Below are 109670 nucleotides of genomic sequence, written 5' to 3'. Positions count from 1 at the left end.
AAAAAGAACATTAAATTTGCAAAAATGATTACGAGCGATGACTTGTGCAATTGCGTGCACCTTATGGACTACCAATGGGTTAGTGAATTGCTAGTCAGAACAATGGCCACTCAGTTTAATACTCCAAATGTTGCTCAGCCTTCCGAGAAATCTGATTGAAATTTGAAGCTTCCAATTTTGCAGCTTTCAGATTTTGAAGCCTCCAGTTTAATCTTTAAACAGTTTGGAAGAATTGCCTTTGGTTCATTTGCGATTAGATTTTTGTATTTGATGTATTCAGTGAATTTTATAAATTAGCCTTGTCTTTGAAATCTCTGAAATTGAGGTTCAAACGTGTACAATTGTTTAGTTTCCTGCGTTCCTTTTTTATGTATATCTACACCATTGCTTGGTTTGAGAGATACTTATGTTTTACTGTATCACCAAATTAGGCAGCCATAAACCCCATTCGGCTCGTCCAAACGATATTTTGTTGGAACAATTTAAAGAACAACTTAACGACATAAAAGTTTGTCAATCGCCGAGCAGCGCGGGTCGTCGCAACACGCGGAGCGACGTGGCCAGAAACCCAATTTTACTCAGTTAAATCTGACACATCCTAATTGATAGTTTTTGCTATTTTGAGCCTAGAACCTGCTCACGCCATATCATCCATGACCAGCTTTTCTGTAACGGCTTATCCTTTTCCAGTGTGAATGGATTTCTTTGAAGGAAAAAAGATAGCTATCATTGGCGATATCCACGTTTGTCATTTGCAATTTAATATTGCAAAAAAACGTGATTAGCAAGCCTTAAAAAGGCCTCTAACTGGAAACGATACCAGGATCAACTAGTTGGACATGATATTGTAATTCGGATAATTGGCGGCAATGATACCTGTGCCAAAGATCCCCGCGTGGCATTTGAATCTGAGTTGTCCGATCTTAAGAAAGATCTACGAAAACTTTGATTCCTGCGAAAACGAAAACCATCTCGTATTGACAGCCGATCCTGTAACCCGATTGTCTAATTGGTCCGGCATATATAAGGCGAGCAGCAGGCTGCTTACAAGATTCAAAAAGAACATTAAACTTGCAAAAATAATTACGAGCGATGACTTGTGCAATTGCGTGCACCTTATGGACTACCAATGGGTTAGTGAATTGCTAAAAATGGCCACTCAGTTTAATCTTCCAAATGTTGCTCAGCTTTCTGAGAAATCTGATTGAAATTTGAAGCTTCCAATTTTGCAGCTTTCAGATTTTGAAGCCTCCAGTTTAATCTTTAAACAGTTTGGAAGAATTGCCTTTGGTTCATTTGCGATTAGAATTTTGTATTTGTTGTATTCAGTGAATTTTATAAATTAGCCTTGTCTTTGAAATCTCTAAAATTGAGGTTCAGACGTGTACAATTGTTTAGTTTCCTGCGTTCCTTTTTTATGTATATCTACACCATTGCTTGGTTTGAGAGATACTTATGTTTTACTGTATCACCAAATTAGACAGCCATAAACCCCATTCGGCTCGTCCAAATGATGTTTTGTTGGAACAATTTAAAGAACAACTTAACGACATAAAAGTTTGTCAATCCCAGCAGCGCGGGTCGTCGCAACACGCGGAGCGACGTGGCCAGAAACCCGATTTTACTCAGTTAAATCTGACACATCCTAATTGATAGTTTTTGCTATTTTGAGCCTAGAACCTGCTCACGCCATATCATCCATGACCAGCTTTTCTGTAACTGCTTATCCTTTTCCAGTGTGAATGGATTTCTTTGAAGGAAAAAAGATAGCTATCTTTGGCGATATCCACGTTTGTCATTTGCAATTTAATATTGCAAAAAACGTGATTAGCAAGCCTTGAAAAGGCCTCTAACTGGAAACAATACCAGGATCAACTAGTTGGACATGATATTGTAATTCGGATAATTGGCGGCAATGATACCTGTGCCAAAGATCCCCGCGTGGCATTTGAATCTGAGTTGTCCGATCTTAAGAAAGATCTACGAAAACTTTGATTCCTGCGAAAACGAAAACCATCTCGTATTGACAGCCGATCCTGTACCCCGATTTTCTAATTGGTCCGGCATATATAAGGCGAACAGCAGGCTGCTTACAAGATTCAAAAAGAACATTAAACTTGCAAAAATACTTACGAGCGATGACTTGTGCAATTGCGTGCACCTTATGGACTACCAATGGGTTAATGAATTGCTCAAAATGGCCACTCAGTTTAATCTTCCAAATGTTGCTCAGCCTTCTGAGAAATCTGATTGAAATTTGAAGCTTCCAATTTTGCAGCTTTCAGATTTTGAAGCCTTCAGTTTAATCTTTAAACAGTTTGGAAGAATTCCCTTTCGTTCATTTGCGATTAGATTTTTGTATTTGATGTATTGAGTGATTTTTATAAATTAGCTTTGTCTTTGAAATCTCAAAAATTGAGGTTCAGACGTGTACAATTGTTTAGTTTCCCGCGTTTCGCATTTTTGATGTAAATCTACACCATTGCTTGGTTTGAGAGATACTATATAAATTGAGAGATATAAATCTGACACATCCTAATTGATAGATTTGCTATTTTGAGCCTAGAACCTGCTCACGCAATATCATCCATGACCAGCTTTTCTGTAACTGCTTATCCTTTTCCAGTGTGAATGGATTTCTTTGAAGGAAAAAAGATAGCTATCTTTGGCGATATCCACGTTTGTCATTTGCAATTCAATATTGCAAAAAATGTGATTGGCAAGCCTGATTGAATCGCAAAAAACGTGATTGAAACTCAAAAATTCAGACGTGTACAATTGTTTAGTTAAGACGTGTACAATTGTTTAGTTTCCTGCGTTTCGCATGTAAAAGCTATACCATGGCTTGGTTTGAGAGATACTTATGTTTTACTCTATCACCAAATTAGACAGCCATAAACCCCATTCGGCTCGTCCAAATGATAGTTTGTTGGAACAATTTAAAGAACAACTTAACGACATTTCGATTATTGTAGCATCTGGAAGCTACTTTACACAGCTAATCGACTCAGTTGTGAATTATGTCACATCTATTTACGTTCAGCTTAAAGTATTTGGAAAGTGGTATCCCACTTATGTGTTAGGTGACCGCTAAATCTTCGTTGTACCACAAGAGGTTAACGTTGACTTAGCGCAATTTCAGGAATAGTACAATCGTTTCGGTTTTAAACTCAGTATGGACAAATCCTTAGTAACTACGGATTTCACTGAAGCAACGTTCCGGGGCCATAAGTTCCATGGAACATCGATTGACGACGAACTTATTTATGAGCTTCTTCATCCGGAAAAACCCGGTTGAGAACGTACACCACAGTTACTCCCGATTACAATCAATCTTCGTGGACACGGGTGCTACCAGTTTTAAGATCAATGATCAGATGACGGCATTTATCAATAGATATGGTGAACAAGTTGGAGACAAGAACTTCAAACCTGTAGAAATTCAAAAATTCAAAGAAATTTAAGTTTCCTATTTTGTTTTTTTTTCGTAGTTTGCTTATTTCAGAAGAACTGAATTATTTATTTCCCGATTCATCTTTCAGTCAATAAAGGAGAGGTCATTTTTTGTTTTTGACCCAGATGAGTTGGTTTTACTAGGTCTAAATCAAAGAATGGCTTTGAGGATTTAATCTTTTAATGTGCAATGTTTTTGAAAATTTGTTTGAACATGTTGCCACGCTATATGTCAGTCTAGATTTATCTTGTTTTTATGGATGTTTATGCATAGCTAGGTTTGAAATATAATTAAGGTGGGCCATGAGGTACACATGTTTGGAGACAGCGAAATTTAGATTTTGATGAGATGTACTCTGCCTTTTGAAACCTACAAACAGGCGGCTCTTGAGATCGGTATTTTAATTAAAAAAATTACCAACATTTGGCTTAACTCGCCTCAACCAAAATTGTTTGTCAGTTTCATCATTTTTCATTCTTATTTGTTGATCTTCTCTTTTGGAAGTGCCGTAAACGTCTTCTCCGCTAATTGAGCTGTCATATACAGCTGTCTTAACACATCGAAAGCCGTGTTGTCTTTTTTAAGAAAAAAAACTTTCTTAGCTTTTTCAAGAAATATTCCGCGTTCTTAATTTCAATCAGGAAAATGTTCTTTTGTAACCGAGAAACCAGTTTGGTTATAAGGACTTTTTGCTGTCACAGGTGAAGTAGGACAACTTTTTTGACGTCCGCTTGTGAATTTTCTACTAAAACTCTGTTTACATTGTGTTGGGGGGTAATTTCGTACAAGCCCTCTATAGTTCCTTCAAAGGTACCTAGTGTCATTAAAGTGTGTTTCGCATTAAGTTGTGAATTTGTGATGGTTGTGCGAGTTACCTTCAAAACTGGAGGTATGCTAGAGTTTTCTGACAATTTCAAACGTTTAGCGAAACCCAAAAAAGAACAGATAAAATTTGAGAGCTCCCATATTTCTTGACTTGGGTTCTCAAGTCCCAAATCGTTAGGTGCGAGAAATTATGTCGGTTAAACTAACTGGCAGTAAAGCAAACGTTGAAAAAAATGTGTGCTCTTGATGAAAAGAATACACTAATAGTTCGAGAAGTTTGAACTCGGCGGGCCATGGGGTATATCTCAGAATCCTAATTTCGATGTTTGCCTGTTTGCAATCATCGGAATTTAGATTTTGAGAGTCACCCTAATTCCCGCCTTTTGTTGACACCTAAAAACAAGAGGCTCTTGAGATCGTTATTTTGTGCCAATAAATCATGTACCCAATTGATTAGCATACTTCAGAAACACAAATATTGGTAAGCTTCCTCATTTTCAAGTTTTGTTGATCTTTTTTTTGTAGTGCTCTAAACGTTGCTTCCACTATTGGGCTCTCATATACTCTTAGTCTTTTTAAGAAGAAATATTCAGCCTTCGTTTTTAACTTCATCCACAAAAAGTGTTCTTTTGTAACTCAGTTTGGGTATGGTTAAGGACTTGTCACAGGAGTTGTCACAGGCGAAGTAGGGCAACTTTTTTTCTCGCAAGCGTACGAATTTTCTACTAAAAATATTTTTAACTTGTGTTGTTGGGGTAATTTTGCACAAACCCTCTATAGTTCCTCCAAATGTACCTAGTGTAATTTAAGTGTGTTCTGCATTAAGTTGTGAATTTGTGATGGTTGACCGAGCTACCTTCAAAACTGCATGTATGATAGACTTTTCTGACAACTTCAAAAGTTTAGCCAAACCCAAACAAGAAACGGAAAAAATTTGACAGCTCCGATACTTCTTCATTTGGGTTTTCAAGTCCTAAATCGTTAGGTGCGAAAAAGTATGTGGAGTAAACTAATTGGCCGTAAAACAAATTTTATCAATACATTGCGTGCTCTTGATGAGAACAATGCGCTAGTAGCTGGAGAAGCTTGAACTCGGCGGGCCAGGGGAAGATCTCCTCAGAAACATATTTTCGATATTTGCTTGCATGCAATTCGGATTTTGAGGCGATGTAACCTAATGCCCGCCTCTTTTTGTTGACACCTACGAACAAGAGGCTCTTGAGATCGTTATTTTGCGCTTATAAAAAATTTGACCACGTTTTGATTAACATGTCTCAGAACCAAAAATTTTGCAGCTTCAACATTTATTCATTGTTTGTTGATCGTTTTCTTTTGGTTAAGATTTTATGAATAAATTGTCGTGTGCGCTTGATGATAACAACGCAATAGTAGTTCGAGAAGTCTGAACTCGGCGGGCTCTGGGATACATCTCAAAATCCTATTTTCGATGTTCGCTTGTTTGCAAACATCGAAATTTGGTTTTTGAGATATACACTAAAGCCCGCCTTTTTTGACACCTACAAATGATATCATTATTTTGAGGCTCTTGATATCGTTATTTTGCTCTAATAAAAAACTTAACCACATTCATGAGAACCAAAAACATGCTTCAGAACAAAATATCGGTGCGCTTAAGCATTTTATTCAGTTTTTGTCGACCTTTTTCTTTTGGTAATGCTCAAAACGTTTTCTCCACTATTGGGTTGTCATATACCCCCGTCTTGATACATCACGGGTCGTGTTATCCTTTCTCAGAAAAACTTTAAATTCATCAAGAAGAAATATTCCGCGTTCGTTCCTAATTATATTCAAAAAAGTTTATTTTTTATGCTTATGCGAGTTAACTTCAAAAATGGATGTATGCTAGAGTTTTCTGACAATTTCAAACGTTCAGTGAAACCCAAACAAGAGACGTTTTCAAGACCTAAATCGTTAGGTGCGATAAAGTATGTCGGGTAAACTAACCGGCGGTAAAAAAATCTTGAGAATAAATTGTCGTGTGCTCTTGATGAAACAATGCACTAGTAGTTCAGGAAGTTTGCACTAACAAAACATAACCCACATTTAGATTAACATGTTTCAAAACCAAAATGTTTCCAGATTTCGATCTGTCCATCACGTGTGAGCAACTGACTGAAGAATTCAATTGTATGTTCTGTCTGGAGTCGCAGCTGTCTCACGCGGTTTCATTTCACACAGATCCTGTTTGTTAATGCCTGTTCCAAATGTTTTTTGAAATGGTTGATGGTTTTTCGCAGGCAGTATCTTTCCGGTGAAGACAACAAATTTCCTTTTCGTCGAAAGGATCTCCCAGATTTCTTTGATCGGGCGTTGTTTAGAAGGTACGATATATAGCTTGAGAGTTTGTCCCGGTTTTTTTTCCAAAAAAATTGATTGAAAGGATTGCCAAAATTTGATCAAAGTGAATGAGTAAATTTGTGATCAAAACGTTATAAATTTTGATCACAATTTTACAAAATTTAACATATTTTGTTTTTGTTAGTAAGTTTTGAATATTAACGATTGATTCAACTTCATTTTGGGGCTTCATTTATTCATTGTTTGTTGCTTATTTTTGCTATGTTCTTTTAGTAAAAACAAATTTTATGAATAAATTGTCGTGTGCGCTTGATGATAACAACGCAGTAGTAGTTCGAGAAGTCTGAACTCGGCGGGCTCTGGGATACATCTCAAAATCCTATTTTCGATGTTCGCTTGTTTGCAAACATCGAAATTTAGTTTTTGAGATATACACTAAAGCCCGCCTTTTTTGACACCTACAAATGATATCATTATTTTGAGGCTCTTGATATCGTTATTTTGCTCTAATAAAAAACTTAACCACATTCATGAGAACCAAAAACCTGCTTCAGAACAAAATATCGGTGCGCTTAAGCATTTTATTCAGTTTTTGTCGACCTTTTTCTTTTGGTAATGCTCAAAACGTTTTCTCCACTATTGGGCTGTCATATAACCGTCTTGATACATCAACGGGTCGTGTTGTCTTTTTAAGAAAAAAACTTTCTTAGTTTTTCCAAGAAGAAATATTCCGCGTCCTTAATATGGATAAGGAATTTCTGTTGTCACAGGTAAAGTAGGATAATTTGTTCACGCAAGCGTGCGAATTTTTTAAAACTCTGTTTACCTTGTGTTGGTGGGTTATTTTCGCACAAACTCTATTCATTTTATGTTGATCTTTTTCTTTTGGTAGTGCCCTAGTTGTTTTCTCAACTATTGGGCTGTCATAAACCCGTCTTGATACATCAGCGGGTCGTGTTGTCTTTCAAAAACAAACTTTCTTAGCTTTTCCAAGAAGAAATAATCCGCGTTCCTAATATGGATAAGGACTTTTTGTTGTCACAGGTAAAGTAGGACAATTTTTTCACGCAAGCGTGCGAATTTTCTAAAACTCCTTTTGGTAGGTGGGGTAACTTGTGTAGGTGGGGTAACTTCGCACAAACTCTCTATAGTTCCTTCAAAGGTACCTAGATTCATTTAAGTGTGTTTCGCATTAAGTTGTGAATTTGTGATGGTTGTGCGAGTTACCTTCAAAACTACATGTATGCTAGACTTTTCTGACAATTTCAAACGTTCAGCGAAACCCAAAAAAGAAACGGAAAAAATTTGACAGCTCCGATACTTCATTTCGGTTTTGAAGTCCTAAATCGTTAGGTGCGAAAAAGTATGTGGAGTAAACTAATTGTCCGTAAACTAATTAACCACCATGAGAACAAAAAACATACTTCAGAACAAAATATCGGTGCGCTTCAGCATTTTATTCAGTTTTTGTCGACCTTTTTCTTTTGGTAATGCTCTAAACGCTTTCTCCACTATTGGGTTGTCATATACCCCCGTCTTGATACATCACGGGTCGTGTTATCCTTTCTCAGAAAAAAACTTTAAATTCATCAAGAAGAAATATTCCGCGTTCGTTCCTAATTACATTCAAAAAAGGTTATTTTTTATGCTTATGCGAGTTAACTTCAAACCTGGATGTTTGCTAGAGTTTTCTGACAATTTCAAACGTTTAGGGAAACCCAAACAAGAAGCGGAAAAAATTTTACAGCTCCCCAAATTCTTGATTTGGGTTTTCAAGACCTAAATCGTTAGGTGCGATAAAGTATGTCGGGTAAACTAACCGGCGGTAAAAAAAATCTTGAGAATAAATTGTCGTGTGCTCTTGATGAAACAATGCACTAGTAGTTCAGGAAGTTTGCACTAACAAAACATAACCCACATTTAGATTAACATGTTTCAAAACCAAAATGTTTCCAGATTTCGATCTGTCCATCACGTGTGAGCAACTGACTGAAGAATTCAATTGTATGTTCTGTCTGGAGTCGCAGCTGTCTCACGCGGTTTCATTTCACACAGCTCCTGTTTGTTAATGCCTGTTCCAAATGTTTTTTGAAATGGTTGATGGTTTTTCGCTGGCAGTATCTTTCCGGTGTAGACAACAAATTTCCTTTTCGTCGAAAGGATCTCCCAGATTTCTTTGATCGGGCGTCGTTTAGAAGGTACGATATATAGCTAGAGAGTTTGTCCCACTTTTTTTCCAGAAAAAATTTGTTTGAAAGAATTGCCAAAATTTGATCAAACTTTGAGTAAATTTGTAATCAAAACGTTACAAAACTGAATTTGAAGAACATATTTTGTTTTTGTTAGTAAGTTCAAATATTAACGATTGATTCAGCAATCTTTGGCTGCTAATACTACTCAAATTAATTATAACGTGCTTTCGATGAGAACAATGCACTAGTAGTTCGATAAGTTTAATCACATCTTGCCAACGGGTACATTTCCTCAAAATCCTGATTTCGATGTTTTGCAAACATCTAAATTTGTATATTGACGAAATGTACCCTACAGCCCGCCTTTTTTGACACCTAAGAAGAAAGTGCTCTTAAGATTGTTATTTTTCAAGTCCTAAATCTTTAAGAGCGGGTTTGTCGAGTATAATAACCGCTGGTAAAACAAATTTTGTGAATAAATTGTCGTGTACTTTCATTGAGAACATCACGCAACCACTGACGGGATCCTTAAATTTCCCATTGGTCCCGCCAAATCCCAGCAGCTTGTTCCTGGCAGGAATCTTAAGTTTTCCCTTTTTCCCGCTAAGATCCCGTTAAGTTGTTCCCGAGAATATTCACAGGGAAAGTTCCTGCTTTTCTCGGTAAGAACTCAGCAGATATTCCGCCGCGTTTTTTCCCTGGTTTTCCTTTCAGGAATCTTTAATTTTCGCCGACGGGGAAAGCGGTATATTTCTCTATCTTTTCCGTTAATTTTCCCGGTAAGATCCCCAGATGATCTCCGTATATTTCCCGGACTGTAGCGGGAAAAAAATCAGGGATCTTAAAAAGAATGCCGGGAACCAATGCACTGGGGTTATTTCAATTAAATCCGGAATATACAGATTGTCACATTGAAACTGGTGGAAAAAATTTAATTTCGTACACCCCCATTGGTGAAAAATTTATAATTTGTAAGTATATTGCCAGAAAGACAACTGAGAAGTGTGAAGAATTTCATTCAATTTGTAGAGAATGGTCGGGATAAACAACAGCATTCCATGTACTATTACATTCCACAAAAATCTCCTCTGCCAGCCTGCTTTATGCGCGCATTCAGATTTAACTCACAAACCCTCCTTCACTTGTCTTGGGAAGCGAATATTGTGAATGATATTAGCCGTGCACAACAAACTCTCAGCAATTACGGCAATGGTTTATAGAACAACGATTTCAAAAGTCTGGTTGAAATTATGGCCCTAAGGGAGCTGCTGAATGGAGTATTGTCCTTGACAAAAAAAAACTTAGAAGAAACGGTGGAATAACTGAGCATTTACCATCTTTTGCTTCTTCTGGCCAAAATATAGTTTTTTCCAGTAATACAAGTAAATGCGGCTGCCCTGCAAGTCCAAGAAAAGTCGTAAGCGCAGTTTTCTCCTGCCTGGTTAAAAGCCACAATTTAAGTAAATCGAAAAAAAGAAATAGGTGAAATAAGGCGAAGTGCATATAGGAACATAATTATAGGAATTTGATTTTGTTATTATGAAAGCCTACAGTTTAGATAACACCGTAGTGAAATACTGTGAAGTAGTGAATTAACTGCATTCAAAAAACTTCTACAGCCTAACAAGTCTTTGGACTGCATATCAAATCTGTCGGGCTGGAATTGAACTTCAGCGACAAAATCAAACTTCCAAATAAATGTACGTTGTATTAAAGCATTATAATTTACGCTGCTAACAGATAAAAGTTGTGATAATGAGGATGGTTTCAATGAATGTACAAACACCTAAGCGTACAATCGTATGCAGTAAGTTGAGATAAATGAGCTTTTGAGATTTTCCTTATGATAATTTTTGTCAGAAACATGAGTGTGGGATAATTGTTTCTAAAATTTTTCTCTTACTTAAAGGCATAATTTTGCTAGAAGTAAGCTAGGATTGGTTGGCTTTCATTGATTGTGTAAAATAGTTAGCTCAAGAAAGTAATAAGTGAACATAGTCATTTTCTAATTTAATCAGTGTTGTTTTATAAAAGAAATCATGCAGTATTAAAATATAGAATGAGTATTTAGAAAAAGGTTTAACTGGATTGAAAAAGTTGTGTCTGCTTCAGGACATGAACATATCGTGAAACCTTGTTTGGAACTTGAGTTGATAGTCGTTAACCTTCACTGATTCAGTTGCTTGAAATGGTTTTTGAGCGGTCTAAAGAGGTCGAAACACTACTACTCGATTGTGCTGCTCTTTCAGCCTTCTTATCTGCAATTATCTTAGCCAAATTTGACACATGTTCTTTTGGTTCAGGTGGTGGATGAGTTTTTCTTGTATTGCTGGAAATTAGAGTTGAAATTTCTGAAATTGATGTTGAATGCGTTTGATCATTTCCAATTGATTCCGGATTTAAAGATTGAGTTTGATGATTCGGCACTTGATTATGTTTGGATTTAGAAACGCTGGATCCAGCTGTTCTCCTTTCTGGGGTTGTTTCGATTAGTTGGTCATTCAATTGCCGTATTTTTGTTTCTACTATGGTTACTCTATTTAAATCCCATGGATTGTAAGGCATTTCTGGTAAACTACTGTAGAAAATTTCGGGTTCTTGTAAAGCTTCGGGCGCTAGTGGATCTGGAGTAAAATGTTTATTGTTAAAATTAGCAACGTCTTTTACTTTATACTGTGGTATTAGGGAATTCAATCTTTCAATCGCACTCTAGGGACTTTTGGCGTGTGGTTGGTATTAACTTTTCTAAGGATTTCCGCGTAAAAGTATTAAAGAATTTTCTCGATTCGACATAATCCAATAATCCATTCCATTTACAATGTAGATTCATATTTTCTCGTGCTCGTTAGAAAATATCACAATGTTCATACAGTTTTAGTGCCGCGGCTGCTGCTTTTCTGTCGTAGTATTCCTTAATCTGCTAAAAGATTTCACGAGTAGTTCTTTTGTTTGCCCGAAAAATATCGCCATTTTGCTCTGTAAGACCGTTATGTAATAATATTTGCTACCGTAATGGTACAATGATCTTTTGTTAAATCTGATATCTACTGGTTCATTGGAATGCAACCATGAGAATGGAGAGTTAGTGGGAAACCAATAATTGCATGGTGTTGGAATACTGCTAAATCTATGTGCTTATGCCAGTCGTGTTGTAATCGATTTTCGTATATTTTTAAATAGCATATTAGTGGTCCAATAGAGCACTCAATTAAACCAATTCTTTGCATGCTTTGCTGTAGCGTGCTCAGGTTTTATTTCTAAAATCTCACTCAGCTCATGTAGTAATTTAAGCAAATTGTGAATCTTAATCAGTTACCATTAAGAGCGGGAAATATTATTGTCTTATGAATCATTGCACAAGATAATTTGCTACGGTTTCTGCTAATATTGGAGTTAAGGGATTTGCAAACTTTATTTTGTGAAAACGTCAATTCATGTCAAAATTTATGAAAATCCGCCGCTACGAGTTATTTTTCCTATCTGAAGCATATCAGCTATTAGACTTGTGTTGGAACTGACTGTATTCAATGGTGGTATAAAATATGTTTGTTTGGGAGATTTTACTTGTGCGCACGTTAAACAGATGTTAAAGTTGACTAATAAAAAGCCAATAAAACCTGGAAAAAAATTTTTTCTTCGGAATTCACTTACTGTCTTATTGTATTCCCAAGTGTTCCTCCATTTTACAGTTGTTATGAAAGTAAAGTAATTCTGTTCGTACACAATGAGGAACAACCACCTGTTTATAGTATTTTTACCCTGTATGACCAGGGAACTTTCCATATGGTATAACAAATTCTGGTGGTAGTCTGTCAAGGTGTCAACAGCGTTCAAAAGTTTTCCGGTAGCCGCTTGATTTGAAAGAAACGTGTTACACTTTTGTCTGTTAACGCTATAGTTGGTTTGTTTGAGACCCCATATGTAATTTTCAATCGTCTCCAAAGCACACTGAGAAACTCCTTGACATCGATTGAATGATTTAACTGGGCTGGAGAGGAAACGCTAACCAAAGGCTATTGGTGCGTGAGATTTTCATCAAGTGGAAGTATTGGAAGTAGAGTAATATTCAATGAGTAATACGAAACCAGCTGCATAGGAAATTGCCTCACACAAAACAACAAAATGACAGTTTTTATTCACCATCTTTAATGACAATGAGCACGGTTTTGTAAGGTCATCCTTCAGATTTTCAAGGCTGTTATGATGTTCTGAGGTTAAAATGAATGTATTTTCTTTCTTAAGGGGAGTATTTTCTTTCTTTCTTTCTTAAGTAGCCTAAGGAATGGCTGCAATTTTTCAGCCAAATTTGGAACAAAATTCTTAAAGTAATGAAGAAACCCAATTAATCTCCTTGTTTGTTTTACAGATTTAGGTAGTTTCACTTTCTTCAGAAATTTTTCTAATTTATTTTTGTTTGGTTTAATTCCATCTACTGTTACTGTAAGACCACGAAAGTTAATTCCAGGTAGGCCAAATTTGCATTTTTTGATTAACAATTTGAATCCCGGGCTTTTTATTTTTACAAAAAATGTTCCAAGTTTCCAATAAGTGCATCTCCATCGATTGCTCCTGATCCTAAATCATCGAATTAAACAAAGCATCCGTCACTTGTAACGCATGCATGAAGGTGTTTGTTTGTTGCACAAGAACTCAGGACTGTAGGCGATCTGCTTAAGCCTGGCGCAAGTCGTTTAAAGGCGAATGTGCGTCCTCCAAAGTTAAATTCGAGTAATTGAATACAACTCATCTGCCATTTGCATTAAAAAAAATAAGCTTGGCTGCAATTCATTTTTCCGAAAAATGATTTACCTGCTAAATGAGCGCTGGCATCGGACATCGTCAAAGTAGGAAAATTATGGTTGGAGCAGTAATGTTTAAGTAAGTGCTTTATTGTTCTAAGATCAATCAAAATTCGCAGTTTGCCACTTGGATTCAGTGTGGCAATAAACGGCGACGAGTACTTCGAAAATGGGAGCGTTGTAATGATGTCATAATATTGCATGAGTGCATGTTCGATAACTCCTTATCGGATTTGGAGAGTATATCGGACCGTAATTAACTTTGAGGCGTCTTTACAATTTTCGGGTGCCGGGAACCAGAAACCATCAGACTTTGGGAGAGATGCTTGTCCATGCGATTGTTCACTTGATATTTTTAAACAGCTGTTTTTGTACTCATCATGGTTAATGAGATTACAAAGTAATGGGTGAATAGGTTTGATAAACGACGCTTGTTGTGAGGTTAAGATCTCAAATTCATCTACTCTTGTTCTTGTGGTATTGTATTTTGATTTGATTTAAATTCATGCTTCCAATGAGAATTCGGCGATTTCTGTCTAGTTAACTGATTGAAGGCAGTATACAAAGGCCTGACTTACTTTCAAATTGAATTGACGGTTCCATTAGTCACGAAGCATATTCGTAAGCAGTGGCCGAAATATTTAATTGGCATTGGATAGTTATTTTGGAGACTGTATGTAATACTGCGATTTCAATAAATTTCTATGGTCCTATACAAGTGAGGCTGATGAGATAATAAAAGTTGACCCTTAAAAAGATGTATCACAATATTGTTTTCGCGACAGAATGAAAGGCCAAGTAACGCTAAAGTCACATTGTACAAAATCAGGAATTCTGTAAATTGACTATTCCGAATAGTTAGTTGATTTGAACGCATTCTTCAACGCGAATAACTCTGCCATCCGTCATTTTTTGTGACTCCGGAACTGTTTCTGAAGATTTGAGGATCTTGCTTGGCTCCTTTTTCAGTATTAAATCAAAGAGTTTGAAAATGCGCCAGTATCTTGCAAAGCGTTAATGTGGCGTTAAGAATTAGCGGTACATAAAGTTTTTCAACGAGCAAGGACATTTTTCGAGTTCCACATGCTTGGACGATTGCCGTTAAATAATGAGGTCTGTTTAGCTCTTTGAAGGGTCGTATCTTTTAAATAGGAAATTTGTCCACGCTCTGGTAACGTTCTAAACCAGCAGCCACTTCCTTTATGTCCCGGTTGTCCACAGCAGTTCGAACAATTCTCTTCTCTTCTTGCGCCTAGATGTCGATATACAAAAACTTGGATGGCTTTGTCAAACGTGTCGATCTGCTTCAAGTATTTCCAAATAGAATGCCTCTCCGCCTGTCAAATGAAGTTTCAAGTACTCCAATTTTGCTGGTTCTGGTACTTGCGCGAATGATACTGTGCTTCTAATCAGTTGCTTGAATGTTCTAATGTCCTCTGTTTCACCGCCAGAAAATGGATTCAAAACCAGTTCGGACAGAACATATTCACCTAATGTCCGTTCGAATTGCATTGGTTATTGCTGTAGCCATTGCTCTTACATCTGTCATGTTTGTTTACTGGAGGAACGTTAGTTTAAAGTATACTAATATTTAACGTATTTAGTAGACACTTTCGTGAATTGGGAAAAGTAAAAACAATGAGTAGGACGTTACGTAATTAAGAATTGAATTTGAATGCAAATTGCGGCGGCAAATGAATTGCATTGTTTGAGATCTCTAGAGCAGATAAAATTGAGTGAAAGTCAGGAAAAAGTTTCGTCCGTAAACTAAAAACAAGTTATACTGTCAATACCATAAATCAGATGGAGGTTGGTTTTAATGGAATAAATTAAATAACTTTGCAATAAACCTTCCTTGTCGCCGATTTTAATTTTTAGTCTCCTTTTCTTAACATTCACAGGTATAAACATTTTTTCTATTTACTGTCACTAATTTATTTTTGTGTTGCTAAATATATAAGGAAGTATCTGTTAGTAATCAAAATATACTTCAGGTTTTCGGGGTAGAACATCTCAAAATCGAAATTTTGCTTGCTTTTGAACATCGAAACTTGCACTTTGAGGTGATTTACCCAAATGCCCCTTTTTCTGACACCTGCAAACAGAATGCTCAATATTTCATTTTGTGATACCAAAAAATCTTATAACTTAGTCAGAAAAAGGTGCTCTATAACCAGACACCAAGTCAGGTATGGCTAAGAACTTTCTGTTTTCGGAGACAAATATGTCATCCGTTTCTTACGAACATAAGTAATTTTTTAATTAAACTTCCGTGTTGGTGGGGTCAATTGTTCAAGTCTCCTAGTCTTCTTTTAAATGTACCTAAGGACATTTGAATGTGTTTCGCAATAAGTCACGGTCCAGTTTTGATGGTTGTGCATGTTTTCGTCAGCACTTCATGCATGCTAGAGTTTTAGACAACTTTAAACGCTTAGGGAAGCCCAAACAGGAAACAAGAAAATTACAGTTCCGATACTTTTTGATTTGGTTTTTCAGATTTTAAATCATTAGGTGCGCTGAGGGCTACCGGTTAAACTGTCCGGTGGGAAAAACAATCAATTTATGAGCAAATTGATTGTTTTTCTGCTGAGATCTAAGAACTATTAGTTTGACAATTCTTAATACCAAGGGCTATGGGATACATCTTCTCAAAATCCAAATTTCAGCGTTTGCAAGCTGTAAAAATCTAAACTAGAATTTTGTGAAGATGTACCCCAATGCCCGCCTTTTTTGACACGTACAAACAAAGAGCTCTGAATATCGTTATTTTGCGCTAAAAATGTTCCCCGTTTTGGGTTACCTTCATGCAAAATCAAAATAGAGATCTTTAAAATTTCCTTGGGCGAACAAACCGGTGATAAAACAATTCTATAGCTAAATTTACTTGTGTTTTTAATTAGAACTAAGCATCATTAGTTTGAGAATTTGGAGAGGATTCCGCTACCGATATTATTATTATTCGTAAAAAGGTTTTTTCTCAGACGATAAGTGGGGTATGGCTAAGGAACCTCTGTAGCCACAGATAAATTATGACAAAATTCCTAACTCACTCACGCGTGAATTTTTAATTAATTCTGTTTACTTTGTGTTGGCGGGGTAAATTCGTACAAGCCTTCTACTGTTCTTTCAAAGATGCCCAGTGCTATTTAAATTGAGAGAAGCCCAATGAACGTTTAGGGAAGCGCAAACAAGAAACAAAAACGTTCTTTCGTAACAAACCATGATGGCTAGTCCTTCGTAAGAAACCTTAAAATTCCCGTTACCGCGGTAATGTCCCGACAATTTGTTCCCAGAAACCCTGACGGGAATCTTAAATTCGTAAGATCCCAATAGTATTTTCCGTTCCCGAGAATTCTGGTGGGCATCTCAAAGTTCCCGGTTTTCGCTGTAAGAATCCGGCAGATAATCCCAGAAATCCTGACGCTTTTAGGTTTCTCCTCCGTTTTCTGGAATCGGATTTTCCCCGGATTTCGCGACGGGAGATGCGGGATCTTGCTCTATCTTGGCACATCTTGAATTTTCCGGTAAATTTCGCAATAAGTTCCCCGGATCTTCCCCGTGAATTTCCCGGGTCATAGTGGGGAAGAAACCGGGATCACATTAATATTTCCGGAACCAATGCACTGGGCGTTACAACTTGTATAAACTCTTAATTGGTCAGCAAATTGTTTTGTGCCCATGATAACACTTAATTTTGGAGTCATTTTTTAAATCAGTGGTCCCCTGCTGTCCATGCAAAAATGAAGGGATCAACAAGCTCGATGGCGCTGCACGCAAAGGTATAGACTGGGAAGTCCCCAGCCTACGTTAACTCTTTTGGACAGCTCAAAAAGGTCACTGCCAATTTCAAGACCTTACACACTTCTCAAAGACATCAACAAAAACAAAAGCGCAAACATCCTTTATTCGTCGGTGACCAGTAACCGTTGCAAAACGAAGATGAAAGCAAACAGTGCTGGACTTGCGAAGAATTTCTCGAAACAGATCTAAATTTTGCAAGGCACCTTTCAATTTTGATAGCAAATAGCCCATTGCAGCCAGATGTCGAACGGCAAATATGCAAAATTCTACACCTTTTTAAAAAAGCAGATGACAAATATTAATCTGCAGTTCGGTGCCGATGAGCGATAAAATTGCTCTAAGTTGATGGTTTTGATTATTATTCTATGTTTTGCGATTCCTCATTGTTCAAATATTTTCAAAAAAGCGTTCGGGAAAACCTTAACATAAGCAGACACTATCAAATGTTCAGAAAATAGATCATTTGCGAAGATTAATGATTTCAATGCTTATAGCCCGCTTACGCGATGGCCAATACACAGCATGCAGTTTTTTAGGACTGATTCGAACAAAATTAAACAAATCAAAACAAGATTAATATTATCAACTTAACGAAACAAATTTGGGCACCCGAAAACAACCCTTCACAGGGCTCTGCAATGCAAAAAGCATTTAAGAATTTTTGCATTGATTAAGATATTGAACTAAGTCACGTTTAAAACCAGATCGCAAAATAAGCTCGGTTTCTTCAGCTCTTTGCTTTGATGATTTACAGAAAAAAGTTGTGTATTACTTGCTCTCTCACCATTAAACTCGAAACATCATATTTACTTTCAGTCGAGGTCATCTTAAGTAAATTCGAACATGGCATAATTAAAGGCTGTATATTATCAGGAGCAAGCATTTTGATCAATTGAATTACAGCCGAATAAATCGCCAATGCCCCCATGCTAAGACAACTTTCTATTTGCAAAAGGATAAAAAAGGTTATTTTCGACTACAAAAAATATGAACAGTTGAAGGCGCTTGGGCACAACTAGGACAACAATAGGAAGATATCGTTTTACAGCGAAGCAGAAATACTATTATCAAGTTTTGCTAAATACTACAACTTGCTTTATACTACAACTGACGAACGAACGTGGTTAATTTCGGGCAATATTTTTAACGGGAAGACTAAAAAAAAGTGCCTCAGCATTCGACAGTCTGCAACTTCACATACAATTTTTCAGTTTATGACCTTTCCCTCTCAGATTTAACGACGTCAAAATGAGAAGAGGCATATTACACAATAAAAACTGCAAACAAGAACTATTTATAAATAATATTTATATATTTAGGGTACATTCTCAATGCACCAGAAACTGTATATTTCATTACATAATTCTACATCTCAATTTAACTGCTATACAGGTATTGCGTTATTTTAAGAATTATAATTGCACTATGAATTAATTAAAAGCGAAACAAATTAGCACATTCAACATTCTTTAAATTCTCTCAGACAAGTAGAAAATCCGGAATTTGCAAACCAGAGCTAATCTGGATGTCATTCGGCCATACAGAGAAGGCAGGAAAAACCGCCTCGGTGAAATTGGTTTTGAATGTGTGGACATGTTGGTGGAATTCAGAGATGAAAAAAGCAACATACTGCTCCTCAAAGTCCACCAGAGTTCCAATCGTGACGGATTTCATGTTGATTCCACCTCCTGACGTGTTCCTAATTTAAAAAATAAACAAAAACTCAAAGCAAATTATGAGAATAGGAATTTCACCCAGTGAACAGCAATTTGATTCACAGGGAAGTTGAGATTTACATTAACAAAAGCTGATAGGGATGGATACCTTTCTAGTTGTTATGCTTCTTTTAAAAATATGACGTGTAAAGTTTAACACTACATGTTCTCTTTGAAGGAACACGCATCAATAAATTCTGTAAATGGTAACATTGAATGAGTAAAAACATAGCCTGCAGATTGCCGGAATAGCTGCGAAAGAATAGACCTGCGTGCCATATAATAGAGATAGAAACAGATGCAGATCTAAATTGAAAAAAAAAATCGACTCCGCTCAAAAAACTAGGTAAAAAACATTCAGCGATAAATTAAAAAAGCTTGTTAAAAGCCATTTCGCAGAAGCCTCTTATTAGGGACCTTTACTGCACATATGAGTTCCTTTGACCACAAACAAATTCAAATTAAACTTAAGTTTTAAAGTGCAAAAGTCATTTTATTGAGTGAGGTAAGTCACTTGTGATCAAAATCTAATCACGCAAACTACTTTTGCTAAAGCGAGTGAGAAATGACGTCACGCGCGCAAATGCCGTTAGTGAGAGGAAGAAGTCATTCAGAAAATTTGACTTTTTGAGCTTTGCTGTGTGAACTTTTGCTATGTAAAACGAAAAAAGAGCGTCAGACGACGAAACAAAAAAACATAGCAGGACAAATCCTGACGCACAATTCAAAGAATTTTCATTGAATAACAGAAAAACTAGACCTAGAATGGACTATGAATGGATTGGGAAAACCATTTAGAAAAAAATCCGATCCAAAAAATCGGAAAAACTGTAAATATCAAAGTGAAATTGCCAAAAACAATTTTTAAAAAAATCAGATAAAAAAGAAAAAAAAAAGAAAATCGATGTCAAAATGACGCATGTGAACAAAAAAAAACCACTAGCGAGAAATGAAAACTTAATTCAAACAAAAAACTAGTTTCCAGAATGAGCTGTGAATGGATTGGGAAAACCAGTGAGAAAAAAATCCAATCCAAAAAATTGAAAAAACAGTAAAAATCAGAGTGAAATTGCCGCATGTGAACAAAAAACCACTAGCGAGAAAACGAAATTTTGTTCAAACACCGTTTTCTCACTCTACTTTGAAATTAGAGCGAAAAAAATCACGCTGCAAAACCACTCGCTTCTTCGCTCCATTTCCTGTTTCGGCGTGATCAAAATCACTACTCCAATTTGACTTCAAAAATCATGAAAATGTGTGAACAGATCTTAAAAAAAATACAGCGCCCCAAAACAATTCAAATTCTTTGAATTGTAAAAAAACCAAGAGCACCGCAATATAGCTTTGCTCAGCTTACAGCTTCGCAGCTATAAAAACTTTTGGGTGATGGGTTTGGCAGGGTAATGAGTGCATGAATATTCGAACACATTTTAGTTTGTTGAACAGATTTTTCTCCGAAAATTTTCCTCCTCCTATATTTGCCCTCCACAACATGAATGTCTGCCTCAGCAGCAGCTTCGCTCAACCGACCACTTAAAGTCCACTGAAATTAAAATGAGCAGTATTTGATTTTGACATTTTGTCCCATTTTTGATGACATACAATTAAACGGTCAAAAAGATACCGATCTAGTAAAAAATCACAAAATGACCAACAGAAATAACATAGCTGGCAGATTGCCAGAAAAAAGGCTTCAATAGCTTTGTAGATCTGCAGTCTCGAAAAAGCCAGTAAAAAAGACAGACGAAAAAAATTCGTCTTTTCATTGAATGCTGATATGTTAAATTATGATTTAAAATCTGTATAAGATTTCGCTGCCTCTATTAGCTGCTCTCAAATAGCCCTCATTTAGAGTGGCATACATCCATTTGAACGTATCTCTTTGAATTAACGTAAATAAAAGTCAACTTCAAAGTAAGGAAGTCATTTCTGAGAGTGAGGTAAGTCAAGTGTGACCAAAAATTTAATCACGGGAATGAACAAAAAACTCGCTCGACTAAGAGCAAAAAATGACGTCACGTACGAACTTCAGTTGAAATTGCATGAACGAATGAACAAAAAGCAGATTTGAAGTGGTTGTGACGTCATATGGTTGTAACAAAATCTTGACGACGAAATAAAAAAACATAGCAGGACAAGTCCTGACGTACAATTCAAAGAATTTTTATTGACTAAACAATAAACTAGACCTAGAAAGTAATATGAGTGAATTGGGAAAACCATTTTTAAAAAAACCAGATCAAAATTTTTAAAAACAAAAAAATAAATGGCAAAATGCCGAATGTGATCGAAAAAACCAGTAGCGAAAAATGGAAATTTGGTTCAAACAAAACACTAGGCCTAGAATGAACTATGAATGGATTGGAAAAGTCATTTAGAAAAAAATGATCCAAAAATCGAAAAAAAACACTAAAAATCAAAGTGAAATTGCCGCATGTGAACAAAAGACCACTAGCGAGAGAGCGAATTTTTGTTCAAACACCGTTTTCTCACTCTACTTTAAAATTAGAGTGGAAAAATTTCACGCCGCAAAACCACTCGCTTTTTCGCTCCACTTACTGTTTCGGCGTGACCAAAATCACTACTCCAATTTGACTTCAAAAATCATGAAAATGTGTGAACAGATTGCTTTAAAAAGACAGCGCCCCAATACAATTCAAATTCTTTGAATTGTAAAAAACCAAGAGAAGGCCAATAATAGACCCAGCTATCGCTGTGCGGCTATTAAAAATAATTGTTCCAGAGTTATTAATAATCCCTCATTTTCTTATATCGCTCGAATTTTCGATAAATAATAAGCAAGTGGAATTTCCTTAGGTTAATTGTTGCAATAGCGAAATATAGCTGCCATTTTTCTGAAAAAAACTTACGCGCAGTAGAAGATAAATAGTAACAGGTATTAAACTGAAAAATTTTTGCTAAAAATAAATTTTAATCAACTCTCGAAGCCTTATTTTCCCCCCAAACTCCATTAAGCTTGTCCTTTCATGACCTTGAAATCAATTGGAGAAAACTGATGAGACCTTGAAGAAGTCATGTAAATAATTTATGACAAAAAGCAAGAACAGCTGAAAAGGGGCATGAAGGCGAGAACAAAAAAGCACTTAAGCTATTCGGCGTAAGATAAGAAAAATGATAAGAAAAATGAGCATCAAAGGACAAAACAACACGAAAAACTAAGAGTAACTCAAAATTACTCAGTTCAAAGCTATAATGCTCTCTCCCACATATTGAGATTGACTAACGGGTTTGACTAAAGATTGCGAAACGGGTAATCTGATTAAAAAATACAAAAGACTTATTTGAGTCAATTCAGTACTGAAGATGGTCTGCGATTATTGAAAACTCACGGATTTGGTGGCAAGTCGACGTTGAGTCGTTTCTTCTTTTTATTGTGGAACGTGAACAACTTCTTATCGTCCTCATTGGGGAGGAACCCGACAGCCCACGATTTGTCTGAGTCGCCAATCAAACAGTCTCGTCCTGTTGAACCATAGGCAATGCCTGCAACAGGCAGGTTTGCATTAATGATGAAGTGATGGTTTACATTAGTGATGATGTTTACATAGTTTTACATTAGTGATGGTTTATGTTTTTGTGTATTTTAACTCGCCTGATGGGCACAAAAATTGACCACTAGAACCAATCATATTCGCAATGAAACCAATATAATGAACAATACGCCACAAGTGAATTATTATTATTAATGATACAGTTCATACAGTTCTCTCGAAACATATAAGCCCAAACCCATAGCTTGGAAGCATCTGCAACATTTGAGGCAAAAATGTAGGTCAACATTTTTCGAGGAATTATTCACATTGCCTAAAATATTGGAAGGCACTCGGCATGTAACTGATGAAACCCAAGCCAGCATACAAGGTCGAGTTTAGTAGCAAAATCGGGTGTCGAAAAGTCCATTTAAGAATCACGTTTCATGTTCAGTTTACCTATGAGTATCAGTATAGTAAAATTTGGAATGAGATCAATTTAGATCGCAAAAATCAGAAGGTAAAAAAATGAAAAAGTTACTCCAAAAGTCAGTAGCGACAGGCAAAAGATCGATCAAGCTAAAAATTGCATTAGAAACAGACCAACAGGTTCGTTTGAGAGCAATTAACCGACTAACAACTATTCCCTCTCGGTTCATCCATTTTCACTCCACACTTCAGGATAGACGTTGAACAGATTTCTGTCTTACCAATTCTGTCGGTAGACTTCGTCTTGATCTTGACCTCCCAGTAGTGCCTTCCTTTGTTCACACTCATGTCTCCCAATACAGAGAATGAGGCCCCTATGAAACAATTTTCTCCTGCCACTCTGCTCTTGGCTCCCCCTCTGTCATATTGCACTGTGCAACCGCTTATCTGTAAATCAGACTCAATTTACTAATTTTATTTCAACTAATTGTTCCGAGCTCACTTGAGGGTTTTTTTGTTCAGTCAATTTTGGCCGATCGATATATTTATCGTAGCGAGTTGTGAGTAGTATCAATAGAAAACTCGTCAAATGCATAAAATAAAGTTAAGAATATTCAAAATTTCGCCTTTCTCCAAGAGTTAAATATTTAGGTTTAAAATTTTTGTGATTATTTTACTTTGACTTTAAGTGAACATGTAATTTTGTTCACTTAAAGTCAAAGAAGTCAAAAATTTTTATGCTTTAATTAAAAAAAACGACGCTTTTGCCCAATTAGGACGCAATTTTCATTATGTATGGGTAACGCTGAAGCTATTTTTCAAGACCGTTTCATCGTGGATTTTTAGATTGGAACAGATTTGGATTTTGATCCAGATTTTTCGCCTTTGAGCCAATTTTGGTTTTTTATTTTTTTGCGGCTCTTTGACTTTTATTTTTTTTCTCGAAACTTTCCGGCGAAGTCAAACAAATCCGATGAATCTGTTTTAATACTGAAAATAGGCTGCCGACTGAATTTGTCTGTCGGTGCTTAATAATTTTGTTGCATTTGACACAAAATTTTTATTAAAAATTTTACGTGGTTTTTGTTTGTGTATTGTTGCCGAGTCGACATTCTTGCAACACTCAATGACGTTCTAACGATTTCTAAAGGAACCTAAATAAAACTCTCAGTTTATAGTATACTGTATTGATTAACCTGAAACTATTTGTTTTATTAAAAATTTATTAAACTTTCAAATTTTGACTACAGATATTCTTTTTGAGTAGATTCTCGTTGATTTCATCAACGCAATACATGCAAATCATCAAAAGCTTGCATTGAGTAGACTGTTATTAGACGCTAATTATAAAAAAATTTTGAATGATGACCCTTTTTTGTTGTTATTTTTGTTGTCTTGCTCCTCAATCTCATTTGTAAAGTTTTTCAAAAATCATCAATATGGCATATCTGAATCCATGTGTCCTTTTCAATTCATAGATAATAATGGAGTAAAAAATTGACGCAAACTTAATTTAAAACAAATTAAAAGAATTTTTGAAACTTTCTATTTGGTTTTTTACCTATTTGATTTTGCTGTTAATTTGGTTGTTAAAAACTGAACCTATCAATTATTGTAATCTCTTTCAAGATTAACTGGCTTACCCAAGAAAAATAATGTGTGAAGTAATTGCATTTGACAGCGAATGGTTCAAAACTTTGTTTCAAAAATAACATACTGTGACAAAATTGCCCTTCAAAACTTTGTAAAGTCGACTTGTATGTTACTCTCATTGATTACTTGACCAAATGATCTTTTTAGCAATAAAAAATGCATTAGATGCGGTTTAATGCATATCTTTCTGTTTATTCTCGTGTTCAATATAGTGAAATAAAGAACTAATTGCAATAGAGGCATAAACAGCTTATGAATGGCTGGAGTTCATAGCTGATAGTTTCAAAACACATGAGAAATTTGTACAGCATGATTTGATATGTTACCCTTCAATCTTAAAACTTAGTGTCCTTATATGTTAAAAATGAGGTACATGTGAATCTAAATTTCGTTTCCAATTCATAGCTAATCAAATATAAAAATTGGTGACACTTAACTTCGTAAAAATTTAAGAAATTTTGAGTTTGGACTATCTAAATTTCAACTTTTTTGGCTTATGATTAAAAATGATTGCCTACCTCTGGACGTATATATCATTTCCTTTCCTCAATTGGCAGAATTGGAGATTCTGAATGTGTCAATGCGAAGATAAATGATTTTTAAACTTTCTTTCGAAAATTAAAAACAATATTGAGCGGCAAAATTTTGAAAAATTTTGCCGCTCAATATTGTTTTACCAAACAGTCAAAAATTTGTTTCGCCGTACAAAATTAAAAACCTTATTATTTAAATTCCCTAGACACTTGACACTAGAAATAAAGCAATAGATCAGTGCTTAGCAGCTTTAGTTTTGGCAATTAACTCTGATATTGTATTTGGTTATCATAATTTTGCGCCAAATTTTTTTTTCACATATTGGAGATTTTCTAAGATATTTCCTGCTTTTTAATTTGCATGTGTGCGTTTATTTAAGATGATTACCAATTTGCTAGAACATTTTGAATTGAAAACCGGATAGATGTTGATGATTGATCTCATTTTTTGTTTGGTAAAGTTAGTTGTTCACTAGATAAATTGTCTATTCTTCTACTTGAGAAATTGCATTAGAGTTGATATCATGCTTGTCGTTTGGTTTGTTCGAGTGCTCTTTTTAGGAAACAAAAAATGAGCTCACTAGTATGAACCCTTTTTTGTACAGATGTCTGTCCTTTATTAAAAATCTGTCAAAGTTGAAAAAAGAACATGAACATCATCATCTTCAGAGACAGGCTATCTCTGCTTCAATTGTGAAGCAATTGAAAAACATTCTTAATGCGCGGGGTCGGAACAATGTGCCATCGCACATTAGCGAGCCTACTTGTCTATTATAATTAGGAAAAATACTTTGGTGAAGTAAATTTACTCTACAAAACATTAAAAGAGACAAGAAATTTAAAATTAAGTGATAAGTGGTTGGTTTAAGTTTGTTTCTTCTGTTGCAATTATGTTTGACACTTTTTTTATTTATTTTTAATTTTTTTTTGAAAATGGAATCATTCCATCGGATCACAGTAACAGTGATAAGCCAAATAACAATTTTAGTGTAGCACAGAAGAAAAGTTAATGGAAATCAGGAAACAAAAAACGAGGCCTATATGCACAAAAATTATCTGGCATCCTCATTCAAAATTCTTTTCTTGCAAGATTTTTTCAAGAGTTGGACGCTTTTCCCGCAAGGTTCTTGTATATTGGTTCTTATACATTTGAATCTTCAAGGATGGTGCGTATACTTAAAAGACTTCTACAAGACAGCAGTCGGTAACAGATTGAGGTCGTTCGCATTTTTTTATTACAAAAGGCTGTAAATGGATAAACCTTTCAAACAACCAAACAAACTCGGTTCGTTAAATAAACCTTGCCAATTCTTAACCAATTGGGAAAAGGACTCCAGTCGCAAAATAGTTCTTTCCATATTTGCTGATGGAATTTCTTGAACGCTGCTCAAGAAATTCTGTCGTAAGATCTTAACCTCCTTTCATATACCTTCAAATTGACATGAGCAGTGTTTGCATCAGGTGTGAACTCAATTGGTCTCAGTCCAGTTCTGAGGAGAACTGAGTCACTGTAGTCACTCTCTCCACTCATATTGTGTGCCTTCACTCTCACTGTGTACTCCGTGTCAAACAGAAGGTCTTTCAGGTGACAGTGACTCATCTGGATTCCCTAATGCAGTACACAACACATTCAATCTCAGAACTGCAAAATCACTCAATCTATAACCGGAACTGTTTCCTTTTCCCCGTGCACAAAATTTCTTTCATATCCAAGTTGAAAACGGTTTTCGCAACTACTGAGCGTTTTTAGATTTGTGCTGCCGTAGAAGAGATGGCACCAGTCATTTAAAGTAAAAAACAAATGGCTGGCATTTTACCCAATGCCAAAATACCCATCTAGGTTTTTGTATCTCTCCTGTCAATAGTCGGACTACAAATTCGCAGTTGCCAATACACGCAATTTGTCGTAACTATCCGATTACTTTAATCTCATTTCGGTTGTGAGAGTTTCATATCAAGTCTTGAGACATGGCCGTGGCAATTATAAACTATGAATACACGCATTATCGAGTTTACTTAAAATTACGCCACATAATTTTTCGGAGAGTTTTTAAAAGGGGGTCAAAACATTGGGTATATTTTGGGCACTCTGTCCCTAAAAAAGCAAAAAAAATGTTCATTATTCAATGTCATATTCCACTAAGGGGAAAGGAAACAGTTCCCTATCCTGTTTTGTCCCTCCCAATCTCTTTCCATGTCATTTCAACCCGGTTACAGACCTGTGCTAGTACATGGTATGCTATTTTGGTTTGAAATATAACGCTCCTTGAGGATTTATCAGGAAAAAAGGGGAACAAAACAGAATAAATCTTTCAATTTTCACTGTAAATAAATAGGGAAACGTGTAGACTTAAAACATATCAATGGCCGTAGAATTGATATCATGCTTTGCTCTTGCTAAAGGTCTATCAACGAAATCCATTTTTGTACAACGTGGTACGAAAAAGTAATTTTAGCTTTATGCCTTCAACATTCTGATCAATCGAAGACCAGATCCTCTTACGGTTCAGCCGATATAAATACATGCATCCATTCTTTCCATTTATTACCCCTCTCCGGAGCAATAAAGACACTTACAATTAATGACAACTTACAAAACAGCGAGAGGCTACATATGTATCACTGAGCACTCAGTTTCTACAAGAAAAAGCTCTATTTGCATTGAAGGCATAAACAGAAACATGCATTGTAGGGAAACTTATCTGAAAACACTTTTAAAATGATTCTTTTTCAAGTTGCTTTCTTGCAATTGAGCATGTCAACGGGAACGTCTAACTCAATTAAACTTGAATGATCAAACAAACTGGAGAATATTTAAAGTCAAAAATTTAACATATGCACGCTGTAATAAACACCGTAAATTTGTCTCCTGAAAACAGTATCGGTGAAACACATACTTTAATCTCGTTTTTGAGGAGCAAAAGTCAGAAGGGTAAAACGAAAAATCCCGCAATTGAAATACCGCAAAAAAGAAGGCAGGACTAATATCAGTGCAACAATCTTCATTTGAGAGCAATTTAAAAAAGATAAAAAGCTTAAGGCTCAAAGAGCTCCTCGGGCGATTAATAACCTGTTTATCCTGTTTTTTTTTTTTGAGAAACGTTAAAAGGGTCAAATAAAAAACCGGTTGAACGAATAATAGAAAAAACTGAGTGCATTTAGACGTCGCGATGAGGACTGGTTTAGCTTGAATCAAGGGATAGAACGTTGGGACTCACTAATACGGTTCTTAAAGTTTAACATCAAGCTAATAAAAATTTCTGACGTCAGCTTGATCTGAAATCGATTTCAGAGATTTTTTATAACTTTATTTGAATACCAAAAATTGAGTTTGAGCTCTAGATTCAGAATACACAGATAATTTATTGAAGAAGAAAAAACCTTGTCAAAAAAGTGCTTTTGTTTACATACCAAAGACAAAATCCAACAAATACAGCTTAAAAACGGCGAACAAATGCAATACAGATAACATAACCGACTAACGTCGGACAAATTGCTCAAAAACGACCGGTAAGCGGTTGGCATCGCCAGTAGTCAGCCACAGGGGGGGGGTCACCGGGAACTGATTGATGGCGGGCAACAGCGGGGGGGGGGAGAGGGGTTCTTCAACTTTTAAAATCCGCCCTTCACACCATCAGTATAAGTCTCCAAAACAGTTTCTGTGAATCACATACTTTGAGACTAGTGAGCTGAAAGGCTCTAAGAGCACTTAAGGCCCGCTGGGCGCTGCCTGTTTATCCTGTTTTTGAAGACAAAAAGTCAAATGGGTCAGACAAAAAATTGATCAAGCAAAAAATCGCATTAAAAAAGACCGACAGGACTAATATAATTGCTGCTAATTTCGTTTGAGAGCAATTAATAAATTTTTGACAGTAATGCCATCAATTAAAGTTTCGAAAAATGTCTTAATCTTATCCCTGAACATTTATACAAAAAGTAGAAAAAATGATTCCTCAAGACACAGCTTGAAATTCAACCCTCAAGCAAATTTCAATTAAAGAAAACAAGGCTTTGCGTCACGAAAATTATTTCAGATCATAAAATCAGATAGTTACTTGAAAACACACGCCTATTGGCGCAGCAGGTGATATCAGGAATGTAAACTCAGCTAAGGAGAATTAAAAAGTAAGAGAAAAATTGCGCTCTGAACTTTCTCTAGCGTATCAAACGTTCAGGAAAATGGACGATGCATTACTCGCCATCTCCAGCTTGAAAATGACATTTGCAGCAAAATTGGCTATTGATTGTTTTCATTCTATGATGCTCAGATATTTCATTTACAGCATACGTAAGATCATTAAACTCAGTTTCGTCATACAGTAAAAATTAAAACTGCAAAACACAGACGTAAAAACAAAACAGTTAAGCAAACCCAATCAGTCATTGCCAGTTGATCCTGGCTAAAAGTTAAATTGAGCAAACCAATAAGCCATCAAGTGGAAAATCCCAGAAAAACGATTAACAGTACCCAAATAGTTACTACAAACTTTATTGACAAGCGTATTTAATAAAACAAGCTATGTACAAACTTTATTCGATAAATGATATTAAATTGCTGCATAAAAATTAAATATTGTAATCTTTTTAGTTACGGTTAAATGGTAGTATAAAAACCACCGATATTGGAGCAGAAACTGGAAAAACTGGTTGCTCGGATCAGGTTTCAGTTTTGCACTAAACTAAATATTCACAGCTGCCCTAATTTCAAGTTCAAGTTTAAACCAATCAATTTCTTTTACCGATCACTAGTTTGATAGAAATAACTCATCAACCAACAAACAATCTCACTTCCTTCTTCTAAATTTATGAGATAATAATGCTTGACATGAAGTGACATCATAAGTTTCAAATTTTTGTCGTAATTTTTGGGCTCAAGACACAGAGCTCTGAATATCTGAAAAGCTTCTATCTTCAAATTGATTAAGTTCATGGGATCATGCAACATGAATTGCTCTTAATTTCTAAGAATTTATGTTACAAATCTATGACTTGCGCAACTGAGAAAACATAATATGCATTAGGTAATGCTAGCAACCTTACCGCAAACTTAAGCTGAAATAAAAAGCGTTTCTATCTTTCACAAAAAATATTCAGGCAAATCTATCCAACTTGCTATAAAAATGGTTGTAAGAACTGGCTGTTTATAAACTGATAGGAAATTTAGAAAAATACCTGTAGATCTAATAAAAGATTAAAATTTTAACTGCTATGAACTACACATTTTTGTTTCTTCCACGGAGCAATCAACTTATAAAAGATGAGAATCAATTCGCATAAAGAAAGATTTTCAAATAACTTTCTTGAGCCCAAGAGGTAAAATTATAACACTATCTTATATTAAACTGAGATTAATACACTCCAATCACTGTACACTATGGTACCAAAAAGCTACGTACAGCATGATTTCTGCTTTGAAATCATGATTCATACTTCATTGAAATGATTTGCGCTAAGGCGTGAAAAAAGTGTGAAATTGAGAAAAGTTTAAGAGAAATTTCATTCTCACTTTCTCTTACAAACGTTAATTGAAAAATAACAGTTTTGAGGTCCAAAAATCGACCGCAAGAACCCCAAAATTGTCCAAAAAATCAGAAAAAAAGTTAGTTACTGATAATTCGAAAGATACCAAAATCTCACTGGAGCGCATTAGAGTGGCTCATAACGCTTTCTCTTGCTACGATACAATTTCCAGGGGTACAGTTAGTCGAATTCTCACAAAATGCCGTTTTTTTAAGAAATTCTGCAAAAAAAGTCGTTTGAAGAAGAAAAGCAAATATTGTTATTCAAAATGGTGTATCATTATGCTGAGGAAGCCTTTCTCGTTCTGGCAGAATGTTGTTTTACTGATGAAACAAGGGTCCGCATCTCCAGCGACGGAATTGTTTTTCGAAGGAATGGAAATAGATTTCTTAAAAACAAAAAAATTTGAGTTCTGACAAACGATCACTTATATTTTGGGGGTGCAATACAATCAAATGAGCGGAAATTTATGTTAAGTGTCCAAACAAGCTAAACGCTGTCGGTAATTTGGCAATTTTGAAAATTTACGAAAAAATGCATTTCTTGGACATTATTTTTTAACAAGATAATGCTCCTGTGCATAAATCAAAGATGATCGGTAATTTTTTCAAGAAAACGAGTGGAAGGTATTAGAATGGCCAACATAAAGTCCAGATCTGAATCCTATTGAAACTTTATGGGCGATTTCGAAGCAACGATTACGAAAACAGACAGTTTTTTGGGAAAATTTAGAGGAAAAAGTATAAAATTTGGAATGAAATTGACGCAGACGTCGTGAGAAACCTGCATAAAAACTATACAAACCGTCTACTAGACGTCAAAAAAAGGTGCAATGACGCGTTTTTAGAGAACAAATTTGAACTCAAAATATTATTTGATTTTTGTATTGCTTCTCAAAAAATCATCAGGTGTACGTTGCTTTTTGGTACCATAGTGTATCTCCACTTTTCTTTTACTAGGTTTTTCTTATTGCTTGAAAGATTAATAATGGGGAATAGTGGTTACCTCAAAATTGTTCCAGTCATTTCCCCTCTGAGCAGGTCTGTACTCCACAGTGTAGCTGTCAGCCGGATTCTCCCTGGTAGACTGTTTGGAACACACACTCTCTGAATCGTCATCGGAATAACTCCACTGGATAAACAGTTTGTTACCTGGCCCACCTTTGCAGTGGTTTCGCAACATTTTGGGAGCTTCGGGAGCTGAAACGTAGCCAATGTACTGCTCCGTACATAAAATGCAATTGTTGTGGTACAACCATGAATTTTCTAAACTACGTACTAGAAACCAGCATTGCTTTCAATGTCAGAAAAAGGATAGGAAAAGCCTCATCCTCTTTTTAGAAACCATATTTGTCCCCCCGACCTTCGGCTAAGCGCGAATCATCAAAAACTCTATATTACATTCTTAATCCGTTCGGATTGTAACAGCCCCCCCCCCCCATTCGTCCTTAGGCAATACAAATTTCCAGCTGTTAATTTGTTAATCTTCAGATGCCTTTCCGACTTGACTTTGTTTTGACTTCCGTGCCACTTGAGATTAGTGTTTATTTTCAAGACCACAACTCTGCCCGCAATTTTTTTTTATTTTTTTGCTCGTTTCGAGAGCCAATTGAGAATTGTTCCGTTGGCCCTATTCCTTCGCCCGAAAAACAGATATTAACGTTCTGCTTTGGATTCAGCCAGTTGAGCCTTTTCTCAACCAGTTTTATAATTATTATATTCAGCTTAATTCAGTATTATAAAAATTCATTTTGTTGATTCTAAAGAAAAGGAAAAGATAGAGCCCAGAAATAAGGTAAGATCAATAAGTTTTGAAGTGGTTAATTTCAACTAAAACAACCCAAACTCGATTCCCGCATTCGCATAAATCCGTTCAATTTTAGAAGTACATACCGGGTTGTTATATATGAAAATAAAAACTTCAAAACCAATTGATCTTACCTTATTTCTGGGCTCTATCTTTTCCTTTTCTTTAGAATCAACAAAATGATTTTTTATAATACTGAATTAAGCTGAATATAATAATTATAAAACTGGTTGAGAAAAGGCTCAACTGGCTGAATCCAAAGCAGAACGTTAATATCTGTTTTTCGGGCGAAGGAATAGGGCCAACGGAACAATTCTCAATTGGCTCTCGAAACGAGCAAAAAATAAAAAAAAAATGCGTGCAGAGTTGTGGTCTTGAAAATAAATACACTAATCTCAAGTGGCACGGAAGTCACAAAGTCAAGGCGGAAAGGAGTCTAAAGAATAACAGATTAACAACTGGAAATTAATATTGCCTAGGATGAATAGGGCAAGGGCTGTTACAGGATAAATGGATTCTGAAATGTAAAAAATTGTTTTAGTCTATACCGAAAAGGTTCATAGTACTCATGAATAATTGTAAAACCATTTACTTCATAAATACAATCGACCACAAGCGAACTCATTGAACTAACGTAATGGCCATGTAGTGAACAGTTTCTCATTTGAGTATGGGCTGGCACCAGAGGAAGAGAGAGCCTTAACCCTCACCACGTACATTGTGTTGTACTTCAGATCACATAACTCCATCTCACAACTCTCCATCTGCCTCCTAAACAGTTAAGGCATCGCATCGTGAGGGTGTCTGAATTTCTAGTAAATTTGATGTCTTCCCTCAAACGAGCTTTAATTACGGTAACCTCAATTGATCTTAACTCTTCAAACTTAAATGAGCAAAAGTCATTTTGAAAATGAGTAAGTCTTGTGTGACCAAAAAGTTTGTTCAAGAAAAAAAGTTTGTACACAAAGCGTCTTTCATTTAAACTTAAATAAACCTAATTTTTAAATGCATGGGCCATTTTTTTTTGTGAAGTGACGAATGGTCAAAAATCTATTCACGCAAAAGGACCTAAAACAACACCCACTACATCTAATGAGAAATAACCTAACCGTAAACGTAATGTAAATGAGACACCAGGCAAGACATTTGACTTCTCAGCTGTTCCGTGTAAACATAAAAAAACGACGAAGAGCGGCAGACGACGGGACAACAAAACCAAAGCCAAAAATTTCCGGTAATGGAAAGCTTACAGAAATACCTGACGTCGCCAATTCAATAGTTATAAAACTAAAAGAATTTGGTATTAACTCCACTGTAACTTTTCGAAATAGATTTAAAATACAGGAGACATTTCTATTAATGAGTTGAAATTAGTTTTCTCAATTAATTTTAAAATTTGAGAACATTAACGAAAAAAATTGATTTAAAAAGGGAGAGCTAAGAAAAAAGTTAAAAAAGTGCTAAGTACATTATTTATCAGCAACAGAAAATCCACTCCATACCAGAAGAAACTTTTTTGGTCCTCATTTATTATAAAAAAGAGCCCTTTATAATGGAGCCGGAGAAAAAATTGGAGACATTACGCAAGACCCGCTAGTTTTGCGAGACCAACAAAAAACTAGTCCTCCACAAAAAACTCAGTAGTTAGAAATCACAAAAATTGTACTAGCTGTTATGATAACCGAAAAGTAACAAAGCTCTAAAAACATAGCTGGCAGCTTGCCACAAAATAACTGCAATAGCTTCGCAGATCTGCAGCCTGAAAAAGATACACAGACCGACAAATAGTAATCCCTCTTCCTGTTATTAATTTCTGAGATGTTATATTATATTTTCATTAGGAATCTGTATAACTTATTGCTGCTTCTATTAGCGGCTCTCAAATAACCCTCAATTAGAGCCACATACACTGAGTTGATCTCATTTCCTTGAATTGAAGTAGCGCTGAAAGCGAGGAAAGTCATTTCTGAGAGTGACGAAAGTCGTATGCGACCAAAATTAAATCACGCGAATGAACCAAAAATCGCACCACTAAGTGAAAAATCACTTTACGCACCAAATTCATGAATTGCATGAATTATTGAAGAAAACGCATATTTGAGCTGATGGCGACCTCAAATTGTTGTAACAAAAAACGAGAAGCTTAATAATAGCTCGCAATCGGAGTTAATTTAAAAAAACAAAACAGTGTTTTAGGTGAGGAAATTGGAAAAAAAAACAAAATTCAACAATTTTGTTTTCTAATTTTTTCATATATGTGAACTTTGACAAAATCATAAAACTTTGAGATAAAAAATAGCTATCAAAACTAAATAAAAACTCACTAAAACTTTTTAGAAAACAAGTAGCGTTGAAGTAATAAAAGCCAATAGCTATGAACTCAAACCACTAACTATAAACTTCATTAGGAAGCCGATAAGGATTGTCATCAACAATTCACCGTGACTAAAAGCACTACTACAATTTGACATCTTTGAAAATAACAAACACGCCCCAAAACAACCCAAATCCTTTGGATTGTAAAAAAACGAAGAATTAATAATAGCCTCGCTATTTCTTCGCGTCTAATAACAAAAAAAAAGCAATCTGTTAGCCACTCGTTCTCAAATGGATCTAGAAAACTTTTTGGCCCAAAAAAAGGATGAAAACTCGTCAAAACCAACATATCAGTTTACAAAGGGGAAAAAATCGCAAATATAGCCGGCAGACTGTCGGAAAATTGCCGCCGCTGTAGCCCTTGACTCACATTGGGATTGAAACAGAAAAAAAAAAAGAAACAACCGACAAACGTCGAGCGAATTGCTCTCAAACGACCGGCGAGCGGTTGTCTTCGTCAGTAGCTAGCCACGGTTTCAGAAGTCATCTTTAAATTAATTAAAGGGGCGCAAGGTGAGCGCAGCGGGGGTGCAAAAATGGATTAGGGGACTGATGTGGGGGCGGTGGGTGGGTGGGGTGTGGGACCAATTTATAAGAACCGCCCTCCACACAATAAGTTTAAGTCTCCAAAACAGTTTCTGTTAATCGCATGCTTCAAAACTAGCGTGCTGAGAGAACTTAATGAGAACTTAAGAGGACTTAAGCAAACATAATGCAAACTGGTCGCTACCTCTTTATCCAGTTTTTGAAGAGGAAAGTCAAATGGGTCAGACGAAAAATTCGGCCAAGCGAAAAATTGCATAAAAGAGACAAACAGGATTATTATATTTGCTTTCGAGAGCAACTAACAGTGATTTCCAAAAGGTGCCTGTTAATTCATGTATGATAAAAACATTTCTACTATAACTCATTGTTAATGAGGATCAGAGATGATGACATTAGGCTACATAACAGCAGCTGAAGTGCGGCATCGACAAAGAGAGAGAGAGAGAGAGAGATAAAACGTGAACAAGAAAGAAAAAGAAAGAAGACCTAACCGACATAGAGAAAGAGAGGTAGGAATAATTTCCATAATGGGATTCGACTCCGCAACTTTTCTCCCCTTGTTAGTTTTCTCCCCTTGTTAGTAAATAAATCACATAAAAAACTGAAAGGCAAAATTAAAAAAAAGTTCTCAAAATCGCAGTAAAAAAGGTCGAAACCAATTTGTCTCTCAAAAGTTCTGTCAAGTAACCGATCTTTGAGACATAAAAAGTTTCGTTGGCGAGTAATGGTCGTTAAACTCAGAAAAGGACAAAAAAATTGAAACTTTAGAAACAATTGCGAAACTTCGAAAAAATCTTGCTAAAACTCGATAAAACTCGATAAAACTCTTGCTAAAACTAATATCTTAAGAACCGTTTCAATGTCTTAAAAGACTATGCAGTATTCGTGTATCAAGCCTGAAATATTTTCACAGGCTCATAAAGATCCACACACTTGGAACATGGTAAAAAAAGTTCAAAAAATAAAAATTCAAAATTTTATCGAAAAATTACTAAAACTGGAGTCATAAAAAATATTGATCACTATAACGTTAACTCTAGAAATTATACAACAGCCTATAATCAAACCTTAGAATAGGTCCCAGTGACCCTGGTGCCGAGGAAAATTCAAAAACTTGAAAAAATTGCAAATATTTTAAATTGTTTAAATTCGTGATATTAAAATCTTGAGGAACATTCCATTACATCTATAAACTATCCAGTAACATATTAACAAACCCTGGACAAAGTTCCCTGGCTCTTGAGGCTAGAGAAACCTAAAAAAGGAGAAAAAATTCAAAAGCTTAAAAAAATTGCTAAGACTTTGATATTAAAAAGTTGAAAACTAACCCATGACCAACAAAATTTTTTCCAGTAACTTATTATCAAACCCTAACGGATGATTTCTGACCCTTGAGACTCAAAAAACCTGAATAATGACAATAAATGTCAAAAAATTGAAATGGCAAAAAAATTGGCAAAAAAGCTTAAATTCGTGATGTTAAAATCTGGAAAAACATTCCATTACATCTAGAAATTATACAGTAACCTATTTTCAAACCCTAGGAGGTTCCTTGACTCTTGAGGCTGAAAAAACCTAATTGCTAAAATTTGTGACATTAAAATTGAAAAACTATTCTATGGCCAATAAAAATTGTCAGTAACTTTTATCAAACCCCTTAGGATGTTTTCTGGACCCAAAAATACCTGAACCAGGAAAAATAGATGTCAAAAAACTCAAAAATGTTTTGACAGAAGAAATGCTAAAATTCGTGATGTTAAAATGTTGAAATCATTCCATTACCACTTCAAATTATGCACTAACTTATTATTAAAACCTAGAGGAGGTTCCCTAAAACGTAGGGCTGATAAAAATTCGAAAAGGTCAAAAATTTTCAAAAAGCCTGAAAAAAAATTACAAAATAGTTTAAATTTGCGTGTTTTTAGCGATCGGTTGTTCTTCAGTAGCTAAAAACGGGGGGGCACGCGCTGATTGGGGCAACAGTGGGGTGGGGGTAACTGCGCGGGGGGGGGGGAGGGGTTGAGGCAAACGTGGGGGGGCAACAGTGGAGGGGTCTTCAACCTCTAAGAACTGCCCTTTCACAACATAAGTGTAGGTCTCCAACACAGTTTGAGCTGAAACAGAGCTGAAAGGCTCTAAGAGCATTTAATGCCCGCTGGGTAATACCTGTTTATCCCGTTAAAGTCAAAAGCGTCAGACGAAAAATCGCATAAAAAAGACCGACATGAATGACTAATATAATTGCTACAAACTTCGTTTGAAAGCAATTAAAAAGATAAATTGACAGAATTTTTTCAAAAAAGTGTTCTAATTTGGTGGGCAGTTTCAGTTAGATTCTAAAACTATACTTTATTCAGCTTTTAAACCTAAAGCTGTTGGGCTTAATACTAATATCAGCTATCAATAGCTCTAATGAACTTTGATAACCTAATGAACTGACTTAATGACGGGGCTTTATCGGTTTATCCCATTGCTTTTGCTCTTTTGACATTGACCTATTCACCGAATTGCGTAATTCAATGCGTGAAAGAATTTAAAATCCAATCAGTTGAAACACTGAGTAAGGTAAATCACAGGTCAAACATAAAAAATCATGACGTATGAAAACGAAAAACGCGATTAAAAGGTAAAGCGACTTAAAGGAGAGCGCCTAAATAATAGCAGCTGAGAGGCTGACGGCGGCTATTGAAACGCCTCCGAATTGCCCAAAACGGTAAGCAGGTCTAGAAAACACCTCAAAATCTATATTGCAGCCCAGTAGAGCCACTTCTTCAAGAAAAATAAGCGGAAACAAAACTGATTCCAAATCGCCGCACGCGAAGAAAAGTATGGGGTCACTTAATCAAAATTTTTCCGCACCTTTTTTTCCGCTCTCGCTAAAAAATGCGGCATTGACATAAAAAGAACTCTCACTTCTCTTCACTTGAATTTTGCTCAAGCAAATTGAACTAACATTTAGTTTTCACATTACGCAGTTCTTTTCCAAAAAACGCTGCATCGTAAAAACAAGATTATCGCAACATACTCAACTTGCAACTTCGCAGCTATAAAAACGCATGAGACCAGCAAGACTAATTTGTTATAATTCAGGACATCGTTTGGAACCAATTCAAGATCTATCAGGAATGAAGCAAACAGCTGCAGTGGAATATTACTAACCGGATGGTCCACTCATCGTCACTGTCCTCTCTGAACTCAACCACAAACGTCACAAGGGATGATGCATTGGAACTACATGTACTCACACTTCTGTCCAGCGCACCACTGGCTCCAATTCCCCGAACAATATCACTTCCTTAACACAAGAGAACATTCAGTAATTTTAGTGTCAGTAATGCAAGTTCCAGTGTTTAAATAATTTTAGCATAATTGCTCATTTGAGTGAAAGATGCCCGTAAACATTCAAATAATTGACGAAACCAATCTTTTTTTCTTGTTAACCTCATAAAATGCAAACTAGTCCCCCTTTTGACTTTGTTGCGTAATCTATGTACTTTGTGCCAGATTATCCCAATAAATTTTTCTGGTTCGAATTTTGTCTAACATCAGCCAGTTTCAGAGATTAGTTATCTTTTTTTTTACAAAATCTTCAAGTTCTTATCAGACAACAGGAACTGAAATAAGCACCTGGAGTCAATGCAATGGCGCCAGTGTGAGAAATGGATCTGGAAGTGTTGCTCTGATTAATTCGGAAACTGCTCACATCCAATAGTGACTTCCACCTGAACATGATTACGTTCTTCGCCACTGAACACTCATCCTCGTCAACCTCTGGCGTCTTTGGAACTAAAAAAGAGCAATTTATCTTTTCAGAAGTTTAACGGATTGTACCTTTCTCTCTAATTAGATATTGGAAGATACGCGGCAGATTTACTTGAACTAAACGCCAATGATTCTCATGGGCCGTGCGATACATCGATCAAAATATTGTACCAAATCCTATTGACCTCCATATGTAAGTATGATATATTAATGACTTCCAATATTTCACTAAACCATAATTTACCGCCGTCTGTAAGGTGATTTGTTCAACTTGTTCAAATCACCCATTTTCATTACTTTTACTTAACTTCACTCTTTTAATAGCTTTATTTGAATGCAGTTGCTCTTCTAAACTTCTAGTTTTGAAGCCGGAAATATCTGTTAGTGGAAACTCAGCACCTTTTAGAGATTCTGATTGGAATTGCGTCGGAATTCCATATCTCTTTACCAAAGCTACTAACTCAAGTTAAATATTTGACCACGGATTCGTGCTGCACGTTACAAATTCGGACAAGCATTAAATACAAAATACAATTGCTAATCTATTGAGCTAGATATCAAATGCCGCAGTCAGCACCTAAAGAACGCGCTCTACATGGAATAGAACCGTTCTGGGAGCGACCCAACTTGGAACCTCCATTAAGATGGGAAAGATGGAGAATGATCTTAAAATTAGCAGTCCTGGCAAAAGAGGGAATTTCAATAAATATCTTACGAGGAGCACCCCCGGTGAAGTAACACTTCATCCTGAACCGATCTACGAGGAAGACGTCGACAATAATACTGTCCCAAGTTAACGCGATCGCAGAATCAGAAACGAACAGTTAAAGAATGCTTGGCTCAACGGGTCTTTCCCATTATAGCCCCCCCCCCCAGCTTAGTGGTCAGATAACCTATAGCCCCCCCCAAACATGGTAATTATTAGCCCCCCCAAACATGGTAATTATACCATAATGGGGGGGCTATAATTTCATGGGGGGCTATAATGGGAAAGACCCGGCTCAACAAACGCCAAAGGTTGAGGCTGCGGGAATTCTATGTGGTGACAGGCCTTGGAAATTACGTGACAGCAAAGCTGACTTCCTTAACTACCTCAGTCTAGGCACGAAAGGCCGACGGATTTTTGGCTCACAAGGACCCACCCTTCAGATTGATCAAATATCAACAAAAGATTTGTGGGACGCTCTGGATAACGTCTTTACAAAATTTTCGACCACTACGTTTTCCTAACAAGAAACAACTAAAAGGGAAATCAGTGGAAAAATTTTATGGATGTCTACGCGAACTGTCTTTAAATTGTGATCTCGGCAGTAATGAAGAATCGATCATTCGAGATGTATCCATTGCTAATATTCAAGATGGAGAAAATCAATTTGAACTCCTGAAAGGAACACGAACCCCCCAGAAGGCGCGAGAACTAACAATTATTGTAGAAATGGACAAACAAAACCAACTGAAAATTTCGGGGAACACAGCATACACAGTATCTAATCAAATCGCTAATCCCGCAATTAACAGTATTCAGAAATCGTGGAACAATCCCAGACTAATACAGACAACTGTAAAAACCCCTCTGCCCGAACTTGGTCACCTAGCCATCGACAAAACTGCCCAGTACGAGGAAAAACTTGTAAAAACTGTGGTATAAATAATCATTTTGCAAAAGTCTGCCGAAAATAAAGAACCCGATGAAACCAAAACCTAGAGTCAATAATGTAAAAGATGTAACATCTGAAGCCGCTACAGTTGGAACATCTGCTACACAATAACAAGTTTACCAAATAGATTCTATGCTAAAAAGCATAACACTTCTGAAGCGAACTACGACTCCGATTACGACGACCTTGACGATAATTGCGTAGCAGTCATCACAAACTTTGAGAGAATAGAACCAGTCAATATGCAAACGCAATTCGGAAACTGAGACTAAAGCACTAGTGGACTCCGGTAGCGTCGGCACAATCATTCACAAAAGCCTAGCAAATGCGGTTGTTCTGAGCAACAAAGATAGCTATTGGACAAAACCGTCGGGATTTATAAGATTTGAAAACATTTACAAATGATTTAATCAAAATAGTTGGTGTTATTAGTACTGCGGTAAAATGCAGTGACTGGTTGGCTAAAGACATCAAAGTTACCGTCGTCGAAGATGGACATAATTGGACGTGACCTGTTTCCATACCTCGGACTTTCCGTAAATCAATCAAGACAACTATTAAATGTTAATTAAAATCAATTTCCAATCAAACAACAAATAGCTTTCGATTTTCCAGGTCTCATCTCCCGAATCAGTAAATCTCACAAACATACTGCGAATTCCACATTTCAAAACAATTTCACTCCACAACTCATCAGAAAGGAAGACAAGAACCAAAGGATCTTCAACCCTTAGTAAATGCAGAACTTAAAAAATTAACAGATGAAAAACACAATTTAAAACTTTATAGTCGCTCTGAAAAAACTTTATATCTCCAATCGTCGTAAAAGTTAAAAGAGATAAAGCCGTTAAACTGGCTTTAGAATCCAAAATTTTAAATAAGTCCATTCATGAAAATAAATATCAGATGCCTAATAATAATCTAAGACACAAATCAACAAAATATTAACACAAATGCATCGAATGAAACAGACTTTCTCTATACTGGATTTGAAGTACGCTTACAGTCAATTAAATATAGACCAGGAAACGTCCCGCCATAACAATTTCAACAATAAAATTAGCGAATGTACAGGCACATATCGTTTCATTGCTGAATGGAATATACTCTAGTAGGACTTGAAACAAATACAATGTTTCCTTGATGATATTATTATTATTATCGTCAGTCGAGGATCTCAAGCTGATCATTTAAAATTAGTCTATCAATGCTTGAAAAGACTGGATGAGGACAACCTCAGTATTAAATTACCTAAGTGTCATTTTGCCAAAACCGAAATAGAAAGGTTAGGTTATAAATTTAGCCAATCATTTAAAATTAGTCTATCAATGCTTGAAAAGACTGGATGAGGACAACCTCAGAATTAAATGACCTAAGTTTCATTTTGCCAAAACACAAATAGAAAGGTTAGGTTAAAAATTTAGCCAATCTGGTATTTATCCATTAGAGTCAAACATCAGCAATCTTAAATCTTTCAGAACCGAAAAATTTAAAACAATTACGATACTTCTTAGGATCAGTACACTACTTAAACAAATTTAGATCAAATTTTTGATAAATTAATAACGAACCTCTCACAATTATGTCATCAACTTCGTCCTCTTCTTAAAAAGAACCCAAAATATGTTTGGAATAATGAGCCAGAAACACATTTCCAACACATTGAAAATCAAGTAGCAAACACAATTGAAAACAGACTAAAATCCACATTTGTAAACCCGCATCAAAAGCGACGCAACTTGAGCGGGCTTAGGTGCCGCATTAGAGCAACGATCACCAACAGGTAACATTTGCATCACGATTACTTAACACCAATGAGGAAAGGTGTAGTGTCAACAAATTAGAATTATTAGGAGTGGATTGGTCTGTCAAATACTTTAAATATTATCTATTTGGATAATCTTTCACTGTCATTACTGATCACAGAGCATCACTATCTATCATGTAAGAACCTAGATCTAATAAATCTTATATTAGTCGCCTCACACATTGGAAAGATCGATTATTACCTTTCCTTTTTAACATTGAACATATACCAGGTGCTAAACTGGGACTGGTAGATTACATTCCTCGCCAATCAAATCAGAGAGCAAAAGTTACAAACAAATATGAAGAGGAATTTGCGGTTGCAACAATTACCCGCATTCGTGACGCGATTGCAGCATTTTCCGCACCACTCCAACTGTCAATCACAGCACATTAACGCGATAAACACACGTCCACTTATTCCCAACAAATAAACAATGCCAAATTGCTTTCTGTCTTAAACTCTCGCACAACTTAGTTGCTAAATTTTCCCTCTGCCAACGCAGCACTATTCCACTTTCTCAAATCAGAAGGAATGAGTTCCAAAATTGCTTCACCACAAACTTAATCTGGAAACACAGGGCGAGTGACCTTCCAATCCACGCCGAATTTGGAGGTCAACACTACAAAATCGTCTAACGAAGGACCCACCACCCTAATTTGGAGCTCTCAAAGGAGGAGTTTTTCGAGAATAACCTCACACAGTTGTTTACAAAAGGACTGCTTAGTTGATTGCATAGATGCAGTACTGAAGCAGGTTAGAGACTGCATTTTGCAGAAAGCTGAACAACGATGCAGGGACTTAAATTCGTATATGCATTCCTACTGGCGCGACTTTCACGTCAGCTCAGGATGCGTATACTTTGACGAGAAAGTGGCAATCCCGAATTCCATCCAGGAAGTGGTACTAGAATCACTCCACCTAACATATCCTGGGAGTTGGGTATGACCAAACTTGGTCACTACGCTTTGTGGCCGTATATGCACAGGGAAATTCTCACAAAAGCGGCCAGGTGCAATGCATGTACAGACATAGGTTAAAAAAATAGACCAAAAATCCCGGCATCTAAGTGGCAACCCCACAACTATTGTTCTGAGCCAAATGAAGAAACTCAAATAGGCTTTGGTGGACCAATTAGAAAAGAAAAAGATCAACACATACATTTTCTCGCATGTATTGACAGTTTCTGCAAATATCCAACAGAACTATTTGATAAAAAGAAATGGACCTAACGTTGTAAAAAGTTTAGATGAACATGGAGTACCACGTAAAATCCGATTAGATCAAGCCAAAGGCCTAAAAGAAAATAGAGGAAATTTTCTGCAAGCAAAAAAACCTTTATATAATAACAGCACCGCAAATGATCATCGAGCCATTGGATTAGTAGAACGTTTGCTACAAACTATTAAAATACGCTTAGGCTGCATAAAATTAGCTACTAAAAACAACAGATTCACATTAAAAGAATCAATAAAATTAATATTGTATTGATTAGGTGATTGTAAACAAAAGACAACAAATGTAACACCTTTCCAAGCACATTTTGTAAGAAAACCAAACACACCTAGTAATATAAGTACAAATCCAGAATCGACCAATCTAACACATGAACAAATGTTGAACCACTATTTAGACGCTGACACTCCCAGTTGAAGACTACTTGGACGAAAATGGATGGGTATTGGACTTTGGGACACGTTAGCACCCGGAAAAACAGTACTCGGCACCTCCCCAACCACAACAGTTATCCAAGAGCCCGGTGTTCCCGAACTTCGCCTTAGGAACAATGATATTGCGAAATTCGGCACCAAAGCCGGACCAACTACGGAGGAGAAAATTGCGTTCCATTCTAACGAGTTACGGAAAAAATACAGAGGAGACATCAAAATTAGGCACTGACATAATTAAATCTTTTTAGGCGTCTCCTCGACAAATAGTAACATACGGATTTGAAGTACGCTTAAAGTCAATTAGATATAGACCCGGAAACGTCCCGCCATGGCAATTTCAACAATATAATTAGCGAATGTACAGGCACATATCGTTTCATTGCTGGATTCTATGGTCTTACTGACATTCCAGCTGCATATCAAAAATTGATGGAATATACTCTAGTAGGACTTAAAACAAATACACTGTTTCCTTGATATTATTATCGTCAGTCGAGGATCTCAAGATAATCATTTAAAATTAGTCTATCAATGCTTGAAAAGACTGGATGAGGACAACGTCAGAATAAAAACACCTAAGTGTCATTTTGCCAAAACCGAAATAGAAAGGTTAGGTTATAAATTTAGCCAATCTGGTATTTCTCCATTAGAGTCAAACATCAGAAATCTTAAATCTTTCAGCACCGAAAAAAAAATAAATTAATTACGATACTTCTTAGGATTAGTACACTACTTTTTCATAACAGATAAATTCATAACGGACCTCTCACAATTATGTCATCAGCTTCGTCCTCTTCTTAAAATGAACCCAAAAGATGTTTGGAATAATAAGCCAGAAACACATTTCCAACACATTGAAAATCAAGTAGCAAACACAATTGAAAACAGACTAAAATCCATATTTGTAAACCCGCATCAAAAGCGACGCAACTTGAGCGGGCTTAGGTGCCGCATTAGAGCAACGATCACCAACAGGTAACATTTGCATCACGATTACTTAACACCAATGAGGAAAGGTGTAGTGTCAACAAATTAGAATTATTAGGAGTGGATTGGTCTGTCAAATACTTTAAATATTATCTATTTGGATAATCTTTCACTGTCATTACTGATCACAGAGCATTACTATCTATCATGAAAGAACCTAGATCTAATAAATCCTATATTAGTCGCCTCACACATTGGATAGATCGATTATTACCTTTCCATTTTAACATTGAACATATACCAGGTGCTAAACTGGGACTGGTAGATTACATTCCTCGCCAACCAAATCAGAGAGCAAAAGTTACAAACAAATATGAAGAGGAATTTGCGGTTGCAACAATTACCCGCAATCGTGACGCGATTGCAGCATTTTATGGAAATTCCGCACCACTCAACTGTCAATCACAGCACATTGACGAGATAAACACTACACAGTTCACACGTCCACTTACTCCCAACAAATAAACAATTCCAAACTGCTTTCTGCCTCAAACTCTCGCACAACTCAGTTGCTAAATTTTCCCTCTGCCAACGCAGCACTATTCCACTTTCTCAAATCAGAAGGAATGAGTTCCACAATTGCTTCACCACAAACTTAATCTGGAAACACAGGGCGAGTGACCTTCCAATCCACGCCAAATTCGGAGGTCAACACTACAAAATTGCCTTACGAAGGACCCACCACCCTAATTTGGAGCTCTCAAAGAAGGAGTTTTTCGACAATAACCTCATACAGTTGTTCACAAAAGGATTCCTGGAAGTCCTGACGAATAAAGATGCAGTACTGAAGGAGGTTAGAGACTGCATTTTGCAGAAAGCTGAACAACGATGCAGGAACATAAATTCGTATATGCATACCTACTGGCGCGACTTTCACGTCAGCTCAGGATGCGTATACATTGACGAGAAAGTGGCAATCCCGAATTCCATCCAGGAAGCGGTACTCGAATCACTCCACCTAACACATCCTGGGAGTTGGAGTATGACTAAACTTAGTCAATACGCTTTGTGGCCGTATATGCAGAGGTAAATTCTCAAAAAAGCGGCCAGGTGCAATGCATGTACAGACGTAGGTAAAAAAACTTAGACAAGTAATCCCGGCATCTAAGTGGAAACCCCACAAGTATTGTTCTGAGCCAAATGAAGAAACTCAAATAGACTTTGGCGGACCAATTAAAAAAGAAAAAGATCAACACATACATTTTCTCGCATGTATTGACCGTTTCTGCAAATATCCAACAGAACTATTTGATGAAAAGAAATGGACCTAACATTGTAAAAATTTTAGATGAACACATTCAAATTCATGGAGTACCACGTAAAATCCGATTAGATCAAGCCAAATGCCTAAAAGAAAAAAAGAGGAAATTTTCTGCAAGCAAAAAAACCTTAATATAATAACAGCACTGCAAATGATCATCGAGCCATTGGATTAGTAAAACGTTTGCTACAAACTATTAAAATACGCTTAGGCTGCAAAAAATTAGCTACTAAAAAAACAGATTCACATTAAAAGAATCAATAAAGTTAATATTGTATTGATTAGGTGATTGTAAACAAAAGACAACAAATGTAACACCTTTCCAAGCACACTTTGTCAGAAAGCCAAACACCTAGTAATATAAGTACAAATCCAGAATCAACAAATCTAACACATGAAAAAATGTTGAACCACTATTTAGACGCTGACACTCCCAGTTGAAGACTACTTGGACAAAAATGGATGGGTATTGGACTTTGGGACACGTTAGCACCCGGAAAAATAGTACTCGGCACCTCCCCAACCACAACAGTTATCCAAGAGCCCGGTGTTCCCGAACTTCGCCTTAGGAACAATGATATTGCGAAATTCGGCACCAAAGCCGGACCAACTACGGAGGAGAAAGATGCGTTCCATTCTAACGAGTTACGGAAAAAATACAGAGGAGACATCAAAATTAGGCACTGACATAATGAAAACTTTTTAGGCGTCTCCGCGACAAATAGTAACATCTCTAAGGCGATGACTTCAAGAAAACCAACTAAGCTGCAACCACTAGTTACCCGGGGGAGAAGTAGGAGAAGTACAGCCACCCCAAACAACAGCAGCTTCTTCGACTTCAACACCGCCAACATCAACGGGCAAACGTAATAGACGTGCACCAGACTACTATGGTTTTGAAAGCACGGTTTGTTCAGTAAGCGAATCAGATTCGGTCCCAGCCCCGAAGAAACAACGCACTGCGAACCCGGTGATTGCGACGATTAATCAAGGGAGTCAACGCAGCCGCCACCCGAAGAGTAGTTTTGAACTGGCAGTCAATAGCCCACCCGACCCTCGAGTACGTCTGCTGACAAATACAACCCCAGACTATGATTATGCTTAATATGAGGAAAATGAGCATTAGTGTATTCGATGCAGAAACTAATGGTTAAACTCACCAATAACAAACAATTCAACATTAATTTAGTCAATTTTCATTATCAATGATGTACTTCTAATTCATTCGTTGTACGTTATATTTGTCACTCATTCGTGTCACCTTTACAGTTATTCTTGTGTTTAATTCTTCAGTCAGCTTTTTAATGTGCCACATTTTCAAATAAAATTTAGTATCCTGGAAAACTAGTAATGTTGCATAATAAATTTTGTTTCATGTTTATCTTCCACGTTCACATGACATTCGCGTCTCACTAACTCAATACTTTACCATTATTATTTATCAATCAAATTATGCAAATAAATTTCAATTTGATTTCAAGCCTTACTCTCAAATTTATCAAAGCAGAGGATATGTGATACAATGATCAAAATATTGAACTAAATGCTATTGACCTCCATATGTTAGTATGATATATTAATGACTTCCAATATTTCACTAAACCATAATTTACCTCCGTCTGTAAGGTGATTTGTTCAACTTGTTCACATCACCCATTTTCATTACTTTTACTTAACTTCACTCTTTTAATAGCCTTATTTGAATGCAGTTGCTCTTCTAAACCTCTAGTTTTGAAGCCGGAGTAATCTGTTAGTGGAAACTCAGCACCTTTTAGAGATTCTGATTGGAATTGCGTCGGAATTCCATATCTCTTTACCAAAGCTACTAACTCAAGTTAAATATTTGACCACGGATTAGTGCTGCGACTCCAAGTTACAAATTCGGACAAGCATTAGCAATACAATTGCTAATCTATTGAGTGAGATATCAAAGACCGATTGAGTTTGAAAAACCCAATTGGCAAGAAAAATGAGCGAAGCTTGGGGGATCTCGAGCATGCATGATTAGGGGTGGAATGAGTTGCTGCGGTAGGTGGACTTGAGGAATGGGGGTATAAAACGCCAAAAAATCGGCCCCACACAAAGATTTTATTCGATTTGGTAATTTGTAGAACTAGAGACTGGGAAACCTCTAAGAGAACCTGCTCAGCGACTTAAAGCCCTCAAGGCCTTAGCTGTACATCCCTTTTGAGGACGAAAATTCAAATAGACAGACGAAAAAACTATCAGACGAAAAACTGGTATAAAAAAAAATCGCATTAAAACGGAAGACCAACAGGGCTAAAATAATTGATACAAACGTTGTTTGACGACCAATTACACATTAAACCTAGTAACTAAGACTAATTACAACAACGTTCATATTACGGGTTTCTTAAACTGGGATCTAGGAGTTGACCTATTTTTACTTCTGTTCACCTATATTGACTCTGATCACCTTAAGATTGCTTTGCTGAGAAGCAGTGGTTTATATGCATTTTGAGCGAAAAGTAAAACTAGCCAAGAAGAGTCCAAAAAAATTCCTGTGATATTTTGGAAAAGCCGAGAAGATGACGGCGGCTTAAAACAATTATCACCCCTCACATTACGTCAACCCCAAGTGATGACATCAACCATTATTAATTCTGTCATTTATAATCAACCAATCATCAGAAAAAAGCTATATAATTTCAGAGCGGGTGGGATATTAGTCGAAAGCAAAATCGAAGCTAATTTTTGTATGAAACAGGCAAAAAGTTTCCGCTAATTTTTATGGAAATCAAGGCGGTGAAATTAAAACAAAAGGTCAGTACAAAAAATGGTCTCGCCTGATCGCGCTTTAGCCTAACATTATACGCCTCAATTAGAACAGTCAGCCATTCCGCTTACGGTTGTTTCCTCTGGAAAAACAACCGTCAGACGGTCAGACAGAGCAGCGAAATAGACTTGCGTGCCGTAAACGTATTCATATACAGATTGCCCCAATTATCATTAGTTTGTTTGACAAAATATATTTAATCGAAAATAAATTTTTAAAAAACTGATTTTTTTAGCTATTAACTAATGTATAATCAAAATCTAATCAATCAAATGCCTTATAAGATCTTGCTTGTGAAAGAGAGCGAGAGAGAGAAAAACGCAAAAGAGCGTCAGAAGACAAAACAAAAGCATGCCAGGCAGATTGCCGGAAAATAGCCGCAGATGATTCCCATTACCAAGATTGGGATTGAAAGAAAAGAAAAAGTCAATTCAAAAAAGAAGTCAATTCAAAAATTTTTGTACAAACAACTTTAAAGTTCGAACTATTTTGATGTCAATTTGGAGCTGAAAAAAGAATATCGAAATTCCAATACACAGCAAAAAATACTTTGAACTGGCCAGAATCTCTCAAATGGATCGGTATCAGAAGACAGAAGAATCTCTCAAAAATAGATTATGACTATTTACTTAACAAATCCTCGTGTATCGAATCAAAAGATAGCTTATGTTGGGCCATATATTGCATAAACATTAAAAATACCCGGCAGATTGCCGGAAAATAGCCGCCGTTGATTCCAATAAGCACAATTGGGATTGAACGAATAGAAGATATTGAAAAAAAAAATTTTGTACAAAAGAATTTTTTAAGTCCCATCTATTTTGATGGCATTTCATAGTTGAACATCTTCTGTTTCTTAGAGACAGGCTACAGGGGCTACTATCAATACCAATAAGCATAAGAGATGGTAACTAAGACTTAAAGGAACGACGTTCAAATAGCGGGCATCTAAAATTGGGCTTTATGGGCTTATCCCGTTTCCATTTCTGATTTCAAATTTTTATAATGACTCTGTTCATTTTGAATTGCTTTGCTGAGCAACTGATGTTCAAAATCACTTTTACCAGAATGAGAGAAGAGAGAAACTAGCCTAGAGAAGTCAAAAGATTTCACGCAATATGTCGAAAAAGCGGCAAAATGGTAAAGCCTAAAAAAGTTCGACGAAGTAAAACAAAACATAGCCGGAGGAATTCCGGAAGCGACTCGAAGAATCAAAACTTCACTAACAAAACCGTAATTGCAGCGGAAGCCACTACTTTCTGTATTAAAACATTAACTCACTACCTCTCCAGGTCTGCTCTAAAAATTGGTGAAACCTAAACTACTGTCACCAAGAGAAACAAAATGCAGCAAAATTTTATATCATTGAAAACGTTCGGTAACGTTAAAAAACCGAAATAATTAAAGTGGTCAAAAAAGTGATAGACTGAAAAAGCTGACATGTTTATCAATTGCCCTCAAACAATTCATGATTTTAACCTGAAAAAGATCGCGAAAGCAAACGGCAGATAGAGATCTTAGAAACTAAGATAAATCTTCTCAAAACAGAAAACTCAAATTTAAGAATCAGAAAACACCTATAAGTACACTTCTAATCACTGCAATTAAGACAAAAAACAACACACTTGTTCCTTGTTGTACATATGCTAGACAACATGATTTCATACTAATTCAAAAATTAAGTTGATCATAGAACAGACATAAGCAGCAGAAGAATATTCAAAGGCAAAACATCGTTTAATTGAATACCAAGGCCGGAAGAAAGTTGCAGTAAATAGTCTTAAGTGGAAATTGCGGAAAAAGCTTGCTATCAAACTCTCAGTACTGCCTTATGTTGAATGAAATCAAAGGCAAACCAAAGAAATGACGAAAATCTAAGAAAAAGCTGAAATTATTCACTTTTAACAACTGAAAAAAATCAATATAACGAAAATACAAGTAGGTGCCAGGACAAAAATAAAAAGATACTAACTATCAGAAAAATCAGAAATCAGAAGAATGTTCAAAATCAGAAAAAAATTCAAGGAAAACGAATACATTTCATTGTTCAGATTTCAAGACATATAAAAGACAACTACTCATCCGATACAAAGATCTATTCTCCCGAGGAGAACAAAAAAGGAAAACGCAGAATTCATAAATACGAAAAATTGAAACATTTTGTAAATAAAATGGTCGAAAAAATTTTAAGACAGCATTTATGAAAAAGTTTTAACTGTTTTTCAAAAACCTAACGCCACAAAATGATTGAATTTTTATTGAAACGAAATTAAAGTCCCTCATGTTGCCCTTATGTTGAATGAAATCAAAGGCAAAACAAAGAAATGACGAAAACCTAAGAAAAAGCTGAAATTATTCATTTTTAACAACTAAAAAAATCAAAATCCGAAAATACAAGTAGGTGCCCGGACAAAAAAAGAAAGATACTAACTAGAAAGTGAAGAATATGGGCACAATGTAAGGAACACCGTAACAAAAACACATTCCTGATTTTTGAAAGTTCAAAATAAAAAAAAAAATTCAAGGAAAACCAATACATTTTATTGTTCAGCTTTCAAGACATATAAAAGATAACTAATCATCCGATACAAAGATCTATTCTCCCGAGGAGAAAAAAAGAAAAAGCAGAATTCATAAATACGAAAAATTGAAACATTTTGTAAAAAAAAATGGTTAAAAAACTTTTAAGACAGCATTTATGCAAAAGTTTTAACTGTTTTTCAAATACCTAACGCAAAAAAATGATTGAGTTTTTATTGAAACGAAATTAAAGTCCCTCATGTTGCACAAAAAGACTATTTCTAGCAATTACAACCAAAGTACAAATATAAAAAATGGCGAAAATCGGAAAAAAATACCAAGTCGGATCAGCATATGTCAATTTTTTAAAAACAAAATTACATCGAAGTAGAAAGAGGCGTTGAGTATATGAATTATCAAAGAAAAGTTGCCACCCTAACTGATTTTTGACAAAAAGACGGTTCAAAGATCCAAAAATGAAGAAATTAATAGAAAAAAAGCCAAGAATTAACCAAAAAATCAAGAAATATATGCTAATTTTCAATTTGAAACGCATTTTAGGCTCTGCAAAACACTGTGGAATCGATTTCCGAAGTGAACATTTCAATATAGTATCGAATAAACTTTATTTCTATAAGAAACCAAATTAAAATCAAAAAAATTGGGCCACTTAGTCCAAAAACGGCTAAAAACGGTTATCTATATGTGCCATTCAGTCAAAAACTACTTTTCAAAGTAAAAAAGTCATTCACTAAACGAAGCGCATGATCAAACAACTTCTCTCGCTTAGCGAAAATCTTTACCGAGACAGCTTTTTTCATTTTCGCTTTTAGGTCAAAATTCCGCGAGAACAAATCTACTTCCTGTAAAAAAAATAGCCGGAAGAATTCCGGAAGCAACTCGAAGCGTCAAAACTTCGGACAAACCGTAATTGAAGCGGATGCCATTACTTTTTGTATTAAATAATTTACTCATAACCTCCCCAGGTCTGATCCAAAAATTGGTGAAACTTAAGCCACTGTCACCAAGAGAAACAAAATGCAGCAAAATTTTATATTATTGAAAACTTTTGGTAACGATAAAATCCGAAATAACTAAGATGTTAAAAAAATTCATAGGCAGAAAAAGCAGACAAGCCTATCAATTGCCCTCAAATAGATCATGAATCTAATCTCAAAACGATCGCGAAAGCAAACGGCAGATAATAATCTTAGAAACTAAGTTAAATCTTTTCAAAAAAGAAAGCTCGAATTTAAGAATCACAAAACCACTATAATTACACTTCTAATCACTGCAATTAGGACAAAAACAACGCACACTTCTTACTTGTTGTACTGAGGCTAGACAACATAATTTCATACTAGTTCAAAAATTAAATTGACATAGAAAGACATAAGCAGCAGAAAAATATTCAAAGGCAAAAAATCGTTGAAACTATTACCAAGTCCGGAAACAAAAATGCAGTAAAAAGTAATAAGCGGAAACTTTGGAAAACGCGCCCTAGCAAACTGTCAGTACTGCCTTATGTTGAATGAAATCAAAGGCAAACCAAAGAAATGACGAAAATCTAAGAAAAAGCTGAAATTATTCATTTTTAACAACTGAAAAAATCAATATACCGAAAATACAAGTAGGTGCCAGGACAAAAATAGAAAGATACTAACTAGAATGTGAAGAATATGGGCACAATGTAAGGATAAAAGATAACTAATCATCCGATACAAAGATCTATTCTACCGAGGAGAACAAAAAAAAGAAAAAGCAGAATTCATAAATACGAAAAATTGAAACATTTTGTAAAAAAATGGTCAAAAAAATTTTAAGACAGCATTTATGAAAAAGTTTTAACTGTTTTTCAAAAACCTAACTCCAAACAATGATTGAATTTCGATTGAAACGAAATTAAAGTCCCTCATGTTGCACAAAAAGACTATTTCTAGCAATTACAACCAGAATACAAACAAAAAAAACTGACGAAAATCGGAAAAAAATACCAAAAGCGGATCAACATATGTAAAATTTATAAAAACAAAATTACATCGAGGTAGAAAGAGGCGTTGAGTATATGAATTATCAAAGAGAAGTTGCCACCCTAACTGATTTTTGACAAAAAGACGGTTCAAAGATCCAAAAAAAGAAATTAATAGAAAAAAAGCCAAGAATTAACTAAAAAAAATCAAATATGTGCTAATTTTCAATTTGAAACGCATTTTAGGCTCTGCAAAACACTGTGGAATCAATTTCCGAAGTGAACATTTCAATATAGTATCGAATAAACTTTATTTCTAGAAGAAACCAAATTAAAATAAAAAAATTGGGCCACTTAGTCCAAAAACGGCTAAAAACGGTTATCTATATGTGCCATTCAGTCAAAAACTACTTTTCAAAGTCAAAAAGTCATTCACTAAACGAAGCGCATGATCAAACAACTTCTATCGCTTAGCGAAAATCTTTACCGAGACAGCTTTTTTCACTTTCGCTTTTAGCTCAAAATTCCGCGTGAACAAATCTGCTTCCTGTAAAAAAAAATAGCCGGAAGAATTCCGGAAGCGACTCGAAGCGTCAAAACTTCGAACAAACCGTAATTGAAGCGGATGCCTTTACTTTTTGTATTAAATCATTTAATCATAACCTCCCCAGGTCTGATCCAAAAATTGGTGAAACTTAAGCCACTGTCACCAAGAGAAACAAAATGCAGCAAAATTTTATCTTATTGAAAACTTTTGTTAACGATAAAATCCGAAATAACTAAGATGTTCAGAAAATTCATAGGCTGAAAAAGCTTACAAGGCTATCAATTGCCCTCAAATAGATCATGAATCTAATCTCAAAACGATCGCGAAAGCAACCGGCAGATAATAATCTTAGAAACTTAGTTAATTCTTTTCAAAAAAGAAAGCTCAAATTTAAGAACCACAAACCCACTTTAATTACACTTCTAATCACTGCAAATAAGACAAAAAACAATGCACACTTCTTACTTGTTCTACTTAGGCTAGCAACATAATTTCAAACTAATTCAAAAATTAAATTGACAAAGAAAGACATAAGCAGCAGAAGAATATTCCAAGGCAAAAAATTGTTGAAATTAATACCAAATCCGGAAACAAAAATGCAGTAAATAGTAATAAGTAGAAATTTTGGAAAACGCTTGCTAGCAAACTCTCAAAACTGCTTTATGTTGAATGAAATCAAAGGAAAACCAAAGAAACGAAGAAAATCTAAGAAAATCTGAAATTATTCATTTTTAACAACTGAAAAAATTAAAATACCGAAAATACAAGTAGGTGCCAGGACAAAAATAGAAAGATACTAACTAGAATTTGAAGAATAAGGGCACAATGTAAGGATAAAAGATAACTAATCATCCCATACAAAGATCTATTCTCCCGAGGAGAACAAAAAATGGAAAAAGCAGAATTCATAAAAACGAAAAATTGAAACATTTTGTAAAAATGGTCAAAAAAATTTTAAGACAGCGTTTATGAAAAAGTTTTAACTGTTTTTCAAAAACCTAACTCCAAACAATGATTGAATTTTGATTGAAACGAAATTAAGGTCCCTCATGTTGCACAAAAAGACAATTTCTAGCAATTACAACCAAAATACAAGCAAAAAAAACTGACGAAAATCGGAAAAAAATACCAAAAGCGGATCAGCATATGTAAAATTTATAAAAACAAAATTACATCGAGGTAGAAAGAGGCGTTGAGTATATGAATTATCAAAGAGAAGTTGCCACCCTAACTGATTTTTGACAAAAAGACGGTTCAAAGATCCAAAAATGAAGAAATTAATAGAAAAAAAGCCAAGAATTAACCAAAAAATCAAGAAATATGTGCTAATTTTCAATTTGAAACGCATTTTATGCTCTGCAAAACACTGTGGAATCAATTTCCGAAGTGAAAATTTCAATATAGTATCGAATAAACTTTATTTCTATAAGAAACTAAATTAAAATCAAAAAAATTGGGCCACTTAGTCCAAAAACGGCTAAAAACGGTTATCTATATGTGCCATTCAGTCAAAAACTACTTTTCAAAGTCAAAAAGTCATTCACTAAACGAAGCGCATGATCAAACAACTTCTCTCGCTTAGCGAAAATCTTTACCGAGACAGCTTTTTTCACATTCGCTTTTAGCTCAAAATTCCGCGTGAACAAATCTGCTTCCTGTAAAAAAAAAATAGCCGGAAGAATTCCGGAAGCGACTCGAAGCGTCAAAACTTCGAACAAACCGTAATTGAAGCGGATGCCTTTACTTTTTGTATTAAATCATTTACTCATAACCTCCCCAGGTCTGATCCAAAAATTGGTGAAACTTAGCCACTGTCACCAAGAGAAACAAAATGCAGCAAAATTTTTATCTTATTGAAAACTTTTGGTAACGATAAAATCCGAAATAACTAAGATGTTCAGGAAATTCATAGGCTGAAAAAGCTTACAAGGCTATCAATTGCCCTCAAATAGATCATGAATCTAATCTCAAAACGATCGCGAAAGCAACCGGCAGATAATAATCTTAGAAACTAAGTTAATTCTTTTCAAAAAAGAAAGCTCGAATTTAAGAACCACAAAACCACTTTAATTACACTTCTAATCACTGCAAATAAGACAAAAAACAACGCACACTTCTTACTTGTTCTACTTAGGCTAGACAACATAATTTCAAACTAATTCAAAAATTAAATTGACATAGAAAGACATAAGCAGCAGAAGAATATTCCAAGGCAAAAAATTGTTGAAATTAATACCAAATCCGGAAACAAAAATGCAGTAAATAGTAATAAGTAGAAATTTTGGAAAACGCTTGCTAGCAAACTCTCAAAACTGCCTTATGTTGAATGAAATCAAAGGAAAACCAAAGAAACGAAGAAAATCTAAGAAAATCTGAAATTATTCATTTTTAACAACTGAAAAAATTAAAATACCGAAAAAACAAGTAGGTACCAGGACAAAAATAGAAAGATACTAACCAGAATTTGAAGAATATGGGCACAATGTAAGGATAAAAGATAACTAATCATCCCAGACAAAGATCTATTCTCCCGAGGAGAACAAAAAATGGAAAAAGCAGAATCCATAAAAACGAAAAATTGAAACATTTTGTAAAAATGGTCAAAAAAATTTTAAGACAGCATTTATGAAAAAGTTTTAACTGTTTTTCAAAATCCTAACTCCAAACAACGATTGAATTTTGATTGAAACGAAATTTAAGTCCCTCATGTTGCACAAAAAGACTATTTCTAGCAATTACAACCAAAATACAAACAAAAAAACTGACGAAAATCGGAAAAAATACCAAAAGCGGATCAGCATATGTAAAATTTATAAAAACAAAATTACATCGAGGTAGAAAGAGGCGTTGAGTATATGAATTATCAAAGACAAGTTGCCACCCTAACCGATTTTTGACAAAAAGACGGTTCAAAGATCCAAAAATGAAGAAATTAATAGAAAAAAAAGCCAAGAATTAACTTAAAAAAAATCAAGAAATATGTGCTAATTTTCAGCTTGAAACGCATTTTAGGCTCTGCGAAACACTCTGGAATCAATTTCCGAAGTGAACATTTCAATATAGTATCGAATAAACTTTATTTCTATAAAAAACCAAATTAAAATCAAAAACATTGGGCCACTTAGTCCAAAAACGGCTAAAAACGGTTATCTATATGTGCCATTCAGTCAAAAACTATTCAGTCAAAAACTACTTTTCAAAGTCAAAAAGTCATTCACTAAACGAAGCGCATGATCGAACAACTTCTCTCGCTTAGCCAAAATCTTTACCGAGAGCTTTTCACTTTCGCTTTTAGGTCAAAATTCCGCGTGAACAAATCTGCTTCCTGTAAAAAAAAAGCCGGAAGAATTCCGGAAGCGACTTGAAGCGTCAAAACTTCGAACGAACCGTAATTGAAGCGGATGCCATTACTTTTTGTGTTAAATCATTTACTCATAACCTCCCCAGGTCTGATCCAAAAATTGGTGAAACTTAAGCCACTGTCGCCAAGACAAACAAAATGCAGCAAAATTTTATCTTATTGAAAACTTTCGGTAACGATAAAATCCGAAATAATTAAGATGTTCAAAAAATTCATAGGCAGAAAAAGCTGACAAGGCTATCAATTGCCCTCAAATAGATCATGAATCTAATCTCAAAACGATCGCGAAAGCAAACGGCAGATAATAATCTTAGAAACTAAGTTAAATCTTTTCAAAAAAGAAAGCTCGAATTTAAGAATCACAAAACTACTATAATTACACTTCTAATCACTGCAGTTAGGACAAAAACAACGCACACTTCTTACTTGTTGTACTTAGGCTAGACAACATAATTTCATACTAATTCAAAAATTAAATTGACATAGAAAGACATAAGCAGCAGAAAAATATTCAAAGGCAAAAAATCGTCGAAACTATTACCAAGTCCGGAAACAAAAATGCAGTGAAAAGTAATAAGTGGAAACTTTGGAAAACGCGTGCTAGCAAACTCTCAGTAGTGCCTTTTGTTGAATGAAATCAAAGGCAAACCAAAGAAATGACGAAAATCTAAGAAAAAGCTGAAATTATTCATTTTTAACAACTGAAAAAATCAGTATACCGAAAACACAAGTAGATGCCAGGACAAAAATAGAAAGATAATAACTAGAATGTGAAGAATATGGGCACAATGTAAGGATAAAAGATAACTAATCATCCGATACAAAGATCTATTCTACCGAGGAGAACAAAAAAAAGGAAAAAGCAGAATTCATAAATACGAAAAATTGAAACATTTTGTAAAAAAATGGTCAAAAAAATTTTAAGACAGCATTTATGAAAAAGTTTTAACTGTTTTTCAAAAACCTAACGCCAAAAAATGATTGAATTTTGATTGAAACGAAACTAAAGTCCCTCCTGTTGCACAAAAAGACTATTTCTAACAATTATAACCAAAATACAAACAAAAAAAACTGACGAAAATCGGAAAAAATGCCAAAGTCGGATCAGCATATGTAGATTTTATAAAAACAAAACTACATCGAGGTAGAAAGAGGCGTTGAGTATATGAATTATCAAAGAGAAGTTGCCACCCTAACTGATTTTTGACAAAAAGACGGTTCAAAGATCCAAAACTGAATTAATAGAAAAAAAGCCAAGAATTTACTGAAAAATCAGGAAATATGTGCTAATTTTCTACTTGAAACGCATTTTCAGGCTCTGCAAAACACTGTGGAATCAATTTCCGAAGTGAACATTTCAATATAGTATCGAATAAACTTTATTTCTAGAAGAAACCAAATTAAAATAAAAAAATTGGGCCACTTAGTCCAAAAACGGCTAAAAACTGTTATCTTGTGCCATTCAGTCAAAAACTACTTTTCAAAGTCAAAAAGTCATTCACTAAACGAAGCGCATGATCAAAAAACTTCTCTCGCTTAGCGAAAATCTGTTCACCGAGACAGCTTCACTTTCTCTTTTAGGTCAAAATTCCGCGTGAACAAATCTACTTCCTGTAAAAAAAATAGCCGGAAGAATTCCGGAAGCAACTCGAAGCGTCAAAATTTCAAACAAACCCGTAATTGAAGCGGAAGCCATTACTTTTTGTATTGAATCATTAACTCATAACCTCCCCAGGTCTGATCCAAAAAATGGTGAAACTGAAGCCACTGTCACCAAGAGAAACAAAATGCAGCAAAATTTTACCTTATTGAAAACTTCTGGTAGTGATAAAATCCGAAATAACTAAGATGTTCAAAAAATTCATAGGCTGAAAAAGCTGACAAGGCTATCAATTGCCCTCAAATAGATCATGAATCTAATCTCAAAACGATCGCGAAAGCAAACGGCAGATAATAATCTTAGAAACTAAGTTAAATCTTTTCAAAAAAGAAAGCTCGAATTTAAGAAACAGAAAACCACTATAATTACACTTCTAATCACTGCAATTAAGACAAAAAACAACGCACACTTCTTACTTGTTGTACTTAGGCTAGACAACATAATTTCATACCAATTAAAAAATTAAATTGATATAAAAGGCAAAAATATTCAAAGGCAAAAAATCGTTGATATTAATACCAAGTCCGGAAACACAAATGCAGTAAATAGTAATAAATGGAAATTTTGGAAACCGCTTGCTAGCAAACTCTCAGTACTGCCTTATGTTGAATGAAATCAATTAAAACCAAAGAAATGACGAAAATCTAAGAAAAAGCTGCAGTTATTCATTTTTAACAACTAAAAAAATCAATATACCAAAAACAAATATAGGTGCCAGGACAAAGCTAGAATGATACTAACTAGAATGTGAAGAATATGGTCAAAATATAAGGAACACCGTAACAAAGACATTCTTTATTTTTGAAAGTTCAAAATCAAATTAAAAAACGAATACAGTTCATTGTTCAGCATTCGAGACATAGAAGAGATAACTAGTTATCCGATACAAAGATCTATCCTCCCGAAAAGAACAAAAAATAGGAAAAAGCGGAATTCAAAAATAAAAAAAAATTGAAACATTTTGCAAAAAATGATAAAAAAAACTTTGAAGACTGCATTTACGAAAAAGCTTCAACTGTTTTTCAAAAACTAAACGCCAAAAAATGATTGAATTTTTATTGAAACGAAATCAAGTTCCCTCATGCTGCACAAAAAGACTATTTCTAGTAATTACAACCAAAAGACAAACAAAAAACTGACAAAAATCGGAAAAAAACTACCAAGGTCGGATTAGCATATGTACAATTTTATAAAACAAAAATACACCGAGGTGGAGAGAGGCGTTGAGTATATGAAGTATCAAAAAGAAGCTGTCAAATTAACTGACTTTCGACAAAAAGACGGTTAAAAGATCCAAAAAGGAATAAATTAATAGAAAAAAGCCAAAAATTAACTAAAAAATCAAGAAATCTGTGCCAATTTTCAAACTGAAACACATTTTCAGGCTCTGCAAAACACTGTGGCATCAATCTCTGAGGTTGGCATTTCAATATAGTATAGAATAAAAATTATTTCTACAAGAAACCAAATTACAAGCAAAAAAATGGGGCCACTTAGACGAAAAAACGGCTAAAAACGGTTATCTATATGTGCCATTCAGTCAAAATCTACTTTTCAAAGTCAAAAAGTCATTCACGAAACGCAGCGCATGATCAAAAAACTTCTCTCGCTTATCGAAAATCTGTTCACTAAGACAGTTTTTCTCACTTTCGCGTTTAGGTCAAAATGCCGCGTGAACAAATATACTTCCTGTAAAAAAAAAGACCGAGAGAAAACCAATTCTCCTCTTCGAGTCGTAAAAATAGGAGCGCTATAATAGCCGGCTGAGAAGATGAGGGCGGCTATTAAAAACTATCATCTTACTAGGCAGGGCAGTTCTCAGGACAACAACAGAATACTCTTCGTGCTCTGTGGTGTCTTCTTGTCCCTCTGGGGGACTACTTTGACCTGCCATGTTCACTGCCACCACACAAACTTCATAACCAACATCTGATTCTAGACCTTTGATTGTGTACTCAACCATTGTGGCCGCATCAGAGGAATCCGCTCTTTGATCTAAACATACGGAACAAAGTTGCCTCAATTTTCCCGAATATAGCTGCAACAATTAAAAAGAGCACTTGCAAAATTATAGTAGTTCAATTATCAGGCTCTGTTTCGCGAGCAAGTAGTATCAGCTACAGTAATGCCAATCGCGAGACATAAACTTGAAATAGACGCTTTGATTAACATAACTATTATTTGAAGTTAACGCAGTTCCTCCAGACATCTGATTACCTTTGTCAACGATCACCGGATCACATGGAATCCATTCGTTGTCCGCGGACTCTTCAGCCAATCTGTATATTACATGGTACTCTGACACGGGAGTGAAACTGCTCTGACTCCATCGAAGCTTGAGAGAATTGGGTTTGCTTATACACAACTCCTTCAGCAATTTCACAGGCTCAGGAGCTGAAGAAAAATTTAAGATTATAATTCTTGGATGCAAAAATTCAGAATGGTAGAAGTCGCTATTATAACTTCTCAATAAAAGGACAACAACAAAGAGTTTTTAACCAATTTGATCGAAATTATGGTATACGCAGAGCGCTCATTACTCAATTAGAAATTTGGTTATGCGTTCTTCTCTATCTAACTCATTTTGATTTGCACGACAACACAACTTAAGAGTAAATGATTCGAAGTAATTACGATCAAATGACACCAAATTGAGAACCCTTAAACCCGTTTCATCGACCCCATTGTGAAAGTTCTGAGAACTAACTAACGTTTCAAGAAGTCCAGCCTGTTGATATTTTTCTTTTCCAGTGAGAAATCAACAAACAGCTGTTGTTCTCCAAACGAACCCTCTCCCCCTTGTGAGTCCAGTTGAGCAAATGCTTTCGTTAGTTGATGAGCTCGATCTTTAGCTGTGTTCACTCGCGCACATAGACGGGAACAGAACTGAAAACGTAATTGGTAAGGCACAAACTCTTGATTTAAAAAAGGCGACAAAGACATCCGATACGTAGCTGTACCTCTTCTAAGATACGCGGAGAGTAAATAAGGCAAGAAGAAAGCTTCAAAAAACAGAGACAACAGATTAAGCATTACGTGGTATCGGCGTAGAAGTGAAAAGTTAGATCATTTTGATGTAAAAAATGGAAGCTTCGTTCATTATCACGCCTAAAACTGCACATACCGCAAGGTTCCCATTATAACACATTACTCGGGAGCCCCGATTTAACATGCAATATTCAAATCATATTGCATTTTCAGTGAAGCTACAGAAGAATCGCAGCGGTGAAACACTAGCCTGTAGGAATGCAGTTTGGTCAGCCTCCTTCATGGCCTCAGTTGAGAGACTCAGCAGTCCATGAGTCAACTCCAAACTTTCTTTCACACTCTCACTGTCAGACTCAAGTTGCGACAACCTAAACACTCAAAATTCGTCAAACTATCCGCAGTAGGCTACAAAATTAAGCAGAACATTATTTGTTATATTGGGCCTACTGAAAGTCTCAAATTCAATTGACTTTATTCAATCCAGTTTACATCGAAAAAAAATGAATTTGAAAAATTTCCTGACACTTCAAAGCAAAATAGGTGAATCAAAAGTTTCGGTTTTAGAACCTATGATGGTCACTGTAGGATCAAAAATAGATTTAACACTAACACTCCAGCTAAAAATATCCAGGTGTCAAATATCGGTATCAATTCTCTATTTTCTGACGATAATTTTTGTATTCTTACAGAAAATTCCGCACTGATCAAAATTTGAGAAAAAAGTAATGCATAAATGACTCTGGCTTTCTTCAAAGGATTTCAGTAAGAAAAACTAAGAATGAAAATTTCAAAATCTGAATTAATTTCCATTTTGTTCTGATTAACCGTAGATTCCAATCCTACTAATCAAGCTATTCATTGAACCGCCTCATCATCTGATCAAGCTCATCTGGCGTTTCAGCGAACAAAACTTCTGACGATTTGTCTTCAGATTCTAAAAGCAAGCTCGACTACAATACCTTAATACAAAAATTGCCTAAAACTCAATTTAAGGATACAAATTAAAGGGTGTTAACTGCCTCAAACTTTCATAAAATTGATACAAGAATTTTTAACTAGTTTAATTTATCTCAACATTTCTGTTGAAATATTGGTTTAATTTAGCGCACTTTCCTATTAAAAACTGAGGATCAAAAACAGTCAAGAAATAGAGTAAACAGATTTTTAAAAGGCATGCTTTCCTCTCGTTAGCAGAGAAATACTCTAAGAAATTTGGGCTGATAGAATTAAAAAGTGAGACGCAAAAACTAAATCTTCATTTATTTTCAATCGATGGATTCGGACACTCGATCTTCATTTATAAATCTTCATTTATTTTCAATCGATCGATTCGGACACTCGATCTTCATTTATAAATCTTCATTTACTTTCAATCGATCGATTCGGACACTCGATCTTCATTTATAAATCTTCATTTATTTTTAATCGATCGATTCGGACACTCGATCTTTATTTATAAATCTTCATTTATTTTCAATCGATCGATTCGGACACTCGATTCTTTATTTATAAATCTTCATTTATTTTCCATCAATCGATTCGGACACTCGATCTTCATTTATAAATCTTCAATTATTTTCAATCGCTCGATTCGGACACTCGATCTTCATTTATAAATTTTCATTTATTTTCCATCGATCGATTCGGACACTCGATCTTCATTTATAAATCTTCATTTATTTTCCATCGATCGATTCCGACATTTATTGGTCACTAAGTCGTGTGTTGTAAGCTCAGTTTCACTTATTGAGTGGAGAAAAACATTTTAGGTCAGGAATGGTAGCAACGCTAAAGACGACAAGCTATGGATGATCGATGCAATTAAAACCTTAAATGCTTTCCATGCCCAGTTTCAGTCATAATCAAATGAGCCAAATGCAAATTGAATATTTATGATAGTCACTCAAGAAAGTCAGATAATTTTTTCACTATATATTAAAAAAAACAGCATAGTTCAATACTTGTCAGACAGCGGATTCAATTTGTACAATATAACTAAATTGGGCATCTCAAAATTGTGAAAAGCAGGCAGAAACCAAAGAAATCAGCCAAAAATTGACCCAAAAATTCCGAACTTTTACAGGCTAAGTTCTGATAAGATTCATTTCAATTCTTACAAAATATTCGTGCAATATGTTATAACAGGCATCGTTTCAAATGGATGCCGTTTAAAATGCACGACACCAAAATCTTGTATCACATGGCCACCAAAACTAAAAACCAACTAACGTCGGGCGAATTGCTCTCAAACGATCGGCGAGCAGTTGGCTTTGTCGGTAGATAACTACGGTTTAGTGAGGCTAACTTTCGCTTAATTGAAGGGGCGTGAGGTGAGCGCAGAGGGGGTGGGTGCACCGGGGGCAATGGTGGGGGAGGGGAGAGGGGGGTCCTTGGATGCACAGGACCACGTCACTATGGCCTGAACGATGTTCAGGTAGGGGATTAGGGGTGAAGTGAGGGGGGCTGATGTGGGAGAGTGAAGGGGGCGGTGGGGAGTGCAAAACTCTAAGAAACGCCCTTTACACCATGAGTATACGTCTCCAAAACAGTTTCTGCTAATGGTATACTTGGAGACTAGTGAGCTGAAAGTCTCTAAGGGAACTTAGCGCTCTCTGGGAGCTACCTGTTTATCCCGTTTTCGAAAAAGAGAATTCAAATGGGTCAGACAAAAACTAGGTCCAACAAAAATTGTACAAAAAACCGGTAGGACTAATATAATTGCTACGAAATTCGGTTGAGACCAATTAATTATTACATGCAAAGTGTCAATTTGCGCTAATAATTCCATCCTAGTTGACGGCCCGTTATGGTCCTAGATGTGGACTAATTAGCGTCCAGTTGAAACAAAAACAGCGTCGTCCTTTTGATTAGTCGTCCCGTTGATCTTCCCATATAATATTATACTACATACATATAATACATATAATATTATAGTTGATCTAACCATGATAAAATTATATTGTGTAAGATAATTATAATGTGAAATAAACCTTATAAGGCCATTTTATATGAAAAAAACCGTTAAATGTGTTGCTTTTAACGTAGTCACGGGAACATTTTCTAAATTTTTCAAGCATGCCTGACAAACTGCCGGAAAACGGCAGCCATTGATTCCCATAACCCCCCCCCCATTGGGATTGATAGAGCAGAAAAACGAAAATTTTGTACAAACAAATTGTAGTGCGAACTATATTAACATCATTCTGTAGTTACACATGATCCAATCTCTTAGTCATAGGATATAGGGGCTAGTATCTATACCAAAAAGCATTAGTGATGGTAACTAAGAATTAACAGAACAAAGTTCAAGTTGCGGACATCTAAATATGGGCTTTGTGTTTATCCCGTTTCTATTCTAGACCTCATTTTTATGACTCCATTAATTATAGATTGCTTTACCGACTGCAAAATCACCACTTCAATTTGATGTGATGATTTTGCAGTTGGTAAAAACAATCTAAAATGAAAGGAGTCATAAAATGAAGTCAAGAATAGAAACCGGACAAACACATAACCAATTTTAGATGCCCCCTACCTGAAATTTGCTTTTAAGTCTTAGTTACAATCCCTGTGTGAACAACTCTTAAAAAATGACAGTTCTCCATACAATTAAAATAATTTGAATTAAGAGAATTGGGCCCACCTTACAAATATAACAGTACTAGGTTAATTGATGTGAAATATAAATTTCCGAAAAAATTATCACGCTCAGTCAAAATGGTGAGAAACTCTAAAAATTGACTCCGTAGAAACCATCATGAAGCATACGAGACGCTTGTTTAGGGATATTAGTGTTACGACCCCACCTTAGGTTTGAGTGGTATCATTAGGAAACATGTCATGCGTTGAATTTCAAAATAAACAGTTTTTCTGAATTTCCCATTTTGAAGCATTCATCGAGGCTTGAAATTTTGTGATCTTTAGCCTCACTTCCGTTGTTTTGTACACATTATTATTGTTCAAATTTTGATCAATCTGTGCTACAAATATGATAAAACTGTTAACGATAGTCTCATTGACTTTACGTTCAATGATAGAAGTGAATTGAAGAATTCTTTGAACAAACTGTTACGGTTACATTTTCGCTAAATTTCGAAAAATTCGGCAAAAGTAAAAAAGGCGTCAAATACACTTATTTGGCCCACTTAGTCCAGTCTAACCACTAGTGCAGACCAAAAAACTCTAAGACAAAATCCATTGACTCAGATAAAAGCCATCTTTACCTCCAGTTCCTAAGTTGATGGTTGTTTACAAATATCATCAAATTATTAGCAACTTCTTCACTTTTTCATGTTTTTGTCACCTTCTTAGTCTAGTTTGGGACAGATCCCATCGAATTTCTTCTGAAGTAAACACTAATCTATACTGGTTTCATCTGACGTTTTTATGACTTCGACACTGAGTTTTCATTAAAAGGCTGTGAGCTTTTGATACTGGTAAATATTTGTGGTTCTTTGATTCTTTTTATATTTCCCCTTTAGAAACCGGCCATATTGATGCTCAAATGGTTCAAATGAAGGCCCACGCAGACATGTAAAACCTTTTCCGTTATTAGCTCATGCTTTTAAAGGCTTCAAAACTACTTTTATAATTTTTCCGTGATTTTGTTGTCTTGCATGTATTTGTTGTTTTGTAGTCTTTTGGCTTAGTTTCACTAAAGACAGGTGATTTTGGTCTCTCAAGCAGTTACATGTATTTTATCTTGTATGTTCAGAAGAAAACTGATGGTTGTTGTGACCTCTGAATTTATTTGTCTTACAAAATTTATTAGAATTTTGAGCTTTGCCATTTTGCTGTTCTTTTTGTCAACTTATTACATAGTCTCGTTAAAAACAAGTCGATCCACTTCCTTGTAAAGCACACGTCAATTTGTTTAGTTCTGATTATACCTGATACTATTTGGACGTTTTTACCAAATGTATTTTTCAAACCAGATTGCCGGAATAGCTGCGAAAGAACAGACCTGCGTTCCGTATAATAGAGATAGAAACAAAGACAGATCTAAATTGAAAAAAAAAATCGATGCTACTCAAAAAGCTAGGCAAAAACCATCCAGCGATACATTAAATTAACCGATTTACGTGGGGCGAATTGCTCTAAAACGACCGGCGAGCGGATGGCTTCGTCAGTAGCTGGCCACGGTTTCAGAGGCTATCTTATTAATTGAAGGGGCGCAAGGTGAGCGCAGCGGGGGTGCAAAAATGGATTGGGGGACTGATGTGGGGCGGTGGGTAGGAGGGGTGTGGGACCATATTATCAGAACCGCCCTCCACACCATAAGTAAAAGTCTCCAAAAAGTTTCTGTTAATCGCATGCTTGAAAACTAGCGTGCTGAGAGAACTTAATGAGAACTTAAGAGGACTTAAGCGAACTTAATGCAAACTGGGCGCTTTCTCTTTATCCCGTTTTTGAAGACGAAAGTCAAAAGCGTCAGACGAAAAATCGGTCAAGCGAAAAATTGCACAAAAAGACCGACAGGACTAATATAATTGCAACAAACTTCGTGTGAGAGCAATGAATAAAGCTTGCAAAAATTCATCCCGCAGAAGCCTCTTATTAGGAAACATTACAGCACATATGAGTTCCTTTGACCTTAAACAAAATCAAATTAAAGTTTTTAAATGCAAAAGTCATTTTATTGAGGGAGGTAAGTCACCTGTGATCAAAATGTAACCACGCAAAAAATTTTGCTAGAGTGCGAAATGACGTAACGTGCGCAAAATCCGTTAGTGAGAGGAGGAAGTTATTCAGAAAAATTAACTTTTTCAGCGTCGCTGTGTGAACAAATGTAGAACGAATGAGCTTCAGACGACAAAACAAAAAGAAACATAGCAGGACAAGACCTGACGTACAATTCAAAGAACTGTCATTGACTAAACAACAAACTAAACATAGAACGGACTATGAGTGAAGTGGGAAAACAATTTCTAAAAAAATCAGATCAAAAGAATAAAAACAGAAAATGAATGTCAAAATGCCGCATGCAGACAAAAACACCACTAGCGAGAAATGGAAATTGAATGAAAATGGAAATTTGGCTGAAACAAAACTAGGCCTAGAAGGAACTATGAATAGATTGGGAAAACCATTCAGAAAAAAAATCCTATCCAAAAAATCGAAAAAACAGAAATTCAAAGTGAAATTGCCGCATGTGAACAAAAAACCACTAGCGAGAAAGCGCATTTTTGTTCAAACACCGTTTTCTCACTCTACCTTAAAATTAGAGTGAAAAAATCTCACGCCGCAAAAAACCGCTCGCAGTTTTGCTCCACTGCCTGTTTCGGCGTGACCAAAACCACTACTCCAATTTAACTTCAAAAATCATGAAAATGTGTGAACAGATCTTAAAAAACACATAGCCGGAAGAATTCCGGAAGCGACTCGAAGCGTCAAAACTTCACTAACAAAACCGTAATTCCAGCGGAAGTCACTACTTTTCGTATTAAACCATAAACTCATTACCTCACAAGGTCTGATCTAAAATTTGGTGAATTTAAACCACTGTCAGCAAGAGAATTAAAAAGCAGCAAAAATTTATACTATAAAAGTCCGAGATGATTAGGATGCTCAAAAAACTGATAGAATAAAAAACCAACAGGTCTGTCAATTGCCCTCAAATAATTCATGATTCTAATCTAAAAAAAGATCGCGAAAGCAAACCGCAGATAAATCTTAGAAACTAAATTAATTTTTCAAAAGAATGTCTAAATTGAAGAATCAGAAAACCACTACAATTAGATTTCAAATCATTGCAATTAAGACAAAAACAACACATACTTCTTCCTTGTTGTATAAATTCTAGACATGATTTCATACTAACTCAAAAATTAAAATCATAGAAAAGACATAAGCAACAGAATAAAATTCAAAGGCAAACAATTGTTTAAAAACAATACCAAGGCCGAGAAAAAATTGTAGTAACAAGTGGAAATTTTGGAAGAAACTTGCTAACAAACTCTCAACACTAGCCTTAATGAATGAAATCAATTGCAAACCAAAGAAATGATGAAAATCTAAGAAAAAGCTGAAATCATTCAATTTTTTAACAACTGAAAAAAATCAATATAACGAATATAAATATAGGTGCCATAAAACAGCTAGACTGACCCAAACTAGAATGTGAAAAAAAGGACACAAAGTAAGAAAAACAAAAGAACAAAAAGACTAATTCTCGATTATTGATAGTTAAAAACCACCAATTTAAAAAAAAACAGGAAAAACGAATACATTTCATTGTTCAGCATTCGAGACATAGAAGAGACGACGAAACCTCCGAGACAAAGATCCATCCTCCCGAAGAGAACAAAGACAGAAAAAGCGGAATTCAGAGACATTGAAATATTTTGCAAAGAAGTGGTCAAAAAATTTTTGCGACTGCATTAATGAAAAAATTTTTCAAAAAATTAACGCCAAAAGTGGTTGATTTTTATTGAAACGAATTTAAAGTCCCTCATGTTGCCCAAAAAGGCTATCTCTAGTAATTAAAACCGGAATTCGAACAAAAAACAGAAAAATTCGAAAAAAACTACCAAAATCGGATTAGCATATGTACAATTTTAAAAAACAAAATTACATCGAGTTAGAAAGAGGCTTTGAGTATAAGAATTATCAAAGGAAGTTGCATTTTAACTGATTTTTGATAACAAAAAGGCGGCTGACAGATTCAAAATTGAAAGATTCAAGAAATTAATAGAAAAAGAGCCAAAAATTAACTAAAAATCAAGAAATTTTTTCAAATTTTGAACTTCAAAGGCATTTTCAGGCTGTTCAAAGCACTGCGGTATCAATTTCCGAGGTTTGCATTTCAATATAGTATCGAATAAATAATATTTCTACAAAAACCAAATTACAAGCAAAAAAACTAGGCCACTTAGACGAAAAAACGGCTAAAAACGGTCATCTATATGTGCCATTCAGTCAAAGACTACTTTTTAATGTCAAAAAGTCATTCATTCACTAAGCGCAGCGCATGATCAAAAAACTCCACTTGCTCAGAAATAATTAGTTCACACTGCAATTTTACTCGCTTTCACTTTTAGGTCAAAACATTGTCTGAACGAATAAAACTTCCGGTAAAAAGACAGCGCCCCAATACAATTTAAATTCTTTGAATTGTAAACGTAGCCGGAATTCCGGAAGCGACTCGAAGCCTCAAGACTTCACAAAAAAACCGTAAAGGCAGGTGAGGTCATTACCTTTTGTACTAAAACATTAACTAATTACCTTCTAGGCCTGATTCAAAATTGGTGAAAATTGAACCAGTGTCACCAGAGAAACAAAATGCAGCAAAATTTTATATTATTGAAAACGTTTGGTAACATTAAAAGTCCGAAACAATTAGCAAGGTCAGAAAACTGATAGGCCGAGAAGGCTGATAGGGCTATCAATTACCCTTCAATAATTCGTGATTTGGATCTAAAAAAGATTGCGAAAGCAAACGGATGATAATAAAAAAAACTTAGAAACTAAGTTAAATTTTTCAAAAAAGAATGCTCAAATTCAAGAAACAGAAGACCAATAAAATTTGATTTCAAATCACTGCAATTAAGACAAAAACAACACATATTTCTTCCTTGCTGTATATATTCTAGACATGATTTCATATTAATTCAAAAAGTAAATTAATCATAGGAACGACATAAGCAACAGAATAAAATTTCTGTTGGCCAAAAATCGTTTAAAAACAATACCAAGGCCGGGAAAAAATGCAATAAAGAGTAATGGAAATTTTGGCAACGACTTTTTTTATAAACTCTCGATACTCTCAGTACTAGCCTTAAGTTGAATGAAATCAATTGCAAACCAAAGAAATGACGAAAATCTAAGAAAAAAGCTGGAAATCATTCATTTTTTCAACAACTGAAAAATCAAAGTAACGAATATAAAAATAGGTGCCAGAACAAAGCTAGAAAGATACAAACTAGAATGTCAAGAAATTGGACACAATGTAAGGAACACCGTAACAAAAAACTAATTCTCGATTTTTGAAAGCTAAAAATAAAACTTAAACAAAAATCAAGAAAAAGGAATGCATTTCATTGTTCAGCATTCGAGACGTAGAAAATACGACGAGCCATTCGAGACAAAGATCCATCCTCCTGAAAACAACAGAAAAGAAAAAGCAGAATTCAAACATAAGAAACATGAAAACATTTTGCAAAAAAATTGTCAATATTTTTGAGACTGCATTTATGAAAAAAATTTTCACTGTTATTCAAAAAATTAACGCCAAAAGTGGTTGAATTTTATTAAAACGAAATTGAAGTCCCTCATGTTGCACAAAAAGGCTATTTCTAGTAATTAAAACCAAAATTCGAACAAAAAATTGAGGAAAATTGAAAAAGAACTACCAAAATCGGATTAGCATATGTACAATTTTAAGAAACAAAATTACATCGAGGTCGAAAGAGGACTTGAGTATATGATTTATCAAAGGGAAGTTGCCATATTAACTGATTTTTGACAAAAAGACGGCTGGAAGATACAAAAATGAAGAAATTAAAGAAAAAAAAGCCAAAAACTAACTAAAAATCAAGAAATATGTGCCAGTTTTGAACTTCAAAAGCTATTTCAGGCTCTTAAAAGCACTGTGGTATCAATTTCCGAGGTTTACATTTCAATATAGCATCGAAGAACTATTAATTCCACAAAAACTAAATTACAAGCAAAAAAACTAGGCCACTTTGACGAAAAAAAACGGCTAAAAACGGTTATCTATATGTGCCATTCAGTCAAAAACTACGTTTCAAGGCCAAAAAGTCATTCACTAAACGCAGCGCATGATCAAAAAACTTCTCTCGCTCAGAAAAAAAAGTTCACACTGCAATTTTACTCGCTTTCGCTTTTAGGTCAAAACATCGTCTGAACGAATAGTACTTCCCGTAAAAAAAAAACCTTAAGAACATTAAGAAAACCAATACTCCTCTTCGAGTCGTAAAAAGACCAACACGTTTACAATAATTGCTATGAACTTCGTTCAAGAGCAATTAAACAGTTGAAAGGCAAAATCTGTGGTATTATTATCTTTAAATATTATATCCTTTTCTCTAGAAACCATTCATTAAACTATCTCAAGCCCGTAAAAAGGCAAGCCCAAATAATCGCTAAAACGTTGTTTGAGAGCAATGATTAAACTTCATACATACACATCGCGCACTCAGCCGGAAGATTGCCGGAATAGCTGCGAAAGAATAGACCTGCGTGCCATATAATAGAGATAGAAACAGATACAGATCTAAATTGAAAAAAAATCGACGCCGCTCGAAAAACTAGGTAAAAAACATTCAGCAAAAAACTAGTCATCCGATACAAAGATCTATCCTCCTGAAGAGAACAAAAAGCAGGAAAAAGCAGAATTCTTGAACACGAAACATTGAAACATTTTGCAAAAAAACGGTCAAAGAACTTTTAAGTTAAGACTGCATTTATGAAAAAGTTTTAACTGTTTTTTCAAAACTTAACGCCAAAAAATGAATGAATTTTTATTGAAACGAAATTAAAGTCCCTCATGTTGCACAAAATAACTATTTCTAGCAATTACAACCAAAATACAAACGAAAAACTGACGAAAATCGGAAAAAAACTACCAAAATCGGATTAGCATATGTACAATTTTATTAAACAAAATTACATCGAGGTAGAAATAGGCGTTGAGTATAGGAATTATCAAAGAGAAATTGCAATATTAACTGATTTTTGACAAAAAGACGGTTAAAAGATCCAAAAATGAAGAAATTAATATTAAAAAAGCTAAATATTAACTAAAAAATCAAGAATTGTGTCAATTTTCAACTTGAAACGCATTTTCAGGCTCTTCAAAACACTCTGGTATCAATTTCCGAGGTTGAAATTTTAATATAGTATCGAATAAAATTTATTTCTACAAAAAACCAAATTAAAAGCAAAAAAAATTGGGCCACTTACACGAAAAAACGGCTAAAAACGGTTATCTATATGAGCAATTCAGTCAAAAACTACTTTTCAAAGTCAAAAAGTCATTCACTAAACGCAGCGCATGATCAAAAAACTTCTCTCGCTTAGCGAAAATCTGTTCACCAAGACAGCTTTTCTCACTTTCGCTTTTAGGTCAAAATGCCGCGTGAACAAATCTACTTCCTGTAAAAAAAAACATAGCCGGAAGAATCCCGGAAGCGACTCGAAGCGTCAGAACTTCACCAACAAAACCGTAATTGCAGCCACTGCCTCTTTTATAAAACCATTAACTCACTAACTCTCCAGGTCTGCTCTAAAAATTGGTGAAACTTAAACCACTGTAACCAAGAGAACTAAAATGCAGCAAAATTTTACATTATTGAAAACGTTTGGTAACGTTAAAAAATCGGCAATAATTGAGGTGGTCAGAAAACTGATAGTCTTTAAAAGCTGACAACGTTATCAATTGCCCCCAAATAATTCATGATTCCATTCTCAAAAAGGTTGCGAAAGCAAACGGCAGATAATAATCTTAAAAACTAAGTTGAATCTTTTCAAAAAAGATAGCTCAAATTTAAGAATCAGAAAACAACTATAATGACACCTATAACATCTATAATGACACTTCTAATCATTGCAATTAAGACAAAAAAACAACACACAATTGTCCTTGTTGAACATATGCTAGACAACATGATTTCATACTAATTCAAAAATTAAATTGATCATAGAAAAGACATAAGCAGCAGAAGAATAATCAAAAGCAAAAAATCGTTTGAATTAATACCAAGACCGGAAGAAAATTGCAGTAAATAATCATAAGTGGAAACTTTGGAAAAGGCTTGCAATCAAATTTTCAGTCCTGCTCTTATGTTGAAAGAAATCAATTGCAAACCATAGAAATGACGAAAATCTAAGAAAAAGCTGAAATCATTCGTTTTTAACTGAAAAAAAATCAATATACCAAAAATAAATGTAGATGACAGGCCGAAGCTAGAATGATACTAACCAGAATGCGAAAAATATTGGAACAATGTAAGCAACATCGTTAAAAATAGACATTCTTGATTTTTGAAAGTTAAAAATCAATTTAAAATATTCAAGAAAAATGAATACATTTCATTGTTCAGCAATCAAGTAATAGAAAGGATAACTAGTCATCCGATACAAAGATCTTTCCTCCTGAAGATAACAAAAAGCAGAATTCATAAAAAGGAAACATTGAAACATTTTGCAAAAAAATGGTCAAAAAACTTTTAAGACTGCATTTATGAAGAAGTTTTTACTGTTTTTCAAAAACTTAACGCCAAAAATGATTGAATTTTTATTGAAAAGAAACTAAAATCCCTCATGTTGCACAAAAAGACTATTTCCAGCAATTACAACCAAAATACAAACAAAAAACTGACGAAAATCGGAAAAAACTATCAAAATCGGATTAGAGTATTTCCATTTTATAAAACAAAATTACATCGAGGTAGAAAGAGGCCTTGAGTATATGATGAATTATCAAAGAGAAGTTGCCATATTTACTGATTTTTGACAAAAAGATGGTTAAAAGATCTAAAAAAGAAAAAATTAATAGAAAAAAAAGCCAAAATTAACAAAAAATCAAGAAATATGCACCAATTTTCCAATTGAAACGCATTTTCAGGCTCTGCAAAACACTGTGGCATCAATTTCCGAGGTTGGCATTTCAATATAGTATCAAAAAAAAAATTATTTCTACAAGAAACCAAAATAAAAGCAAAAAAATTGGACCACTTACCCAAAAAACGGCTAAAAAAGGTTATCTATATGTGCCATTCAGTCAAAAACTACTTTTCAAACCAAAAAGTCATTCACTAAACGCAGCGCATGATCAAAAAACTTTTCTCTCGCTTAGCGAAAATCTGTTCATCAAGGCAGCTTTTCTCACTTTCGCTTTTAGGTCAAAATGCCGCGTGAACAAATCTACTTCCTGTAAAAAAAAAGACCGAGAGAAAACCAATACTCCTCTTCGAGTCGTAAAAACCGAGAGAAAACCAATACTCCTCTTCGAGTCGTAAAAAAACCAAGAGCACCGCAATATAGCTCCACTCAGCTTACAGCTTCGCAGCTGCAGCTATAAAAAGCTTTTGAGCTTAATTGGGAACTAATTTTTTTGTTTTATTTTGTGTTTTGCTTGCCTTGCAGTCTCATTAATGGCAGATCTCAGCGTTACTCTTAAGTGGCGCTTATTATGTGGCGTTACTCTCATGTGGCGTTCATGTGCAGTTCATGGCAATTTTTTTTACTCATAAACCAATTATTTTTGTTAATGTGTGTCAACATTATCTGAATTTTTGACTGTTTGCCATTATTTTTAAACGCACATTACCGAAACTCCTTGTTCATATGTAAACCCATTATCCCAGACAAATGCGAATCGGTTAGACAATAAAGTTGCACGAAAATAACAACAGAAGCGGTAGCCACAGTTAAATTTCGATAGGCTGTAGTTAAAAATAGTGGCAGTTGAAACAATTACCTTTGGTCGTAGTGATCTCGAAGAGATTGAATCATGGCATCCTTCTTGTCTTCTAACATCTTCTGCAGCTGACCAATTTCATCAACTATCTGCTTCTCAGTTTCGGCCTTCGACTCCTAAAATGTAACGCACATAAAAGCCAATCAGATATTTACTTAATCAAACCTTCCATCCAGATTTTAAAAATACTTATTACAAGATCTCGATGCCACTGGACCAACAAATACTTTACGAGAAGCCTCACTTAAATGGTATCTTGCGTCGAAATACCAAACGCCTTCATTCATAATTTTTAAGATGCTGGAAACATTTGATGATAATCAACCAATATAGCCGGCATATTGCCGGAATAGCTGCGAAAGAATAGACCTGCGTGCCATATAATAGAGATAGAAACATACAATCTAAATTGAAAAAATCGACGCCGCTCAAAAAACTAGGTGACAAACATTCAGCGATAAATTAATAAAGCTTGTTAAAAGCCATTTCGCAGAAGCCTCTTATTAGGGACCTTTACTGCACATATGAGTTCCTTTGACCTTAAACAAATTCAAATTAAACTTAAGTTTTAAAGTGCAAAAGTCATTTTATTGAGTGAGGTAAGTCACTTGTGATCAAAATCTAATCACGCAAATAACCTAACACTTTTGCTAAAGCGAGTGAGAAATGACGTCACGCGCGCAAATGCCGTTAGTGAGAGGAAGAAGTCATTCAGAAAATTTGACTTTTTCAGCTTTGCTGTGTGAACAAATGTAAAACGAAAAAAGAGCGTCAGACGACGAAACAAAAAAAAACATAGCAGGACAAGTCCTGACGTACAATTCAAAGAATTTTCATTGACTGAACAGAAAACTAGACCTAGAACGGACTATGAATGGCTTGGGAAAACCATTTAGAAAAAAATCCTATCGAAAAAATTGAAAAAAAAAAAACAGTAAAATCAAAGTGAAATTGCCGCATGTGATCAAAAAACGACTAGCGAGAAAGCGAATTTTTGTTCGAACCCCATTTTCTCACTCTACTTTAAATTTAGAGCAAAAAATTTCACGCCGCGAAACCACTCGCGTTTTCACTCCACTTCCTGTTCCGGCGTGACCAAAATCACTACTCCAATTTGACTTCAAAAACCATGAAAATGTGTGAACAGATCTTAAAAAAAAGACAGCGCCCCAATACAATTCAAATTTTTTGAATTGTAAAAAAACATAGCCGGAACAATTCCGGAAGCGACTCGAAGCGTCAAAACTTCGCTAACAAAACCGTAATTGCAGCGGAAGCCACTACCTTTCGTATTAAACCATTAACTCACTACCTCTCCAGGTCTGTTCTAAAAATTGTTGAAACTTAAACCACTGTCAACAAGAGAAAAATGCAGCAAAATTTTATATTATTGAAAACGTTTGGTAACGTTAAAAAATCCAAAATAATTAAGGTGGTCAAAAACCTGATAGTCTGAAAAAACTCGCAAGGTTATCAATAGCCCTTAAATAATTCATGATTCTAATCTGAAACAGATCGCGAAAGCAAACGACAGATAAAAATCTTAGAAACTAAGTTAAATCTTTTCAAAAAAGAAAGCTCAAATTTAAGAATCTGAAAACACCTAAAATTACACTTCCAATCACTGCGATTAAGACAAAAAACAACACACTTATACTGTTCCTTTTCGTACATAAGCTAGACAACATGATTTCATACTAAATCAAAAATAAAATTGATCATAGAAAAGACATAAGCAGCAGAAGAATATTCAAAGGCAACAGATCGTTTAAACTAACACCAAGGCCGGAAGAAAGCTGCAGTAAATAGTCATAAGTGGAAATTTTGGAAGAAGCTTGCTATCAAACTCACAGTACTGCCTTTGTTGAATGAAATCAAATGCACACCAAGGAAATGATGAAAATCTAAGAAAAAGCTGAAATCATTCATTTTTTACAACTGAAAAAATCAATATACCGAAAATAAATTTAGGTGCCAGGACAAAGCTAGAATGATACTAACTAGAATGTGAAGAATATGGGCACAATGTAAGGAACACCGTAACAAAAATACTTTCTTGATTTTTGAAAGTTTATATCAATATAAAAAATTCAAGAAAAACGAATACATTTCATTGTTCAGCATTCAAGACAGGGATAGCAATTACAACTAAAATACAAACGAAAAACTGACGAAAATCGGAAAAAAGTACCAAAATCGGATTAGCATACGTACAATTTTATGGAACAAAATTACATCGAGGTAGAAAGAGGCGTTGAGTATAGGAATTATTAAAGAGAAATTGCCATATTAACTGATTTTTGAGAAAAAGACGTTTAAAATATCCAAAAAAGAAGAAATTAAAAGAAAAAAAGCCAAAAATTAACTAAAAAATCAAGAATTATGTGCCAATTTTTAGCTTGAAACGCATTTTCAGGCTCTGCAAAACATTGTGGCATCAATTTCTGAGGTTGACATTTCAATATAGTATCGAATAAAATTTATTTCTACAAGGAACCAAATTAAAAGCAAAAAATGGGCCACTTACACGAAAAAACGGCTAAAAACGGTTATCTACATGTGCAATTCAGTCAAAAACTACTTTTCAAAGTCAAAAAGTCATTCACTAAACGCAGCGCATGATCAAAAAACTTCTCTCGCTTCGCAAAAATCTGTTCACCAAGACAGCTTTTCTCACTTTCGCTTTTAGGTCAAAATGCCGCGTGAACAAATCTACTTCCTGTAAAAAAAAAAACCGAGAGAAAACCAATACTCCTCTTCGAGTCGTAAAAACCAAGAGCACCGCAATATAGCTTCGCTCAGCTTACAGCTTCGCAGCTATAAGAATATAACGCCAGTCATAGCCAGTGCAGGACCAAAATTGAGTCTTACAAGATTCATCTTATTAGGTGCATGAACGCCATTAAGTTGTAATTATATAGAAGTTCAGTTTCCTTGAATTTAACGGGGATAAACATTGTTGCTAAGTGTCTTACAGGTATACCGGAAAATTACGGATACGATTACCTTATAGACAACTTGAGATTCTTTGATTTTCTCCATTGATCCAATGAGACCCTCTGAGACTTCGGTCAACATCTCACAACTCTGTCCCAATTCACCTTGTTTCTGTTTGTACGAAGTTCCCAAATCATTCACCAGGTGTTCCTGAAGGGTTGCACAAAACATACATTTAGGATCTATTAAATTATTTGGATATCAATATTAGAATATCGAAATCTCATTAGAAAATGGATGCACTCATCACCGATAATTTTCCATGCCAAATATGATCTCATCGAAGCCATTATTAATCTTACTGATACATACATTATGATTCAAATTTTGCCCGTTAATTAATTCCTCGACAGCATAAGCTGTTTTTTATATATTGAGTCGAAAAGATTCATGGCTAAAATCAACGACAGAATCGAAATTTTGCCTTGCTGACTACCTTGTGGACTCCGACCAATTTGCAAAGTGCACATATGAGTTTGTCGCACTCTGTACAGTACATGTTGATTTTCTCTCCATCGTGGCTGTCACAAGTCATGGTCACATTCAGCAAAGATGTCCTCTGTTTTGAGTCAGATGCGTCACTTTGTTTTCTGGAAGCGCTTGGCGACTGAAACAAATTACAAGATTGTTCTAAATATGTGGTTGGCAACAATGTTGCGTAAATTGAGTGAAATTACTCTGATTTCATAGTTGGGCAAATTATAAGACAATCTCCGTGATTCCGTAACTAGTCCACGTTGTTTAATGAAATTAATTCCCTTTCCTTCTTTTACCATTACCTCTTGCCTCAACCTCTTGACTCCTCCGGGACCACACTTAAAGCTCCAAGTTCAAGGAAACAATTAGATTCACACTTCTTCCATCTTTATAAATCGAATATCTCTATGACTTCGTGTCTAACTATTTGAAAACCTCTCGGCATCTGGAAATGTGAGCTCAATTGCTCCATTAATTCTTCTAAATTATAGCATACTTCCGAAAACTAGCATTGGAAATGTAGTCAAATCATGATAACCACTGAAAGGAAAAGTTGTTTAACCTGTATGGTGTGAGAGGCGAAAGGTCCCTTCATCCTGTGACACTGCGTGAAGCAAGTCTCACAGTAGAGCACCTTGCACTCCACACAATACTTGCAAGCAGGCTGAGCAGGTGCAGACTCATCCTCACACATGTCACAAGAAGCCATCACGGCTGCCGGTGAGGTGGATTTGTCCATCCCGTCATTTTTAGATCCACTCTCCACGTCCTGAAGGGACAGGAACTCAAATTTAATTTATGCAGATCCTTTAAAATGGCACCACGACTTTGTCTCTCCACGGTTAATAGAAAATGACAAAAGGCAGGACTCAAAAAGACGCGACTCCGACTTTTAATATCAGAAAATGCTAGTAGTGTATCTGAGGTGTTAGTACTTGTTGATTTAAAAAAGTCGAAAACTTCAGAACTTTAAACAAACAAGGCGGCTCGTTAATGTGCGTTCGCAAATGATGTTCCGACCCGAGCTCATCTACATTTTTGACTTAATTGTCAACCAAATGAAGAGATAACAAAAATAGATGTTTGAATTTAAAAAAAAAATGCTACATTTTAAGTTCATTAAACACACTAAATTCTGCCTCGATGAAATAGCAATCATAGGTTTCATTCATGTGACATCAATAACTCATCACAATAAGTCGTATGGCAAAGAAAAATACATCAAAACCACGAAATTTTTGAGAAAACCCATAGTATCAAAGTCAAAAAATTCTACAGCTTTCAACGGAAGGCATTTAATACGCTAAATTATGCCTAGATGATGTGACGACTAGGATGTTTGTCATTCAAAGTTGATCAATAAGACATTACAACAAGTCATTGACTATGAAAACAACAACAAAAACAGGCAAAATCCAAAAGTTCGGTAGAAAATTGAGAGAAGAAAGTGTCGAAGCTATTTAAAACATAAGCTTTTTTCTCTGAAAACTTTTTCAACGATCCATTGAACGTCTTCAATAAGCCAATGGGAGCTATCAATATTAGGATAATGTAATACGATTTCAAAAGGAACCAAAATTACGAAAAAAATCCAAAAATTTTAAAAATTATGAAAACTCGTGCACCGAAGTCAAAAAAACCAATAGTTAGAAGACAAAACCACTAACTAGATAAATTGTTGCTGATGTAGAAAACAAGCGGTTCTGTCATTACCGAGACTGATTTACAATCCACGAAAATAAGCTTAAGATTGATTTATGTTCAAAAAAAAATAAAAAAATATTTTTAAAGTCTTAACAGCCATTAAACTCAAAAGCTTTCATAGGAATTCAAAGAATACGCCACGATGTGAATACAGGGATGTTTATGATGCCTAGGTAATCAATAAGACATCACAATATGTCTTATGATTATGAAAAAAACAACAAATACAGGCAAAAACCAAAATTTCTTTAGAAAAATGGGAGAAGAAAGTAGTGAAGCCATTTAAACGATATTCTTTTCTAAGAAAGTTTTATCTATGATCCTTTGGACGTCTTCACTAAAGGAAGATGTAGCCATTAATAATAAGATGACGTGATAAGATTTCAAAATGAACCAATAAAACGAAATCTCCAAAAAAAATTTTAAAAAATTTGAAATCTTGTGGCAATGAAGACGTATAACCATTAGTTATTTGATAAAGCCGCCAATTAGATTAACTTATGTTGCAGTGGTATGAAGGAGTTCAATCCTGTTTTTACTGAGACGAACTTAAAGTTCACAAAAATAAGTTTATGATTTACTAATTTCAAAAAACTTTCGAAAATTTGTTTTCAAAGTCTTAACAGCCATTAGCTGTCCACTCACAGCACTAGATAGGTTCACTTAATGCTCATTAGCAAACATATTGCACCTTTAGTCAACAAGTTTATGCCATAGGATTATAAAACTTTAGTAAAACCTCAAAAAACAAATCAAAATTTCATTTGAAATTACAAAATTTGAGATACGAGTCCAAAAAAAAACATGAGCGATCCCTTCGAAACAAATTTTTTGTTCATTGGGCTTCATTTTATCGTAAAAGAGGTTTGTCATTAACGGAACTTCGATATTAAAAGTGTCTAGTAGTCTCTAGGTGACTTGAAAAACAAAAAAATTGCAAAATTTTCTTAAAAAAAAGAGCTCCCAAACCTAATTCGAATTTTTATATACTAAACTTCCCTCTAAGACTAGAACTAGTCTTTATTATCTCCTTCCATCTATTAAAAAACTAAAATTGATTTACTTTTTGGCGTGAAATCTAGTTTTGAAGTAAATTTTTCGTAGAAAAAACGTTAATTCGAACGAAAATTACGGTAAAAGTTAACAAAAGTGAACCAAATATCCAGTGTTCACATGAAACTTTAAACCTCGATAACTCCTCGAAAAAAACGAAATTCAAAAAAATCTTTTTAATTTCGAATTCTACGCTGGACGAGCTTTTTAATGATACCACGCACATTTCTCTACGATGAATATATCGGTCGGCCAAAATTCACGGAACAAAAAAAAACCCATTTGAGTATATAGTTCCTCCCCCCACAAGTGGGGTCGGAACAAAAATTGTAACACTTTAGAGGTGCTTTAAGAAATCTCATGTTAAACAATTTAATGAACAAAATTATTTCGTCTAATTCACATATAAACGTCTCCAAATCTATGCAATCAAAGGCACTATTTGAAAACCCACTGTTTTTCTCATTACCTTCAACTTGTAAGTTTCCTCCACGCTACTTTTGTATCTCTCCACGATGCTACATAAGAGGCGGTTCAATTCCAGCTCTGGCCCATTAGTCTTTGCACTTCTTTTCACATACATTTTCTCGCGACAAAACGGACAAACGAGCAGCAATGAGTTCTTAGGTACGTCTTCCGCTTCTAAAATAACGCAATTTGATTGAAATGTTTTAATAAATGTATAGTCTCAGAACTACTTGTTTTATCACATTTATTACGATACAACGTTTATTCTTTTCCGGTTAAACGGGAATAGCGTGCTGTAGTTTTCCCAATATTTTCCCAATGTTAGGAACAACAATGGGAACAACGACCCCATAATATGGGGTACCATATTCTAAGCTGATTTGCTGTTCAGCCGTAAATTCAGACGATCGATATTAACCGAACAACGCTGTGAATGATATCATCGTCATCATCTGCCCCACCAGGTAAATTTTGTCAGTTTAAGTCTGCAACTTTGTCAGTTTCATTTTCTTTAATTGTTGGCAAATATCTGTACAATATCAGTTGCAAATATCAGTAAAGTACCATTGCGCATTTAGCTTTAAAACTTGTCTAACATTGCTAACTTGAATCAAGATAAAAGCGTGATACATAACTCAAGTCAAACTTCGACTTGAAAAACTGGCTTCATTTGACCTGTTTTAAATAATTGTTCCCTGTTGTACCTATTTAAATAATTTTGTTTAGTTTCAATTTTATCTGACGCTATTTTGACCTTGCTAATAAGTTTTTTTAAATGGACAAAGTTTTGGACGTAACTGATGGTTGTTGTTATTGTTGTTTTGTTTTGTTGTTCGTCTTGACTTGCTTTCTTAATAATGGCTCATCCCATCAATCTAATGCGGCATTATTACTCCACTCAGCGAATTTTCCAACTTTAAAGTTTTTTTCTTTTTTGTCCAATTGTTACCAATTTTTATTATGAACTGGTGAAAAACGATTTTTTTCTGGTGAATTACAAGTTATTTTGTTTATTTTCAGTTTTATCTGACGCTGTTTTGACTTTGTTATTAAGTTTTGTTTTTTAAAACGGACATAAATTTTTTGACGCAATTAATGTTTGTTGTTGTTGTTTGATTTTGCCGTTCGTCTTCGCCCGCTTTCCTAATATCGGCGTATCTCATCAATCTAATGCTTCATTTTTTACTCCACTGAGTTATTTGCTTTGGAGGCGATCTTTTTGTTCATACACAATTTTTTTTTTGAAAATTACTTGAATTTTTCGGGGTTTTCTATCTGTTCCTCATTTGGTAGACATTTATGCCAAAAATGTGGATGAGCGAGTTCGGAATTTTATGTGCAAACGCACATTACCGCGCCTCCTTGTTTTCGTTTACCTGCTTATTATCGTTTCATACAACTTTTTGGCAACACTTTCCGGAAGGAATTATTTGAAAAAGAAAACAGCAAATTAACCATTCTTGTCATTTGTGTCAAGGACAGATAATTTCACTATGAGAATGGTTTCACATTTGTAGAGCTCTTTTAATCTTGCTCCTTACGGTGTGTCGCAACAGCATCATTCTTACACAGAAATAACGTTCAATAGCAGGCCCGTAATAGCAATCTAAAGTATTGCTTAAAAATCACCAAAAACCCCTGCACTACGGCTGAACAAAACTTGGTAAAACATTTTGCAATTTTGCAATAAAAAACAGAAGCTACTGAATGCAAACTAAGTTTTCTGTTTATAGCCTGCTTTCTTTAAAGATGCCTTTAAGAGCAATTTGAAAATATTCTCCAGCCGATTTCTGCATTTTAATAAACACGTGACCCCATGTCTTAGTTTCAAAAAATGCATAATTAAAGAAACCAAAAAAGTGACACGTGCTCGCAGATATTAAGTAAAGACGGAAAAACTAAGGAGCAAGGTCAATCAAAGAAAAGGTCAATGAGAATAGAGCAAAGAAAACAACTAAGGCAAGTAATACATCATACTCGCAAAAATTAGGGTTTTCAATTGATTTAGTTTGCATAAAACAGCTCAAAAAATCAGCGGGGAACTAAAATAAACCGCTAGGTTAGAAAAACTAACGGATAGAATAAATCAGGGAAAGGGTTGGAACGCTAAACCAATTTCCTCACTCAAAAGCTTCATACACAAAGTTCTTTCTCTGGAGAGCCCGAAACCTTAACTACCAATTTCAAACTCAAAGGACAAGCCACTTCACTACAGGTCACATTTACTTTACAGAAAAATTCTGGCAAAACATTGAGCTGTTTTCCACCAGTCCACAAAAGGTACTTAAGGCCACCTATTTTAGGAGGTTTCCTTTAAACAAACTTCTCAAAGCCTCCCGAACATTCTTCAATAAATGTTGCATTCTCTTTAACACGTGACTTCATAGCTTAGTTTGCAGATAGTGAGAAAAAAGGATAGCTAAAAACTGCAGCTAGCGCAAAGGTAAGAGTAAGCAAAAGACAAAGATGAAGGTCAATCAAATCTGAAAAGAAAAGAATCAAAGTTAAAGAGTTTTACAAATACCACTACAGCAAAAAAATTAAGATATTATTTTCTAGCACGAGAATTAGGAACATATATAATTTATTCAGTAAGGATTTGATCATACAGAGCAGGCGTCAAAACCCTTTACCAAAATTGCTCATTCAAATGTTTCATACTTTGGGTTTCTTCTGATGGGGCTTGAACGCTCACCCTTATATTTCTCACTCAATGGAACTGCAACTGCACTACATTTCAATATTACTTACCAAAAACTTGTTGAAACATTGGAATTTTTTTGCAACGACTTTTCTGAAGACTAAATTTTTTGTCTAAAGCTTGCTTTAATTTAAACATGCTTCTCAAGAGTATCCTAAACATGTTCTTCAATAGTCCTTAAACATGCAATCGACAGGCACCTGAAACATGTACTTTTTGTACGTCAAGCAAGCCTTTTTGCAACAAAAAAAATTGGATATAGATAGAACGACCGAAGCGAAATCGAAACGAAACGAAAAAAAGAATGGAAAGAGAATTAGAAAGGAGCAAAGAAACCGCGATATAGAGATACAAACACTTAACTTGACGGAATTCGATCTTGCAAACTCCAGCATTCTAGCGATAGGCATTCAGCATTCCTCAATGTCGCCTCATTAGTAATTATCTCTAAAAACATCTCTCAAAATGACACCAAAATCCAAGCACTTAAAAACTGCATGCAATCTGCAGCGACAGTGGACAGCTGTATTTGATTTAATTTTTACTAGCATTTTTTACTAGAAAATTCTTAATAGCATTTCTATAATAACAAACATAAAACGACGAACGTAACTAAAATTGTTCTCAAACGACAGGCGGCACATTAGTCTAGATACTTTTTATGGGAGCAAAAAACTCGAGGAGGGGTTCTGACGACGGACCTCTGATGTAAGACACGGAAGCGTGAACCACTTGGCCATCAGAGTCTTGTGATTGCTAAAGCTAAAATAGCTTTTCTCTTAGCAGCAGAAATATGAAAAAAAAACATTTGAGAAATTAAATCGAAAGACCAAAACGGTCAAGCAAAAATTTGGAATAAGACACACATTTAAAATAATTGCTTCAAACTTCGTTCGAGAGCAATTAAATACAAAATTAACTCAAGATGAATTAATCGAGATGAAGCTTATCTAAGAAGTTCAGTGAACAATCAGACAAAGATCAAACACACGTAAATTAAAAGATAAGTTCTATTACTTATTTTTTAAATTTACGTAACCATTACTATGCCGACTATTTAGAGCGATCCGTGCAGAGAGATTTTAAACAGTGTTTGTCGCTTAAAACAACTTATATTTTGAAAGTGCAGCAAATTTTGTCCTCAGCTTCAAGGAATGATGTTTTCTTGGTTATTTTCTTTTGACATGTCATATCGCGATTAAACGCCTATATTTTTACTTTGAGAAATAGAATTAATCTGGATGAAGCAGATACTGATCCTAGATTCTCAACTCATCCCCGTTCGTTTCTGGAATTGTTGAAATCTTGTGCAATATCTTTCATATTTTGTAACTACTGAAAAATGATTCTGGGTAATTTTGTCAAACTACTTTAGAATTGATACTGTTAAAGTTGTTTCGATTTCAGTAGTATTTTTGGTTATTTGTTTCTTAAAGTTGTGTTTGTTGACTTTGAAATATTTTTGGGAGTGAAAAGCTTTTGAATCTTTTAAAATTAAAAACCAATAATAGCTGAACACAATAATACATTTTGCATGCATGTAAGTTGTAAAATTTTTCCACTAAAATTCTGATTAAAATTATTCTAAAATTTTATATAACCAATAAGAAATACTTGGAGTTGATCAGGCTATGACCGTCTCTGGTTCTCATCGACGCTTATGTGATAAAACTTAAATAGGTTAACCTTTGTGATAACCTTTTCCGTAGTGCGCCTATTCTGTCTACTTTTGTTACTTGTTGTGCTAATTACCGTTGCTATTATTAGGCATATTCCGTACGGGCATTATATATATATTGGCTATCAATTTGAAGTCATAAAGAAGCAAGTTATTGTTGCGAGCGTTATGTTAATAAAAGAATAAGTAAGACGTACAATTAGATGCATGGGCCGGCAATCGTGCTTCTTTTATTTCTTCAGACTATAATTAAAAAGATGTTAAGATGGAACAATACAATTTATTCAAAAGAGTATAAGGGATGATTCCCCTTACAGTATTTAGCAGTTACAAAGAGAGACTAAGTAATCAAATAATTGTGTCCGTGTTAATCATAAAAAATGTGTAGTTAAGTTGAAGGCAATATCGAGTAGTATCTTTCTCTAACTCTCTAAGCGTGCCTGTCATCTTCTGTAGTAGTATATCTATACTCAACTAAAATATAAAAGTTAATCAGTTCCCAGTTTCTTTCTCGGCCAATAGAAATAGTTTTCGTCATTATTGCGTTATTCTATTTTTATCTGCTCTTCCTTCTTTATTGTGAATAAAATATAAAAATATGTGTAAGCAAATGACACTACCGGACTTAGGAAAATTTTGTATACAATATATAGTTTGATTCGTTTAAGCCACTCATCGTCATTTGTTTATTGTTTTTGGATTGCCGTCCTTTTTCTGGAAAACTTTTGGGTTTTGATTTTTTTCGTTTTTCTAGATGACACTATACTCAGGGGCACTGGTCTCCTGGTCAAAATCTGTAAACTTCGAGCCTTTGTCTGTTGGCAGAGTTTGTAGTTGTACTTGTTGGTTTCTCAATGTAGCTAATTGTGGTTAGACAAAGGAAGAAATAGGGTTTACCGGGGCGTGAATACTGGCCATGTCGTCTTTCAAAGCGGTTGCTCTAGAAATTGGGAGTACAAACGTTTCCTTCCACAAGGGGCAGTCTGGGTGTTTCTTCAAATAATTGTAGTCGTCTTGATCGATCACCATCATGGGTTTGGAGAACATTGTCCTCCCTCTGAACTGAGACCTAAAAGGAAATTTAGTGTGAACTTGTAAGTATTTAGTGTATGCATGGGTTATCAGAGTATGAAGTATAAATGCAAAAACTGCAGAGAAAATCCATAGAACAATTTGTCTAAAAGTCAGATGATGGAAAATTATCCGAAAATTGGGGTCTGATTGTTTGAAGTGTATATGCGGTCTCCATTGCTATGGCTGACAGTTCCGCCTCGTTGAATGATGGCGTTGGTAATTTTGATAGTTTTTTCCTGATTTTCTTCATCATTTCTTCCTTTGCTGCATTTATTGTGGGCATATGGGGTAACTCTGTCAGCTGAGGTATTTCAGTGAAAATGCGTTTCAGTGGATCGGACAGTTTTAAATCTATCCGTATTGGCGGTATTCGTTTGCAGGCAGATAAATCTGATGTAATTTTTATGTTTGGTCCAGATAGGGTATGTCCGCATTCTAAAATAAATATGCATGAGACATCCTTTGTGATTTTTCGTTCGAGCAACTTGACCTGGGTATTCAGACGGAATTGATTCCGTTAGTTGGTAATTAGACGTAAAAGACGTTATTAGCCATACGCCATGTCCTAAGTTTTCTGCTTTTTCGTACATTGGTAGTTGAAGTGATTTAATATTGCAGTTTTTCACAAGTGCATGGGTGTCGCGGTATATAAGTGAGCTGAGACATGTGGTTTTTCTCTATGGGGAAACCATTCGTACAGATATCTATGGCCGGTGACCCAACACAAGTATCAAGTTGCTCTTTCGTCAAGAGTACTTGGTTGTCGCCTTGTTGAGCTAAATATTCTGTTTCAATACCCCAGATAGTTGCCATACCTGGGTTATTTTCATCCGGCATTGAAATCGGCGTAGCCTTAAAGACTGTCATTTCTGTTTCGACTGAGGCGAGTGGTATTGAAACTTGGAAAACTAGGCCAATGTCGGTTGTTTCGACTCTTTGGAGAAGTTGGGTTTCGTAGTAAGTGAGTATTTGCTTTGGTGGAATCGCTAAAGTTAGCTTCTGTCCGTTGTTCACGAGTTCATCAGATATATCTAGCAAGATACTCTCAAAGTCTTCTTTTGGTAATAGCGCCATTGGGATTCTTTTATTTGTCATTGTTGTTATGCTGTTAAGGATTGTAATGCGATACGCATACGCTGCCCATCTGTAAGCCTTGATGTTGTTGTAAAGGGTTAATAGCATTGAGACCAAGTTTGTTTCAATGTGAAGACGTTGGTCACGAACATATAGAAATTTTTGACATTCTTCTACCAATCTTGTTCTGTTTATCAGTGCTTCAAATTTGGTGTCGATAATTTCGACGTTCAAATTGACTGTGTTTGCAATTTCTTGTTGCGTCTTTTTGAGGTCACGAAGTTCAGATCCAACTAAATAGAATTTTTCATTGGTTTTGCAAAGTTGTTTTGGCCCAAGCATCCTTCAATGATTCGAAGTTCTGGGCAAGTATTTTAAGATTTTCTTTTTCTTTTGCTTGTTTTCCACAACCACCAAGAAAAGACTTAAAGGCGCATCCGAGTGCGGAGCCTGTTCCTAGGCCTGCTGCTAAAGATCCAACAGTGAGCGCAGCAATTGCTCCGAGACCAATTGCTCTCCTGCTTCGGCCTGACGTTGCTCCGTATGTATCTATGGGGTTCACTCTCGATGAGACAACCTCGTGGATTTCGTCGCGTATGTTAGTGACATCATCCATGGCTTTTCGATGTTCTGCTCTGACCAAATCTAGCAATGTATCGTATTTGAAATGATCTGTGTCATTTAAAGCAGAATGTAGAAAACAATTAACCTTTTCTTGTCCAAAGGTGATACAGCATAGTTGAAATTTGTTCAATTTGTTCTGTTATATTTTCCCCATTTAATGTAGTGTTGTAACTGGGAAATGGAACTCCGAAATCGACGTTAATATATTTATCGGCCATTAGTACTTGTTTGACTGGGGTAAAATATATTCCGGAATTATCTATTTCGTGTTCTGGCCAAACAGGTCTGGTTTCTTCTAACTCATTAGAGGTTGGACGAAGTTCTCCCATAAGGAGGAAAAGTATTGTCAATATTTGGACTTTTTCTATTTTTAAAGTCATTTTATGTTGCTCTTTGTGTTTTCTCTGATGAACTGGGAGCCTAGGAGTCAATTCATTGAGAATTTAAGCAAACAAACTCTTTTTACCTGTTTGTTTATTCTGACATATGTTCTTCTTCTTCTTCTTCTGAGAAGGCTGAATCGGCTGATGTTGAGTCGGAACTTAAGACTTCGCGAGGCAGCCGGATTGATATGGGGTCCGGCACAAAAAATCTGGGGTCGACAATTGGCTGTAGTATGTTGCTTGTTATTTCCAACTCGTCGTCTTCATAGTCGTCTAGGACTACTGGCAAGCTTTTCGCTAGAGCAAAGCCACTTGAGTAGATGCGGAAGAAAAATGCGTCTCCCAAATAAGTGTAATATTCAGCCTCGTCTGTTGTTGCTTGTGGATTGCAAGCAAGACAAGACCAAGTTTGATTATATGTTAGATGGCGAGCGTAGTGTATATTCTCAAAATATTGATAAGTTGACTGAAGGAAGGAAGGAATTGATTGAAGTTTACGTAGGAAGAGATCGGGCATAAGATTACTGTGCGCTGCGCAAAATTAACAATAATTTCTAACGGGCATTTCGTTTTTAAAGGGTGTTTCCGATAAATGAATTGCTTAAATTTTAGGGAATAAATTTTTGCCTATTGAAAGAGTATTTGACTGAGCGGCCAATGGGATTGAAAGGAGTAATTGAGTTCTGTTAACTTTAGCTCTGACGATATTGAGGTCAGAGTACTGATATAATCTCATCCAACCTGGTGGTTAATTAAATTCTTTTTTGTTCCGGGATAATTTCCCTGCCTGCTTTGTGATAAGGAAGGGGGATTGGAGAGTGATAGTTAATTAAAATGCTTTTAGTTGCTAATACTTTGCAATTTTTCCCTCCTTTTTGTTTTGAGTGACTTCCATGATTTAATTTAAATTCAATTAATTTTTTGTTAGCTTTCATCCGACTTTCCTCAGTCCGCCTGGGAAAATCGTCTCTTCGACGGGGGAAAAATTTGGCTTCAGGTGTCCTGTTTTGTTATTTGAGGGCTGTAGGAGTCTGGTTGTCTGCCCTGAGTGGAGTCTGATGCGATAACTGTCTGGGAAAGATTGATGTTATCTTAATTGATTTGAGAAGGTTTTTCTGTTTCCACAGACTATGAGTAAGAACGGAAGTGTTTTCCTTTAACGGCTTTTAAAGAGTGATTCATTAACCTTGAAGTAGTCTGTTTGATAATGATTGTTTAATAAAAAGATTTGTTTCAGATCAAATGGACCCTCATTTGTACTTTGCCATTATTTATCAGTTGCAGGATGAGCGCAATCGCTCCGAACTAACAACTACGGACATGAGAGTCCGTTTCCGGAGACGATTGGAAAATTGTACCCTCAGCATCGATGATCTGCCTCTCTTCGATGGTCAATTGATACCACTTCCAAGCAAGATTGATTGGATTGTTGAGGATCAGCACGTGACGGAAGACCGGACGCACACATCAAAGAAGAAGGAGCAGGACATCGTCTCTGTTGAGTGCAACTGGTCTAGCAATCCCCAAGTTCTGTGGTGGCTTCGAGTGGTTTGTGCGCAGGTATTGAATGTTATATAGGTCTTTCTCACCCAATGCGAGGGGAGATAAGATCTGCTGTTGTTGTGTTATCTTTACCTGATGTAGTGGGGAGGGTAACACAATTATGTAGTGAAAATTAGGAAAAATTGATTGCATTTGTTTTCATCCAATGAGCGGAGGAAACTATTGCTCAGAGTTTGTATCCATAGTTGCCACGTGTTTTGCTTGCAGCTACATTCATCAGTGCATACCGTGCTTCATTCGGGACAATTCAAGCTTTCGTCCTCGCTGCTACAGCGTTCCAAAAGAGACAAGGATTGCGTTGTGTCAGCGTTTCGGAGTGCAGTTCTGGCGCTGTACCGTCCTGGAGGAACGAGCGGTGGTGACACTGGGCGTTCCCGAATGGAGGAATGTGAGGCTGGATAACGCGGAGGGCAATGGGGAATGTGTTATTTTCTTGTTCTTCCACTTAACTGGTTTTGATTCCGGTAAAGAACATTCGTTAGAATGTTTTAAGTTAGGGTTACTTAGTGTTAAAATGTTCTCTTTGCTAGATTGCTCTCGTTCTGATCGTGACTGTAAGGTTATTCGTCAATACATTGAGAGAGAGATGAAAACTGAAATGTTTAAATCTCTCTGCCGGGATACTATTGACCAAAACGTCAATGAGTTCATGGTTGGCTATGAGATGCAGTACCGGGGACGTGGTGGCTCTGAGCAGTGGGTAAATGGAATACTGTGCTAGTTAATTTTTTCTTCGGATTATCACTTTCTCTAATGTTGTTGCTTTTAGTTTCTTGGGATTGCTTATGCCACTGGCGTAGATGTACTGGTATACTGGCAATACGCACAAGGAGGTGCCTGGGTGAAATATCCCCATAAGCGAAATTCCACGAATGGCGCAGCCTTCGTTTCTCATAAAGTATATCAAGAAATAGGGAACCGGTGTCCGCATCATTGTGAGCCGCTTCTGGAGCTGCCGACTGGCAGGTACTAGCTGCTTATTGCAATGAGCAAAGGCTCAGGTTTTGTTTTACTTTGGTTTTTTTTCCTCAATTTGTTTTTCTGCTTTACAGTGAGGACAGATCGTTTGCTGCCTCCAAATGTATATCTGCTGTTGAGCGACGAAACCCAGCAAAACGAGCCGCAAAACCAGTCACCTTCAAAGAGAAGAAGCAGAAAAAACATTAAATTGAACAGTAAGTAAAGTTATGTAATGTAATTTGTTGTATTTATTGTTGTTGCTACTTTGTGTCTTGTGATATTGTGCGTTAACGCAATGTTTTCTGCTCTGAAGGAAGCAACGTACTGGCACCTTGATAATGTGACCAGTATTGAACTTGTTGGGGAGGGGATAGCGTTTTTCTAGTGGCAGTGGCTGCTTCGTATGTAATTCAGTCTGAGATCAACAATTTTATTTTTGCAACTATTTCTTGAATTTTTTTGGTGTCTTTTTAGAGTGTTTGGCCACCTTGAATCTTACTTAGAACTAATGGATGTTATATAATATGATGCAGCATTGATTGTTGTATTGTTCTAGCGTGGTTAAATTTTTTTGAAATGTTGGTTTTTTCGATATTTTCGTAGTTTTCTCGTGCGCTAGGGTAACGTTTTCGTATTGTTTTTGAGTAGGGGAGAGGATCCACTGCTTTTTTCGGTTCTACGGTAATGCCTATTGCTGCTTACTACAGCAGAGCTAATAGAAGTAGGTTGTATGGGTTTTTGTTGCTTTATGGCATTTTATGTTGGAGAGATTATGTTTCCGTCGCGATTTTTACTCATTTTTCCGCCGTTTTGAGTGCATTCTTCAGTTTATTTGCTTGCTTTTCATTGCTAGGTTTGTACAATTGGTTGCTAATGACCTTTCGACGGAGGCAGAGTAGTTTTTAAGGGCCATTTACCGTTTTGGACTTGTAGGTGTTCCGGAAAATGGCTGTTTGGTGTTCAGCACTTAGGCGGATAATTTAGCGACGGTTGGGCAACTTTGAAAAAATTTCGATTTTCTAAATTTTTTTTCCTAGACCTCAAGATCCGGCTATTTTGGTACCCATATGGTTTATCTGGGACTGTACTAGCGGTATTTTTGACTCCAGCCACTTTTTCCGAAGGCTAGTTGAGGTCGTTATAGGCTTGTTGTTGAATTTTTCGATTTGGCGTCCCGCAGAGAATGTTCAAGAGTGGGAATTGGTATTTGAATGTTCCCCAGGACACGTTTAGTTAGTTTGTGCCTACAGTTTGTCTGCAAAGGCGCCTAGGATGTCAATTTTTCGATCTTTTGACATTTTTTCTGGACTTTTGGTAGGATTTTGATTCGGTTTTTCTGTATTGTCACTAGTTTTCGGGTTTATTAACAATTTTTCGATCTTCGGAGTTGCTTCTACTGCTCTCTACTGTTAGAACGGATGCAGTAGAGTTGTTGTCGGTTATAAAAAGTTTATTAACGTAAGTTTTTTCATAGATTGTCCAGGAAGCTGTTCTTTTGTTGTAATGTTTTAAGGATTCTAACGTTTTTTTCTGATTTCAAGTGTTTGTGCTTGTTTCAGTTGTGCCGTTGGCTGTGGCGTAATTAAATCTTTACCGTCTAGGCATGCGGGTTGCGTCATGATGTATAGGGTTGTTAAAGAACTCCGTTCGACTACGGATGCGGGACGAAGTCCGACGGGGTGGCAAAGGAGGTGTATCGGGATTTCCATTGATTCCCATTGTTTGAGGTCTGTTGTGAGTAACTAGGCTTGCCGGGTGGCACACCAAAGGTGGCCTAGCATAAAAAGGGGCAAACATTGGGGATTTGTGGAGAGTTGGTTGTGTATAAGTGAAAGGTTGGCCAGGACTATTTTGGTGATTATTTCTTGAACCGAGTTGTTCTGGAACTCTGATTACTTCCGGTTGTCTAAATGGTGGTCTAATTGGTCCCTGGTTTTCAACTATAAACACTTCTGAATTCTCGGTTTGTGTTGGTGATATATTCGGTGACGCAGTCATGCTCCTTTGTGTTAATTGGGGAGGTGCAGTTGGTGGAGTGAAAAAATGACTGTCGTCCAAGTTGTAGTTAGTTTCGACTGGTTTTTTGGGCCTTGATTTTGTTGGGCTACTTAATGACGTTGAAGTACAAAGAGTTTCTTCTGTTTGTATTGTTAAAAGATGAGTTAGGAGCCAATATGGGGGAATTTTCATTAGTCGGTTATGCGGGTGGCTATTGCTCAGCTTCCCTTCGCCGTGGAAATGGAAGTTGGAAGGTAACTGTAGGCGTCTGGTCAGCATGGGGCATTCGCGCGAAAGAGAAAAAGCCAAGACGGTCAATTTTCTGATCCATGAGTTCAGTTTCGTTGGCATCTTTCTCAATTGATGGATCACAGCTGAAATTTTTTGGATCAATTATTTCAAGGTCGTTTATTTGGTGCTGTGGTTTGATCGGACGTAATCAAAAGCGGTGTGCAATTTGTGTATGGTTTGTTCCCACTTTGCGGATCAGATAGTTAGAATCGGTCAGAGCTCTCTCAACTTGATATACTAACTGAAATTTGCATTTTAATCCCTTCATTTTTTCTGATAGTGTATTAAAAAGTGGGTGTAGAAGTGAGCAACAAATTTTAGGTCGTAGTGGTTGTGCCCTTGCTTTCCTATCAAAGTATTCACAATACTTGTGATACGACGAAGTTGTTGCTCCCCAGATGCTGGCCTCAAATGTTTCTAGTGCATACACTGTTGCCAGAAATTCCTTGCAGTACATTGATAGCTTCAACTGATTTGGGGTAAAAAGTCTTGATCCGAAAGACACGGGAGCATAGTTTTTTATTTTCTTTCCTGCTTGGTTCTCACAAAAGTCTTCAATAAGTAGTACATATATTGCAGCATAATGACTTGCGTCAGCCAGAATTATGTACTGTAGATCTTTTTAAGCTATCCTGAGAGTACGTTCACAAGCCTTTTTGAGCGAAAAGATTATTTCCTCTAATGCTTTTTCATCCTCGTGTGTTATGATAATTGCGTTGTCATTCCGGAGCAATGAATAAAATGGGCAAAGCTGATTTGTTAAGTTCGGTATGTAACTCTTTAAGAATTGTACAAATCCGATCAGTCGGCGGATTTGCTTAAGGGTTTTCGGCATCTTCAGATTTTTCAAAAAGTTGTTTACGCTTTCTTTGTTTGGAGTAGAGCGTTGCTGGTTTATTGTGTGGCCCAAGAAGTCGATGGTTTTTACGCTAAATTGGCATTTTTCCATTGATAATCGTAATCCTGCATTGCGGACGCATTTAAATATCTCTCAAACTTTTTATCAGCTCTTCTCCGCTGTTGGCGCCTGCTCCGATGTCGTCAAAAAATGAATAACACTTATCCGATGCAATGCATCTTTCCAAATGGTGTCGAGTGCAGGAACTGAAAATTGTTGGTGAACGGCTTAGGCCTTGTGTTAGGCGTTTACATGCCCAGGTTCGTGAGCCACAATTAAATGCAAGAAGTACACTTAATTCATCAGCCATTCCAATAGAAAAATAGACTTGACTACAATCAAGTTTTGCAAAAATACTCTTATTTGCTAGGTGCTGTCCAGCATCTGTCATTGTAGCGACGGGGGAATTGTTGTTAATATAATCGTGTCGTAGGAGGAAGTTGGTTTTTCGCAAGTCAATTAAAATTCTTAACATTGCGTTTGGTTTTCTCTTTGCAAATATTGGGCTGGAGTATTTTGAGTAGGGCAGAGTTGTTACAATGTCGAAGTATTGCATGAGGGCTAGCTCTACAAGTAAATCTTCTCGCAAATGAACTGGTGTCTGTGGATTGGGAGCATAGATTGGGATATTACTTTCAGGAGTTAATTTTGCCTTGAAGCTGGTGTTCAGCCCGACGTCAAATCGATGTCTGGCAAAAATGTCGTGAAATTCTACAAGGAGGTCTTCCATCTTGCGTTTTTCCTTTTCGCTGAAGTTATTTTGGCTCCAATTAAATTTTGTTAAAAATTCTAGTCGTTCTTGTTCGGAACGTTTTGGGTCCAGTTCTTGTTTCAGTTTGAAGTCACAGAGCGAATCGTAATTTCGGCGCTCGATTTTGTTTAATCGTGATGGGTCTTTAAACGTCTCAGGAGTTGGAAACCAAAGTTTCTCCGGGTGTTGTGGCTTACTTGCGTTGGTTTTGTTTTTGATTTCAATTAAGTTCTGTAAATTGTTCTGTAGCTCTTCTGACTGTAAAACAGCTGGTTCAAGTGGGACTAGGTATTCCGCTTGTTCAGGAGAGTAATTTAAACGTTGCTACTTTTGTTTTTGCAGGTATGGTTATCATATAAGGTTGTAAGTTGATTGCTGCAATTGTTGTTAGTCCATTTTCATCAAAACGGCTAAGTGACTATGTAATACACAGCCCTGTCTTTCCTTCAAACTTGATTGAAGGCTCAACAATTCCAGTTTTGTTTCTCATTTTTGGGTGATTAGTTGAGTCGCATTGTATCATCTCTTGGCAGTCTGGTGGAATTGTAAGTTTCATCGCTGTGTACAGAGCAAGAGGTTTTTTTGGTGTTCGGCAATGAGTTCTGTGTGTTGAATCGAAGCTCTAGGGCACCAAATGGCTCTCTTCCGTGAAAAATAAAAGATGATGTGCTTCCTATAGAAGCATGGTACCTAGTATTGTGAGCGTAAGCCGCTGGTGTTGCTAACTGCGGCCACTGTCGTGTATTAAGGTTTTCGTAAATTCAAAGATACTTTTTCAAAGGTCCGTGAGCTCTTTCTAACAGTCCAATTGTTTGTGCGTGCTTAACAGAAGCATTCTCAATTTTGATTTCCAGCATTAGTGCAAGCTCTTTAATTAGGTTACTTGTAAAGACAGAACCTTTGTCACATAATATGCTTCGTGGAATGTAGGAATGTTGAAGGAATAAACCTGTTAAGTGTCTGGCTACAGTGCTGGCGTCGGGGTGCTTTATTGGGATTGTAAAAAGGTACTTAGAGAACACATCAATTGCCGACAAGATTTATTTGTACCCTTTGCATTCAGGCAGTTTTCCTACTATGTCAACTTGCATCATGTCCTCAGGATAGAATTGTAGCGCCGAAACAGGTTGAAGAGAGGGTCTCTGTGATGTAAGTTTGGCATTTTTGGCTTGGTGACAAGTTGTGCAATTACTGATGTAGTCGCGAATGCCCTCTTGATATCCAGGAAAGTAGAATCCTTTACGTAATTCTACTAGAGTGTTTGAGATTCCTTGGTGACCTTTTTGTATTGAATTATGGAGGCGATATATTAGCTCAACCCTCAAGTACTTTGGTACACATAATTGTTAAGTGTGAGATGTTGCCAATGTGATTACAGAATTGTTGATAAAGAACGTTATTGTTAACAGTTAACCTTTTAAATTGCTTACGGTATTTTTGTAAGTCGAAATTGACGTATTTCGATGTTGGTGTGCGTTTTCTTCGCAACCATGTTAGTGTCTCTGTGATATCTTTGTCTTTTCGTTGTTCTTCCTGCATATTGAGCATTGAGTACTTCTCCGAAAGATCTGGCGAGTCCAGTGGGTTGCTCAGATATAGTGCGTTGAGTGTTCGTTTTTCTTTTGTTGGAAATTTAATTGCTTCTGTAAGGATGTTCTCCTCTGTGAGAAGATGGGCTAGCGTTATTGTAAAGACTTCTGGTTTTAATGGTTCGTCTATGCACTGTTTTTCCTCATTGTGTTCCAAGTTAGCATTTGTTATTAAGGAGAGTGTGTTATCTGGTTGTTTGGGTGTGATTTCTATTTCGACATCATGAATGGGCAGTCAGTCCTTCAACTGCAATTTGAAATTAGTTTCGGTATTGACATACATTCGTGAAAGATAATCGGCCGCTGCATTCGCTCGTCCTGGTATATCGCCTAAGATGAGGTTGAAACTCATAAAATATTCCGCTTTCGACCATAAGCTAGGGGGGAGGGTCTTTGACTGAAAAAACCATGTTAGGCTTTTGTTATCTGTTAACAATATAACTGGATATTTTTTTGCTCCCCAGATGTCTGCCTCAAATGTTTCTAGTGCATACACTGTTGCCAGAAACTTCTTGCAGTACATTGATAGTTTCAAATGATTTGGGGTGAAAAGTCTTGATCCGAAAGACACGGGAGCATAGTTTTTTACTTTCTTTCCTGCTTGGTTCTCACAAGTCTTCAATAAGTAGTACATATATTGCAGCATAATGACTTGCGTCAGCCAGAATTATGTACTGTAGATCTTTTTAAGCTATCCTGAGAGTACGTTCACAAGCCTTTTTGAGCGAAAAGGTTATTTCCTAATGCTTTTTCATGCTCGTGTGTTATGATAATTGCGTTGTCATTCCGGAGCAATGAAAAAAATGGGCGAAGCTGATTTGTTAAGTTCGGTATGTAACTCTTAAAGAATTGTACAAATCCGATCAGTCGGCGGATTTGCTTAAGGGTTTTCGGCATCTTCAGATTTTTCAAAAAGTTGTTTACGTTTTCTTTGTTTGGAGTAGAGCGTTGCTGGTTTATTGTGTGGCCCAAGAAGTCGATGGTTTTTACGCTAAATTGGCATTTTTCCATTGATAATCGTAATCCTGCATTGCGGACGCATTTAAATATCTCTCAAGTTTTTTATCAGCTCTTCTCCGCTGTTTGCGCCTGCTCCGATGTCGTCAAAAAATGAATAACACTTATCCGTTGCAATGCATCTTTCCAAATCGTGTCGAATGCAGGAAATGAAAATTGTTGGTGAACGGCTTAGGCCTTGTGCTAGGCGTTTAAATGCCCAGGTTCGTGAGCCACAATTAAATGGAAGAAGTTGTACACTTAATTCATCAGCCATTCCAATAGAAAAATAGGCTTGACTACAATCAAGTTTTGCAAAATTACTCTTATTTGCTAGGTGCTGTCCAGCATCTGTCAGTGTATCGACGGGCAAATTGTTGTTACTATAATCGTGTCGTAGGAGGAAGTTGGTTTTTCGCAAGTCAATTAAAATTCTTAACATTGCGTTTGGTTTTCTCTTTGCAAATATTGGGCTGGAGTATTTTGAGTAGGGCAGAGTTGTTACAATGTCGAAGTATTGCATGAGGGCTAGCTCTACAAGTAAATCTTCTCGCAAATGAACTGGTGTCTGTGGATTGGGAGCATAGATTGGCATATTATTTTCAGGAGTTAATTTTGCCTTGAAGCTGGTGTTCAGCCCGACGTCAAATCGATGTCTGGCAAAGATGTCGTGGAATTCTACAAGGTCTTCCATCTTGCGTTTTTCGTTTTCGCTGAAGTTATTTTGGCTCCAATTAAATTTTGTAAAAAATTCTAGTCGTTCTTGTTCGGAACGTTTTGGGTCCAGTTCTTGTTTCAGTTTAAAGTCACAGAGCGAATCGTAAATTCGGCGCTCGATTTTGTTTAATCGTGATGGGTCTTTACACGTCTCAGGAGTTGGAAACCAAAGTTTCTGCGGGTGTTGGGGCTTACTTGCGTTGGTTTTGTTTTTGATTTCAATTAAGTTCTGTAAATTGTTCTGTAGCTCTTCTGACTGTAAAAGAGCTGGTTCAAGTGGGACTATGTATTCAGGAGTGAGTAATTTAAACGTTGCTACTATTGTTTTTGCAGGTATGGTTATCATATAAGGTTGTACGTTGATTGCTGCAATTGTTGTTAGTCTATTTTCATCAATACGGCTAAGTGACGATGTAATACACAGCCCTGTCTTTGCTTCAAACTTGATTGAAGGCTCAACAACTCCAGTTTTGTTTCTCACTTTTGGGTGAGGTTTCTTCGCTGTGTACAGAGCAAGAGGTTTTTTTGGTGTTCGGCAATGTTGCTTTTCGCCTGCTTTGTTCTGGATCATATTTAAGTGTAGACTTAGATCTTGCGTTATCAGAATTCTGTGTTTTGCATCGATGAGAATATTATTTTTCTCAAAAAATGGTAGTCCTATTAATGTGTTTTTCAGGTTAGGGGCTATGAGAAACGGTTCGACGTATTCAATATTTGATAGGGTAAATTTTATGACCGCTGTGCTCAATATCTTCACGGGCGATCTATTTGCCACTGAGACAAACTTCTGTTGTTCCTGTTTGATTGATACGATGTTATCAGGGCTTAGTTGTTTGATTTTTTGTAATGTTTTGAAACTCATTGCGCTATGGAAAGCTCCAGTATCGAGACAAGCAATCGTGTGTGTAATTTTGTGTTATAAACGGGACATAGAAAAGAAGTGGTTTTTTTGTCGAGACGGCAATCACTTTGTTTTTCTGTCTTCACAGACGTTATGTAGAAGAAAAGTTTCCTTTTTATTTGTATTTTTTGTTTAATAGGAGTTAAATGACGTGGCTTTAGAAGTTTTTTTGGTACGTCTGGTTGCTCAAGGCTCCATGACTATTCATCATTTGAGACTGCTGATTGCAACCGGGCGGGACAAAATAGTCACTAAAATTTTCCACATTGTTTGGAATATACTCGACCGTGTTGAAACTGGCTTGTTTATTCTGTTGGTTTTGGTTACTAATGGTATTGTAAGGGAGGAACTGTGGTCTGAGATGAGGGTTTATATGCCAACATTTGGAGATCGAGTGTCCAGTCTTGTTGCAACCCTTGCATACTGGTCTATTGCGGTAAAACTGTCCTTGATTTGCAAAACGGGGTTGACCGAGTAGTGCTGGTGCAGGTGCGCGGTTATGATTGCGATTTACGAAACTTTGGTTGAAATTTTGTTGATTCCATTTATTGGGAAAGTTCTGTTTCTGAAAATTATGGTTTTTGCTGCGTCCTTGCAGATCTGATGTACTGCTTTTTGTTGCTTTGTCCATTTCGTCTATTTGTTTTTTCATTTCTTCCAATTTCTGAAGAATTTCTGATGTATCTCTCTCTGATTCGCTAAGTGCTGGCGCAACTTGATTGAACGCTGTGACGACATCATTTTCTGGCAGGAGGTTGTCGAGCATCAGTCGTATATACTTTTCACAAAGATCTTGAACTGTTGTTGTTTCTGGTTCTTGAAGTAATTTACGTTGGTGCTTCTGTGGTAGGCCTTTTATGAAGGCATCTCTTACTCGTCTTGTTCGTTCGACATTTCGATTTGCTTGCTGTACATTTTGTTCGGGGTTAGCTTCGATATCAGGGAAAGCATATAGAGCTAAGCGTTGTAATTCAGTTGAAAAATCGGCTGGTTGTTCAGTGCCTTGCTGAAATTTACGGGCATGGAATTGAATCTTGTACAATTGAGTATGATTTGCCCGGTTATATCTCTGGTAGAGCCTTTCAAGTGCCCTTTCAAGTTTTCTTGTATCTCTTCCGGCAACTGTTGATAAAAAGCTTAGGCTCCTCCCGATAAGTTCAAATGCAGGTAGTGATGCTGCATTTCTGCAGGGATGTTACCTATTTCTAGAGATGAAGCTAATTGTCTTGAAAATTTAACAATATCCTCATTGGGGGTTCCAGAAAACTTGGGCAGTGTTACGTTAGTTGGTATTCTAAGGGCATTATTTTGAACAATAACTGGAGGGACTGCCTGATTAGCATCTGCCATGATTTTAGTACTGTTTACTTAGCTCTAATAGATAAAATATCATAAAAACTTGCCTGTGTCTAGTTGTTTGAGTCGGAATGTGTCTCCGCCTCTGTCTGTGTCTTGTCAATCACTCTCGGGAACTGCTTGTCTGCTGTATTGAAGAAGGTGAGTTGTTGTTGGTATGGAGAGACCCTTCTCCGTTGAATTCTGTTCTTAATGCTCAGTCTCTTCAATTGTCTGATGACTTCAACGACTGTAACCATGTGATAACCTTTTCCGTAGTGCGCCCTTTCTGTCTACTTTTAGTATGTTACTTGTTGTGCTAATTACCGTTGCTATTATTAGGCATATTCCGTATGGGCATTATATATATTGGCTATCAATTTGAAGTCATAAAGAGGCAAGTTAATGTTGAGAGCGTTATGTTAATAAAAGAATAAGTAAGACGTACAATAGGATGCATGGGCCGGCGATCGTGCTTCTTTTATTTCTTCAGACTATAATTAAAGATATGGAACAATACAATTTATTCAAAAGAGTATAAGGGATGATTCCCCTTACAGTATTTAGCAGTTACAAAGAGACAGTATTTAGCAGTTACAAAGAGAGACTAAGTAATCAAATAATTGTGTCCGTGTTAATCATAAAAAATGTGTAGTTAAGTTGAAGGCAATATCGAGTAGTATCTTTCTCTAACTCTCTAAGCGTGCCTGTCATCTTCTGTAGTAGTATATCTATACTCAACTAAAATATAAAAGTTAATCAGTTCCCAGTTTCTTTCTCGGCCAATAGAAATAGTTTTCGTCATTATTGCGTTATTCTATTTTTATCTGCTTTTCCTTCTTTATTGTGAATAATATATAACAATATGTGTAAGCATATGACAACCTTATACTCATGACTATCGTTATTTGAGATCAAAGAATATGTAGGTTTCAAACTGAAAACCTTGCTCCTAAATTTTTCCGATCTATTAGTAAGAAAATAGCCAGATTGAGAACGGGACGGATGATCATATGCTCAAATCTAAATGTTCGTGTAGTTTTAGGTAGTTTTTAAAAAGATTTGCTTTCGGCTATTACACATGTAGTCCGGTACTGACACCATGCTCATACATAACTAAGGATTAATCCGACTAAATTTCATATTTGTTCCGATCCCACTTCAGTGGCGGGAGGGAGGGTATAAGCTCAACTGGGTATTTTGTTCAGTCAGAAATGACCGATCGATATATTCATCGTGGAATTTTGAGTGGTATAATTAGGAAGTCCGTAATGAGTATAATATCAAATTAACAAATTAAAAAGATCTGGATTTCACTTTTCCGAGGAGTTATCAAGGTTTAAAGTTTTGCATAATTCGTCTGATTTCGGTGTAGTATTTTTGTTCACATTTTCGGTGATCGTCATCCCAATTTTTCGTAAATTTTGTCATTGAAATATGTTTTGTATTGTCACTATTAAACGAGTTAATTGCTCCAACACTGATTTACTAAAGCATTTGTAAATTGCTTAGTCTTGGCATTAACTGTTGCTATTTTGTAGTCCACTGAATAATTTTTATCTAATGGCTTCCTAATTATCCAATTGGCTTCTTAAGGTGTTAAATTTGAATCGATATAGTACGTCTTGGTTGAAAGCTAATGATTGTTGTGACTTCTGAAGTTATTTGGTTTCAAAAAAATCGAGACTTTTGAAATTTGCCCATTTATAGCATACTGAACTCTAAATTCCCTCCCTACCTTCATTTTCTGTTATATCCTTTTCCGACCCATGATCCACTTTCTCATTATCAGGTTCCAATTCCACAACTGATTTCGCATTACACTGATGTTGAGCCACAACTGCATGTAGACAACCAGAACACACCGAATGCAAACATGGCAGAGTAACAGGATTTGTGAAGAGCTCTTTGCACACCACACAACTCAGTTCCAGTCTCAGTCCGTCCATAATTATTATTCCAATATTATCAACACAATGCAACCACTCCGATTGTCACTAATAAACGAGTAATAATTTCTCGAAGATACTTAGTTCCTGAAATGGCTCGACTACCATCAAAGAACAGGCACTGTATTTGTAAAAACAAGATTGCGCAGCCTCTAAACCCGAGTCGTTATAAATACAAGGACAGTGCAATTTATAACAGCTTTAAAAATTGCGAAGACCCTCCACAAACTAATCTTGAATCAAAATTAAAACTTATCAATAGAATCAAGCTTAAAACAATTTAGAACTGCGTTTTTTGTAAAAGAAAGTCATGTTGTTTCTTCCAGTCAATACGATGGAACATCGAGCCGCGTTTGTCAGGAAATTTGCTTCTGCGTTTGTCAGGAAATTTGTTTACAAAACATCTGCTTTGTTGTAGTAAAAATTCACACCGGAGGAAGTGGAAGACAGTAAATAATGGAAGCACTTAGTTGGCAAACAACAGAGATGCGTTGGCAAATTTCCCTAACAACTGGTCCCGAATTGACTTCAAGTTGTAAATTGGCCCATTTATATCTAAAAAATTTTTGAAAACTAAGCTTTTGCAATCAATTCCACTCACCGTATGCTCCAAACAGTCAGTTAAAGAAAATCAAACTCATGACTCTTTTAAATCTTTAGCGACTTGCGTACATTACACTAAATAAATTCAAATAAGAAATCAAACGGAAACAAATTTTAATAAACTCAACTATAATTTTACATCAACCATACATTATTGTTCTAAATTAAGAATTCCAATAAAGCAACTCAAAATTTAGTTTAAATTACATCAATTTTGAAAAATTTTGTTCATAAAAGCTGAATGAATGTTATGTTTAGAATCTGCCGCAAGAGAACTAACGGAAATCATAAAAATAAAAATTGCATCATAGATCAAAATAAAAAGGTTGCATCAAAATAGTCCGATCGCAAAATTGGTGCCATTTGCGTTCAGTCTGCAAAAAAGCTATGTGATGCTGAGCAAAGATTTACAAACTTGAACACACGGCAATTCGCTCTGCCCTAAGCCTTCAACAGAGCAAAGCAAGATATTTCGAACAGCGATTCTGCCTAACTAATGCAGCAATCCAAGAATAAAGACGGTAGGCATATTGTCGTATAAAACCACAGATCATTGAGATACCAAAAGAACTTGAAAAGGAAACTGATTCTAAAAATTCAACGATTGATCTCAAATCAAACATCATGCACTAATTCTTGATCCGTTACGCTGGTCAAAATCTCCTCGATATCGAAGACAATCAAATTAAATATGCGCAAGAAGTATATAGTAAGGTGGTAATGAAAAGGGCTGATCAGCCAAAACAAAAACGAGTGCTGCCTATTTCCAGAGGCAAAGAAAAAAAGAAACAGCAAAGAAATATAAAAAACGAACACCGAAGAATCGAAACGAAGCGATTGGATGTATGGCAAATGCTTCTTTAAACAGCAGTAGTAAGAAAACAGGGGGTCACTTTTTTAGACAAATTTCTCTTAGAACGCGATTCCCATCGGGATCCAAAAATCCGCCTACGCAACTTCGAAAACTTTGCAAATTGACGTAACCTGCGCCAAAGCCATTATTTTAAAACCCGTTCCAAATCATCAGTAAAACTCTCCGCGTGCCACTAAGTTCGCAAACCAAACGATTCAAGTCGGATTTCAACATTTCAACGCTTTTGTGGAAAAAACTTCCGTTGAAGAAAATGGACCGGAACCTTACCCACTTACTAACTCCAAGTCTTCAGTTGTCAGCTCATCGATCAGCTACCCGGGTCGAGGTTTTTGGGTAAACTTTTGTAAGAAATGCGGTGAATTTTTGTAAGAAATGCGATGATTGCGGTGAAAAAATATTTCACCGCATTTCTTACAAATATTCACCTCATCGACTTTTGTGGCAAAATAATGTAAGAAATGCGGTGAAAGCGGTGAAAAAAAATAATTCGCCATATTTCACCGCATTTCTTACAAAAATTCACCGCATTTCTTACAAAAATTCACCGCATATGATTTCCAAAGTTTACTGATTTAAATTCACAAGAAATTTCGAAGTTATGTGACAGTTGGCGCAGTGGACTGAGCAGTGGAATGTATACAGGAGGTCAGAAGTTCGAACCCGTTTGGGGACCATTCTTTTTTGTAAGAATACTGAGAACGCGGTGAAAATAAATAATTCACCGCGATTCACCGCAAAAGGTGCAAGAAATACGCGGTGAACATTTTTTTCACCGCATTTCTTACGAAAACTCACCGCCAAACCTCGACCCGTGCACAAGGCAGCCATATGGTCATCTGCGGATCAACGAGGTTATGCTGTTACAAAAATTTACAAAAAATATTCGCCCTAGGGGCAACGTAACAGCAGAATTTAACAGTAGCTATAAAAAACATTAAATACATAAAACTTAATGAGTAAATCACAAAAGTAATTTACAGATTCCCACAACTTTTAAACCAATTTTTACAGAGATTCAATTTGACTAATGCGGATTTAACGCTAATAAAATTTCCTAAACATTGAATTTTCAATGTGATTAAGTTGATCATTTGATTGTCAGATAAAATTCAAAGCGATTTGGTCAAAACACTGAATTAAATTTTCCGAAGTGAAGCTTTCGGAGAAGCAATGACTTCTCACATATAAACTTGGATTGACACTTGTACATTAATTGCTCTAGAGATTGTATTTTTTTGTTAACAATTAAAAAACAGCCATTTTTTGGAAGAATTGCTCCCGAAAAAACGGCAGTAACATTTAATTGAGAGGTGCTGTAGCTTAGAAATTATTTTTGGGCGCAAAAAACTAACCCCAATCGGGTTCAAACCCATGACCTCCAGGTTGGTAGTCTAACATCTTGACTACTCAAACAACGCCTTTGATTTGCTTCACGCAATCGCTCTTACCTACGAAGTAATGGTTACGTGACTCTGCTTGAAGTCACTGGGAACTTCTGGCGTTTATCGAGAACCGCGAAGCGGTGCGAGGTATAATGTCAGAATTTCGAAGTGACTTCTGCAGTGTCACGAAACCATTTTAAAACAAGCACTGTGCAAGTTCAGTCGGAGGATTTGTGGAAGTAATTTTAACCAATTAAACAATCAAAATACGAGTTTTCTTGCGATTAAAGAAAAGCAGACTCACTTTCGCAGACAAATGGCTCTTTTTTTCCAAAGCACTATAGGAACAAAACAATTTCTCAATTTCGTTGTTCTTTGATTTTTCTGTTTGATATATATAAAGGAGCCAACTGTCCCTGAAAAAGAATGACCGATGATGATTCCATTCTTGCAAAAACAACATGTGACAAGATTCGATGGTTGGAGAATCTGTGGAAACGATGGATTCACGTTAAAAAAACGGGAAGACGCTGAATTTTTGGGACACCTATGGATATGATTTTCGCGAGGAGTCTTGACCTAGCCGACCAATACCTTTGTCAATTCATTCAAGGGATGTTTTCCGGTTCTCCATCCCCCAGGAATTTTTTTCGTTTTTGCAAGCCCACCCCTCCCCCCACGACACACACACTCCCATCCATCAGTACTCTTATCCTCATGTAAACCAGAAACAGCACAATTAACATTACATAATGAAAAATTCAAAATCAAAATCCTGTTAGGGGAAAGAACTATATGCACCAACAAGCAGTAGCAAAAAACGGAAAAACACCTTTTCAAGAAATTCGAACAGTTAAAGGGAAGGAATATCACCCAAGCACTCTCTACAATATTGCAATGACGATTCAAATATATATCAACGAACGTGTCGATAACACAATCAAAATAATGGAGGACAAGGATTTTCATGGTTTTATGTCTCAAATTGACATACCAAAGACGTTTTCATTTACTGGAGCTGTATTTGATAATTGTACAATTAATTTTAAATAAAGAACGCTTTTTAGATTTTTTTGGAGTCAATTTTTAAAAATTTCAACTTCTGGCTAGGTATATAGGAACTTCTGGCACTCGCGACTTTCGGAATTGTGACACTTGCACGTGCGTGTTTTAAATTCAATTCACAACGCGAAAAATTTAGATACTGACGAAGTCAAAACTATAGTGTGAAAAAATATTATTTAGATTTGAATATAAGAAAAACTAAATAAAGGGTTTTATTTTTAGGGCCAAGTTTGCTCCAAAATTTGGCTGATTTGAAAAGCTCTTCACTTGTAAAGAATGTATACGATCTAAGAGCAGAATATTCTTTAACTTCTTGGGTGATTTTTTAACACTATAGTTTTCCCTTCTTCAGTGTATAAGTTTTGCCATTGTGAAATATAATTCGTTGGTTAGAGCGATTGTGAGCGGCAGCAAATCAAATTTCGGAGCATAATCGGCTCTGCAAATAAACCTTTTATTTAGTTTTTCAAACTCCGATATACCGTTATCTGGTTGGACAAAAAATCTCTGGCTTCAATCAGATACAGATACCAACTGAAGTTAAATTACGAACAGCCAAAAATTTGAAATGCCAGAGTAAAATTTGAATAAAAAATACTTCATCCTACCTTCTGGTTTGAATGTAAATTTAAGATGAATGCTCTGGAATAAATCATTTAAATTAAAAGGCAAACAAAATCTTCTAGACAAAATTTACGTTTCCATACAGTAAAAACAGAAAAGAAAGAAGCTCAAGGTAATTTTATTGTAGTTTGGGGAGGCCAGAAGTAATTTTCCAAAATTCAGATAAGCACATTAAAGGAATAATAACAACAAACGGAGTAATGTTACAAAATAATTTTCTCAGATAATAGATCATCACTCCCATAAATGGCTGATGATTGAGCAGTTTCTAGAATTTCATGAAATGCAGAACTGACTACTTCGAATTTACGTAGATTTTAGTTTATTTCAGCTTCCTCCAAGAACAACGGAACTCTCGACGAAGGTGTTACTCATTTAGGAGTTCATCTGAACTCTTTATATTAGTCTTATCTTTAGCCATCATCATTTGCTTTCAGCTCTTCATTTTGTCAAAACCTTAACTCCTCATTTGCTTTAACTCTCAACAATTTACAAAGTATACTTTAAAAATCATCCACTTGCTCTGAGACTCAAAATTCTCAATCTCATAGCAATAATTTCCATTGTCAGACCCTTATTTACTCGCAAAATTTTTGATAGACGCAAATAAACCTAACTAGTTAACCGGAGATTATAGTTGTGGACATATTCCTTTCCGCTATTTAATTGAAAAGTACCTTATATTTAACAATCATTGCAAATGAGTAACAACTGCATTACTTGTAACTGTTAGAGCTCACCTGTCTGATTCATGTTCTGAAAAAATTGAGATAGGGAACTTTCGTGCAATAAAGCGGACTTGATTACATAACTTTCGCAGAGAAAATAGCTACGATTTCGTTACCTAGCGATTGTCTTTCCAAAAACAGCTTTGGTAAGCCCTTCGATATCTGGCACCTAATTGAACACCAAGTGCAGCAGTTGAACAGTTAGCACCAAGGACAAGTTCTGGTTGCTGAAAACCAGTTAAGTTTTTTCTTATTTAATATCATTGATTTAAGCTGCTCAAGTGTTTTGCCACAGAGTACTCAGAACAAGAAATTTTAGCAGCTTT

General features: G+C 35.8%; 1 protein-coding gene across 2 annotated transcripts; it reads right to left on the bottom strand.

Moving 5' to 3' along the window:
• Positions 1-18651: 18651 nt before the first annotated feature.
• LOC142337807 (putative E3 ubiquitin-protein ligase MID2) lies at positions 18652-104643 on the bottom strand. Of its 2 annotated transcripts, XM_075387334.1 has the most exons (19): positions 103858-104643; positions 82588-82760; positions 79924-80130; positions 79321-79491; positions 78894-79034; positions 75888-76003; positions 62697-62814; positions 62170-62344; positions 61676-61852; positions 61262-61453; positions 39087-39245; positions 38619-38754; positions 33172-33308; positions 31737-31930; positions 30252-30263; positions 26641-26820; positions 23307-23472; positions 22456-22609; positions 18652-19089 (listed from the first exon to the last, which is right to left on the bottom strand). In XM_075387334.1, exons 1-19 carry the CDS (start codon positions 104066-104068, stop codon positions 18870-18872), a joined length of 3039 nt encoding a protein of 1012 aa, XP_075243449.1. In that variant the 5' UTR covers positions 104069-104643; the 3' UTR covers positions 18652-18869. The 2 variants fall into 2 exon arrangements, with proteins under 2 accessions (XP_075243449.1, XP_075243450.1); XM_075387335.1 differs by lacking the exon at positions 30252-30263.
• Positions 104644-109670: the final 5027 nt, after the last annotated feature.

The sequence above is a fragment of the Convolutriloba macropyga genome, chromosome 4 (genome assembly GCF_964194025.1).
Source record: "Convolutriloba macropyga chromosome 4, txConMacr16.3, whole genome shotgun sequence".
Taxonomy (NCBI): domain Eukaryota; kingdom Metazoa; phylum Xenacoelomorpha; order Acoela; family Convolutidae; genus Convolutriloba; species Convolutriloba macropyga.
The sequence above is the reverse complement of the archived record's forward strand: the minus strand, read 5'-3'. Positions and strand labels throughout refer to the sequence as shown.

What these genes read in the sequence shown, in the direction of transcription:
- LOC142337807 (XM_075387334.1), bottom strand. Translation starts at nt 104,068, where the DNA reads ATGGACGGACTGAGACTGGAACTGAGTTGTGTGGTGTGCAAAGAGCTC. An exon ending in AATTGGTCGGAGTCCACAAG is followed by an intron (nt 79,035 to 79,320) that starts GTAGTCAGCAAG and finishes GCAACCCTTCAG; the next exon opens with GAACACCTGGTGAATGATTT. An exon ending in CAGGCTGGACTTCTTGAAAC is followed by an intron (nt 61,853 to 62,169) that starts GTTAGTTAGTTC and finishes ATTTTTCTTCAG; the next exon opens with CTCCTGAGCCTGTGAAATTG.